The sequence below is a fragment of the Zalophus californianus genome, chromosome 16 (assembly GCF_009762305.2).
Source record: "Zalophus californianus isolate mZalCal1 chromosome 16, mZalCal1.pri.v2, whole genome shotgun sequence".
NCBI lineage: Eukaryota > Metazoa > Chordata > Mammalia > Carnivora > Otariidae > Zalophus > Zalophus californianus.
Genome location: NC_045610.1, coordinates 10,929,000 through 11,071,643, shown reverse-complemented (window position 1 = coordinate 11,071,643; position 142,644 = coordinate 10,929,000). Strand labels below are relative to the sequence as shown.

Below are 142,644 nucleotides of genomic sequence, written 5' to 3'. Positions count from 1 at the left end.
AGCAGCAAAAAGAGGGCACTTGGTTGGCTCAGTCAGTTAAGCGTCTACCTTCAGCTCAGGTCATGACCCCAGGAATCCTGAATCCAGCTCCCTGCTCAGCAGGGAGCCTGCTTCTCCCTTTCCCACTCCCCCTGCCTGTGCTCTCACTCTCTCTCAAAATAAATAAATAAAGTCTTATAAAAAATAGCGGCAGGACCATCTGGGTGGCTCAGTCATTAAGCATCTGCCTTCAGCTCAGTTCATGATCCCAGGGTCCTGGGATTGAGCCCCGCATCAGGCTCGGGCTCCCTGCTCCATGGGAAGCCTGCTTCTCCCTCTCCCACTCCCCCTGCTTGTGTTCCCTCTCTTGCTGTGTCTCTCTCTGTCAAATAAATAAATAAAATCTTTAAAAGAAAATAGCAGCAAAAAGAATACAATATTTACATATAAACTTAACCGGGAAGGAAAAAGATTTGTACACTGAAAACTGTAAATCATTGTTGAAAGAAATGAAAGAAGACACACAAGGGGTACCTGGGTGGCTCAGTTGGTTAAGCGTCTGACTCTTGGTTTCAGCTCAGGTCATGAACTCAGGGTCCTGAGATGGAGCCCCAGGTCGAGCTGGCACTAAGATGGGAGTCCGCCTGTCCCTCTCCCTTCCCTTTTGCCCCTCCTCCCCCACTCTCTCTCAAATAAAATCTTTTCTTTTTAATAAACTCTTTTTTAAAAAAGACACAAAAATGGAAAGACAACTCATGTTCATGGATTGAAAAACAATATTGTCAAGATGTCAATACTATTTATAACCACAATATAGATAGGACAGCATAGCTGTAATGTCAGATCTTTCTTTTTTTTTTTTTTAATGAGAAGACAAAAATCTCAAGCAAAGAAGCCCTTTCAAGAGAATTTACCTAATACAAAAGAATTATTTAAAAGAAATCAGCACAAGATCTACACAAAGAAACTATGAGTAAAAACAAAGTTTGTCTGGAACACTCACGAAAACAATGGGTCAGAGTGAATGAAAACTCTGATCAAAACTTGGCATCGAAATATTTAACTTAATGAAGCCATTGCCTCTGTGAACAGGAGACAAATACACAGATCCCAGGGCTCAGGCAGAAGGCAAGACAAAGGTGAAATAAACTTGAGCTGCCAACCAATGGAAATGGTTTCACATGAGAGTAGAAAATGGACTGAGGGGTCTGGGGATGCTGTTTTCTTAAATTCTAGAACTATTTAGCCTTTTAAACTCTGTGGACGTAGAAAACAAAGAGTCTGTCTGCTGCTCCTCCCTACTCCCCAGCACGCAACGCTTACTTGTCCACACTGCTCATACTCCTGGCCTGGAGCTCTCCTCCTATACACCTGCCTGCTCCTTTCTAGGAAAACACTACAAGGTCTTGCTTGAGCGAGCCCTTCTTGCTCCTGGTGTCTTCTCCCAGCTCTGCTGCCCCGGGGGTCACGTCACATCTGCCTTCACATGCACGTCTGCTTCCTCAATCCCTCCAGCTCAATCCCTGGTTCCCCAGTTGCTGCTGCCTCTTGAAGGTTGCAGGCCCTCGCACCACAGCTCACGCGTCTTGGACCCCCAGGCTGCCCCTCCCAGGGCCTGTCCCCACTTGGGCCCCCATTTCTCCGTGTTTCAGTTCATTTCTGATCGCCTTATTTGCAGGAGCTAGGGCTGGGGGAGCGGGGCTGTGGGGACCATCGCCGCGCTGAGATTGGTGTACTGTCTCCATGGAGACCTCCCCGCAAGCCCTGGGCGGGGCTTGGGAAGGGGCGTGGTCAGAGCCCCGCGAGGCTGTCGCGGAGGTCCCCACTCCGCACCGGGACTCGCGGATTCGGGTCAGCGCCCGGGTTCCTGTTCAACCTGCGCCCTGGGCCTCGTGGAAGCAGCAGGCCCGTGGCAGGCAGCTGGGCGCCGGTAAACCGGGCTCGAGGAGTTTTCCTCCCTGCGGTGGCCTAACGACCGGCCGGTGATGGACATCGGATTCTGAACGGATGGAGGACGGGCGGGATAGGGTGAGAGGGAGGCAGCAGCTGAAAGGGGAAAGACGGGGAGGCTGTGTCCCGGCCTGGAGTCGGGCGGAGGAATTTCGTGCGGGGCTTCCGGGGGTGGAGTCACGTGGCGAGGCGGCCGCTCGACTGTGACGTCGGGGCAACCTCAGCCGCGATTGGCTCGGCGGCGGGATAAAAGCCCAGGCGTCGAGCCGAGCGACCCTCAGTAGGTGTGGGGAGGGGGGTTTCGGTGTCTGAGCTCCTCCCGCCGGGCCCTCCCTCCCTGGACCCTCCCTCCCCAGGGCCTCCGCGCGCGCCCTGCTGAGCAGGCAGCGCTCGTCTGTCCCGCCTCCGGGGCCTCAGACCCAACCTCAGTCCCCGGGTTTCAGCCATCGCCCATCCGGACCCAGGGCCGGGGCTGCTGCGTACAGCACTCGAGTCTCCCAGACCCACCATTGCCTCCGCTCCAAGCTCCCAGCCTCGCTAGTGCACCTGCGGCTTTCCTCCCTCGTGGCCATGGCCAGCGGGCTAGAGAGCATGGCCTCAGGGAGCAGAACTGCCAGGGGAAGGATAGATGCTCAGCGAAGACACCAACGGGCAAAGGCACCAAAGGCCTCAGTCGAGGCCATTGGCCAGCTGGACAACTCTAGAGAGCCTCTAGAACAAATGTAGTCTGAAACCCATTTCAACCTTTGGAAACATCCATCAAAGAAACTGAGTTGACAGTGTAGGAACTAAAATAAGGGTCATGCCCTGTAGAGGAAAATCGAAATAGGGAATGAGGAACTAGGTCTTAAGAGTGTCTGAAAGTTGTGACAGATGCAGAAAGGCTGCCTTTTTGACTTCATGCTGGCTAAGAAACAGCAGAACCTCAAAACAGGGCTAAGAAGAATCCCGCCAGGTGCCAGAGGTGTGGACAGTAGAGTTCTTTCTCTTAAGGAACCCCTGGATTGGTTATCCTGAGGGAGATGAGGGACCTAAGTCCTGGCCCAGAATTTCTTGAAATGTTTTGCGAGTCTCTACTACTATTTTATTCTTAGGAACGTTTCCCTTCAACAAGAGATGTCAATTGACCGAACCACGGATTAAATGGTCAAAAACATCTCCATAAAAATTCAAGACGCTTTATAATACTGTCAAAATACAAATGGAAGCTCAAAGCAGAAGTCTCTTGGGGGGGGGGGCAGTAAAAGGCTCTTCAGAGGAAGTTATCATAGACATGAAAGAACAGGAAAAAACAAATACCATCAAAGAAGGTCAAGTTGTACAATGGAAGAATTCAAGAGCCGATTGGTTGCAAAGATTAAATGAAGTAAAATATCAAATACCTACTATGGCACCAGGGACAGAGTAGGTCCTCAGAAAAAGTAACTGATAAAATGACAAAGATGGGAGTTCCCAGGCCACTCAGAGTAGGTTTATGAAACATTTTGTGATGATTCCTCAATTCACATATCCGTCCGATAACTGGCGGGAAGTTTACACTCTGGGTATCCGAGGCCTGTAATTAAAGTGATTTGGTTGGCGTCCATTACAGAAGAATCGGAGGAGAGCCATATGTGGTAGAGAAAATCTGAGAATGTAAAGTGGGAAAAGGGGCCGGCCAGCACCATAGCAACCTTCTGGCTGATAGGACTCCACTGTAAGTATTCACAGCAAACTCAGTTACTACTCATATTTACAGAGAGCCCGGAATTAGGTTAAATTACATCTCCTGTGGCTCTGGTCAGCTCTGTACCTGCCCAGAGCTTCAATTCTGACAAGGCCATGGAAACCTAGTAGTCACGCTACACGCTAAATACCAGGAAACAAGGCTGTTCTCTCTGGAATCCATTGTATTTATTTAAGAAGATTTTATTATTTATTTAAAAAACAGAGCACACAAGAAGAGGGGAGGCCTGGGAGGGCAGAGGGAGAGGGACATGCAGGCTCCCCTCTGAGCAGGGAGCCCGATGCGGGGCTTGATCCCTGGACCCTGAGATCATGACCTGAGCCGAAGGCAGATGCTTAACCCACTGAGCCACCCAGGCACCCCTGGAATCCATTTTTAGAGCATTACTTTGTTTAATCCTTACAACGACCCTTTGAGATAAGTTATACTGTGCTCAGTTTCGAATTGAGGAATCTATGGCAGAGAAACGTTGGGTGACCTGTGCAATGTCACACAGCTGGTAGGTGGTGAGGACAGGACTGGAACCTCTGTCCTGACACCCAGCCCCCCTGGCATACTTGTTGTCTCCTCCTTGGCAGAGTGGATCTTCTCACTCACAGTAACCCTTGTCTACGTCTATACTGCTGAAGACATTTTAATCCCATAATTAAATTCTGGTACCAGGGACAAGATTCCCCTCTTTACAGTTAGAAACTCTACCCCATATTGGAAGACAGCTGTTTTAGTCCAAAAAAGACAGCATCTTTTTTTTTTTAATTTTTTATCGTTAGGTTAATCACCATATATTACATCATTTGTTTTGGTGTAGTGTTCCATGATTCATTGTTTGTGCATAACACCCAGTGCTCCATGCAGAACGTGCCCTCTTTAATACCCATCACCAGGCTAACCCATCCCCCTTACCCTCCTCCCCTCTAGAACCCTCAGTTTGTTTTTCAGAGTCCATCATCTCTCCTGGTTCATCTCCCCCTCTGACTTACTCCCCTTCATTCTTCCTCTCCTGCTATCTTCTTCTTTTTCTTTTTTCTTAAAATATCTTGCGTTATTTGTTTCAGAAGTACAGATCTGTGATTCAACAGTCTTGCACAATTCACAGCGCTCACCGTAGCACATACCCTCCCCAATGTCTATCACCCAGCCACCCCATCCCTCCCACCCCCCACCACTCCAGTAACACTCAGTTTGTTCCTGAGATTAAGATTTCCTCATATCAGTGAGGTCATATGATATATGTCTTTCTCTGATTGACTTATTTCACTAAGCATAACACCCTCCAGTTCCATCCACGTCGTTGCAAATGGCAAGCTCTCATTCCTTTTGATGGCTGCATAATATTCCATTGTGTATATATACCACATCTTCTTTATCCATTCATCAAGACAGCATCTTTTTAAATTTTATTTTATTATGTTAGTCACCATACATCATTAGTTTTTGATGTAGTGTTCCATGATTCATTGTTTGCCTGTAACACCCAGTGCTCCATTCAATACGTGCCCTCCTTAATACCCATCACCAGGCTAACCCATCCCCCACCCCCTCCCCTCTAGAACCCTCAGTTTGTTTCTCAGAGCCCATAGTCTCTCATGCTTCGTCTCCCCCTCTGATTTCCCCCCGTCATTTTTCCCTTCTTACTATCTTCTTTTTTTTTAACATACGTTGCATTATTTGTTTCAGAAGTACAGATCAGTGATTCAACAGTCTTGCACAATTCACAGCGCTCACCGTAGCACATACCCTCCCCAATGTCCATCACCCAGCCACCCCATCCCTCCCACCCCCCACCACTCCAGCAACCCTCAGTTTGTTTCCTGAGATTAAGAATTCCTCATATCAGTGAGGTCATATGATACACGTCTTTCTCTGATTGACTTATTTTACTCAGCATAACACCCTCCAGTTCCATCCATGTCGTTGCAAATGGCAAGATTTCTTTTTTTTTTTTGATGGCTGCATAATATTCCATTACATATACCACATCTTCTTTATCCATTCATCTGTTGATGGACAAAAAGACAGCAGCAGCTTCTTCTTCATCTTGCCTTTGCTGGAATTCCAAGGTCCTGTCTGCCATTGAGGCCAATCTCCACATATGATGCAGGAAACAGAAGAAAAAATTAAATTTCCTTACTACTTAACAGCGCATTGGTAAGTCCTTAAACAGGCAGAGTGGCATTCCTCTGGGAGCTCAGCTGCCTCAATGTTGACACTTTGCTAAGGGCAAAGGCTATCTGAGCCCGACCCCCCAGGATCCTGTAAGTCTTCTTTAACATATAGAAATTCTTTTGGAAATGTGCTTTATCTCTACCCCCCACCCCATGTCGGCAATCATCCCCCAAGCATATGGCCCACTGATACACATCTGAAGAGTCTCATGACAGGATTTACTAAGCAGTAATAAATGACCTTTTCGTAACAGCTAGCCCCCTCAAGGTCCTGAAAACCTTGCTTCCAAAATTCCTTGGAGACTTACGCTGTCCCTAAGCCCCTCCCAATTTGAAAGTATGTCATGGGCCACTCCTCATGACCCTAGTGCGGCTCTTTCTGCCCACGGGTCCTGTCCCCGGGCTTTGATAAAACCACCTTTCTGCATCAAAGACAGCTCAAGAATTCTTTATTGGCCATCGGTTGCGAACCCCAAAATTTTTCTACATGACATGTAGCCCCTACTCACTAAGCCGCAGTTGCCATCAAGTGCATTTGGTGAGCATTAGTAAGCATGGCCTTTGGGTTTAGGAAAACTAGGCTGAAAAAATCTCCAGAGACCAGTTCAGCGAACATTGTCATGTGAGGCAAAGACAAACTGAGAAAGTCACATTTATTGTCACGCAGAGACTAGCTAGACAGGACCCTTGGCTCTTGCTAGCTGCACCCACAGCCGATACCCCAACAGACCTAAAACTTTCTGCTTCTGGAATTCCGTTTCTCCAGTGTAAAGGATATCCACGCTGCCCCAATCTCCTCTGGTCAAGAACGAACGTGGCAACCTAATTAAACCATTGAAAGATATTCAAGCCCAGGGGCGCCTGGCTGGCTCAGTCCATAGAGCACGCAACCCTTGATCTCAGGGTAGTGAGTTCAAGCCCCACGTTGGGCATAGAGCTTAAAAAAAAAAAAAAAAATCAAGTCCTGGCTTCTCAGCCAAATCTCCCCCGTGTCAACAGAACCACCTCCACAGCAAAACTAAAGCCTAATAGGTCACAGATGCTTTAAAAGGGGGAGGGGCAGAGAGGGAAGAAGCAGCAACTGTTTCCACTTGTAATCCCTTTGGATTTTCCCATGTTAAGGGAGGGTTTCTTTCCTAATCAAGGTTTTGAGGTACAAAGAATGAAAACCTAGCATCAAAGCAAATGATCATGAAAATCAAAATGCCAAAAAAAAAAAAATCGAAATGCCTAAGGTTCACAAACTCCCCAAATCTGCAGTCTTTTTTTTTTTTTTTTTTTTTTTTTTGCCTCTATGCAGTGGCCAGACTCAACTTCCATCTCCCCCTCACTGGTTTATGAGGGGCCTCCTTTAACATCAGGTCATCAGGAGGCTACAGTTTGGAAACCTGTCCTTGGCCTAGGGCTCTGGATTGTGCCACACTGGTTCCCAGGGAGTATTTCTGATGAAATTCTAAATGTTGCACCAGTGCCAAGGGTGTTTGTCCTTCTGAAGAGGGGAGAAGGAAGTAGACAGCCTCCCACCATGAGCCTTTGGCCACTGTAGCTTGCTGTCCCACAGGCTGTCTTTTGTCCCGAGCTCTCTCCACGGGGTGGCAGGGCCTGCATCACACCCCGACAGCTCCGCCCACCCCCCCTCCAGTTCAGCTTTCCCCCCAAAGACACGCTTCCTCCTTTCACCACTGTTCCTCTCAAAATACATTCTTGGCTCTCCTCACAGTCTCCACCTATGCTTCCCAAGAAGCCGGCCTGCCATGAGGTTGTCTCCCCAGAGCCGCATGAGAGAGAGAAAACACACTCCACAGAGCACCACCCCTCTCGGTCGTCCATCGTCAAGCCCCTGTTGGAATGTGCTGGAAAAGGAATGTGTCTATCAGAAAGATCTAGGACATCTTTGATGGGCTTTGGAGAGCTGGAACATTTTCAGCCCCTTAGGAAACAGAAGCCAAGTAAAAACTTTTTCTAAGAGATGGAGCAATCGCCTGGGTCTGAGATGGTGCTCAACTAAGCAGAGACTGAAAAGCCAAAGTTAACATGTTTTTCTCAGTGGGGGGAGGCGGGAGGGGGGCAGCCCTCAGCATAATGCCTGCAGCCTTCCTTCTCCATCGCAGTTACTTCTGGACTTCTCCTTACCACATCCCTTCATTCAAGTGTCCCTGTATAGTCACTCATACACGCATGCACTCTACAAGGCCAACTTCCCTGCCTCACTCCCTTCGAAATCCAGACAGAACTTGGACCATAGAACCATCAAGATGGCTCCCGGTGCTCCATTATTATAAACACAATATTGATGAGAACAATCATGAAGGTACATCTTTGCATTTTTAAAACAGTTGCCGCATCACAATCCACACAGCTAGTACTGATCTACGTTCTTTTCCGGTCTTGCATAAATTCTCATAGATCTTCGTTTTCCCCGCACCTTCGCCAGTGTTGTTAATTACCTTTTTTTGGGGGGGGTGGTATTTAATTGGACATTGACTGTTATGTAATTTTGGAATTTTCTGTATTTTACAGGGGTTTTTTTGTTTTGTTTTTCTTTTCTTTTTGTTTTTGTTTTTACTAGAGTTTAGTTCTAAAATAAAGAAGCAGTTCTTTGTGATTTCTGGGCAGTCCCAGAATTTCAGTGAGCCACAGGCTGAGATGAGGGCGAGGCCGGTGAGACACTCTCCCGGGTGCAAAGTGCAAGGAGTGTGGGTGGCGCCAAAAAACTCAGCAGTTAAGATAAATAATAAAACATTTAAAAAAATTAATGCCAAAAATCCAAGATGAACAAAGGGTCAAATTATAAATAAGAGGCTTCAACGCTGCCCATGGGCATGACTGCCTCATTCCCTTCACTTTGGTTGGCACTGGCAAGCATGGGTCTTTTATTTTTATTTATTTTTCTTAAAGATTTTATTTATTTGAGAGAGAGTGAGAGAGCACGAGCCAGGGGGAGAATCAGACCCCCCAAGGAGCAGGGAGCCCGATGCGGGACTCAATCCCAGGACCCTGGGATCATGACCTGAGCTGAAGGCAGATGCTTAACTGACTGAGTCACCCAGGTGCCCAAGCCTTATAAAAGGATCCTGTAACCCTATCTGCACAAATCTCTTTAATTCCTTCACCCGATGACATTACCACACTGTAGTTTAGAATAAAAACTGGCTTTTGGTTCCACATCTGGGGAGAAGGGCCGGGACATGACAAGTATATCCAAAAATCTGAGCAGGGATTTCAAGAGCGTCTCTGGTGTTTCCTTGAGTGTGAAGCATCCCTTCCAGTAGATTCTGGACTCATGACCTCTGTGGGAAAGGCACTGGCTTTTCCTCACAGTGACTTTGCTATGCGGCCAATGCTGGAGGACCTCACAGGGGAGCAGGGAAGGAAGTTTGTGATCAGCCTGACCTAGAATCCAAACCTCAGAGCTCTAGCATTTCAGTCACTTCTTAGATTTCTGAGAAGCATTTGTCACTCCCTTGCTCCCCACACCTCCCCCAATCAGGGTCCAGTTCACCTCTGGGCCATCAAAAGCGATAAGGAAGGGACTCTTGTCTGGATACCTGTAGATGGAATCAGTAATCTTGGGCTAGCTGACTCTTGCCCCCTGAGGACAGTGATAGAACCTTCTGGTCTCTGCTTCTCTGACAGCCGTAGGGCAGCTGCCTCAGGACTCACAGTTAATCCCAAATGCCTGCTATTTTCACACCTGGCCACAAACACAAAAATTGCCAAGATTCCTATCCAAGATTCACAGAAGCTCTGGTGGTCTTAGCTGTCCCCGAGTAACCAGGATAGTGAGAGAGCCCTTCACCCACCACCCCACCCCACCCCCCACTGGCTTCACTGAGCGCCCCAGACACAGTTCCTCTTTTCCTTCTTACAAAGAGCGAGGCCCATTCCGGATCGTTCCTTCTCAGAAGAACATCAGGCCCTCGTGGGGTTTGTATTTATTCAATTAATTGATGCTTCATGTTCTTAGACCAGGATAGTGCTCTCTATTATTAATGGCTTAATTCAAGAGCTTATTTACTCACTTATTTAATAATTTTATCTTTTATTTAATAAAAAAAAAAAGGAAAAAGTGCTCTCCAAAAGCAGGGACTTAAGACTCCCATGAGGTGAACAATGAGCCGCTTAAAATCACGCTAGGAAAAAATATTAACTAAAATATGTGCGTAATATAATGACAAGCGAGGACACTGACAAAAGGTTATGTACGATATAACCCCATCTCAAAAATGAATTTGTAAGTGACCAGAAGGGGGGGTGCTAATGTTCTCTTTCTTGATCTGGGTGCCGGACACACATGTATTTTACAATTCGTGCAAACGTAGGGGTATTTCCCCTATGGGTGCTTTCCATCAATTCAAAGATCAAAACTCTATTTGGGATTATACCCAACCAGTAAAACTCCGCAAAAAGAAATATCGCGTGCGATCATAAGAGCGGGCGACCTCCGGCGACCTCTTGGGGTTTCCAAGGCCTCGAACTGTCTTCCCGATATTGGTGTGACCCTCGTCAAAGAAAATGTTTCCTTTCACACTTTGCAAAGAACAAAACCGTGGCGTCTTCCCAGCCTGGGGGTCGAGGCCACCGTGTGCCGGCTTGGGGCGGGGGGAGGGGTCGCCGCCACCCCGCGCAGTGTTCTCGGACCCGCGCCGCGGCGGCCGCCGCCGCCGTTTGAAGCGGGCGGAGGGCCGGGCGAGTCGACCCCCACGGAAGGGGGACCCCGCTGCCGGCCGCCGCCGCCCGCCTCCCCGGACCACCGGGGCTCCGCCGGGGCGGGCGGGGCGGGCGGGGCGGCGCTCGGGCTCGGCGGCCCAGGCGCGCGGGTTTCCCGGAAGCCGAGGTGCTGGGCGGCTCGCGCTCCTCCCCTTCAGTGTGCGGGGGGTGGGGGGTGGGGGGTGGGGGGAGAGGCAGGGGGCGAAGGGGCGGGGGAGCGAGGGGGGGCGGCGCTTCTCGGCCTAGGTGTTCCGAGCTGCGGGACGGTGCCGCCGCGGCGAGGTCTTTAGCGACGCAGAGGCGTCCGCTTGCTGTGACCTCGTGGCGCAATGGTAGCGCGTCTGACTCCAGATCAGAAGGTTGCGTGTTCAAGTCACGTCGGGGTCAGGGTTGTCTTTTCTTTCTTTTTTTCCTCCCCGCTCCCCCCCCGCCCCCCCACCCAAGTACAGGGGTTGGGAGGAGCGCTGCAGAAGCCCGAATGTGAGAAATCTGGCCTCAGGCGCCCCTTGTTATACTGCCAGCAGGCAGAAAACCCCGCTCTTTTGTCCCTGCATAGCGAATGCACGGTTTCCGCATGCGGCTGCGAGAGGCAGAGGTTGCTCCTGGCGACCGATAGGAGGCGCCGCGGCCAGCGCAGAGTGACCCCCGCCCGCGCGCTGGCGGCCGCCCTGAGCTGCGCACCCCCTGGCCATTCAACACTGGCCCCTGGCGTTATCAGCGCCCATCTTCCTCCCCACGCCTCCCTCCTCCCCTCCCCCAACGCACTTGGGCCCCTCGGACCACCACCTGCGGGAAGATTGAATGCGCCCCTAGAGGGGTCTCTCGTCCAGGAAGTGGCCCCTCCGTCCCAAGAAGGACTGGGTGCCTTCTGCAGGTGTCTTCTTGCTCGCCTTGACCGTCTCTTTTCCCCCCTCCGCCCCAAATGTTCCCTCTCATCTGGATTGTTACACCACTTGTAGAACCTCTGTGGATTTAGCCACAGCCAAAGGCCTGCGTATTCACCTCAATATTATTTGCTAATAGTTACAAAAAAAAAAAAAGCTACCTCTCCTCCAGTAGAGAGATGTATAGGGAAAAAAGCAAGTTGTAAAAAAATTCCAACACGTACTGTGTATGTTAATGATACATAACTTGCTATAAATCCGTATTAAAATATGGATGAATATTGTTCACACCAATTCTAGGATAGTGGTTACCTCTGGGTAATGAGGAGGAAGAAGGGATGGTGGCAGAGTCTCACCTTTTTTTTTTTTTTTTTAAATAAGCACCCCAGGGGCGCCTGGGTGGCTCAGGTCATGATCCCAGGGTCCTGGGATCCAGCCCCGCATCGGGCTCCTTGCTCTGGGAGAAGCCTGCTTCTCCCTCTCCCACTCCCCCTGCTTGTGTTCCCTCTCTCGCTGTGTCTCTCTCTGTCAAATAAATAAATAAAATCTTTAAATAAATAAGCACCCCCAAAATGTTAACATTAATTAAATCTGGTTAGAGGGTACATAGAATCTAATATGAAACATGGGTTTCAGGTCAGAATTCACTCTACCTGCATAGTCCAAAACCTCCATGTCAAAAAAGTATTTTATGATTTCCCAGGTTAGTAGGACCCACAGCATGCTGGTGGGAGTAAGGGTACATTCTCCCTGAAAGAAATACACCCTCAAAACAGGCCTTCTAGTTTTAAAGTACCAGTCAAAATACACTCATATTTTAAAATAAAATAAATTAAGTGAGAAGACCTTTTGTGTAAGAACCAGCAAAATCAGATCCACAGACTTCGGATATGGGGATTCTCAAATACAGAGGGCACAATGGATATGTTTAATCCTTTAAAAATAAAAGAGAGGACTATAAACTTAACAGAACAAGAGACAATAGGAATGACTCGGTATGTTTTAAAATAACTAGAAAGAAAATTCTAGAAATAAAAGATTTAATATTTGATATTAGAAACACACGGGTATATTATCCAGCAGATTAGACAGAGCTGAAAAAAATAATTAATGAAATAAAATATCTTGGTGGTTCAAAATATGTTTGTAAATCTTGGCATTCCCTCCAAAAGGTGATGCCTAATTCTCTTTCCCTTGAGTGTGGGTTGAACTTAATGCCTTTCATCTAACAAATAGAAAAAGTAGAAGTTATGGTGTGTGACTTTGGACACTTAGTCATAAAAGAACTGTGGTTTTCTGCCTCTCTCTGGATCACTTGCTCCGGGAAAGCCAGCTACCATGTCGCAAGAACATTTCTGAAATCCTGCAGAGAGGGTCACTTGATGACGAATCGAAGCCTCCAGGCAACAACCTCATGAGGAATCCCCAGTCAGGCTTTTGGGTGACTGCAGCCGCAGCCAACATTTTGACTCCAACTTCATATGAGACCCCGAATCAGAACCAACCAGCTAAGACACACCTGAATTTCTGACCCTCAAAAACTGTGTGAAATAATAAATGTTAAGATGCTAAGGTTTGGGGTTAATTTCCCATGTAGTAATAGATAACTAATACAGAGGTAGAATTAAAGAAATTACACTGAAGGCAAATAAAGAGGCAAAGAGATACAAAATATGGGAGGAACGAAGCGATACTGTAGATAGAATAAAAATGTCTCATCTCAGCCTAAATGGAGTTCCCTGAGGGAGACAGACCGTAGGCGAGAGGTAGTATTTGGAGAAATGGCAGCTACTAACTTTTCAGAATTGATGGAAGACATGAGTCCTCACTCACAAGAAGCACTCTATCTCCTAAGTATGATAAGGAAAAAGACACCCATACCTGTATACAAAATAAGGAAACTGCCCAATATGGAGAGTAAAGATTTTTAAAACCACCAGGGGATTAAAAAAAAAAAAAAGACAATTATCTACAAAAAAAAAAAAAAAAAAGAGTTGGACTGAAGCCGAATTCTGAGCAGCAACAGGGAAATCCAGAAGTGCATTATTAATCCTAAAGCACTGGGATGCCTGGGTGGCACAGTACGTTAAGCATGGAACTTTTGGTTTCAGCACAGGTTGTGATCTCAGGGTGGTGAGATTGAATCCCATGTCCGGCTCGCACTCAGCAGGGGGTCTGCTTGGGTCTCTCTCTCTCTCTCTCTCTCTCTCTCTCTCTCTCTCTCTCTCTCTCTCTCTCTCCCCCTCTGCCCCTCCCACCCCAGAATAAATAAATCCTTAATTCTAAGGCATTGAAAGAAGACAATCGCCAGCCTAGAATTATATACTTGGGAAGTTATCTTTCAAGAATAGATATATTTTGGGCGCCTGGGTGGCTCAGTTGGTTAAGCGACTGCCTTCGGCTCAGGTCATGATCCTGGAGTCCCGGGATCGAGTCCCGCATCGGGCTCCCTGCTCGGCGGGGAGTCTGCTTCTCCCTCTGACCCTCTTCCCTCTCGTGCTCTCTCTCTCTCATTCTCTCTCTCTCAAATAAATAAATAAAATCTTAAAAAAAAAAAAAGAATAGATATATTTTGGGTGCCTGGGTGGCTCAGTCGGTTGAGCGTCTGCCTTCAGCTGAGGTCATGATCCTGGGGCCCTAGGATGGAGATTCACGTCTGTTCCCCGCTCAGTGGGGAGTCTGCTTCTCCCTCTGCCCCTCCCCCTGCTCATGCTCCCTCTCCCTCTCTCTCAAATTAATAAGTGAAATCTTAAAGAATAGAGATATTTTCAGGTACCTAGCTGGCTCAGTTGGTAGAGAATGCAACTCTTGACCTTGGGGTTGTTAAGTTCGAGCCCCACATCGGGTGTTGAGATTACTTAAAAAAATAAATAAATAAAATAAAATCTTAAAAAAAAAAATAGAGAGATTTTCAAACAAATGGATCCCCCAGCAGCTCTCCCTGAAGGACTCTCTGAGGGGCATATTTCAGGGAGAAGGAAAACAATCCCAGGCAGAAGGTCTGAGAGGCAAGAAGGACCCAGTGAGTAAAGGAAATGGTAAACACGTGGGTTAGCTAACAAACCTTGACCACACAGAAACAAAAAAAAAATATCACAAATGTGTGGATTTGCAAAATAGAACTACAATACTGGCCAAGAACAACATGGAAGCCAGAGTCAACATGATCTGGGAGTAAAGCCTTTTAAAGTGGTTGTATTTTTTGAAAGATATTTATTAAACAGAAACCACGTTAAATATATTAAAATGTAGGATAATCACTAACAGAGTAGAGATAATTGAGTATGCAGACAAAAAAATCAGCTAACGATATCGAGGTTTAAATAATAAATTAATAAAGTTGGTCCAGTGGACGTAGATAGAACTCTGCATACAACAAATAGGTAACACTGTTCTTGAGTTCACATGGAGCATTTTATATAAACGCGACCACCTTCTAGACCGTGAAGGAAATCTCAAGAAACTCCAAAGCACTGGTATCATTCAGGTCACTTTCTCTGACCCATTTACCATTAATTTAGAAACCAGCAAGGAAAAGCGTACTAAAATTAGGATGTTTAAAAACACTTGTAAATTACTTCATAGACCAAAGACAGAACCCAGACAATAGGAGAAACAGAAGAAAATTAGAGAATTTTCTAGAAGAAAATAGACAATAGAAGAAAATTGGAGTTATGGACACTGCACAGAAGGAGCTAAAATGATCACTGCTTGCAGATGATACTCTCCCTTAACTGAAAAACCTAAAGGAGTCAGATGAAAAATTACTAGAAACAAAAAGAGAAGTCAGTAAGATAATGAGGTACAAAATTAATGTACAGAAACCAGTAGTTTCTGGGGCGCCTGGGTGGCTCAGTTGTTAAGCATCTGCCTTTGGCTCAGGTCGTGATCCCAGGGTCCTGGGATCGAGCCCCGCATCCAGCTCCCGGCTCAGTGGGAAGTCAGCATCTCCCTCTCCCACTCCCCCTGCTTGAGTTCCTTCTCTCGCTTTGTCTCCCTCTGTCAAATAAATAAATAAAATCTTAAAAAAAAAAAGAAACCAATCATTTTTATAAAATCAACCAGTTAGGAATAAGGTGAAAGGGGGCAAACGTAGGAACAAAACATTTCACATTCATTTTATATGTCGTTTAGATTTTTGAATATGTGAATATATTATGAATATATTACCTACTCAAAGCAAAAAAGTGATGAACATCAGTGAGTATTGTCCTCCTGGAGGATACAGACAAGACTTTCTAAGGGACATTGGCACATCGATAGTTTTTTTTTTTTTTTTAAGATTTTATTTATTTATTTGAGAGAGAGAGAATGAGAGATAGCACTAGAGGGAAGAGGGTCAGAGGGAGAAGCAGGCTCCCCGCTGAGCAGGGAGTCCGATGCGGGACTCGATCCCGGGACTCCAGGATCATGACCTGAGCCGAAGGCAGTCGCCCAACCAACTGAGCCACCCAGGCGCCCCACATCGATAGTTTTTAAAGGCAGGGTGTCGGGCATGCACGCTGAGGGACCCAGGACAGCTAAAAGGTCAGGCAGAGAGCAGGTTTCTAGAACAAAATCTCTGACCTCAACATCTAAGAGCTCTGGGATGGGATGACCCCGGCAGTGGCTGGTGTGGGGATGGGTGGAGTAAACAGGGCCTCACTTGGAAGCCCAATACGACCGCATGTGTGAATTCTGTGTGTCACCTGCCTGACCCACGGTCCCTGACCTTGTCCTAATGGGACCTCTCTCATGGGTGCCCCATTCATTATGTCTCCATTCATAGCCCACCTGTGCGTCTGACCCAGCGTGTGACCTTCCCATGTGACTCCTCTGTGGCCCCCATCCATGTGACCCTCGCCCTCTGGCTTCCAACTGAGTTTGGCTGATGCGGAGGACCAACTGGAGGAAGAAAGGAAGAAATGTGGACCTGAACGAAGGCCAACCAAATGCGAAAAGCAAGGGCCATTTACTCTGAGCTTGCTGTAGAAGGGACTCAGCCACCAGCACCTGTGTTTCGGCCGAGACCCAGAGGTGGGCAGGGGGCGGTGGGAGAGATTTACAGCGGCCTGAGGAAGCTGGAAGCAGGCTAACTAGAACTGGGGCGTCCTATGTGATTGGTCACAGGTGCAGCTTTGCTTTACTCTGGCTGGTCCTAAGTCGGAGGCAGGGACAAAACTCAGGGAAGCTGTTAGTGGTTAATCAAGTCCTGGCCATTTGGGGCTGATTGTTCTAGAGGTCATGTTTGGCTTCCTGGATTATTACCAGAGATGGCAGTTTGACTTCCTACAAGTCCCACGTTCAGCCTTCCTGGCTGGTTACTGTCATGAGAGGTAGATTGTGAGTTGGAGCTCTACTTTTTTTTTTTCTTAAGTAATCTCCGTGCCCACCATGAGGCTCAAATTCAGAACCCCAAGCTCTAAAGTTGCATGCTCTACCAGCTGAGCTGCCCAGGCACCCCCGGAGTTCTACTTTGATATCTGGCCTGGCCATTGTCCATTCGTATATTCAGTCTCTCAGAGGCAGTTTATCCCCGAGCTGCCTCCCTACGGGGTCGCCGCAACCTGTGGCCTCAGTGGAGGTTCACAGAACCCCTCAAGTGTCCTTCTCGGCAGGCCCCCTCCGTCCCCAAGTGCTGGTAAGCACCACCTCCCCTCTGCTGGCCCCAGGCTCAAACACCCTGGTGGGACTCTCCAGGGGACTCATGACTGCATCCTGTCGTCCTTGGCTCCAGAGAGATGGAATATGCTTGGGCATCAGAATCTGCTCCTTCAGTAGACAGCGCACAAGTGCAACCAAAGCTTCGAGAATTCAGCAGTGAGCCTGCTTTCTGTTTCCTCCCCATGTCCTATTTGAACTCGATGCTTCAGAGGAGGGGCAGGGGGACCTCAGCCCAGCAAGCTGTGGTTGGGTCCCTACCACCTCATTCCCCTGAGCTGCCCTTACTTAGCGGGGAGAATGCTAGAAGCTGAATGTCAGAACGAAATAGAGCGACGTCTGCCTGCTTTATCTCCAGGCGATACACAAAACTGACAGGGGCAAAGAGGAGAGACAAAAGTGACCAAGGGAAACCCAGATATATTCTGAAGTGTCCTGAGTGCGTTACAGAAATAGAAGGTTTTGTCTTTGCGCCTGTGTTTCTCATTTCCCCCCAATGAACGGCAAAGGAAAGTGGCAAGTATACCAAATGGGGTGGGGATGGGGGTGTTGCATCTACATCCTGGCTGCATCTCTGATCAGTCGTGTGACTTGGGCAGTTTATTTTATTTAGTTTTCACCGCTCCGTGCCCAACACCCTCCTCTGGAGAATGGGAACAGTAAAGGTTCCTACCTCATAGGGTTCAGTGAGTGAATTTATGGAGAGTGCTTCCAACAGCGACGGACACATAGTAAACACCATAGACAGTGGTGTTGGGTATTATTATCATTATTATTATTATTCCAACATTATTACTATTTTCAAAGCCAGAAACTCCTCGTTCGATCAGTCAGGAAAGGAAGGTCACATGAGTTCAGCACTTGGACGGGAGAGCATTCTGCTGCCTACCTGCCCCCGTGATTCTGTGCCCTGCGGGCTGTGAAGGGATCATGCTAATCCACATGGGTTTGCCCACCGTGGCAACCACAGGCAGCCCGGCTCTGGTCAGGGCCCCCCACCTGCAGGATTTTGACCACGGCTGGAAATGCAGAGACCAGGAAGACAGCGCGGCCTCCTTAGAGATGCAGCTCACCAGCAGAGGGCGCAAGTGGCAAACCCAGGAAAAACTGGGCCGTGAACTTGGAACATCTTTTTCCTCTGACTCAGTGAGTGCTTTCGAGCTTTTCTGTTTGAGTACCCCTAAAAGACTTTCCGGAAAACGATGTAACCTGTGCACATTTTCTAGTGGGCACCTAACACTTTTATTATCATTTAAAATCGTTGCAAGAGCCAGCCTGTTATAAATAGTAACGTGTTAAAATCAGCAGTTACATCATTTTCTAAATATAGCCCATGAAGTATAAACACCACCACGATTTGATACTATGATGCATTTAAAATAGACAAGAACAACAAACTCCTATGTACTGGTTAGATATTTTGCATGTTTCCTTTTTCTCTTTGTATTTCCGTTCCTCCCTCCACAAATTTAGGACAATATATACTTTCATGCTCGATGTCTTTTATTTTACCACCCTGTCATACTTCTCTCCACAAAAACGCAAATATAAATTGAAAATTAAAATGCCTGTTTCCTGAGACCTTAGAGGTCTAAGCGTTAACAATTTTTCTTTGGGATTGAATTATTACTATGATTCATATTAGCACAGCGCCCATACAAACAAACAACACAAATGTATTACAAGTTTTGATAACAGAGCTTGAAATTGTCAGATTGCCTCTTTACTTGGCACTTCCGAAGTTTTTACACCCTGGGGCGATGCACCCGAGGGAGAAGGTGGCTTTTCTGGAGACAAAGACTGAACATAGAAAGGGCAAAGACAACCAAAAGGAACACTCAAACCACAGCGCGTTTCTCAGGGAGGGAGTTTGTGACGAGGAAATTGAGAGTCTGGAAAATCAGTTCCTTAAAACTGACTTTGTCACAGATTCCCTCGGAAAGTCTTCCTGCGTCCTGGGGTGTGCTGTCAAAACCTATTATTCAGAGAATAGAAAAGCCAAATTAAGATCACTGGTCACTGGACTGGGGGGTCCAGGTGGTGGCCGGCTGAGTGGATGAAGTAGGGGGCACCATTGCAAGGTGCTGTCATGATAACGAAATGTCCTTGGCCCAGGGGGGAGCTGGGTCAGAAATCACTTATCAGGGGCACCTGGGTGGCTCAGTCAGTTAAGCGTCTGCCTTCAGCTCAGGTCATGGTCCCAGGGTCCTCGGATAGAGCCCCCCGTGGGGCTCCCTGCTCGGTGTGTGTGGGGGGGGGTCTGCTTCTCCTTCTCCCTCTGCCGCTACCCCCCTGCTTCTGCTCTGTCAAGTAAATAAATAAAATCTTAAAAAAAAAAAAAAGAAATCACTGATCAAAGTCAACCCAGAGGAAGCCTCAGGACCGACTCACAGACAGGATCTGTGCAAAGGGATGAAAAGTAATTTATATTACATATTATAAGCATCACATGCGTCTGTATTCTATCTAACGGCCTTCCTTTGCTCACTGAAATAGTTTACAACTCTTCAAATTCCATTTTTAACAAGTCCTATAAACAGAATTTGAAGGTGAGAAAATGAAAATATTTGAAACTCACCTGTTGGGTTTGTTTTTGTTTTGTTTTGTTTTGTTTTGTTTTTTTAAAGATTTTATTTATTTGAGAGAGAGAGAATGAGAGATAGAGAGCACGAGAGGGAAGAGGATCAGAGGGAGAAGCAGACTCCCCGCTGAGCAGGGAGCCCGACATGGGACTCGATCCCGGGACTCCAGGACCATGACCTGAGCCGAAGGCAGTCGCTTAACCAACTGAGCCACCCAGGCGCCCGTTTTTGTTTTTTTAATTTGGAAAAATAGGGATAGTTTGTGATTGAATGGAGCTTGAGTCCCTTGCTTTTTTTTTTTATCATACATGATGTCTGGTCTCTGATATTTTAAAATAAATGAAATGCGTGTTTCTTAGCGGAAAGGATAAACTTTGAAGTTAGACATATTTACACTCGAATCCTAGTTTGGCCAGTTGCTTTTTTATGAGCCTTAGTTTTCTTTTTTAAGATTTTATTTATTTATTTGAGAGCATGAGAAAGCACAAGCAGGGGGAGCAGCAGAAGGAGAGGGAGAGGGAGAAGCAGACCCCCCCCACACACACACACTGAGCAGGGATCCCCACGTGGGGCTCGATCCGAGGACCCTGGGACCATGACCTGAGCTGAAGGCAGACGCTTAACCGACTGAGCCACCCAGGCGCCCCCTGCCCAATGGGTTGAATGCAAGGATTTTACTGGCTACTTGTTACAACCCTCCTAGTATGAACATTCTTGTAACTCTCTCCAACTTTGCTGCTCCCATGTTTTCTTCTGACCTAGATTGCATAGATTTGAGGCACTTTAGAGAACAAAACTCCTGGAATCATTATTAATGTAGAAATTTCATAGACTCTTGGGTCGAGCCTGCTCCTGACAAGAGGGAGATGATGGGGGCCTTTTCTGAACCCCCGCATCTGAAAATATGGGGTTTATTCGTTTTTGTTGCTTTGTGCCTGGGGACAGCAGGCTTACACAGTGCATTTGCTGGGTATTCCTGTCTCTCAATTATCTGATATTAAATTATGACCTTCTATTTTTCCACTGTCTCTGGAATCAGGCAGAAGTCATTTGCAGTCCCCTTTCTGCTGCTTAGTAACCACTTACCCTCGGGCAAGTTACTTAGCCATTCAAACCCTAAAGGAGCCCCTCTGAAGAAGCTAAGAACCCCTCTAGGGTTGCTGTGAAGATTAGGAGATTATGGATGAAAGCACTTAGCATAGCCCTGCAATATGGCAGTGGCTAATTCGATTACCAAAAAAAATGTCATCATGTCAAATTATGAGCAATGACATGACATTTTTATGATTGTTGTGTTAGTCAGCTTGGGCTGCCATAACAAAATACCATAGACTGGGAGCCTTAAACAAAATTTATTTTCTCACAGTTCTGGATGCCGGAGGTCCCAGATCAAGGTGCCGGGTGGCTCACTTCCTGCTGAGGACCCTCTTTGAGGCTCTTAGATGGCTGCCATCTTGCTCTGTCTTTTCACATGGCCTTTTCTCTGATGCATACGGTCTCCTTATTAGGGCACCAGTCTTATCAGATTAGGACCCCACCTTTATGACCTTAATTACATCCTAAAAGCCCTACCTCCAAATACAGTCACATTGGGGGTTAGAGCTTCAACATGGGAGTTTTGGTGGGGACACGATTCAGTCGTCATTGTTATTAATATTCTTGGGGGCAGGGGCACCTGGGTGGCTCAGTGGGTTAAGCATGGTTAACCTTCGGCTCAGGTCATGATCTCAGGGTCCTGGGATCCAGCCCCACATCTGGCTTCTTGCTCAGCCTGCTTCTCCCTCTGCCTGCCCCTCCCCCTGCTTGTGTGCTCTCTCTGACAAGTAAATAAATAAAATCTTTAAAAAAATAAAAAAAGAGGGCGCCTGGGTGGCTTGGTCGTTAAGTGTCTGCCTCCGACTCAGGTCACAATCCCAGGGTCCTGGGATCGAGCCCCGTGTCGGGCTCCCTGCTCAGTGGAGAGCCTGCTTCTCCCTCTGCCTCTGCCTCTCGCCCTGCTTGTGCTCTCTCTCTGTCAAAGAAATAAAATCTTTTAAAAAAAAAAAAGAAAGTATCATTTTCCCTTCTTTTGTTGAATTTTAGTTTCCTTAAGACCTAAATACTTGACCTTTAAAGTCCTCAAATTCATCAGAAGAAATTAAGAGAGGAAGAAGCAACTCAGGGAACAGTGGTACGTACTTGTAATATATATAGTCCACGAAGGATTTATATTTAAAATATATGAGGAACTCTTATAATCTGTAAGAAAAATAGGCAACGGGGCGCCTGGGTGGCTCAGTTGGTTAAGCGACTGCCTTCGGCTCAGGTCATGATCCTGGAGTCCCGGGATCGAGTCCCACATCGGGCTCCCTGCTCGGCAGGGAGTCTGCTTCTCCCTCTGACCCTCCCCCCTCTCATGTGCTCTCTCTCTCTCTCTTTCAAATAAATAAATAAAATCTTTAAAAAAAAAAAAAAAAGAAAAGAAAAATAGGCAACGTTTAGCAGACCCAGTAGAAAGATACAGAAAAGATGATGAAAAGGAAGATGCTTGGGCCGCCTAGGTGGCTCAGTTGGTTAAGCATTTGCCTTTGGCTCAGGTCATCCCAAGGTCCTAGGATCGAGCCCCGCATCGGGCTCCAGAAGCAAGAGGGATCTTGCTTCTCCCTCTGCTTGCTGCTCCCTCTGCTTGCTGCTTCCCCCTGCTTGTGCCATCTCTCTATGACAAATAAATAAAATCTTAAAAAAAAAAAAAAAAGATGCTCAAGTGGCCAAAAAATATGTGAAAAGATGACAAATCTCAATCCTTAGGGGAATGGAAATTAAAAGCAAAATATAGTACCACTACACACACGCACTGAGATGGCCAAAATGAGAAATTCCACACGTTGGTGAGGAAGTGCAGCAAATGGAAATGTCCTGCCCTGCCCAGGGGCATTTTCCGACAGGGGATTAGTATACAGTCATGAGAATGAGCCGACTGCCGCTACACACCTGAGCACGGATGAAGCTCACTGCTGAGATATTTATTTATTTGCTAGAGAGAGAGAGTGAGAGCACAAGCAGGGGGCACAGCAGGCCGAGGGAGAAGTAGGCTCCCTGCTGAGTGGGAGGCCCGATGTGGGGCTCGATCCCAGGACCCTGGGATCATGACCTGAGCCAAAGGTAGACACTTAACAACTGAGCCACCCGGGCCCCCCACTTGATGACTTTCAACAGAAGGGATTCATTCTCTTACAGTCGGGAAGCCAGAAGTCCAAAGTCAAGATGTCGGCTTTGTTCCCTCCAAAGGCTCTAGGGGAGAATCCATCGTTACCCCTTTCGGCTTCTGGCGGCTCTAGGTGTTTCTTGCCCATGCCCATCTCACTTCAGTCTCCACCTCTGTCTCCCCATGCCCCTCCTCCATGTGTGTCTTTTCCTCTTCTGTCTCCTGTAAGGACCCTTGTCATTAGACCTAGGGCCCATCCGGGTAATCCAGGATGATCTCTTCTCCACACGGCTAATTTAATGACATCTGCAAAGAGCTTTCCAAATAAGGTCACCACGTTCGTGGGTTCTAGCGATTAGGACATGGATTCAACTTTTGCGGAGTGTGGGGGAGGCAGAGTTCAACCCGCTAACATGCAGCTAAAAGCCGAGATAGTGGATTCATTTGGGGAGATTAGTGACTAGAAGGCCACAAGGGGGCTTTGAGGGGCTTGGTAATGTTCTGTCTTAATCTGGCTACTGGTTACGTAGGTGTGTTCACTCTGCACAAATTCACTGACAACCATGATCTGTGCACTTTTATTTATGTATATTGAGCTACAGTGATTCTTTTTTTCCAAAGAATTCATCAAAGGGGTTGGTAAAGATTGTCCACTCTTTGCCAATTTTCCCAGCCTCCTAATGAAGGGAGTTTGGGATTCTCTGAACAGACTATACCCAGCGATGCATCACTGGTACCAGACACCTCAACTTTTGTAGGATGTGGGGGCTTCAGAAGAAAGGGGGTCAATGACAGATCACACACCCCAGAAGAAACTACAGAATTTTTTTTTTTTTTTTTTGGAACAGAAAAGATATGGGAGAAACAGTATCCTTGGCTCAGATCATTCCAGAACTATCATGTGGGAAGCAGAGAAGTCACACATAGTGTGAAAGCAGAATTAGGACTGGCGGGTGGGGATTTTATATTATGTCTCAGCATAATGAAGAGCCTCCTCCTTCTGGGGTATGCTAAGCAGAACAGTGGCCCCCAAAGAAGTCCACGTCTTAATCCTTGGAATCTGTGAACCTGTTATATCACATGGCCAAGGGGAATTAAGGATGCAGGTGGAGAGTGATGTGATTTGACAAGGACTCAATCTGTGTTACTAGCTTTGAAAATGGAGGAACAAGCCAAGAGCCAGGGAACATGGACAGCTTCCTAAAGCTAAGAAAGGCGAGGAAATGGATTCTTGCCTGAGGCTTCCCAGGAGGAATGGAGCTGGGCCAACACTTTGATTATAGTCCTGTGAGACCTACTTTGGACCTCTGACTTCCAGAACTGTGAGATAATACATCCGTGTTGTTTAAACCACTAAGTTTGTGGCAACTGGTTACAGCAGCCCCAGGAAACTGATACAGATCACGAGGTCCATCACTGAAAGGGTTCAAAGGAAGACAGGACAGTTTGCCGTGATAGTCATAAATAAGTTTATGGAAATAGAGGGGCACCTGGGTGGCTCAGTGGGTAGAGCATGCAACGCTTGACTGCGGGGGTCCTGAGTTCGAGCCCCACGTTGGGGGTTGAGATTACATTAAAAAAATCTAAGAAGAAAAAAAAAGTTTATGGGAATAGACCGAGTAGGAATTATTCTTATCATTTAGTGGCAAGAATGTTAAAATTCAAGGTGAGGTGGCCGGTCTGTGGTCACACAACCAGGAAATGGCAGCAGCAAGGCTAGAACCCAGGTCTCCTGATTTACAGGTGGGTGGCTCTTTCCACTTAATGATGCTGCTTCTTCCAGAATCCAAAGGTCTCCTTTGGTGGGGAACTGAATGGGCTTGGGTCACGCTGTCCCAGAGAAGGACCTAGGGTGTCCCCTTTTAGCCTCCAAATCCAGCCCCAGGCCGGCTCTGCCCTGCCCCCACCCCGGGCAGCCCTGAGTCAATGAGCTCCTGACCAGTTTGGGGGCTTGAGCTCCTTTGTGGTGGAGCAAGGCCCGGCCCTCCTAGTGACCAACATCTTGAGATCATTGTGGCAGCAATTAGCGCAGGTGTTGACCTCTGGCCTTGCCTGGAGTTCGCTTCTCTTGATCGTAAAGAATTGCGGCCACACCTTTGTACAGTGGCTAACTGCGCCTAAAATCTCAGGGTGCTACATCAGGTCACAGCAAGGTGTGAGCTGGTGGGGCTGGCAGGCATTCGCATCCAGGTGCCCAGACTGGATTTATTTTGATGTTGCCACTTTGCAGAGTTTATGCTTGCCGTGGGAGGCAACCACCTTCCCCTCTTCTTTAAGTGCCAAGCCATAGGAGTACCCCCGTGGCGTAAAATACATTCAAAGCTACTTCAGTGCATCATAGATGCTTAAGACACAAAGCTCAGATACACAAAATAGCACCCAAATTGGCTAAAGAGTATGTTCGCCTTTACAAAACTCACCAGAAAACGGTGAGGGGACATTGTGAAAAGCACAGGAGACTTGGATTCAGAGGCCTCAGAGTTTGTGAGAATTTGGGGCACGTTACTCTATTGGTGGTGGTTTACTAGTCAGTGAAGGCCATTTGGCTGAGCTTAAGAAGCGTGTGAATAAAGGGCCCTGCAAGGTCAGGAGAAGTTAAAGGAAGACCTGATCTCAGACAAATTCTAGTGAAATATCAAAATTCCAAGGATAAAGTCAAGATTGGCCATATAAGAAGGAAGAAGAAGAAGAAAGTTTTTTTCTTTCTTTGAGAGAGAGAAAGAGTGGGGGTGGGAGAGGGGCAGAGGGGGAGAGGGAGAGGGAGAAGCAGACTCCCTGATGAGCAGGGAGAGCCATGTGGGACTTGATTCCAGGACCTGGAGATCATGACTGGAGCCGAAGGCAGACGCCCAACCGACTGAGCCACCCAGGTGCCCCAGAAAAGAGCTTTCTGTATCAGTATCAGTTAGGCTGTTTTCCTCAGTGTGATAGGTACTGTTATCCAAACTGGACCAGAGTTGGACATGGAGGAGCCTGAGGGAGGGAGGGCTCAGGCATACCCATCGGGGCTTCTAGATTTCACATTCTTTGGGGAAGCAACTTTAACTGCTGACAAACTGACTGCTAACATGGTGAGTGAGTGCGTATGTGACATCTGGCAGGCAGGAGCAAATTCCAAACCAAACACTTTGGACCCTGAGCTAAGCCAAGCCAAACCCCAAACCCACTCTGTCAAGTTCTGGCTCCCCAAATTAATGAGACCCGAGTCCTATAAGTTGTTTCCTCCCTGACCTCAAGTCCTTCTCCTCAACTTCTGTAATGCCAACACCTGAAGGCATGTCACCAACTTTATGGATATGATTTTCATGTGAAAAAAAATGTGTGTCATGGACAGACTTGGTAACCTTAGAGATCTTGACTTTTTCTCCCCTTCAAATACCTGTAGTGTTTCCTTATTTGTTTTTTTTTTTTAAAGATTTTATTTATTTATTTGAGAGAGAGAATGAGATAGAGAGAGAGAGCATGAAACGGGGGAGGGTCAGAGGGAGAAGCAGACTCCCTGCTGAGCAGGGAGCCCGATGTGGGACTCGATCCTGGGACTCCAGGATCATGACCGGAGCCGAAGGCAGTCGCTTAACCAACTGAGCCACCCAGGCGCCCCGTGTTTCCTTATTTGGCAATCTATTCTCTAAAGTCTGACCTTGGAACAGTTTTGCAGATAACATTCTTCTCTTGTCTAAAATGCATCTGCTTCCAGGTCTCCCTGTCACCTCTGAAGGGTCCACTGAGAACCTGGAAGCGTTTACCCACCAGAGCTAAGAAACCTGCACTTCTGAGCATGGGGCATCCTGATTGGGTGGGGGCTGGTGGTGTAGGCAGTGAAAGAATTCACTCAAGGCAGAGCAAGAGAGATAGAAGTTTATTGAATACGCTGCAAGGGAGCAGCGGGAGGGCCAGCGAAGGAGAGAGACTGTCTGCCACGAGGCGGTGGTGAGGGGCTATAGTTATAGGGTGGAGTGAGGGAGTATGGGAACCTAGGGAGTTTTTCCTTTTTTGGTAATCTTAAGAACTGTGCCTGGTTGTAACTGGTCAGCTAGGGTCTGTGGCCATTTCAAGGTGGGTCGCTTAGTGATCCTGTTTGCATTCAGCTCCGTGGTCACTGTGGCCCTTTGGCCTTGCTCAAGTTTCCTTTGCTCAAGCCTGTTGCCTAAACTCGGCCTCTACGTGACGGGCGGTTTGCCCTGGCCCAGCCCAGCAGGAATCTCACGAAGCAATAAAGCTTGGCTCTCACCGACCCTGTGTTTTCTATGTGTATCCTGGCTCTGTTTCTGTCCCAGGTTATATCTGGTTCTTGGCCCAGTCTGGTTTGGGTCTGGTTCTGACCCTCCCACGGCGACTTACGTCCCCATGGCAAGGGGTGGGGGCGATTTATGGTTGGACCGTTCGGTGAGCATCGTCAGATGGCAGACAACGGGAATTCTGGTCATTAGTTTATTTCTTCCTTTATCATGGGGATTCTGATAGCTCCTGGGAAGCTGAGTTTTATTTATTTATTTTTTTGTTCATCTACCAGGATGAGCTCAAATCACTTAATAGGAAAAGTATTTTTTTCCTCCCTGGGATGGAGAGAGGCTGTATGGTATAGCAGCAGCAACACCAGCCAGTAGGTTCTGTGTTTTACTTAGTGACCTGTGGGTAAAGTGAATAAAACAGGTGGTTTGTTCTCTTTCTGTGTGTGTACATTTATAAGAAGCATTCTGCATCGAATTCCAGTGTGTGTGTATGTGTGTGTGTGTGTGTGTGTGTGTCTCTCAAGGGGGTGGTTCCCCACACCACCAAACAGTTCTTACCCACTAGCAGGGTATCCTACAATGCAAGTCAATTCTGATACCATCTACCTGGAGATAGGATCAGATCCCACAGGTAAAGAACTCAGTCCTATAAAGCTGTCCCCTCACCACCCCCCCAGGATCCCCCTTGCCACTTCAGGTGCCAATCACAAGTCCAGATTGTCACCTGTGCTTTTGACCAACAGGCTATAGACTGGAGGTACCCATGACCGCCACCTTAGATTCAATTAATTTGCTAGAGCAGCTCACAGAACTCAGAGAAACAGTTTACTTACTAGATGACTGGTTTGTTATAAAAGGATATAACTCAGGAACAGCCTGATGGAAGAGATGCACAGGGCAAGGTATGTGGGAAGGGTGGGGAGCTTCCATGTTCTCCAAGGGCCTCTGTCCCCAAATATCCACCGGTTCACCAACCGAGCAGCTCTCTGAACCCCATCCTTTTGGTGTTTTATGGAGGCTACATTAAGTAAGCATGATTAATTAAATCATTACCATTGGTGATTGAACTCAACCTGGATCCAACCCTTCCCCCCTTCCTGGAGGTTGCAGGTGAACCCAAAAGCTCCAACCCTCTAATCATAGTTGGCTCAACTAGCAAACAGCCCTCACCCTGAGGTGAGGTCCAGAAGTCACTATGATTGGAACAAAAGGCATCTTGATTGCTCTTATCACTTAGGAAATTCCAATGGTTTTGGGAGCTCTGTGCCAGAAATGGGATGAACAACCAAATACAGTATCTGTATCTTACTATAAATCACAACATCACGAGCCTTTCCCCTTCTTGCAAATGACAGTAACTTACCTTTCACAATGATCTGTTTATAATCTCTCTCGAGCTAGTGCTCTCTCGCTTTCTGAGTCCTTCGCATCTGTGACCCCCTTGGCTTTACCCTTCTCCAGTATTGGCTTCATCCTTGGGCGGGCAGCATAATGGCTGGACTTGTAGGCATCACAACTAGATATAGCAACACCTGAAGGGGAAAATAAGGGCCTTTTCCTTCTAGGACTGTTTCTTAGAAAGAAGGGTATCTTTCCCAGGAACTTGCATCAGATTCTCGGTCATGTTTCATGGCCAGGATTGAGGCATGTGTGTCCATTTCCAAGACAGAGCCCTGACAAGGAAGATGAGATGGCCGTGACTAGCAAAGACGAGTCTTTTGGAGTGAAAAGAATATTGGAAAATTAGCCACAACGATCGCCATGGTTTCCTACAATAAAAAGAATCTGAGTGGCTTTGGAATTTTCGTCTGTAACACACAATGCTAGAAGCAATGGAGTGGCTCGAATTGTGAACAGAAGAAAAAGAGGGTGGCACGCAAGGGTTCATAAAGGATACGTTGCATATCCTTTTTAAAACATGGTGACTTAAGAAAATACCCCGTATATAGTGAAGAGTTCATCAGAATAAAGAATACAGGAAAGCCAAAGACATGTTGAGAACATGGTGAGTGTGGTATGCAGAATAATGTCCCCCAAACATGTCCACACCCTAACCCCTGGAACCTCCGAGCGTTACATTACAATTATACAATGCTTAAGAATAATATAAGAGGGGCGCCTGGGTGGCTCAGTTGGTTAAGGCGACTGCCTTCGGCTCGGGTCATGATCCTGGAGTCCCTGGATCGAGTCCCACATCGGGCTCCCTGCTCGGCAGGGAGTCTGCCTCTCCCTCTGACCCTCTTCCCTCTCGTGCTCTCCATCTCTCTCATTCTCTGTCTCTCAAATAAATAAATAAAATCTTAAAAAAAAAAAAAAGAATAATATAAGAAAGAGCCTATCAATAAGGTCCATTTCTTGGCTGCGTACCATTCCCTGGATCGAATTGTCTAGTCTTTGCTGTGTATTATTTTAAACTGATAATCAACTGACAGAATGACTTCTTTCCCCATTACTTTCCTTTTCTGGAAAAAAATATATTTTTTCATATTTTTGCCTCTTTATACTCCTAAATGCTTTTTGAGTGACTTAAAAATTTTTTTAAATATGAAGTATATTGCAGTTGGGGCGCCTGGGTGGCTCAGTCGTTCAGCGTCTGCCTTCAGCTCAGGTCATGATCCCAGGGTCCTGGGATCAAGCCCCGTGTCGTGCCCCCTGCTCAGTGGGGAGCCTGCTTCTCCCTCTCCCACTCTCCCTGCTTGTGTTCTCTCTCTTGCTGTCTCTCTCTCTCTGTCAAATAAATGGATAAAATCTTAAAAAAAAAAAAAGAAAGAAATATATTGCAGTGGACTAAAACCTGATACATTACTTGGAAAAGACCGGTCCTCTTCAAGAACATCACATGTCTCTAACTGATTCAAGTCTTTTCTAAAATTCACAAAGACACGTCCTGTCTATCTCATATTAAGATTATTCTTTTTTTTTTTAAGATTTTATTTATTTATTTGACAGAGAGAGAGACCTCGAGAGAGGGAACACAATGCCGGGCAAAAGGACTTTGCGGACGGGATTAATTTAAGGATCCTGTATGCAAAGATCATCCTGGCTTATGAAGTGCGCCCAGTGTAAGCTCAAAGGTCCTATCAAGAGGAGAGCAAGAGGGTCAAAAATCAGAAAGAGGCAATGTGTTGGTGAGGCAGAGGTTGGAACAATGAACTTCAAAGATGGAGGAAGGAGCCGTGAGCCAAGAAGTGTGGGCAGCCAATAGATGCTGGAAAAGGCAAGAAAATGGATATCCCCCTAGAGCCTCCAGCTGCATTGCAGCCCTGCTCATATCTTGATCTTATCCCCACAAAACCCATTTCAGACTTAACGACCTCTGCAAAATAAAGTTTTTGAAAGAGGACTCCACCAATCTCCATTTTGACCTCAAACATTCTAACTGATTAAGGTCTTTCCAGCTTATCTCTTACCTCCGGCAAAAGACCCTGTGGGCAAATCATCCGGTGCTGGGAACACAACTAACTACCCTGTCAAGCAATCTGCAACTGACCCGAGCCCGCAGGACCCCTCCCGCAGATGACAATGATCGACCTGATCTTTATTGCCTACCTGCGAGGAACCACTGACCTTTGTCCCGCATTTTCCTTATGTAAACCTGGAAGTATTTTCAGCACTTTGGAGGAGGTCTGAGACTGTTCACGGTCTTCCCCGGTGTTGGCCTCACTGACATAAATTCCTGTCCTGTTTTATCATGGGCCAAAATTGATTCATGAAGAGGTAGAAAATCTGAATAGACCAGCGACCTCGTAAGAAATAGAAACTTGCCCCTTTTTCTTTTTTTCCTTAAGTTCAGACAAAATATAGCTCCTAAAAGGCATCAGCCGGTCTTCTAGATGAATGCCTTCAAACCTTCAAAGAAAACATCATTCTATTTATTTATTTGACAAAAAGAGAGTGCGAGCACAAGCAGGGGGAGTGGGAGAGGGAGAAGGAGGCTCCCCACTGAGCACGGAGTGTGACGTGGGGCTCGATCCCAGGACCCTGGGATCATGACCTGAGCTGAAGGTAGACGCTTAACAACTGAGCCACCCAGGCGCCCCAAGAACAGATAATTCTTATGATAATTTAATACTTACAGAGCATAAAAAGAGAAAGCTTCACAACTGATGCTACAAGGTTGTAAATGGTGTTGATAGCCCAAGTTGGACAAAGACAGTGAACACAGATACAAAAGAGTCTAACCTATGCACACAGATCTAAAAAGTGCCAAATAGGGCACCTGGGTGGCTCAGATGGTTAAGCATCTGCCTTCGGCTCAGGTCATGATCCCGAGGTCCTGGGATCGAGTCCCGCATCGGGCTCCCTGCTCCTTGGGAGCCTGCTTCTCCCTCTGCTTCTCTCTCTCTCTCACCCCCCCCCCCCCCCGTCTCTCATGAATAAATAAATAAAATCTTTAAAAAAAATAAAATAAAATAAAAAGTGCCAAATAAAACACTCGTAATGAATTCAGCACCATACACCAAAGATACCACGTCATAATCAAAGGAAGTTTATTCCAGGAACCAGTGAGGGTTAATCATTAGGGAAGCTAGGAAGAACTTTACATTAAAATCCTAAAAGAAGAGGGATGCCTGGGTGGCTCAGTCAGTTAAGCGTCTGCCTTCGGTTCAGGTCATAAGCCCAGGGACCTGGGATCAAGTCCCAAGTTGGGCTCCTTGCTCAGCGGGGAGCCTGCTTCTCCCTCTGCCTGCCGCTCCCCCTGCTTGTGCCCTCTCTCTGGCAAATAAATAAATAAAATCTTAAAAAAAAAGAAAAAAGTCCTAAAAGAAGAAAATGTGATTCCTTCAGTGAATACTGGGACAAAAAGCAGATAAAAGTAATTTCAATACATGATTTAAAAAAAAATCTCTTATCAAGAGCCACATGTGATCATAATAATGACAATTTGTCAAACGTCATTAGCAAACTCAATACATTACTCATCTAGGGGAATCAGAAATGAATCGAGGGGCCCCTGGGTGGCTCAGTTGGTTAAGCGACTGCCTTCAGCTTAGGTCATGGTCCCAGGGTCCTGGGATCAAGCCCCGCATGGGGTTCCCTGCTCCGCGGGGAGTCTGCTTCTCCCTCTCCCACTCCCTCTGCTTGTGTTCCCTCTCTCACTGTGTCTCTGTCAAATAAATAAAATCTTAAAAAAAAAAAGAAATGAATCGAAGTAGGAATATGATTAACCTAGAAGACTCAGTATCTTAATGAGGTACATTCTTTCTGAATAAATCTGCAGATATGATGCAATGTCAGTCAAAATCCCAGCACTGTCCAAGGTAAGCATGCTTTTCCACAACCGTTCATGAAGTAATCCTTTACTTCTTCGTTGACTCCAGTGGCCCTTCGTAAATATGACTTTTTAACGTAAGAAAAAGCTTATCAATAAAGTCCATTTCTTGGCTGCCTCCCATTCCCTGGATCGAGTTGTCTAATCTTTCCTGTGTGTTGTTTTAAACTGATGATCAACTGACAGAACAACTTCTCTCCCCATTACTTTCTTTTTCCAGAAAAAAAATATATTTTTTCATATCTTTGCCTCTTTATACTCCTAAATGCTTTTTGAGTCACTTAAAAAAATTTTAAGTACGAAATATATTGCAGTCCTAAAACCTGATACGTTACTTGGAAAAGACCAGTCCTCTTCAAGAACATCATGTGTCTCTGATTCAAGTCTTTTCTAAAATTCACAAAGACATGTCCTGTCTATTTCATATTAAGATTATTCTTTTCTAAAAAATTTTTATTTATTTGACAGAGAGGGAGACAGCGAGAGAGGGAACACAAGCAGGGCGAGTGGGAGAGGGAGAAGCAGGCCTCCCGCGGAGCAGGGACCCCGATGCGGGGCTCGATCCCAGGACCCTGGGATCACGACCCAAGCCGAAGGCAGACGCTTAACGACTGAGCCACCCAGGCGCCCCGTATGAAGATTATTCTTAAGCATTGTTTTTTGAGGACCTGCCACAGCACATAAACCCCTGTGTTCCGGACAGATTGCATTTAGTTTTGGTTCTTTTCATCTGGATGAAAACTGAAGAATACGGAAACAGGTCAAACAGTTTCATATGCCTGTTATTTATTGCCCATTAAAGCTACTTAAAAGCTAAAATACTAAAAGTGTTGCTGGCAGTTCCCTGCAAGGGGAAAACTTCCAGGTGTCCCCTAAGTCCCCAATTTGCCTGTTGTTGAGAGTTGAATCTATTTGTTCCCGTTCTATTTAAACAATAACTTTCAGGAGCTGAACTGATGCAGATACATTATTACTGACTGAAGTCCATACTTCCCTCGGATTTCCTTGGTTCTTACGTAATGTTCTTTTTCTGTTCCATGATTCCACCCATGATACTACTTTATATTTTGTTGTCCTGTCTCCTTAGGCTCCTCTTGGCTGTGGCAGTTTTTCAGAATGTCTTTGTTTTTTGTTGACCTTGACTATTTTGAGGAGTGCTGGTCAGGTATTTTATAGAATAGCCCTCAACTGGGATTTGTCTGTTTTTCTGATGGTTAGACTTGGGGTGGGGGAGGTTGTGGGTTTTGGTGAGAAGACCAGAGGTTAAAGTCCATTTTCATTCCATCATGTCAAAGGTACTATGCTTGGTTAAATAGGAGCATCTCCCCCAAATACTCGGTCTCTCGGAATGTGACCTTAGGGATGCCTGGGTGGTTCGGTCGGTTAAGCATCTGCCTTAGGCTTACATCACGATCCCAAGATCCTGGGATCGAGTCCCACATCAGGCTCCTTGCTCAGCAGGGAGCCTGCTTCTCCCTCTGCCTGCTGCTCCCCCTGCTTGTGTGCTCTCTCACAAATAAATAATCTTAAAAAAAAAATGTGACCTTATTTGAAAAGAGGGTCTTTGTCGATGTGATGAAGTTAGGATGAGGTCGTAATTAGAATGAGTCCTGATCCCATGATTGGTGTCCTTATAAGAAACAAGAGACATAGAGGTAGACACACAGGGAATGCCATGTGATGGCAGAGACAGAGATTGGAATTATGTTGCCACAAAACAAGGAATGCCAAAGATTGCAGGCAACCAGCAGAAGCCAGGAGGGAAGCAAGGAAGAGATTCTCCCTGAGTCCTCAACAGGGAACCAGCCCTTTCAAGTCCTTGATTTTATTTTATTTTTAAAGGGCGCCTGGGTGGCTCAGATGGTTAAGCATCTGCCTTTGGCTCAGGTCATGATCCCAGGGTGCCAGGATCGAGTCCCGCATCGGGCTCCCTGCTCCTTGGGAGCCTGCCCCTCTCTCTCTGTCGCTCATGAATAAACAAAGTCTTAAAAAAAATAAAAAGATTTTATTTATTTATTTGAGAGAGAGAGCAAGTGGGGAGAGGGGCAGAGGGAGAGAGAGAATCTCAAGCTGACTCCGTGCTCAGCATGGAGCCTAACATGGGACTCGATCCCAGGACCCTGAAATGAAAAGTAGGATGTTTACCCAACTGAGCCACCCAGGCACCCCTAAGTCCTTGAGTTTAGACATCCTTCCTCCAGAACTATGAAAGAATAAACTTCTGTTGTTTTAAGCCTTTAAGTTTGTGATAACTTGTCACAGCAACCATAAGGAACTAAAACAGTTGCATCTATCGGTATGATTTTGAGAGTGACCTTGATCATCTGGCTGAGGTAGTGTTTACCAGTTTTCTCCACTCTAAAGTTATTTTTTTCCCCTCTTTGCACACCGCGCTCTTTGGAAGGAAGTCATTGTACGCAGCCCCTTTAAGGAGGGAATTCTGTTCTACATCAAAAGGAGGGTTTGTCACTCCTGTGAGATTTCTTCTTCCACTATTTTCATATATGGTATTACCAATTTAAAAGACCGACATTATCTGTTGAAGAACTTGCATGTAGCAACTTTGTCAAGCTCCGTTATTGATTCTATTAGCTTTCTTTCCCATTTGCTTTATTTGGATTGTGTGTAATTGTAATTGCATGTAATGTTCTTACCTCTTCTTTCTTAATATTTATATCTTACATTTCTGTTATATGTTTTATTGCATTGGCTAGGACTCCAGAAGGCTGTTCAAGAATAGCAGTGATTGGCGATCTAGCGTCCAGCCTAGGACTTTTGTCTGTTGGGACTCAGGCCTCCTTCTCCACTCCCTACATCTAATTCTGGTGGTCAATTACCAGTCATAGTGATGACATTTGGAAGTTTTGGGGTTTGTGAGCGAACGGCTAAGAGAGGATTCTTGAGATGTTTTTGGTGCAAAAAGGTGATTGTATTAGAGCCCGGGGAAAGGAGCCGTGGACAGAAAAGAGCGACACTGGGATTGTGAGAAGTGACTGATTGTATACTTTTTAATTAGTGGGTTTTAGGGATAGCATAAATCTCTAAGGAATTTGAAAGCAAGGCTTTCAGGACCTTGGGCTGGCTGCTGTTAAGCTAAGGTTATTTTTAGTCTTTAATTAAAACAGAAACAGTAAGGCAGGAAGACCTGAGTTTCTTAAGGTCAACCTCTGTATGTTTCAGGTATCTATCAGTGGGACGCAAGCGCTAAAGAGATTTAATTTAAGCTACATTTGTCTTGCCTTTGTTTCCCTCATCAACAGCACCCAGGCCTTTCGGGCCAGCCGTTAGACCCTATTTCCCTGCCCAGGATGATTGTTTCAAAGTGGGCAAGAAGAAACCTACATATGAAACCCACATACATAAGTTTCCTCCCTGTTTTTTTGTCTGTTTATTTGTTTGGAGCTAGAAGAGGGAGGGTCTTATTATCTGGCTTAGGGGGTGGGAAAGGAAGGGATGAGGGTTGCTGGAGGCCACCCTGCCCCCTCCAGGGAAAGAGAGGTTGCCTGCAGAGAAAAAAAATCACACACACACACACATACCCCAAACCAAGGAGAGAATCAAAAATGGTGGGAAGATTCCTCGGGGGAGAGGGGGAACACTAAAGACCTTGTTTTAAAATCCCTGAATCCAAACTTTCTGGTTATGTGAGTCCCCAAAGTTGGATCACTTCTACGACAGAAGGAATTTCGACTATTACGGAAATCATCCTGTCCCGGTGAGGAATGTTTGTTAGGCAATTATTATGCAGCAGGTTGAAGGCCAAGTGGTCCACCTACACAAGCTCATTGAACCCTCACCAAAACCAGTGATGGAGACGCTATTTCAATTTTACAGATGAGGGAACTGAGGCTCTAGTCAAGCAAGTGGCTCTGCTCCCAGGGAGACCGTGGCAGGTGTTTCCTGAATCCGGGTTTGCTGATACTCACAACCTCTTGTTCCCCCATAGTTCTATTTGGAAATTGTGGGGTTGTTGCTCTTTTGATAGATTCTAAGTTGCTACAGTTGGTGGGCGGAACGGACGAGTACGCAGATTCCAACGCAGCCGCAAAGCAGTGCTGAGTGCACTCTGCGGAGCGCGCGTCCCGCCAAAGCAGAGATGCCTGCGATGCGGGCGTCCGCCCAACCTGCGCTCCTGGCTGGCCGCCCGGGCCGAGCGACAACTCGAGATTCTTCCTCGCCCGACGTTTCACAATCTGAAACCTCCGTGGGGAGGCGCAGCAGGGCCGGGGCAAGCCCTGGCGTCCGAGGCTTTGAGGCCCTAGGCCCCCAGAACGCTTTCCGTCTGTTTCCAGACGTTTTGCAACCTCTTGCCTTCCCAGTCCAGGAGTTCGTGGGCCTCTTCGAGACCCGCGGGCGTCCACGCCGTGGCAGAGATGCAAGGGATGCACCCAAGGTCGCGGCTGGGCCCGGGGCTGCGGGCGGGCTCGCGATGCGGGGTGGGCGGCCCGGGGCGGAGACTGGAGCGGGGGCGGCCCTGTACCCTCTCAGAGGCCGCCTCTGCGCTCCCCTAACGCAGAGCGCCGGGCGCATGGAGACCGCAGACGAGTCCGGACCGGGAGGCCAGGGGGCCACTCCCGAGCGCCCCGGGGGCCCCGGGGCCATTCCTAAGCGCCCCGGGGCCACCCTTAAGCGCCCCGGGGCCACCCTTAAGCGCCCCGTGGCCACCCTGAAGCGCCCCGTGGTCACCTTTAAGCGCTGCGGGCCCCCCCCCGAGCGCCCCGTGGTCACCTTTAAGCGCTGCGGGCCCCCCCCCGAGCGCCCCGGGGTCACCCCCGAGCGCCCCAGAGCCACCCTCGAGCGCCCCGTGGTCACCCCCGAGCGCCCCGGAGCCACCCCCGAGCGCCCCGGAGCCACCCCCGAGCGCGCCGGGCCGCGCTGCTCGCTGTTGTCCGGTGTCCGAGAGGAGCTGTGGGCGCTCCTGGTTCTGGCGGGTCCCGCGGTAAGTAATGTGGCCTCGGTGGGAGGTGGGTCCCACGGGTCGGGGGCCCGGTACGCGTGTCGCCGCGGGTGACCAGGGGGTACGGGGCAGAGCGAGCCGGCGGCGGGCGGGCGCCGGGGGACGCGGTGCACAGAGAGAGCCCGGCGGGCGCGCGTCCCCGTTCCTCCACGTGCGTCCCGGGCCTCGCTCTGCAGCCTCTCGGGGGCGGCCCCTCCGGGCACAGGCCGCGCAGCTCGTCCAGAGGGTCCCCGCCCGGGCGCGGGGAGCCCCCAGGGAACCGGGACCTGCTCGCCTAAAGGCTCTCCCGGCGCCTTCCCTGGGCGAGGATTCTAGCGAAGCGAGCAAGTTCCCGAAGCCCTTTGAAACTTGTTTGAACGGAAGCTGTCGACTCGGGACTTCGGCTAAGTTACTTTGAGGCAGGGAGGAAGGAGGTGAAATTGTCTATCTTGGATCGCGATCTCCAAATCCTTCAGAATTTCACTTAATCTCTGCAACACGAAACCAGAGGCGTCCTGTCTCACCCTCTCCTCCCCGTTATTGTTTTTCCTTAAAGTCTTTAATGTGGTTCTCTTTGGGGTTGAGGTTTCTTCTCATCGTTAGGTTAGGGTTCTTTCTGCATTATCTATTTAAAAGTTAGGTGGGTTTTAAAAACCACAAGAAACAGAATCCCACCCCTGTTCTGACAGCTTGGGTGGTTTTCAAGTCAACGGAGTGAGTCATTTCATTGGACAAAACGAACCCGTTGTGTTTTTTTTTTTAATTTATTTTTTAAAAAGATTTTATTTATTTATTCATGAAAGAGAGAGAGAGAGGCAGAGGGAGAAGCAGGCTCCCAAGGAGCAGGGAGCCCGACGTGGGACTCGATCCCAGGACTTTGGGATCATGACCTGAGCCGAAGGCAGACGCTTAACCATCTGAGCCACCCAGGCGCCCAAACCCGTTGTTTTTAAGGCATACGTTTTGGGCCGCTGAGTAGACATTTCCACACCAGCAAAGGTTAAGGTGGGCGGGGGCGTCTTCCTGGCGCGGTGTGACACCGCTGTTTGTGGGACCCTGTGATACCTGCTGTGGTGTGCCATGCGGGCAAAATAATGCCAGGGAACGAAAATTGATCCAGCAAAAAGGTGTTTATGAAGCTCTCTTAAAAAGCGGAAAGAATGCATGGTTTGGAATCTCCATACCTGGCGCCCAGTTCCCTGCTTTGACCTTAGAAGGCAGGTTAGGAAACAGCTGTGTGAACTTGAGTAGTTCCTGACCTTTTCTAGCCTCTGCTTATCCATGCATAAACTGAGAACAATGATCCGTGCCCCAAATTCCCTCACAGAGTTCTGTGAGAAGGGTATCTATAAGGCTCTCGTTGCCCTGATAATACAACAAACAACACACCACGAGGCAGCTGAGACCCAGCCCCTCCAAGGACAGGTCCTCTCTGCAGGTCCCCGAAGTAACCTGGTCCCCCTTGATGTAGGGGACCTTCCAGGTCTCTGGGATGAGCCTAACTAGCCTAACTGCTGGGCCCTTTGTTTGTGTGTATATAGACCATTGTGTGTAGATACGAATGACTGTGTGTTAATTACAAAATTTGTGCTCCTAGGAAAAAAAAAACCTCAAACACCAAGACAAAGAAGCAAAGGGAAAACCCCACCCAGAGATAATTTGGGTGTGTTCCTTCCAGTCCTCTGTGTCTGGGTTTGTGTGTGATTGCTTTACCCAAGGATGTCATAGAATTCTGGCAGCTGTTTAGTTTCTTATAAATTGTATATGGAGCCTCTCTTGGTCTTTCTACAGCTCTATTCCCATCTGCTGTGAGTTTTCTGTTGTCTGAGGGGCTTGGAGAGGAGGAGTGTCCCATACTCTGCTCTCCAAAGACCTACCGTCAATTGGGGGGGATGCCCGGTCTGAATCTTCTCTCTGTGATTTTGCCTCTCCCCATTCCCTGTCTCCTTTCCAGGCCTCTTATATGAACATTGACCCTTGAGGATCCGAGATAGGCTTCAGGCTTAGGTGTTCAGACTTCCCTTACCTCGCTCCCATCGAGCTTTCAATGAAGCCTATAAAGAGAGAACACAAGGGAAAGAAGTGCCTATCAGAACGCATGTCACTACGTGTTTTATTTATCCTGCAGAAAACATATTTGCAAAGGAGAGAGGTGTAGCTGATAATACCTAGGCTTGGGCATTTCAATCATGCTTTGTTTTTGTTAGGATCGTATCTCTCTCTCTCTCTCTTTTTTTTTTTTTTAAAGATTTTGTTTATTTATTTGAGAGAGAGAGCACATGAGAGGTGGGAGGGTCAGAGGGAGAAGCAGACTCCCCGCAGAGCAGGGAACCCGATGTGGGACTCGATCCCGGGACTCCAGGATCATGACCTGAGCTGAAGGCAGTCACTTAACCAACTGAGCCACCCAGGCGTGCTCTCTCTGTCTCTTTTTAAAGTATTTTATGTTTATTGCCAGGCTCAGCCGGAGTCCTGAAAAATAATCCCAGAGAGGGATTGTTGGCTCTCTGGGAGCATGGGCTGTGCGCAACATTGCTGAGGCTGGAAATGGAGTAGAATAGCCTGGGTCCAAACCGAGGGAGCTGGTTTCCGGGTGTGTGCACAAAGGACCACCTGAGAGGGAGCTGGAGAACTTTTTCTAGGGCTGCAGGGCAGAAGGACCAGAGCAGGCCCCGCAGGGTGAGGGGCCTCTGGATGGACGGGGCCAGACTGCACACGAGGCATGCAGGATGATGGTTTGATTTTTATCCTATAGGCAGTGGGGAAAGTCCTCAGTGACATGTAAGGCTCAGCAGGAGGAAGCTGCCGCAGACCACAGGATGGGGTCTAGGCTAAGGTGATAAAGGTCTGCAAAAATGGGAGGCATTTCAAAGGGTGACAGGTGTGGGGGCAGGTGGGCGGAGGAGGCCTGGGGGTGGTCTGGGACCCTCCCTGGCTCCTTCCCTTCTTTTCCGGGCCTCCTGTCTCTCAACTGGATGCACATCTTCATCCCCCTTCCGCCTTGATCCCAGCTTGGACCACGGCAGCCTCCTTCTGTACTCTCCCTTCTTCAGCTCATGCTGCCCCAAATGCTTCCCGTGAAGCCAGACACCAAAGTCTTTTTTTAGAGGGGAATGGGCATGTGAGCTTGTCACCCCCTTTTGTTGGTCTTGTGAGGTCCTCTGGGGTTTGGCTTCTGTCAGGCGCCTGGGTCTCATCTCGTGTCTCTGGCTCCCGGTGGTCCTTCCCCGGCCTTCCCTCAGACCCCATAACCCTCGGGCTGCTTTGTTTCCTCTGCCTGGAACGTTCTCCCTGGAAGGACAACCCACCTTCACCTCCCTCTTCACCATTCAGGTTTCAGTGGAGCTTCATTTCTTCCAGAACCTTCTCTGACTCCCAGGCTGTGCTCTTAGAGCTCCTGTCTTCTTTGTCATGCTCATCACCTGTGTAATTGGTGGTGTTATTCCATGTTGAATACCCTTTCCCTGCTCTATAGTGGGTTCCGTGGGGGTAGAAATGGAGCGACGGTGTTCATCTTGCTTGGCATGTAGTTTGTGCTCCAAAGTTGTTGACCCCAGTTGACCGTAAGTCAAGTGACTTGGGTCCCAGTTGTACCTCTGTGACTGACTAGCTGTGTAACTTGGGGCTGCCTGGGTTTTCTCATATGTCAATGAAGAGGCTGTACCCCATGACCTCGAGGCCCCTTCCAGTGCTGACCTTTCGATGCCAGGAGTGAGCTTTCAGGCATCCATGGTGGGGGGTGAGACCAGGGCTTCCCGAATGGTGCTCACACAGCAAGCTCATTGGGCGGGCCTATACCTGTTGCCTCTGCAGCATCTGGCCCTGGAGAGCACCCTTCCAAAGCCTGCAAGTGGCAATAGTTTTGGTTATTGCTGCCTGGCTAAAAAAATGAGTGGGGCCTCCGTGATAGGAAGAAACAGAGGCGGCACGGTCAGTCTGGTGATTTTTATTGTCCATTTGTCTACAGCTAGTCACTGCCCGTCAGGTTGTTGTTGAGACAGCCATCCTTGAGACACTTGGGGCAACAGAATTGGCTAATCGCTCAGGCATGGCAAGAGGCCCCGTGATGGGTCTCGTCTGTGACTACCGTGTCTTGACTGGGTGTGGATGGGGTGGGTGTGGGGGTGTTGAAAGGCAGATCCCACAGCCCCAAAGATATCTGCGATGTCTCTTGAGCTAGGGCAGGGCGTGGGCCTGCTGAGCAATGTCCCCAGGTGATCCTTACGTATGTGAACCACAGCGAGGGCCAAGAGCTCACCCAAAGGGCTTGAAACCAGGATTTGGAAAACAAGTATGCGCGGCTAGCAGATATCAACTCTGGAGCCAAGGTCTCCCTGGGACTGAGGGTCAGAAAACGTTTCTGTGTTGTGCAACCTGAACCCCATGTTACTGTCACCCCAGCAAGGCTGCAGCGGCCCCAACAAAGAAATGGTTTGAGCATCTCACATGGATGAGCTTAACTTGGGCGGACTCCCTGGCCTTTTCGTCTAGGAAAACTCTTCCCAGCCTTGGACTGGGCACTTGACCTAAGAAAACGCCCGTTTCCCCGCCCAAGTACAGATGGTGTTCCGTGTAGTGCAATTAGTAATAGCAAAATCGGGGAAGTGGCCCAAAGGCCTGACCCTAGATGAGGCTGAGCACGTTCTTTATGCGAAGCCACGAAAGCAGCTTGTGGGGGACCAGGGCACTGTGTAGCAGAAGTATGCCATTCTGTGGAAAGGGGGGAAACAGATTCCATGACGCAACCGTTTGTAATAGTTGACGTGGCTGAGCGGATAATGACCTGAAAAGATTTGAAAGTGATGCTGAATTTACAAAAAAAAAAAAAAGGACCCCGTGACCTTTATTTTTTTTTTTAAAGATTTTATTTTATTTGAGAGAGAGAGATTGAGAGAATGAGTGGAGGAGGGGCAGAGGGAGAAGCAGAGCCCAGCGCGGGACTTGATCCCAGGAGCCCGCGATCACCACCTGAGCCAAAGGCAGTTGCTTGACCCTGAACCAAGCCACCCAGGCACCCTGTGATCTTTAAAGTTACACAAATCCACAGTCAAACAGACATCAAGCTCCGCTGGATGAAACTACAAAGCCCATCTGTAGGGTGGTGACATGCCCTAGATCGTGGCCATCTCCTGGTATAGGCCTACTGGGGGTGGGGGGTGGGGGAGATGGGGGTCCCTTGGCTCTCGCTTTAGGTTCTCTAGAATTGGGTTTTCCATACCAACTTTCTGATTTTTCACCCCTACCCCCGGCTTTTCATTGTCCCTTGCTTGCTGTCTCGTTTTTGGCTTGCTTTTCCAATGCATTCTAAAAGCATCCCTTCTGCCCTTCTGCTCAGTAGCAGAAGGTCCTGTTGGACTGGAAGCTGTGCCACTGGGAGCCCAGGAAGGAGAGCACCTTGTCCGCAGTAGTGACTCTTTAGGCACCTGTTCTGTCTTCCAGGGAGTGGGAGTCCGATGAAACCCCCTCTCGGACCGCGTGAGCCTCCCAGGGAGAGGGGCTTGCCCGAGAGGTACTGTATGGCCAGGGTCTGGCAGGTGGCGATGGTGGGGTGCAAGGTGGTTGGGAATTAGCCTAAGGAAATAAGGTCAGTGTCCAAACAGGCAATTACAGGATTGTGGAGCAACTCATGGTGGTTCCTGAAATGGTGAAGAGGAATGGCTCAAGGTTCTGGAAACGGAATTTGCCCTCCCATCTGAGCCTTCGCAGGATTCAGGAATTAAAGGTGCTTGGCAGATTGGGGGATGTCTCACCCGAAGATTCCAGAGCCCACTGACTTTCCATTTGGAGAACCCCATTTTTAGCTCAGGGGTTCCTGTTTGTGGCATCTCGTGCTGGCTTTTGAAGGCTATATTCCTTTCCAGTCCTCACTGGTAATGTGAGATGACAAGGGGGTTATCCCAGAAGGCAGCCTCTGAGAATTTCAGAGAAAATACACCTGTGATCTATGGCCTGAGAATCTTAACATGAAAAATCAACTCAAAAAGCCGGGAAGTTCTCAAAAATGGGATGCTGATCATGGTTGCAAGTGAACTCTTGGATATCCTTCAAGAAGCCTACCAGAAGTTGCACGTTTGCCTGTGAAAGTTGGCAGAGGCGCACAAACGGCCGAATTTCTTTACTTTTTTTTTTTTTTAAGATTTATTTACTTATTTGAGAACAAGAGAGCACAATCGGGAGGGGCAGAGGGAGGGGGAGAATCTCAAGCGGACTCTGCACTGAGCACGGAGCGCGACACGGGACACCCATCTCATGACCCTGAGATCACGACCTGAGCCGAAACCAAGAGTCGGACCCTTAACCGACCGTACTACCCAGGCGCCCCTTGGTTTCTTTGCTTCTGATTGGAGTAGATTTGGAGAGGGTGGGGGGGCGCCTCCCTCTCCCGGGACCTCGCGCCCTCCTCCCCCTGTGATGGTTGGCACTCACCTATAGCTCCTTTTCTGTCTGTTCCAAGTTCTTGGCGCAGTTGATGATGTTTCTGATCAGTTTCGTAAGTTCCGTGTTCTGTGGCCACCTGGGGAAGCTGGAGCTGGATGCTGTCACCCTTGCCATTGCGGTACGTACGAGACTTGCTAACACACCTTTCTGAAAGCCGTCTGTATGTTAGGAAGTCCCACTCTTGAAGGGCTTAAACCAGCACAATTCATTATCTCGGTGCTGGAGGTCAGAAGTCTCAAACGGGTTTCGCTGGGCTAAAAAAAGGTGTTGGCCGGGCTGTCACCTCACTTCCATTTGCAACTATAATTCTCCTTTTACCGTGTAAGTTCACATTTTCCCAGGCTCCGGGGGTTAAGACGGGACGTCTTTGGAGGGCTGTTGTTACTCTGTCTCCCACATCAGCGAATCTGTAATCCATGGAGCTCTTGACTCCTGCCCGCCCACTTCCATCTCCGTGATACAGAACTGGAAGACGACATCCTGGGTCCTAGTGTCCAAACCTAAAATTGGGAGGAACCCTTACTTCTCTCTGTACCCTGATGTGAATCCCCCAAACCAAAGAGAGATGTCATCGATCTCTGCTAGGGGCTAACTGGTTATGTGTGGCCAAATGGCCCTGCTGACTTGCTTCGTTGGCCAGCTAGGTGTTTCTAGAAAGGTGGAGTCCATGGCTTTTAGCAGATGTGTGTCCTGCTTCTTCTCCGCCTCCCCGGTTCCCCCTTGCTGCTGCCCTGCTCAGGCACACATTCGCCTTATATGCCTGGTCCCCGTAGCCATTGACGTTTGGTGCCTCTGAACGGTGCAGGACTATTCTGAATTGGCCCCAGGTATATATACGGATTGTCTTGCTTTCAGGGAGCAACATGGGCAACCCCAGGCTTAATTATCCTTTTGGGGTTTTAATGTTTGGAAATCTGGGGGAAGAAATGCATTCAGCGAGCCTCTAGCAGATTCCCTTTAGCCAAGGAAGTGCAAGAAGGCTGGTGCTTCCAGGCTGAGCCCAGTTGGGGCTGTTGTGCTTGGTTAGTGCCCTGCACACTCAGCTGGAGATGGCAGGTTCTGGACATCCTGTGATGCCACGCCGTGGTGTTGGGGGTGCTGCCCTGGGCTCCCCAAAGCTCTAGGGACCTGGGGCTTTAGTTGGTGTCCCTGGTCAAGACAAGTACACCCAGGAGCCCTCTGACCTTGACTTCAGAGGCTTGATTCTGAGCCCTTAGAGTCCTTTGGGATACTGTCCCAGGCCGTGCTTGGTCTGGGGGAAGTGGACTTACCCAGAACTGCTAATGTGCCACGTGGCATTCCCCTTAAGGATGATTCACGTTCCTCTGAAATTGGGGATCAAAATGCCCAGCACTGGGGAAAGAAAAGGGCTTGGTGTAATAATCTCTGGCTGAGGTTTTTCTTCTCTCTCCAAGTTTGTGCCCGTCCTTTAATTAAGCAGGCCCAGCGGATTTGTGCAAGGGTTCCAGGGGGAGGACAGAGCTGGGTAGGGTGACTTGGGAGGGTTGCCGGAGGCACGTTGCGGCCTCTGCTCAGTGGGGACAGAGAATTCGCCTTCTTGTCTCCCTTTCACTGCGTGGCCGTCTTGGGTTTCTTTCCAGGTTATCAACGTCACTGGTGTGTCCGTGGGCTTTGGCTTATCTTCTGCTTGTGACACCCTCATGTCCCAGGTAAGCGGAAGCCGCGGGTGACCCTTGCAAGTGACCGTGGACACGGGAGCTGGGAGGGCCTCACCGGCAGGAAGCGGGGAGGCTCTTGTGCACAGAGGGAGGGACTCCCCGACAGCAGCCCCTCAATTCCAATTTCCCGTGCTTGCTTTTTTGGAAATGTGGCCGGGTGCCTTGCAGGCTTGGGAAGTCGTGTTTGCGCGTCTGCCTTACACTACTTTTGACCAAATAGGGGACGTTTTGTACAAGCTCCTCCTAGCACTTTCCACATCGCTGAGTTTGGCACCGTCCTGTGCTTCTCGACCTTGAGTGCCTGCCCGAGCTCCCTGGGGGGCTTGTTAAAACAGGTCGGGGGCCTCCCGCCAGTGGCATGCTGGTAAATGTTGAATGTCCAGGTCTTGGGTGGGAGGAGGGCAAATGTTCTGACCTGCACGGTTTGCTCATTCCGGTGGCAGAAGGAGGTACTTCATAGCTGGTCTCAGGCTGCCACACAGATGTCACTGAACATGGCCCAGGGAGAGACGTGCACAGTTCGGCTTTTGGAAGCGGAGCGGGCTTCGGCCCCCCACTGGCCGTACCCCAGAGTTTCTACTTCACAGATTGGGGGGTGGGGTGGGAGCAAGATACTGCATCTCTGAGAGGTTTCCAGCTGATGCCACCCTGACTGGCCATTAGAATCTCCTGGGGGACTTTTAAAAAATGACCGCTCTCTGGTGCCCCACCCTGGACCTGTTAAATCCAGACTGTCTTTGGTGGGACCGTGGCATTGGTGTTTTAAAGATGTTCTCCAGGTGATTCTAATGGGCAGCCAAGTGTGAGAACCACGAATTACCCAAAGAGTGTGGCAAAGTCCTAGGAAACATCCGATTGAAGGCTTTTGGGAGGTTGGAGGGGTGCCGTTCCTCTCCTAATGGGTTTGTTTGCATTGTGCACACCCAGACATATGGGAGCCAGAACTTGAAGCACGTGGGGGTCATCCTGCAGAAGGGGACCCTGGTGCTGCTTCTTTGCTGCCTCCCCTGCTGGGCGCTCTTCCTCAACACCCAGCAGATCCTGCTGCTCTTCCGGCAGGACCCGGCCGTGTCCAGGTAAGGTGGGCCCACGCCGTGGTGGGGTTGGGTCCATCTTGGCAGAAAGATGGTCCCATCCAAGTTCAGCAAAGGCCACGTACCAGGAGGGTAGTCAGCGTTCCCTAGCTGACTTCTGCCAGGCCATAGTGCTGTCCACGCCTGACACCTACGATCTAGACCCCTCCTTATTTGAATGACTTCAGCGTACAAAGTTTGGGGCGAAACAAGACTTGGCAAACGTCCTCCACCTGACTGAGATAGTAGTTCAAGGCGCTTGCTCATGGTTTTGTGGTTCTTGACCCTGGCTGATATTCAAATCACCTGGGTGTTTTAAAAACCCACCCATCCCTGGTTCCCCTCCCCTCTCAGGGTTCTGTTTTAATTGGCCTGGGGGGCAGCATGGGCATCAGTGTCTTTTCAGAGTTTCCCTAGATGATTCTAACGTGCTGTCAAGTTTTGAGGCCTGCTGGTTTAGTTCATAAGGACCTTTAGAACAAGTTCTTGTCCTAGACCAGTGGCTGTGAACCTCGGGGACCTTTGGCAACGTTGGGAGGCATTTCCGGTTATCTGTCAGAACTAGTATTGGGAGAAGCCAGAGATAACTATACAAAACATCCTCCGATGCACAGCAGAGAATTACTGGCCATCGTGCGGAGTTTGAAAAACCCTTTCCTAGTCCTAAAGATTTGGAGGAACCAAGAGAAGTAACCTGGGTATAAGATGATGAGGTCTATGGGTCCATTTTCACGTTTGCTCCTGCACGTGAAGCTCATTAATTTGGAAGGAGCCAAGAACGGGAAAGGTGGTGTTAGGTAGCTTATTCTCCCTACTGTTTGTTCCCTTGAAATGGAGACCCCTGCCACCTTTTTTTTCTTTTTGTTATGTAGGCTGACCCAGGACTATGTCATGGTCTTCATTCCAGCTCTTCCTGTAAGTTTTCAAGGGGTTCTGAGGCCCCCTTCTTGAGGTTCACTGGTAGAAGGCAGCTGCGGTACCTGCGAGCTCAGTGTGTTGGGTCAGTCCTATAGGATTCAGACATGTGATGTTGGCTCCTTCAAGAACCGTGACTTTCATTATGCCCATGAAAGACACAAACGTCTGTCCCTCAAGAAACACCTGGGTCAAGGCAAGTCCAGGAGGCCCCTGTCCCGAACTCCTACGAACTTCCAGAATCATCCACCAAAAGGAGTTCAGACTTTTTTTTTTTTTTTTGGATGGTGCTGAATTCTTCATGTCAGAACCCCTCAGGGCCTCACTCTGAACTTTTAGATTTGTTTTCCTCGCGGAGCGTGATCACATAACTCCCTCAGTGTGTGTGCGTGTTGGACACGGTAGTCCGTGGTCAATGAACAATCAAAGCTCATTTTATTCAGTTGGGCGATATGGCTGTCTTGGTTTGCGTGGGCTGCCATAACAAAACACCAGGCTGGGTGGCTCAAACAACAGAAATCAATTTTTCTAACACTGGTGGCAATGGGAAAGTCCAAAATCAAGGTGTGGTGTCCTCGAAGACCTCTCTCCGTGGCTTGTAGACAGTCTCCTCCTCGCTGTGTTTTCTCCTGGTTGTCCCCCTGAACAGGGGGCAGCCCTAGGGTCTCTCGTCTTATAATGACACCAGTCCTATTGGGCTAGGGCCACTCTAATGGCCTCATTTTAACTTAATCAGCTCTTTTAAAGACTGTCACCAAATAATGGTCCCATTGGGGGTTAGAGCTTTGACTTGGGAATTTGGAATGGGTACAGTTCAGCTCTTAAAAATAGCTATCTCTGCTCTCCTGATTGGCCGTGTAGTCTTTAATTTATACCGAAATCTTTAACGCTTAATATTCTTTTAATCGTCCAACCGAATAGGACTGTTGCTTCGTCTATATTATAAAAGTGGTGCCTCCCCTAGAGTTTGCCCACGGGCCTCCTTGACAGCCCACCACCCCCAGAAGAATCCTTGCCATGCACTCAAGGGAACCGTTCTCCCAGACCCTAGGGTCTCTTGGATCATGTTGGAACACCCTGGCCCTAGACACCCTGGCTGCCGCCCCCTGCCCCTGGTCCCCCTCCTGAGATGGGGTGCTTCTGTGGCTCCATGTGGAAGCAGAGGGCAGCCAAGCCGAGGCCAAAATGTTAACCTTCGTCTCTTATTCTCTTGTAGGCAACCTTTCTTTATACATTACAAGTTAAATATTTGCTCAACCAGGTAATGCAGACTTTCCTTTCTCTTTGGGGGGGGGCTCGTGGGAGTTTACGCCTTTCAGTGATGGGGCGGCCCTGAAAATACTCAGGAGCCACCGAAGTACATTTCCCCGTGTTGTAGGCGCAGGACTTTGGTGTGGAGAGGTTTATGAGATGAAATCAAAGAAAGGATACGTTATTGTTGGCTCTGGAAAATTCTTATCCGATTCCCCCTCGGAAATATTGCCATTGGCCGGATAGGGTTAGCACTGGAGTGGTCTTTGGCTCTGTGTTCTTACGTGGTTCCCTGGCAGTAAGGGTGTGTGCGTGCCTATGGGCCCTGCAGAGGGCACCTGTCAGGCTCCAGGGAGCCAACCTCTCAGCCCGACTCTCCTCAGTGGGGCGTGAAAGCCCATGTTGTAATGATACCTCATGTCAGTTAGACCTCTACACATGACTGACAGCCCCGGGACGGTAGGTATGGATTTATGATGCCAGCATATGTGGGACCATGGACTTGCTTCCAGGTGAATCCAGGTAAATGAAGGTACCGGGCAGTGGGTCATGGCCCTGGAGGCCCCCTCTCTAGGACACATGGAGGGGCCAAGGGAGGGAAGAGAGAAGGAAGGAGGTTTTCCATCTATTTAGTATTCTTTTTTTTTTTTTAAAGATTTTATTTATTTATTTGAGAGAGAGAGAATGAGAGACAGAGGGCACGAGAGGGAAGAGGGTCAGAGGGAGAAGCAGACTCCCTGCCGAGCAGGGAGCCCGATGTGGGACTCGATCCCGGGACTCCAGGATCATGACCTGAGCCAAAGGCAGTCGCTTAACCAACTGAGCCACCCAGGCGCCCCATCTATTTAGTATTCTTAAATGGAAGGTCTTACCCTGTGAATGAAACATTTCAAATCTTCATTAGTGTCTATGAAGAGACAGAAATCTCCGTCTGCTCTCAGCCCATAACCTTGCTTGAAGCCATGTAGAGGCTGTACCCTGCTCAGGACCTTGTCCCTGACCGTCAGTCTCCCAGCAAACGCAGGGGCTCCTGACCGCAGGCTCCAGCTTGGTCCAGTGAGGAGAGTGGAAGCGAAAAACCCCTCCCTCTCTCTGATCCTCGGAGGGACAAGGAAAGATCTAGAAGTAGGAGCCCGGAGCTGAGAGGGGCCGCCCAGGAGGCGTGAACTGGGTTTTGGAGAACACGTGGGGTTCTCAAGGCGTCTGGGGTCAGCGAAGGGTGGGGGTGCCGAGGCCACGACTCGGGCAGAAGGACACAGTGAAGGACAGAACCGGAGGGGTGGGTTGGCCTGGGCTCAGCGTATGGGGCCTTGTGTTTGTTCTCTGCTGTGGATCTTTCAGTTGGTGGGAAACCAATCAATTGCCGGGGGAAGAGAGGAACGTTACAGACGTGGTCCAAACGAGAGAGGCCGTGGGTCTGTGACAAGAAAGGATGTCCTGTGGGAGGAACGGGAGACATATGCCGGGGTGGATCCTAGAGAATGAAATGATCCTTGGGTGCAGGGACGGGCGGGAGAGCCAAGCGTTGCATGTAACCCAGCTTCCATCTTGGGGCGAAGCAGCTGGTCTGGGGGCAGAGTTAACACGGTGGAGAGCCCCAGATGAAACCGGGGGGCTGCTGAGACTTCTGGTGGGGAGAGTTAGAGAAGGTGGCCGGACCGGCTTCCGCTGACCTTCCTCTTTCTCTGGCATGTTTTCGGTTTCCATCTGTGTGCGCATGGCTCCCACATTTCCATCTCTGACCGCCAGTCTTGCCCGCTGCCCGTGGGAGACCTGTGCACGTTGCGCCCTTGACCTTCTCATCCCCCAGGCCTGCCTCCCCTCCCAGTCAGTGGCTTCCAACATCTTCTCTTCGGGTAACCTGTCCTCACCCGGGACCCCCATCTTTTCTTTCACTCCCACAGCCCATCAGTGATGGGCCTGTAGGTCCTGCCTGTCGGCTCCCCCTTTCCCCCCTTGATTCAGTTCCTCTCTCGTTCTTCCTCTTCCTTCTGTGATAACTTAAGGAGCCTCTTACAGAGTCTCCCTGCTTCCAGTCCTTCCCTGGGTCAACCCCACCCCATGCTCTGCTACTTTTATCGTCTACCTAAAAGGCAGGTGTGGTCACCTGCCTCCTTTGCTGAAAACTAAGCAGGTCACCTGGTAAATGAGCGACCCATAGTTGTGGTTGGCCACGATTGTTGTCTTGGCCCCCGAGCCCAGGACTACCAAGACCACTAGACACAAACACGCAGCACGGCAGAGTCGGGTTTGCCAGCCGTGGCGGAGATCAAAGAAGCGTGGTTCTCACCCAGCAAAGGGGAACGGTGCTGCGATTCTGAAGGACGGAGCTCAGGTGCAGTCCCGGGGAGGCCGTGTTTTGGTGGGCTCAGAGCAAAGCAGGAAAAGGTCTGCCCTGCCAAGTGGACCCAAGTCCTCCCTCCTCAGGGAGCTCGGAGAGATGCAGGTTGCCATGTCCAGAAATCCATGCGAAGCTCTCCCCCCGCCCTCCGCAAAGTGGAAGCTGCGGCTCCTTTTTCTGCGGGTGTGAGAGTGACGTCAATCCCCCAGGGAGGTGAGGGATCTTTTTAGGCTTAGTGATAGGACTTCAAACGGCAAAATGCCCTGGGGTCTGGGATTTGAGAGAGCCAGGTTTCTCAGAGAGAGAGAAAACATTCAGAGAAGGGGCCAGGGTGACCGTTGGCACCTGGGAGAAGCAGCACCTCCTGTGAACGTCACCGCTGGCTTCGTCATGTCCGTGATTGTGTCCCGCTGCTCGGCGGGGCAGCTTTGTACATCCCCAGCCCGGCCGTGTGCGCCGTTTTCCTCTTCTGCCGGAAGTCTTCGTTGAGATGCCGGACAGCCTGGACTTTTCTGCCTTGTACTTGTGAGCGGAGCCAGGTGTGATGGAGTCCTTCCCGCACTCTAGCTTCGTGAGCTCGTTCTAGATTTTCTCAGCTCACTGAACTTCCATTTGGTCAAGAAAGTGTTGAGCTTTCACCCGCTGTCCAGTGCAGAGGGTGACTTGTTTATCCCCAAATCCCCGTTAGCCCTTGCGGTCCGGGAGGCAAACTGATTTGTCTTCCTGCCCCTCTGCTACCTTCTCATCTCCTGCCCGCGTCCCTGTGGCCAGAGCTCCCGTGCTTCACGACTCTGGGAGGAGGGAGTGGGAAGCAGGAAGGTGGGAGCAGCAAGGATGCGCACCCAGCGAGGTCCTTGTGGCAGGCCGCCGCCTCGCCTGGGTGTGGGGGGACCAAGTGGCAGTACTGCTCCTTGGTCTCCAGCACGGGGTGTGGTCTTTCCTCGTTCCAGGGAATTGTACTGCCCCAGATCCTAACCGGAGTAGTGGCCAACCTTGTCAATGCCCTCATCCACTATGCGTTTCTTCATAAGCTGCACCTTGGGGTCATGTGAGTCCAACTGATCTCTTGGGATGGGGGAAGGAATGACCGACCGCGTGGCCTTTCCAGGGCAGGATGGTGGGAGGGGGGTGCCTAGACCTGGTCACGCCCGTGTGTTGTCCCCTCCCTGGGCCGCCCTGGAATACACTGTCTGGGGTGGACAGTGAGGCTGCCTCAGAAAGAAGGTGCGTTCAGGGCTTACGCAGGCGGAGGATGGGCACCTCCCCTAACTGGGACTGTTCTTCCCAGCGGGTCAGCACTGGCAAATATGATTTCCCAGTTCACCTTGGCACTGCTCCTCTTCTTCTACATCCTTGGGAGGAAACTGCATCATGCTACCTGGGGAGGTAAAGACCACCGTTTGTCTTCCATGTCGGACGGAGGTTTTAGCTTGGGTTGAGGTCCAGCCCAGACACCCATGTGTTGTTAATATGTCTGTGTCCCCATTACAGGGTGGACCAGTGAGTGTCTGCAGGACTGGGCCTCCTTTCTCAGCCTGGCCATCCCAGGCATGCTCATGCTGTGCGTGGAGTGGTGGGCCTACGAGATCGGGAGCTTACTGAGCGGTCAGTGTGGGGACAGGTGGCGATGGCTGGCGTAAATGTGGGGGCCCCGTCGGGAAGCACGGTGTCAGCTGCCTTTCTCCACCAGGCATCCTCGGCACAGTGGAGCTGGGAGCCCAGTCTGTCGTGTACGAACTGACTGTCATTTTGTACATGGTGAGTGTCTGGTAGCCAGTCGTGGGGAGGTGCTGGATGTTTCCCTTGAAAAAAAAGAGTCCTACGAACGAGCATAGGCATTCATCACATTAGTAGTTTTTAAAATGATTGATGATTTCATCCTAGAGCCAGGGAGGGTCCGTTTGGAACAATGGGATCTTCCCTGTGAGCCCTGGGAAGTTTGGAAGAATGAGTTGCTCAGTGCTGGTCATGCACGTCCTTGATTGCCTGCCACACTTGCCAAACATGAAGTATCTTTTCCAGTTGTTAGGACACAGATGTTTTTGGGGAGGGGGACAGATGAGGGGGCCCGAAGGGTGATGGCGCTAGGTACATGGCAAGAAGAGCCTAGCTCATTGTGTCTCCCCGAACTCCACTCCTGCCTGGGTCTGCTGCTGCGTAAGCTCCGAGTGACCACTCCTAGGTTAGACTCCCAAAGACATGAAAGCAGAGTCTCCAGCAGATACCCATGCCAAAGCTCCCAGCAGCATTATTCATGATAGCCAAAAGGGGGAAACAACCGAAGAGTCCATCAGCAGGTGGATGGAGAAGCAGGCTGTGGTCTGTCCGTACAATGGAATATTACTTAGCCTTGAAAAGGGAATAGATTTTGATGTGCTAAAGAAGAATCCCAGTTGTTAGAGGCTTTCCTGTGACTTTGTTCTATTGAAAACGGCAGCTGGAAATTCTGAAGGGCTTTCATCTCTAGCAAGTGCTGCTTTAGAAAGGGAGAATTGTGATGTGAAAGGGACTGAAGCCAGCACACTAATGCTTAGTACCCCTGCCCCACCTTGAGGCTGGTTATATTTAAAAGTTAACGTAAAATATGTAATTCGTATTTTTTTTAAAGATATATCTCTTTGTTTTAGAGAGTGAGCACGGTGTTGGGGGTGGGCAGAAGTGAGAGGGGCAGAGGGAGAGAGAATCTCAAGCAGACCCTGTGCTGAGCGTGGAGCCTGATACGGGGCTTGATCTCACGACCTCGAGATCAGACCTGAGCCGAAACCGAGAGTTGGATGCTTAACTGACTTGCCACCCAGATGCCCCCGTATTTCCTGGTTTTTTTCCTAAAGAATCATTCTTTTGAGGATCGGTGCTTTTTGTTTTTGCTTTCATTCTCTTAGCGGAATTTTTAAATCTGTATTCATGGCTTCAACGCTTGATGTTTTAGATACATTTTTAATTTCAATATGTTCAGTAACTATATCCAAATCAAAACGCTTACCAGTGTCTCCTTGAACATACAGTTTTTAAATCAGTCTCCTCCTGTGGAATATGTAATTTCTAATGTTCTAGTGTTATAAATAACACTTCAAAGACACTTTAAGACAAATATCTTTATATACTTGATTATTTCTTTAAGATGAATTCCTAGAAGTGAAAATAACAGTTTGAAGTCTTTTGCATATATTGCCATGTGCTTTCCAACAGGCTTGTGAGAGTTTACACTTGTGTTTCTCTAATGGAAAGAGGGATTTGTACCCTTTACTCCTATTCCTCAACTGTTTATATTTTGCCCCATTTCCTCACTTTATCAGTCAATCTATCTAAACATCTATCACCTCCACAATCCGTATTCAGATGCCATCCATTGTTCTGATCGTGTCCTTTATAACTATTTTTATTCTGGAACTAAAGTGTTAGGCGTTTTAAAAAATTATTTGAGAGAGAGAGAGAGAGCACGAGCGGGGAGGAGGGGCAGAGGAGAAGCAGACTCCCCGCTGAGCAGAGAGCCCGATGCGGGGCTCGATCCCAGGACCCTGGGATCATGACCTGAGCCGAAGGCAGATGCTTAACCGACTGAGCCACCCAGGTGCCCTCCCTTTTTAAAAAGATTTATTTGAGAGAGAGTGTGCGTGTGGGTGCAAGTGCGAGTGGGGGTGGGGAGGTAGGTACAGAGGGAGAGAACATCCAGCCGACTCCTCGTTGGGTGTAGAGCCCAACACTCGATCCCATGACCCAAGACTATGACCCTGAGACCACGATCCCAGCCGAAACCAAGAGTCGGAGGCTCAACCAACTGAGCCACCCAGGTGCCCCTATATTGTTACGCTTCCTTAATCTTTAATCTAGAACAGATCCTCAGCCTTCTTTGTCTTTCTTGACCTTGATGTTTTTGAAGACTTTTATAAAGGACCACTTTATACAGACTTTCCCTCAATTTGTCGTGCTGACACTTTCTCGTGAACAGTTTCCAAGTCTGCATTTTTGGCAGGAATACGACAGAAGTGTCACTGTGTGCTGCTTACACATTCTGTCAGGGGGCTGGTGACGTGGATTTGTTGCACGACTGACGATATTAGCTGATTTCCTGGTTAAGGTGGTGGTCTGCTGGGTTTTCTTCATCACGAAGTCACTTTCTTTCTCTTGGTAATTAATAAATAGTCAGTGGGAGGGCTGTATGTTTGCTCCCACTGGCGAGTTTCCCAGCGGGGACTCTGTCTTGGAGGTCTTCTGTGTTCCTCAGTCTGAGGTTTCTGTTTAGTGTAAATTTATAGGTACTAGGAACGACTAATTTTTATTGAACAATTACCATACGTGACGCCTTGTTCTAAGCAGCTAGCACGTACGGACTCATCCCATCCCCACGGTAACCCTATAAGCAAGGCTGTATTACAGGCTCCCGTTCACAGAAAACAACTGAGGGCAAGAGAGGGTGAGTAACTTGCTCAGGGTCACACAGCTGATAAATGGCTGCACCAGGACTTGAACCCAGCAGTGTGGCTTCAGAGATTCCCATTCCTAACCACAATGCCATCCCGCCTTCTGGTGTCTTGTTTCTCATTGTGCCTTTCCCTTCCCAAAAGGGTAGCCTGCTATCAGCTTGGTATGCATCTTTCTGTTAATTCTTAAGTTCCTTTTTACCCAACATTTTGGGGAAGGGGGAGGTCACCGTTTTTGGGATTCTGTCTTCCAAACTTTTTTTTTTTTAAAGATTTATTTATCTGAGAGAAAGAGTGAGAGAGAGAGAGAGAGAGAGAGAGCGCGCACATGAGAGGGGGAGGGTCAGAGGGAGAAGCAGACTCCCCGCCGAGCAGGGAGCCCGATGCGGGACTCGATCTCCGGACTCCAGGATCATGACCTGAGCCAAAGGCAGCCGAAGAGTCCATCAGCAGGTGGATGGAGAAGCAGGCTGTGGTCTGTCTGTACAATGGAATATTACTTAGCCTTGAAAAGGGAATAGATTTTGAGCCAACTGAGCCACCCAGGCGCCCTAAACTTTTTTTTTTTAAAATTTTATTTATTTATTAGAGTGAGCGAGATAGAGCACAAGCTGGGGGAGGTATGGGTGAGAGGGAAGAACAGACTCGCCGCTGAGCAAGGAGCCCAATGTGGGACTCGATCCTAGGACCCTGGGATCATGGCCTGAGCTGAAGGCAGATGCTTAACCGACTGAGCCACCCAGGCGCGCCCCTGTCCTCTAAACTTGATCCCTTGATGGTCTTTCAGACTTACCTTGGGCTACAAGCAGGAGGAGGAATGCGATTGTGCAGGACCCTCCCATTGCATACCTTAGACGTCCAGTGAGTGATGCCGATTCACCTTGGCCTGGGGGCACGCCTCTAGACAAAGGGGATGTTGCAAATGAGCCTTCTCAGAACTTTCCCACTGAGTTTTACCAATGAGGTGTGCAACATGATCTACCAGGCCCCTCTGCCCTGGAGAAGGTTCATTTCTGAGCCCAGAGACGGGACTGCATCTCTGCTCCCTGCTCATTCTTTCCTTGTAATTATTGCATGTTTCCTTTTGCACTTTAGATACCTTCAGGCTTCAGTGTGGCTGCCAGCGTCCGGGTAGGGACTGCGCTGGGCGCCGGAAACATCGAGCAGGCCAAGAAGTCCTCCGCTGTCGCCCTGCTGGTCACAGGTGCTTAAGAGTCTCCTGTCGTTGATCACCCGAAAGGTCTTTGCTCGGGAAGCCCAGCCCCGGTTCCCTGCAGCCCTGCTTTCTCACTGTGCTGTCTCTCTGCCATTTTTACCTCCAGGAGTCTTTGCTGTAGCCTTTTGTGTCCTGTTGTTAAGCTGTAAGGATGTTGTGGGGTACATTTTCACTACGGACCGGTGAGTGCGGAGATTTTCTTGAAATGTGAACTCTGCGATAAATGGTTGGGTAGATGCCTTCCTGGGAGTGCTGCATCTTTGGAGGGGGGTGTCCCTGAGCCATTTGCAAGATCAGAAACCCATCGCTGTTACCTGGGAAAAGAAGCTCTAGGAGCTAATTTATCCAGAATGCCATTGTTTGGGCCCGGGTGTGGATAGATGCTGCTGGAGGTCAGGATATGCATGTATTTTAAAGATTTTATTTATTTATTTGAGAGAGAAAGATCACATAGGCAGAGGCAGAGGGAAAAGCAGACTCCCCGCTGAGCAGGTAGCCCGATGCGGGGCTCGATCCCGGGACCCTGAGATCATGACCTGAGCCGAAGGCAGATGCTTAATGGACTGAGCCACCCAGGCGCCCGAACATATGCGTCTGTTTTAAAGAAGGAAACCCCTTTTTGGTCCCATTGATTACGTTTCCAGTTAATTCTTTCATTCCCAGTGACACAAATCATTTTGGTATCCAGAATCTGCCCAAGTGCCTGGTGTGTACAAGTTGCGTAATATACTCGTCGGTTCAAATTGAAGTTAAGATTCTCCCTAATGAGTCGTCTTAAAGAAATCACATTATCAGGGCGCCTGGGTGGCTCACATGGTTAAGCGTCTGCCTTTGGCTCCCAGGGTCCTGGGATCGAGTCCCACATTGGGCTCTCCCTGCTCAGCGGGAGCCTGCTTCTCCCTCTGCTTCTCTCTCTCTCTCTCTCTCTGTCTCTCATGAATAAATAAATAAAATCTTAAAAAAAAAAAAGAAATCACATTATCAGACTGATCACCGAGAAGAATTCTTGTAAGGGATGGATCCGCTCTGAGGTTTTCGGGTTCTGTTGGGTTAGTTGCTTTCATCAGTGAGGCTAACTGGTGCATTTTGACTATGTGGCTATGTTGTGAGGATACCTCTGATTTGGGATTTTTTTTTTTTTTTAAGATTTTATTTACTTACTAGAGAGAGCAGAAGCAGCGGGGAGGGCCAGAGGGAGAGGGAGAAGCAGACTCCCCACTGAGCAGGGAGCCCGATGTGGGGCTCGATCCCAGGATTCTGGGATCATGACCTGAGCTGAAGGCAGACACTTAACTGACTGAGCCACCCAGGTGCCCCCTGATTTGGGGTTCTTTTATCAGCAATTACAAAATGCAAAATTGACTTTTCCTTCATGGATTTAAAAAGCAGCTGGTGGATAGGTGCTGTTCCCAGTTCATTCTGCTGCGCGTATTTGTCTCTTGACTTCTTTTTAAAGATTATTTGAGAGAATGAGTGGGAGAGGGAGAGAGAATCTTAAGCAGACTCTGTGCTCAGCATGGAGCCCAACACGGGGCTCGACCTCATGACCCAGAGATAACAACCTGAGCCGAAACCAAGAGTCTGATGCTTCGTTGACCGAGCCACCCAGGCGCCCCTGTCTTTTGCCTTCTGGTGTTGGGTTGTCCTCTTTCAGCTTCAGCCATTTCGCTGTGGGGAAATAACGATGTTTAAGTGTCCCTCACTTCAGAGTGAATGGAAAAGCAACCGGAAATCATTCCCGTTTTCTTGCAAGGGAATCAGAATTAACGATATCAGGTTTGTATCCACGCTGATGGCTTCAGTAGGCACAGGGCAGACGTTTGATCCTGAGTCTGTCCACTTGGCGAAATCATGCAGGGCAGGCAAGAGCAAGGAAAACAAAAGGCCCACAAACCGTATCTTTGATGATATTATGAGACAGAGAAAACTCACAAAATCAGATTATTTATGAGCTGGCTAGGATCAACGGAAACTGGTGAATCGGTGACATAGATTCTAACAACAACATGGACAGCTAACCTAATCGAAGAGGAAAAAGGGAGAGAGCTTTCTCGACACAAAGTAAGAAAGGGGGAAATTACTAAAAAAAAAAAAAAAACCCAATGATTTTTTTTTTAAACCATGAGAGACTAGTTTGCTGCATGACTTTTGCAAGTCAACTCAAAAAAAATCTGGAAGGAATAAATAATTTTCTAGGAAAATGATTTACCAAAACTTTGGAAAACACAGAAGGTCTAAGTAGACCGATTTCCTTAGAAGAAATAAGAAATGTTTATTTAAAAAAAAAGAAATGTTTATTTTAAAAATCTCAAAAAGCACTAATCCCTGGGGGTTCCAAAGGAGAATTTTTTTTTTTTTTTTTAAAGATTTTATTTATTTATTCATGAGAGACAGAGAGAGAGAGGCAGAGGGAGAAGCAGGCTCCCAAGGAGCAGGGAGCCTGATGCGGGACTCGATCCCAGGACCCTGGGATCATGACCTGAGCCGAAGGCAGACGCTTAACCATCTGAGCCACCCAGGCGCCCAAAGGAGAATTTTATAAAACCTTTAAAATGTGATTCCAATACTGTTGAACTGTTGCAGAGACCAGAAAAAGGAAAATTCCCACGTTCCGTTTAGGAAGCAAAAATAGAGCATTGGTTGGTACCAAAATCTGACAAAGTTTGTACAAGAAAAAACGTTGCAGACCAATCTCACTTACTAATGTCTATCTTAAAATCCAAAATAAAATGTTAGTGGACAGAATTCAGCAGCATGTAAAAAACAGTACATTTTGATAGAATATAAAAGTGAATATAATCGATCAGGTGGACAAATCAAGTTGCGGAACATTATGCAGAGAATGCTAGAACATGAAATGACGGAGACTGGAAGGGGAAGATAACAGTACGCATTTGTGTGTGGACAAGTACAAACAGTACCAAGGATTTTTGCCTTGTCTCGGGGGAGGTGGTGGTGATGGGTGGACTGGGAACAGAATGGAAGTAAGATTTTTCTCGGAAGTAAGATATTTCTCGATATCCTTTTCATGTTGTTTGGTTTCTTTTAACTGTTGCATATGTTACCTATTCAAAAAATAAAATTCAATCTGAAGAAAAGAACTGTGTTTCTGTCCTTTTTTTGGAGGGGGGGAGCGATTGTCTTGTTCCGTGCTGGATTTCTTTTTTTGTTGTATTTGTTTTTTTTAATTCATTCAACAAATATTTATTGCTGGACAGTGTTCTAGGCTTATTTGTTAATCACTCAAGAGTGCTATGGATTTTTTTTTGCCTCCCTGGGTCAGTGGCAGCATTTTCTACTTCCTCAAGTGTAGGTTTTAAAGTCTCTAGCTGTAGAGGTTAGGGACTATTTCTAGGAACCATGGATAATTCTGTAAACTGTATCCATGGCCTTTATAATTTGCTCACCTTGGTTCCGCAGAGAGAAACTTAACCACTCTGTTGTGCTTCATCCAGACACAAGAAGAGATCTGCATGGAATCATGTTAACAGAAAGATGGCATTATAATCCAAATTCTGTTTTTTTGTGGGGGCAGTGGAGTACCAGATCATATGCTTGAACTGTCTACATCAGCTGACTGTACTATGTATTTCTTTTAAAAGTCATGCGATACGCATTGTAGGGTTGGTCTTCCCCTATGGGCCAAGAAACAGTAGGATTGTCCCCGAATTGGGTGTTGGCTGGAACGCACGAGCCTCTCCTATTTCTGCAGAAGCCAAGTGCCGTCACCTGAATCACGTAGTCTGCTTTTCCCCACATGTCTGTCTACTCCTGATCACCATGTGCTTTCTTTTCCTAACAGAGAAATCATTGCCCTGGTGGCTCAGGTGATTCCCATCTCTGCTATTTCCCATCTGTTTGAAGCTCTTGCTGTAAGTATTATGCAATATTCCCTTTACTTTTTATTTTATTTATTTATATTTGAGAGAGAGAGAGAGGGCGCACAAGTGGGGGAGGGAAGGGTAGTGGGAGAAGCCACCTCCCCATCGAGCAGGGCGCCTGATGAGGGACTCGATCCCAGGACCCTGGGATCATGCCCTGAGCTGAAGGCAGACGCCTAACCGACTGAGCCACCCAGCCACCCTGCAGTATTCCCTTTCAGCACCTTTATGATCTATGTGTTTCTTCTGATGGTGGTAAATTTAAACAGAAGAGAGCAGCTAGGGTGGGGCAGGTAGGTGATACTGAATGTTTTTAGCATATTCGCTTGACAAGAACACCGATACGTGATTATGGATTTTTAAGTCCAAGTCCCCCTGGGATGGGACGTGCTCGGGATGGGAGTCTTTCCGAAGCCTTGGCAGCGTTCTCACCGATGCATGTTTTCTGCCTACAGTGCACAGGTGGTGGTGTTCTGCGGGGGAGCGGCAACCAGAGGGTTGGGGCCCTTGTCAATACCATTGGGTATTACATGATTGGTCTCCCGGTCGGGATTTCGCTGATGTTCACAGCCAGAATGGGAGTGGTTGGTAAGCCTTTACCACGGGCCCCAAAATGACTCTTGGAACACGTAGGCTTTTTTGGGAGACTTGGCTCTGGAAGTTCACGCCTCTCTTACCTGACGCTGGGCCCTCTTATCTCTCTTCCACACTGACGTACTTGAGCAAAGCAGGATGACTTTCCTGCTCCTCTCCCTGTCCTGTGTCATCAAGTGCTCACTTCTTCCAACTCCTTCCAACTCCTGTTGGTGACAGCAGGAGTGCTGAAGAAACCTTCAGAAGTGTACCTTTGTTGGCCCCAGTTCTGTCCTTTGGTGACAGCCCTTTTCTGGTGAGACCCTGAGGGCGAGTCTGCAGGACGAGTTGAGGCCATTGTAAACTGGCCCTATCGGAGCGTTTGGGGGGAGGCCGGAGAGGCCAGGGGTCAGCCTTGCTGTGATTCTTCGGAACTCCCGACAACGTACACGGTATGGTGGCTGTATACATTCGAGATCATGCCCCCCCTGTGGCTTAGCCCATGTAGCACCTGGAGCTGTGCTCTGGAAGTCACCTTCATGGCCATCCTATACCTTCCATCTCCTGCCTGGTGTGACCTTTTAAGCCATGTGTCTTGCAGGTCCCATCCGGAACGGCATGAGTGTCGTGTGTGAACATTACAGAAGGCAGGGGACTGTTTATCACCTTACCACCTGTGGAGGAAAGAACCTAATCCATAGCATCTGGAATTACTAGAGCTGATCTTTAAAAGAGTAGGGAAACAAAAGACTGCCCAGCTTTGATTTCTAAAATAATAATTTGGAGTACATTGGCAGTTAATAAATGATGCTATTAAAACCTGAACATGTTATCTTTGGGTGTAGTAGTGATGGACTTATTTGTCCATCAGTACTTGGCAGGTCTAGAGCAGTAAGAAGTCATCTGATACCTTGAGTGAACTCCCCATCCCATTATGCTGCACGTTATTTTCAAGGTCAATAATATTTTAATGAAAAATATGGGAGATGTTCGAAGAATGGAGTTGCCAATGCAAAGTTCACTGGACTTTCATCATGGTGCAGGAAATTATTTAGCTGAGTTTCTGGCATTATTCATACTTTGGATTTGCCAGTGGCATAGCTAAGGGAAATAGTAGAGGAACCTACTTAAAAATATAGATCAAAAAAAAGTAAAAAATAAGTTAAAAAAAATAAAAACATACACGTATCTATGTTCCCAGTGCTCTGCAAGTCCCATTTGTTCACTTGAGAAAAGGATACCTAGTATGTGCAAAGTAGAGGGAGTTAAGAATCCCTTAAAAGAAGTGCCGTGGGAGAAATTTCCAGTTATAAAGTACGTCCTGGGGGTGGAATGGGCAGCGTGGTGGCTGTAGTTAATAATGCTGTATCGCATGTTTGAAGGTTACTAAGGGAGCAGATCTCAAAAGTTCTCGTGGTCAGAAAAGGAAACTTTGTAGCTGTATGTGGCGAAAGGTACCAAGATTTATTGTGATCATTTCATGATATACACACAAATATTGAACCGTGATGTTGCACGCCTGAAACTAATTTGTCAGTTATATCTCAGTTTAAAAAACGTTGGGATCTCTGGGCAGGTGAGGGCTCCGTGGGAAGACTCTAGTCAATCCCTGTCACCCACCTCTTCCAGAAAAGAAGTATAATACGAACTGGTTTTGAATACGGTGTCGTCATTGGTAGGATCCGCAGTATATGTACACAGAGTGTGGGACGAGCATCCTAAGGCTACCCTTAATATCCTCTTGGGCAGCTCCAGCGAATCGTGAAGTCCCCATCATAATCCCTTGGGAGACTTTTCTCAAATACACACATTCCTAGGGGATTCTGATACTCATCATGTTTTGCGATTCCTAGGTTGAGTCAAACAATCTTTTAAATGGCGTATAGTGAAATTCCTGGAAATACGTAACTCATCACTTTTAAATTACAGCTAGAGATAAGCTGGTTATTTTCTGTTTAGGGTGGTTAGGGTAAGCTTGGTAGTTCTTATGGATTGGGAACACTGGTGTGTGTGTGTGTGAGTGTGTGTGTGTGTATCTATACATATTTGCTGTTATTAGTTCTTTATAGGAATGGCAGGTGGCCGTCAACTTTACTCTTCCAAATATCGGGCTGATCATTCCTGAAATGTGATATGGGGGTGATTGGTATCAAGGAGCAGACCCGTAAACTATGCACCAAATCTGGCTGCCTGAACCTGTAAACCCAGTCTAGTCACGTTGCCCTTACCCAGATCTCGATGGCTGTGGAAATAAACAAAGAGCATCCAAATGGGAAAGCAAAGGCTATCTATCCTGAGCTTGCTCCAGCAAGGGACTTGGCCACCATCACTAGAGTTTTGGCAGAGACCCAAAGGCAGGCAGAGGAGTGAGAGAGCTTCGTGGTGGGAAACGGGAAAGCATCAGGTGTACCCTGATGGACGCTGGTGGCCTGGGAAAGAGGTGGGGTAACTAGAAGTGGGGCGTCCTGTGTGATTGGTCAGGCAGCGGTGCAGCTTTGGTTTTTTCTACTTGGCCCTAAGTTGGAAGCAGTGCTAAAAATTAAGGAAGCTGTTAATTACTGATCATGTCCTGGCCATTTGGGGTCAACTGTTAAGGAAGTTATTGTTGAGATCCCTGGAATATCCCGAGAGAGAGCAGTCTGGCCTCCCACAAGTCTGATGGGTAGCAGGCTGGCTTTGGGGGTGTTTGTCATAGGTAGGGGATTTCCTGGGTGTGTTGCTGCAGGTGGTGGATCATAGTTCTTTTATATATGGTGTGACCCTTGTCTGTGTATTCGGTGCCTCAGTCTCTCTTTCAGGGAAAACTAGGGAGCCAGATCTTCACCATTGGGATTATTAATCATCTTCATAGTCAACTGTATTGCAAGGTCTTCTTGAGCTCCTTGATGTTGTCCATCGTGGCGATCAACCCATGGGAGAGTGGCTGCACAGAAACATTCAAGACTTGGGAGAAAATGCAACCAGCCAGCATCACAACCACTGATAGGGTCCCTTCCAATAAGGTTCAGGAGCAGTTTCTCTCTGCCGTCTTTCCCAGTAGATGAAATCTCCTGGGCAAAGATTATGAAGAAGCTGTTTAGGAAGATGTTGTGGAAGGCAGCCTTAAGCTATTGGCGGTAGGACCCTGGTGATAGTTTGCATGAAGCCGGTCAGTCTGGTCAGTCTGGTATCGGGGGTGAAATCCCTAGACACAGGCCTTCCAGTTCCTAATTCATAGGGGATAACCGATGTGTCCCTGAGGGAGTCGACTCTATGTTGTGTATAGTGTGCAAGACTACGGGGAGTGCCTTTGGCCAAGGGAGCTCAAGGGTTTCTGAAAGTTCTGCTAATTTCAATTTAAGGATGACATTGGTCCTTTCTACTTTTACCAGAAGATGGTGGGTGATGAGCACAGGATAGTTTTTTTTTTTTTTTAAGATTTTATTTATTTATTTGACAGAGCGAGAGGGCACAAGCAGGGGGAGCAGTAGAGGGAGAGGGAGAAGCAGGCTCCCCGCTGAGCAAGGAGCCCGATGCGGGACTCAATCCCAGGACCCTGGGATCGTGACCTGAGCCGAAGGCAGATGCTTCACCAACTGAGCCACCCAGGCGCCCTAGAAGTGCATTTAAAAGCTCCTGGGGGCACCTTGGTGTGGCACAGCTGGTTAAGCATCCCAACTTTTGGTCTTGGTTCATGGTCACGGGGTTGTGGATCGAGCCCCATTTCGGGCTCTGTGCTCAGCGCAGAGTCTGCTTGGGGTTTTCGCTCCCTCTGCCCCTCCCGCTCATGCTTCTCTCTCTCTCTCTCTCTCTCTCAAATGAATGAATAAATCTTAAGAAAAAAAATAAAAGTTCCTTAACTTGCTGTCCATCTACGATGGGGGCTCCAGCAGAAGAGAGAACCCGCCGTGTTTCCCAAGCACTCCCAAATCGGCTGCTTTTCCAAAAGCATAACCCTGCTGTGGGCACATACGGTTCTTCTGTGGTCTTTGCTGGGGAAGCACAGTAGGGTCTGCCGTCTGTGTTGCTTGCGGGTGGAGGACTGTATTCCAAAGGAGAGCTCATACTAGGGGGTAACACATCCTGCCTGATAATCTCCAGCTTCAGTGCTAAGGTACGATTCACCAGCAAATACTACTAGGTCAGAGTTGTCAAGAAGGGTCTCGGATAAAGCTGAGTGAGGTACGGAGAGTTCCCTAGAGCAGGGAACACAATCACCAGGCTGCCCCCTGCTTCTGGCAGTTTAGGGGAGTGGCAGGGCTCGGGGGTTGCGGGGGCGAATGGTAGTGTGAGAGAAAAGGATGTACCAACAGAATCTCCAAAGCGGTTAATCTGCTGGCTGAAAAATGCTGTGTGTTGTCAGCAGCAGTATCTGTGCTTTATGAGGAACTGTGAGGTTTGGGCGGGGGGGGGGGGGAGTCTAGAACTCGCTCATCAGAAGCATCCACAGCTTTTGCGGCATAGAAGCCATTGCCTGAACACAAGAGGGAGAAGCCTTTGCATTGGGGTCAAGAGTAAGACTATGATAAACACGGGGCTTTTGGTGGTTTCCCTGAGCTTGAGTTAAAACCCCAAGGGTTTGTCCAGATGGCCCAGGTGCAAATAGACAAAATGGTTTTTTTTTTTTTTTTTTTTTTTTTTGTAGTTAGGGATACCTGGGCTCTAAAGAGGATGTAGAGAAGCCTTCTTCAGATTCCGGAAGCCTGTTTACGTAGGGGCCTCCTGAGCAGAGGGTCCGTCACTATGGACTTAGTCAATTCATAAAGAGGTATTGCAATCTCAGGGAAACGTGGCTCCTGCTGTCTGCAATATCCAGCTAAACCTAGAAATCCTACATAGGTCAGACCCTAAATGAACTGTGTTCTCGCAAAATGGTGATTTTGCTTTTGAAACCGTGTCCCTTTTGTGCCAAGGCTAAGAACAAGAAAATGGGATTTTTTAAGGTGGGCTTCTTCCTTCTCTGCACAAAGTAAGAGCTCTGGTACCTAGTGTACCAGAACTGAATCACAAGGGAAATTTAGGTGTTTACGATTCTTGATTGAGGAATGGAGGTAAAAAGGGGGGGCTTGACTGTACAGATCCACTGCTGTCCTTTGCAGTGAAAGCAAAGAGTTACTGGCTTTCTCTCGGTGTAGAGGCACGCTGAGCAAGGCAGACCAGAGACCCACCACATTGTGGCAAGTGGCTTCCAGTGGAATTGATGTCAGGATGGTACTGGGTTAGGTATTAGTGGCGAGTGAGGGATCACCATCTTGGTGATGACCCCGACGTCTTGCATAAATCAACTGGCCTCATTCATTTGATTTTTTTTTTTTTTTTTTTTTTAGTGGCAGTTAAAGGGCCAGTCCAGGGAATGAGAAGACCTCTAGCTATGACTTTCAGCTCTAGGTTTGATTCCCTTCATTTGCCTTGAAGGGATGCTGGAGAAGATAAGGTAGCATTTGGTAGGAGCCATCTGAACTTTTATGCATCTTGCAGCAATTATTCGGCTATGTCAGTAGAATATTAAGGCCGTGGAATGTCAGGTGCAGGGTCAAGATTCTTGTCTGGGGCCTGCGTCCAATGTAATAGAGGAGGCAAGTTCTATCCAGAACAGCCCAGACTTGACTATGAATACAGGAGTCCTCTGGGACCTCAAGACATGGTTCCCTCCGGTATGCCTTTGATACAGTTCCATCTGCAAAGTCAGTCTCGGCCTCTGAAATTCTGCAGGGATGGTAATCACAGCAGGAAGGTGGGTTTCTTAAGGGTTCAAGGGTTCCAGTCAAAGACTGGGAGATTGGGAAAACCTGTGGCCTATTTGAAATACCAACTACCTCTGTGGTATGTGTAGCCCGAGGCCGAGGTTGGGCAGGGGTGACAGGGTTGTACATAGAAAGAGTGGCAGGCGTCCATGAGGCGTTGATGAAGATGACCATCTATATTTACAGTTAATTCCCCTGGAGTGTTTAATGAGTGCATTTTGCCTTCTGCAAGCACTCTCGCTGACCTGAAACAAGAGACTTTTCTTTGTCTCGGTTTATCTTTCCTAGTGTCCCTTCTGTTCACAGTATCTGCAAGTTGTCCTTGTAGTAGGTGGTTGGCTGGGGGCGTTGGGGGATGGGCCCCCCAGCTGTCTGTCCGCAGGGCCCCACGTTTACTTTGGGTCTTGTCTCATTTTTGTCCCAAAGTCCTTTCCAAGTGTTCTGCATGTGTTGTCGTTCAGCGAAAGGGCTATTTTTCATATCAGGTTCTGTTTTCATATGAGGGCTCTGATTTCAGTTTTAATTTTCTCACGGACCTAAGGAGACAAAAGGGTGGCTAATAGTGACATGTCAGCACCTTCTCTGACTCCCAAACGACAGGTAGCACGGGCAGGCAGAAGACCAAAAAAGAATGAGCTCTGGATCAAGGCCAAGGTCTCAGGACCCGAAACTGTTAACAGGAGAACCTCCTCTGGTTTTCCTGGTAGCCTGCAGTAGAGTTGGTCCAAATGGATGCCTGTTGGGTGAGAACCACAAACTCATGGGTCTAGGAGATCGGCGCACGAAACAGGCTGTGTCCTGGACTCTAGTCTTCCTCTGTGACAACACTTAACCCAGCACTGCAAAAAAATAGCACAAGACACAGAAAAAGGGATGAAAAGGAATGACCTGATGCCACCAAGGATGCCAAACAAATGGGAACCAATGGTATCCAGGTACCAAACCAAAGAGGAAATGGCCAAGGAGCTCACTGTAAAGAGATTGGGGTGTGGACCTGGCCCCAATTTACCACGTCCTCTTGAACGGGGCACACCACGAGCAAAAAGGCACAAGGGGCCTCTGTGGGTACCACATCTGGTTGGATGCTGGGGTCCATGTTTGGTAGTGTGGGCCAGGTCTTGGGGGGCCTCCATGATGGGTTGTGGAAATAAAGACCAGCCTGATGCAAAAAGCAAAGGCCATTCATTTTAAGCTTGCCTCCCGCAAGGGAGTCAGCCACCACCGCTTGAATTTTGGCAGAGACCCAGAGGCAGGCAGAGGGGTAGGAGAGCTTTGCGGTGGGACGAAGGGAGGGCTCAGGTGGGCCCGATGGCCTGGGAAAGCCGGAGGCGAGCTGGGTAGAACTGAGGCATCCGGTGGGATTGGTCAGGGGTGCACGTTTGCTTCTCTCTGGTTGGTCCTAAGTTGGAAGCAGGGACAAATGTTAGGGAAGGTGTCAATTACTAATCGAGTCGTGGCTGTTTGGGGTCAGTTATTGCAGAAGTCGTGATTTAGTTCCCTGGATTGTCCCTGGAGTCTGATGTGTCCCCGGCTGGCTCCGTGGGTTGTTTATTGTAGATCAGGGGTTGGTTTTCTGGACGGGTTGCTGTAGGCTGTGGATCAGAGTTCTCTTTTTACCTGCGGTCTGACGATTGCCCGTTTGAATATTCAGTTCCTCACCGTGGACCAAAGAAACCCTCCTGGCTTGGGGCATCCCTCTGTGTCCTGTGTGGGTTTACTAAGTAGAGTGTGATGGTACCTTGGGATCCACAAGGCCCTTCCCGTCTTCCATTCCCACTCAGCCTCTCCTTTTGTGTGGTCATCTCTCTCTGCGGATGACCGTGTCCTGAGAGCTCTGGAAGTCTGTGCCCAAAGCCCGTGAGGGCCTGCAGGAAGCACCAAGGGAGGGAACATACAAGGCTGCTGACCTCTGCATTTTGGGAACGTGTTAGTCTAGGAAAATAGGACATAGCAGTTTGGAAGTACGGAACTCTTAGAAGTTGGAAATAGTTTGTCCTGGGAACTTCATTTCCTTATAACTGGCGCTTCTCTTAACCGTTAGGCTCCCAAAGGCCGAAAATAGCCTCTGAACGTGCGTTCTGAGATCCAGAACGCTGGGCAGGGGACTTGCCCTGGGCCTCCCAGAACCTTCTGGAAACCAAAGGAGAGAGCACGTGCGAGGTCTCTGGCTCACTGTGGGCTCCACACCAGGCCATGAGAGCAAATTCTCGGAAGTGACATGGGACCAGCTTATTCCCCAGGGGCGGCCAGTTTTCCACGGAATTAACCTCTGTTAAATATTTCCACTTCTAGGTCTGTGGTCAGGGATCATCATCTGTGTGATCACGCAGTCTCTGTGTTTTCTCAGCTTTATTGCTCAGCTAGATTGGGAAAAAGCCTGTGAGGAGGTAACTATGCACAGTGCTGGCCGGGTAAAGATTCCTGTCCTAGAAAACAAACAGAATCAGCTCAGGCGCTCTCTCTCATTCTGGAAGGGTCCTTCCCCTTTTACCGCCAATTCTACTTTGTCATTGTTGTTTTAGCTGCATTTAATTCAGATGCCAGGGGCCAGATGACCCTGGATATTAATCCATTCCCCTTTGTTTTATTCATCGAATAAAAAAACAGGGGTTCCTTTCTTCCTTGGATCCCATAGTAAGCTACCACCCTTACGCCTGAAAAGCCAATTTTAGGACAAGATTTGGAACTGGAGAGAGAGGTTGGATGCCAGCAAATTTATCCTGATACTGTTTTTTATGATCCCTAAATATTTCATGAAGATAACCTGCATCCATCGGTCTCTCCAACTTGCTAGGGTCAGTGTGGGTCTAAAAATAGATGGTAGATCAAAGAGGTAAAGGGAAGGGCAAGGAAGGGATGCTATGATCTTGGGGTCCTACCTTCCCCCTAATGTGCTTTTCCATCCATCCTTCCCTCACCCACGGATCCCATGTCAATCATTCGGAAAGACGATTCCATAGTTGTAGACTAGGGAAGCTCCAACCACATGTCAGCTAAAGAAAATGCCTTGGTTTTTCCTCCACTGGGTAGTCAAGTCAGATGTTCTATTAGCACTATGTTCTATCAACACCAAATAAAGCCTTGTGGATTTACTTCGAGTTTCATCTTCTAGGCTCAGATCCATGCCAATTTGAGCCTCAATACGGCCCACGGTGGGACTTCTGCTGCCTGTCGGGACCCAGGTATGGAGTAACTGCCTCAGCTCTTGGAACAGGCCTCTCCGGGGGGTCCCAGAGGGGCCATCGGGACACAGCTAGATTTGCTGCCATGAGCTCCCACTGAACTCGGGCAATAAAGTTTCAGAAACAAATGATAAAAGTCACACAAACTGGAGGTAAACAGACTTGGAAGTTTGTTTGCTTGCATTCCAGATATTAATACACTACAGTAGATGATGAGAGGCTGCAGGTCATCCATTCCTTGGCTTACTCATATAAGCGTTTCACAAACAGGCATTTCTAATGCTTGGTGATCCTGTGCTGTGACCTTATCTTGGAGACTGACATGTTTTTGTACGTGGGGTTTCCCCATCCCCCAGGCCAACACACAGGTGGGCTTTAAACAGATTACTGTTTTTAACTGTTGCTTCTGGGGAGCAGCATGCAACTGCGGGTATTGTTTTCCTTCTGTCCAATTAGTAACCCCCCGCCCCTCCAGATTCCCAGTTCGTCGGGCAGTGAGTCATGGACTCACACTCTGTTCCTTGCTTCTTTCTCACTGAACCCCTTTGAGCTCACAGGCCGGTTGAATTACAGCTGGCCCCCATTCTGCCATTCCTACTAGTTCTTGTTTACTTTGTCCACTTCCCTGTGTGCCTGGTTATCTTTGATTGTGTTCCAGATCTTGTATTTGAACATGGTCTGTAGAAGTAATTGGAGGCCAATAATGATACCGGTCTTCAGAGAGGATTTTCCTTTGCTTCCATCAGACTCTTACTTAGGGTTACTAGCTGTGTAGGGCAATTTCAACAACCGAGGTTCCTGGACCACCCAGCTGACTTGGGAAGCAACGGGGGTGAGGGCTGGTTGACTTCTGGTTCGTCCTTACTTCTTGGACACAGCCCTTGAGTTTCAGCCTGAAGTAGAGAGGGGTTTACCTCGGTAGGGACTGAACTCCCCAAAGCATCGCTCAATCCAGATGGAGAATTCTCAGGTCCAGAGCGGCCCCAAAGGCTGGGTCCCACCTCTGGGTCTCCAACTTCCCCTAGATCTTACCCTGGTGACTTTTTGTTGCCTTGGTAGCACTCTTGACACCTTCAAGATGGTACTTTTCATTTATTTTGTCCAGCTTTCATAATTATCTTCAGAGGATGATTGGTCCAAATTTTCTACCATCTACCACTTACAAAAGCAGGGTAATAATACCTCATAGTACCTCATACTACTGTCGTGAGAGACAAGTGAGCTTTGTACATGTTAAGTGCTGAGAACGATGTCCGATGTGGAAAAAGCATTTTTTGAAAAAGATGATTTATTTGAGAGGGGCCAAGGGAGAAGGAGAAGCCGACTCCTCCGCTGAGGAGAAAGCATTTTGTAAGAGTGAGAGCTGGTGTTACTTTATTGGGAATTCTTTTCTCTCACAACTGCAAGGGCATCGTCACATTCCTAATATCCACTATGCTTTACGAAGAAGTCCGATGCCCATCTTCTTGTTCTGGTAGGTTAACTGCCTTTGTTTTTTCCTTCGGGAGGTGTGGGAAGACTGGATGTCCATCTGAGTCACTATCCTGCTGGATGCTCAGTAGGCCTTCTGATGGGAAGATTCACATCTCTCTTCAGTTCTGGGGATGGCCTTGAATTACTTCTTTGGATATTTTTCTCCTCCATTGGCCTTGTTTTCCTTCTGGACTGCTAATTAGGTGGCCCCCTGAAAACTTCCCTTATGAACCTTAACTTCGAGAGCCCCTGTATTTCTCTAGTTCTTGTGGTGGGGCAGAGCTCCCTAGAAGACCCAAGCCGACAACAGTAGGATTCAGTCAGAGTTTGTGAGTGAACAAACAGAGAGGCCCTCTGAGATGAAATTTCTTTTATTTATCCAAGGTAGCAACTACTACTTTCTGAATAAACTTTCCCTTGGCTAGGAACACGTATATATATGGCATCTTTTATACAAATGAAAAAAATATCCTTTTACACTGCTAACTAAGTTCCTTTTTCCCTTCAGTCGCTTCAGTGGGCCCTGAGAACCGTGGAGGAATTTTAATGAGAGATCTTAGAAGAAAAGATGAGATTCATTTGGACCTGCACATAAGCCAAGAAGAACATGTTCAGGCGGATCCAAGGGACACGACTATGTTGACTGGGAAACAGTTGGTGGTGCGGCGTGGGCTTCTGTTCCTGGGGCTCATTTCCGTCTTGCTCATAGGGATTTTAGTGAGAGTATATGTCGGCGGAGTTGAGTGATAGGCAAGAGAGAGAGTCAAGTGATACTTAAAAATTCAAAAGCCCAATGGTGGGGATTTGTTTTCAGTTAAGTTAGTTTCAACTGTGCCTATGGGTGTCAAGAATTGAGAGTTCAAAGTTATGTTTTCAAATGAAGAAAAGGAACTAAGGTACAATGTTCTTGTCCAAGACAATGTCTGAGAGTTTAGAGTGATGATCATTCAGTTCATGCACCATTGTCTCAACCAAGGACCACTGGTGTACTGACTGCATTCATCTAATAGCTTTGATAGTTCTTACTGTTTCTTTAGTTAAAACCCATGTACTGAGTGCTTAAGGTTTCCTACTGTTTGAGTTATTTAAAATATATTTTGCAATGTATCTTTCCTTGTGCCTTTAGTGATTTTTCAACGGGCGAATGGCATTCGTTAATATTCAGTTGGGATCCAGATCTCAGGCGCTATGGGCAATGGTGTCGCTTGAGACAACTGAAAGGGGAGAAGACCTAGATTAAGCAGAAAGGAGCCAGATGGCACTGATGAGCAAGCTTCCTCTTAAGGACCTGTCTTAAAATCTGGGCTGACATGGATTGGCAGAGACAAAGAGGAAGCTGTGGGCCTCACTGAGAAACCGGCACTTCATTTTTCTACAGTGGTAGGCATCCCACAGAGAGGAATAAAGGGTTTGAAGAGCTAATCCAGGCGGAGGAAGAAGTCAGACCCTTTCCTGTGTTGATAGAAGAGGGGAGGCAGAAGAAATGAAAAGAGGGGTCCAGGAGAGGGGAGGCTAGGGGCAGGGGTCCTGTCTTTGTCTTTAAGAAGGCACCCCAGCGGGGCACCAGGGTGGCTCAGTTGGTTAAGCGTCTGTCTTTGGCTCAGCTCATGATCCCAGGGTCTTGGGATGGAGCCCCACATCCACATGGAGCCCCATATCGGTTCCCTGCTGAGCAGGGAGCCTGCTTCTCTCTCTCCCTGTGCTTGCCACCACCCCTGCTTGTGCTCTTTGTCAAATAAATAAAATCTTTAAAAAAAAAAAAGGCACCCCAACTTTGGGTGGCAAACATGGTACATCCAGGAGGTTTTGTGCGGTTGTGTCTCAAAAGGATGGGGTTTCCATGAATGCTCCCTCCTCCCCGCCCCCTCCCTTGGAGAATAGTTGGGGAAGTCTTTGGAGCTGTGAAAGTCCAAACTACCATTGCTAATTCGTCTGGGGGTCAGAGCACAAGACTGTTCAGATGGTTAAGCGTCTGCCTTCGGCTCGGGTCATGATCCCAGGGTCATGGGATCGAGCACCACATCGGGCTCCTGGCTCAGTGGGGAGCCTGCTTCTCCCTCTTCCTGTCTCCCTGCTCATGCTCGCTCTCTCTCTCTGTATCACTGTGTCTCAAATGAATAATATCTTAAAAAAAGGGGGGGGGCCTTGGATTAAGCAGTAACCAAGTCCTACTTGGACTCCGCCTTCCCGGGGGTGGGGCCACACCCCTTAACGCAGCAAGCCTCAGTATTAAGTACACTGGGTGCTTAGGTGGATACAAAGAGCTAGGCCTGGCCTTTGCCTTGAAAGAACAGATAATGGGCCAGATTAAAAAAAGTGCTACCGCGAATGAAAAGCACCCAGGGCCACCTTCAGGCATCTCCACCCTCAAATGCTTTCTTCTTGGAGGACCATTTTGCAGGGGCGAAGATAAAGGCCTGCCCTTAGGGTTGGGCCCCAGCAACGTCTCCTCTCTCAGCTCTTTGTTAGGAAGTTCATACACACCCTCTTCCTTTAGTCTCGGACAGATACTCCCTAGCCTTCTAGAGACTTCTCACAGTGTCTGCCCCTCTTCCTCAGGTAGGAGCCCCAAGGATGGGGGATGGGAAGGCTTATCTGCTGATCTCAAACTGCCTGCGAGGAGCGCATCCCCGGGGGAATACTTTAACACACCCGTAACCCGAGGCAGAAGGAGAGGTCACCCGAAAGGGCAGAGAGGTGCGAGGCGGGGAACTACGAATTCGCCCTCTCCAACACCCCGCCCCCGGCGTATTTCACTCCAAGGGCCTACAGTCTCCTTTGTCCAGGCAGAGCGCCCCCCCACGCGGCCTCCCACGCCCGCAGATCGCGTCCGACCCTTCGGGGTCTCCGCGCCCCGCCCCCAGCCCCCGGGGATCTGCGCACCGCGACGGTTGGCGGGGGGCGTCCGGGGTGGCGCGGCCAGCCCGCCTCTCCCGCCCCCATCTCCATCCCCATCCCCATCCCCACCCCCCGCCGCGTCTGCAGGTGGGGAGGTCCGCGGGCGCGCGGGGCGGGGCGGGGCGGGGCGGAGCCGCCCCCAGCCCACCGCCGCCTGCAGCGCGCCAGTGCCCGCGCCAGCATGGAGCCCCCCAACACCGTCGCCGCCGCCGCCGCCCCCGCCGCCCCCACGGACAGCGCCCAGCGGCCCGACACCCCGGGCTGGCGCGGCTGCCTGCGAGGCCTGCGTGGCGCGCTGCCGCCCGACGTGCGACAGGAGGCGGCCGCGCTGGTGGCGCTCGCCGGCCCCGTGGTGAGTGCGCCCCCTCCCCCGACGGCGGCCCGGCCCCGGCGCTCCCGGAGCCTCCCCCCGCCCCCGCCCCGGGCCGGCGGGCGGGCTGGCTCGGTGTCAGCTCGTGCTGTCCTTCCTTTTCGCTCGGCAGTTCCTGGCGCAGCTGATGATCTTCCTCATCAGCGTCGTCAGTTCCATCTTCTGCGGGCATCTGGGCAAAGTGGAGCTGGACGCCGTTATGCTCGCAGTGTCGGTAGGTGTCGTTGCTTTCATCTTTTCTTTGGGGTCGACCCCGTGGTAAAGCCTCGGAAATTGCATTGTATTACACGGCTGCTGTCTTCCCTTGCAGAGTCGGACCTTGACCCCGGGGCACCTTGCTTTGCCTTACCTTTAGATTTGAAGGAAGATTGGGTCAGCTACTTAAGGAGGAGTTTCCGTCTTCGTCGTCATCCCGCCGTGGCCGAGCGGCCCGGGATTGCAAGGAACTGGTAGCAATGGTAGAAACTGTGCGGGTGAATCGAACAGCACTGCATTTTTTCTTCCTGTTATAAAATCAACCCAAACCAAAGAACTTAGAGGCGTTGTAGGTTGTCTGCCGTGACTTCGAATTACACAGTTCATCATGGGCGCGGTATTTTACACTCGTAATAACGTGTCTCCCCTTGGGCCGTGGATTGAAATGGGTTTTGGTTAGTGATGTGTGATGGAAAGGGGCGTCCCTCTTGCGTCTCATCCAGGCTTTCAGAGAAAGTGAAAAACACTTCCAAGGTGGTGATGGCAAAGGTGGTCTCTCTCAGTCTTAGAAGATGTCCCCTCCGTCCCCACTGGAGGCAATTATATGCCCTAAGGTTGTGGCGGGACCACAGAAGTTTCTCGTTTCACCTTTATGGTTGGGATGACTTCAGTATGTGGAATCAGACATTTTATTTACAGGTCTGTTATTGAGTGAACTAATACAGGTGAAGGAATATTTCTGCTTCCTTTCAAAGTTTAGATGGGGCCTCTAGAAAGAGTCAAGAAAGCAGAGAAGCTTTAAATACAGGCTGTTAACTGTGTCCCCTGGAGAGGATGAACTTGACCCCTCCCCCCACATAGGTCCCTGTGGCCCCGAGACACCTTGTACTCCTGGTCATTCTTTTGGCTGTGAACAGATATTAACAGTGGGTTATTATTGGAAACTTGAAGGGACACTTTCTCTCTGTTTCTCTACAGGGCCCACAGTTGGGGGTCTAACTTTTCCTATCACAGCTTCCAAACCTTTCTTTCCCCATGTCCTTTCTTAAAAATTTCTTTTAATTAACTTTTTTAATGAGATACAATTAACACACAGATATATAATGTAACAGTTTGATATTTGTATATATTGTGAAAGAATCACCACAATAAATTTAGTTAATGTCTGTCACTATCCACGGATTTTTTTCCATGTGATGAAATCTTTCTAATATTTACTCTTAGTAACTTTCAAATGTGCAATACAATATTATTAATTGTAGTCACTATGCTATACATTGCATCCCCACACTTTATATATTTTGTAACTGGAACTTTGTACCTTTTGACTGCCTTTACCCAGCTCCCCGCCCCCAAGTCTCTGGTAATACCCAGTCTGCTCTCTGCCTCTCTGAGTTCAGTTTTCCTTTGTTTAGATTCCACACGTGAGATTATATGGCATTTGCCTTTGACTGGCTTATTTCACTTAGCATAATGCCCTCAGTGTCCATCCATGTTGTTACAAATGGCAAGATTTCCTTTTTATGGCTGAATAATATTCCACTGTGCATGTGTGTGCAGGCACGTGCACACGGGTGTGGACCACATTTTTCTTTATCCATGCATCCATCAGTGGACACTTAGGTTGTTTCCATATCTTGGCTTACGAATAATGCTGCAGCAAACATGGGGGTGCAGATATCTTTTTGAGTTAGTGTTTTCATTTTCTTTGGTTAAATACCCAGGAGTGGGATTTTTGGATCATATGGTAGTTCTATTTTTAAGTTTTTGAGGAGCCTTCCTACTGTTTTCCCAAGTGGCTGCGACAGTTTGCATCCCCTCCAATAGCGCACAAGGGTTCCCCATCTTCTCCAACACTTGTTATTTCCTGTCACAGACCCTCACGGGTGTGCAGTGATAGTTCCTTGTGGTTTTAATTTGCATTTTCCTGAGGATGAGTGATGTTGAGCATCTTTTCTAGTATCCGTTGGCCATCTGTGTGTCTTCTTTGGAAAGATTTCTATTCAGATCCTCTGCCCAGTTTCTAATCAGATTGTTTGGGGTTCTTTTGCTCTTGAGTTGGATGAGTTCTTCATCTGTTTGGAGATGAACTCTTTATCAGATTCGTGATTTGCAAATATTTTCTCCCGCTCTGTAGGTTGGCTTTCCATTTCGTTGGTGGTTTCCTTTACCGGGCGCAGGCTTTTGCGTTTGGTGTAGTCCCGCTTGCTTGTTTTGGCTTCTGGTTGCCTTTGTTTTTGGTGTCAAATCCAAAAAATCATCGCCAAGACCAATGTCGAAGAGCTTACTGCCTGTGTTTTCTTCTAGGAGTTTAATCGCTTCAGGTCTTGTGTTCAGACCTTTAATCCACTTTGAGTTATTTTTTTGTATATGGTATAAGAATGTGGTCCAGTCCCATTCTTTGCGCTGTGCTGGCCAGTTCTCCCAACACCCTTTATTGAATTGCCTTTTTGCAGTGCCTGTGTTTGGACGTTCCCTCCAGATAGATCACCCTGTACTCTTCCCTGTGAGTGCTATCCAGTGGCCGGAAAAGGCGGTGTTCATCAAACTGCGTGCTCATCTCTTTGGGTGTGTGGGCCCCACCTCCCTCCATCTCACTGGCTTCCAGGAACCCCCCAAATCCACTTCAGGACTCACACACTGCACATGTCCGTCCCTCAGCATGGACCCACGGGAGATGTTTTAAACTTTACTTTCCCACAAGCAACCTTTTATTCTGTCAAAATTCCCCACACCTCCCGCCTGCCATTTGACCTCATGGGGTCTTCCCATGCCGTGGCCCCTCCATCTTCTCTCCTTCCCAGGATGGTGGGCCAGTCCATGCCTGGCCTCCCCTCCCCTGCCCCTCAACACCTGATCTCCGTTACTCCCCTCTTCAAGACCAGCCTTCTGCCTGTGTTCCAGAACCATCCTTCCTCTTCCATTTCTTCTCTTTAATTGGTCCCTCTGCACTATGATAAACGTTTCCAACTCCCTCCTTTTCTGTAAAAACCATCTCCAGCTGCTTGTTTCCCTGCCCAGCCCCCTGTCTGGCCTCTAGCCACTTACTCTCTTTGCCAGAAAGTCTGTCTTACGTCTCCATTTCCTTTCCTCCCCGTTGCAGGCTGGCCTGTATCTCTCCACCACTCTTTTTAACGTACCCTGACTAATGTTGTCAGTGACACCCCGGTTCTTCCTTCTCTAGAGGTCTCTCCCTAACCTGGCCTCAGCATCTCCTGGCCTCCTAGGGACTCTGCCTCCTCTTTGCTTCCACTGCTAGTTCTCCTGCCCCTCTCTGACAGGTGTACCTCTGTCCCTTCCCCTCCTCCTCCTGTTTGTTGGTGCCTCTCAAATTTGTGTCTCCCTCCTTGACCGAGGTGCCCCCGCCCACGGCCAAGCGCCCCATGATCCATCGGCTTGAATACGCCAGGACCCTCTCACACTCAGAAAATACGGGATGCTCTGGTGGCCATCCTCCCTGACAGTACCTAGACACTCCCCTCTGTTTTTACACCCCACCTCCCCATCGGCCAGCGAGCTCTGCTAACTTCGTTTCCCGCCTTTCTTAAAATGACTCCTCTTCTGTTTCCTGCTACCACCGTCCTGGCCCAGCCTTCACCCTTCCTGCCAGCCCTGGGCCGCCCCTCCCCTGGCCCTGATTCCCATCTCCCCTAGTCCCCGCCATAAAAAACAATCAAGCCACTCCCTGGCTTAAACCCCCTTCATTGGTCCCGTCACCAGACAGTGAAATCCAGGCATGGGGCGTCCTGCCTGTGGGTGCCCACTGCGTTCTGTGACTTGCCTGTGAGGCTGGGGCGGATCCTTCTAGACACGGCTTAGGGGCATCTGCAGAACGCTTTCCCGGAAGCCCCAGGCAGGGCCTGTCCTTCGGGGGCTCTGCCACATTCTCTGTCTCTGTGTGCCCTCCTGCTGGTCCACCAGCTCATGTTAAGTTTTGCCAAGCCTGGTTCCTGGCACAGATCTGGCCCAAGCGGATATTTCAGAGAAGTCCATAGCTCCGGGGAACTGTGAGCTGGGCCTCACCTAGGCACCTCCTGATCATCTTCCCAGTGCTGTTCCTTTATGCTTTTCCATCCCAAATCACCCGATAAGAGCGTAAGAAGAGTTCCTACTATTTGAAGAAAAAGGTTCATAGGTACAGAGGAACTAGAAACCTAAAGTTCAATTAATAGGCCTGAAAAGGGAATTTCCTGGGAAGGTTGGTATATCCCAAAGAGAGGAATTTCTCTAGCTAAGGTCTGAGGTCAGGGGGTCTGTGCCTGTCCTTCCTTGGGCAGTGGGCAGTTAGACTGTGCTTTTAACCAGCTGTTAAACTGTAACTAATTGCTGAGATGACAGCAGGCCCAATATCAAGAAAACTGTTCACGAAAGCTAGATACGTTTAAAAGTGTTTTGCCTTGTGAAAAGTTCTGTACATGCAATGAGAGGACTTACAAAAGTGTTTGTTTTTTATATTTATTTTTTTTATTATTTAAAAGATTTTATTATTTGCGAGAGAGAGAGAGAGAGAGAGAAAGAGAACACGAGCAGGGGGAAGGGCAAGGGAGAAGCAGACTCCCCGCTGAGCAGGGAGCCCGACGGGCTCGATCCCAGGACCCCGGGATCATGACTGGAGCTGAAGGCCGATGCTTAAGTGACTGAGCCACCCAGGTGCCCCAAAGTGTTTGTTTTTTAAATAAAAGAACGTTTTAAAAAATATATATATTTTATTTTTTTAAAGTAATCTCTCCCCCGGACATGGGGCTCAAACTCACGACCCCGAGAACAAAAGTGACATGCTCTACCCACTGAGCCCACCACGTGCCCCCCCCCCGAACATTGATTTATACCCCACCGTGTTTCATGAAGAGTTTGAGTAGCTTTATAAAAATACCTTCAAGACAGAAGGGTAAATAATTAGTGGTAGGGTAGGATCAAAGAAACTTGGATAGAAAAAGACTCAGCCGGGAGGGGTTAGCACGGGAGAAGCTGCAGATGGCCCTCCGGACTCCCTGCCCTGGTAGTTTCCAGAAATTTCCAGCACACCCCAGATGTTACCGAGCTATGTCTTCGGGGCGAAGGATGGCCTTTCCTGATGTTGAGTCACAGGAGTGTCTCTTGTAGCCTGGGGTGAAGTGGGGGACCGGCTGGGCATGCCGGCGGTCGTTTTTAGGGGGAAGGGATGACGTCCAAGCTCAGGGTTAGCGGCCCGTGACGGGAATACAAGGCAGGCTTTGCTTTGACAAAGGACTTGACCTGGGGAGACACTTGAAGCCGTCGAGGAAGAGCAATAGCCATGCTTTCCTTTCTTTTCCTGGAAGGCGGAGGCGTGTTTGGAGCTTTAGCCCTGACGCTGCCCTGGGCTGGCGGGCAGAGCACAGCGTGTCTTGGGTGTGGGCACCTCCTCCTGCTCCCTGGACCGGGGCCCAGGGGACTCACTCTGCGTATGGCCTGTCCCCGACTCCCGGGGGCTAGAGTCCGTGACCTTGGTCAGCCAAGAAGCTAACTCAGCGAGGGTTGACCTTCCTGCTCAGTGTGAGACCGGGGATGAGAACGAGGGCCTCCATCTCTCCCCAAACCCTGTCATTGCAAAACAGCACCTTGGGCTCTGACCCTTACCTGCAGGTTACCGTCTGTGCCCTTAATGGTCAGGGGCCCCGGGTGAGGCCGAGGCGAGAGGGTGACACAGAATGAGTCCCCGTTTCTCACTAGAGGATTGAAGCCTGGGGCCAGACTTCCCAGCCTCAGGCCACCCTCTGAATGACCGCGGCTTTCTGTGACTTGTTCAAGTGACCGTAAGATGGGAGTAGTGCTCACGACACCTCGCCATGGCAGGGGCCTGGGACGGGGCCTGCTTGTCGCATACGCTCGGTGCGGGTTTGCTGTCATTATTATTAAATGCACGTCGCAGACCAGGGGCATTGCTGTTAGGTATCAGTCACAACTTTTTCACACAGACACTGTAACGGGTGCTGGGTTGAGAAAAATTAGGTTGTTAAGCCACGTTGGTTGACTCGAAGTGATTGGGATCCGTCGGTCGGAGGCTATAGTTGTGTTTACAGTTGACGGTGGAAGGCCTTCAGCGTGGGATCACGGGTTGCTCCTTCGAGATAAGCTGCCTTACGTCACTCCTTGGTGTGGAGGGGCCTGCTGGCCGCGAGGCTGCCCCGGCCAGGCCCCGGGGTGCTGGCGGCAACTCTGTTGTTCCTTGCAGGTTGTGAACATTACTGGGATTTCCGTGGGGACTGGCTTGGCCTCGGCTTGTGACACCCTCATGGCTCAGGTGAGGCCCCTCCACCCCTTCCCCACACACCTGTTCTGGTCAGTTCCCTTTCCTGTGGGACACAACGTAGGGGACTGTCCCCTTCATGGCTTTTGTTGCCTCTTCTTTGTCAAATTGTGTCTTCGGGGCCTGTGTGCTCGGGTGGGGCTGGATTTTCCTTCTTCTCTCCCGTTGTGATCTCTCCCACCCTAAAACTGTCCTCCTTCACCCGATGTTGAAGACTTACAGCTCCATCTCCCACCCCCATGGTCTCTCTCCTGAGAGCCGGGCTTGAATGTCAGTCACGTCCCAGACACCTCAAACTCAGCTCTACCAGAACTAAGCTCGTCAGGCTTTCCCACCCGAACTGTTTCTCTCACAAGAATATACCACCCTCCGCTCATATCAGAATCCTTCTTTATCTCCCGTCTCTGTGTGTTAGCAGAGAATCTGCCCATTTCTCTCCGTCTTCATTGGCTCTCACGGGATTGGGAACTCCGGGTTGGTGTGCTAGCGTAATCAGAGGTCAGATTCTGGTCCAGGCCTTTCACTCCTGGCTCTGTCTTCCATCTCACCCACCCGCTTTACAACCATAGTGGTTTCCCTACTAGGATCTGAGGTGCTTGGGGAGAAAGGCTTTCTCCCATTCAGCCTTTGGATCCCTATGGTTCAGCCTTGCGCTTGCTATGTAGTGGGTACCCTGGAAGTTTGTTGAATGAGTGAGAGGAAAGCAGAGAAGCAAGCAGAGATGGGTAGATGGGTGGACAGATGGTTGGTTGGATAGATGGATGACGGATGGCCAGGTGGGTGGGTGGAGGGACAGATGGATGGATAGATGGATGGTTGTGTGGACGGTTGGGTAGTTGGATGATGGATGGACAGGTGGATAGATGTTTATGTGGATGGTGGTTGGGTGCTTGGGTAGATGGATGATGGATGGTTGAGTAGGTGGTTGGGTAGATGGATGATGCATGGATGGGTGGGTGGGTAGAGGGATGGATGGGTGGATAGATGGGTGGGTGGGTGGTAGATGGATGATGGATAGATGGGTGGGTGGATGTATCAGATGAGTCCTGCCTTCAAACCCCAGCGCCTGGGAGAGTGAGGACAGTGTTATATCCCAAGGAAGGAGCAGCACTCAGCATATGTGGTATCTTCCGAGCTTTTGCACTCAGCTTCCTGGCAGTTTGTGCATGAAGGTATCCTGAGAGAGTTTCTATGGGCTAAGCTAGACACGGCTCTAAAGGATTTAGTGTAATTTAGGCTAGAGTTAGCTCTGGATTGGCATGGCATAGGATATGAATTTTTATTTTTATTTATTTTATAAAATCTTTTTTTTTTTTAGATTTTATTTATTTATTTGACAGAGAGAGACACAGCGAGAGAGGGAACACAAGCAGGGGGAGTGGGAGAGGGAGAGGCAGGCTTCCCGCGGAGCAGGGAGCCCGATGCGGGGCTCGATCCCAGGACCCTGGGATGATGACCTGAGCTGAAGGCAGACGCTTAACGACTGAGCCACCCAGGCACCCCAGGATATGAATTTTTATTTTAAACTAGTTTTTTGTACCTTTTTGCACCATTTCTGTTATTTTTATTCATGTGGTTTTTAAAAAAAACAAAAAAGACTATATGTTTAATTTATTGCCCCACCTATCAGCATATAATGCACATCTTTCTGTATTAGTAAATGTATTCCATAATAGCACATTGTTTCCTGGATTTTAAATAGCCTTTTAAAAAGATTGTAAAAAAATAAAATAAAATAAAAATAAGAAGATTGTAAAAAAATAATAAAAAATAAAATAAGAAGATAGTTAAAAGTCAAGCACATATAGAAACTTCAAGTTACCTAGAAAACTGTTTGAAAAAGGTGGGGGAAAAAAATCACTAAAATTTAACCCTTCTGCGTTATCTCTATTAACTTTTCGGTGAATGTCCTCCAAATATTTCCATCTGTGTACACTTGCACACCCACACCATTCTAAAATCTACATGGTTTTACTACGTTTTCCTCCCATTAAACCATGTGTTTTGGAGAACACGTGGAATGAAGTAGGTACACACAGTCCCTTTAATATCTGCATAATATCCTATGTCATTTATCTTGCCATGATTTTTATTTAATTTGTTTCCATTGCCTCTTGTACCGTGCTTTAAGGTTGACCTCTTTTTGGGTGTGGAAAGAGACGGTCATTCGGGTTACTTGAAGGAAAGGGAGCGTGGGAAAAGCTCCGCGAGGCCCAGACTCGGCCAAGGCCACTGTGGGGACGTGGCCCCTTGGCCTCGGTCGGGTCTGCTTCTGTCTGGGGCCTGCCCTGTCCTCCCCTGGCCTGCTCTCTGCTCCGCGCTCTGGCCGCCCGGCGGCTGCTCACTCTGGCTTCTGGACCCTCATCCCTCTTAGACTTCAGCAGTTTATGTCATTTCCCTGCTGGGAACTCCCCGCTGACCCTGTCGCACCGTGGAGGCCGCTGGGCCTGCTGCCGTGCCCCTCCCCAGTCCCAGCCACGCGGGCCGCCCTCCCGGGCCTCTCCCACATGGCTCTCAGCACACCTTGGCATTCTTTACCATTGTTATGTTTCTTCTCTCAAGTCCTTTGGAGGCAAGAACCTAAAACGCGTGGGGATCATCCTTCAAAGAGGAATCCTCATCCTGATGCTCTGTTGCTTTCCTTGCTGGGCCGTCTTCATCAATACGGAGCGCATCCTCCTGCTCTTGAAACAAGACCCCGAAGTCTCCAGGTCAGCAGCGTCTCTTCATGTCAGAACCCCAGGTTCAGAGTGAGTCACTGTCCGGTCCTCTGACCCATAATGACATGTTCGGCCGATTCCCTGGACTCGAACCCCGTGGCAAATGGAAGCTGTGACGTGCGGACCACGGGATAGAGGGCTGGTGGGGTCCACCGGACACGGGGTGACACGGGGTGACACGGTGACCTGGTGCCATGCCCAAAGTGAAAAGCTACGGGACAAGAACATGATACCCTTGGCCCAAGTCGACCTTTCCCGGAGTTGCTCCGTTGAGGTGTTTTGCAAACGCACAGAGTATCTCTCTCCTCCCAGAGCAGAATAGGAACACAGATGCCTTCACTTTTGATTTTAGAGTTGGGGTTTTTTTTTAACCTACAATTCCAGCAGGCTCTCTGGGATCATCTTCAGGGTATGTGGGATCCGGGGAGACATCTCTCCTTTTTCAGAAGACCGTTCCCCTGGCTTTAGTGTGAGATACACCTACAGTCCTGACTCAAAACATTTCTAAATTTTGCCCAACTTTCAGTTCATTTTGCTATGTTCATTCTACCTTTTCCGCTAAGAATGAGCTGAAAGATGTGAAGTCCGGCTTCCCTTTAGAAAGCAGACCCTCAGCAGGCCTGATGTAGGGTTAATTTGGGTTGTAGAAAAGGTATCTTAAGAGTGTCATTAAATTTCCCCATTTAATTATTTTTAGTTTTAATTTTTAGAAAATACTGTATGGATTCAATTTGAGGAAATAGGACGAGCAATTGTTTGAATATTAACCGAAGGCTGTTTGTTGTTTATTTCAGGATAGCCCAGATTTATGTGATGATTTTTATTCCTGCTCTTCCTGTAAGTGTCAAGGGTATTCTTTTTTTTTTTTTAGGTATATTTATTTATTAGAGTGAGAGAGAGAGCACGAGCAAGGGGGAGGGACAGAGAGAGAAGCAGGCTCCCGGATGAGCAGGGAGCCCGATGCGGGGCTCGATCCCAGGACCCTGGGATCATGACCTGAGCTGAAGGCAGACGCCCAACCGACTGAGCCAGCCAGGTGCCCTGCGTTGCAAAGCATGAAGCAGCTCATGAATGTGGTCATGTGTACAGTGCCTCCCTCCTTGGTTTTATCATAGTGCTGTTCCTGTGTATGTTCAACAAGTATGTCTTGGACCTGCCATCCCTCCCTTACTGATTCTCAGAGCTTGTACCACTCTGAGGTCCCACAACTTACACTGATCAGGAGAAGAACTTTCCTTCCTTATGCCATGATAACTTTCGATTGCAAATTAATCAGGATATTTCCGGGGCTCCCCTGGGATCTGGGGAAGGGTACCCCCAGTTAGCACCCTGGGAGCCATTCAGATGTCAAGGGAGTGAGCAGTTCCTGCTTCAGCCAGTTAGAAGTCGACTTGTCCATTTGTCGGGGAGTCCTTTCTGGAAAATTCCAAACAGCATCTTAGCCTTGGTTGGTGTGGCTCTAGTTCTCTAAATTTGAGGTCTCATCAAGAAGAAATGTCTTCTTGAAAGACAGAACTGACAGAAACTGTTGGAATTAGAATTATACTTTCATATTAATGAGAAGTGTCTTTCCATCTCATCTTACAGGCAGCATTCTTGTTCCAGCTGCAGACGAGGTACTTACAAAGTCAGGTACAGATTCATTTTCTATTTTTACCCCACGGTACTGGAAATGTATAGTAAATATTCTTAGGGAGTTTTCCATGAAAGCAATTCACAATTTTTTTCCCTGGCATTCTACCCAGAGCTCCTTGTTGGGGAGACATGATATCTCGTAGACGGATTTTGTCCAGCTCAGGAGACGCCTGTCTCCAACTGTCAGACTCCTGCACCCACTCCGGATGTTACTGTGCAGTCCGCACACTCCACCCCTTACCTCTTCCATGAGCCACCTGCTTGCCTTCCTGTGACTTCTGTCCACAGAAGCCACTCTACTTTGATGGTGGCCAGCTCTGTTTAAACACATGGAGAATCCTAAAGAAAATGTTTATCCGAGGACCAGGGTAGAGTAGGCCACAGACCCAGGAGAAGCGAGGAACTATGGCCCGGTAAAGCCTGGGGGATTGGGGGGAACACTCATTGCACGCCTGCTAGGGGCCCGGCCTGGGGGTGTTCTGTATGAGATGATTTCATGAACCTCACCGCGGCCCTGTGGAGAAGTCACTTGGCCAAGAAGTGCCTCCCAAATGGTCTTCCCGTGACGCCGCATGCCAGGAAATGAGTTGCTGTGCATGCGATCCTTCCTTCTCTTCTCTCTCTGTGATATCACCTGGGGCCCAGCGGGTCATTCAGAAGCATTTATACACTGCTGGTTGGTTGGGTTTTACCCGTTTATTATCAAAGGATGTGGCAAAGAATGCCAGCGAACACCCAGACGGCGAGGTCTGTGGGAAGGGGGTGCCATTTTCCCAGCACGCCCTCATGTTCACCAACCTGGAAGCTCTCTGAACTCTGTGCTTTTGGGATTTTCAGGGAGGCTTCCTCACATAGGCAGGATTCACCACTTACTCTGTTCCCAGCCCCTCTCCCCTGTCTGGAAAATGAGAAATGGGCTGAAAAAGTCAAGCTTCTAATCATGGCTTGGTGTCTCTGGTGACCAGGTCCCATCCAGGAGCGCACTGAGAGTCCCCTCATTATGACAAAAGGCACCCTTGTCACCCGAGACATTCCAAAGGATTTAGGAACTCCGTGTCAAGAACCTGTGTTGAAGACCATGTATTAGAACAAAGGATCCCCCTAGCTCTTAACACTGGGGAAATTACCAGGGATTTAGGAGCGCTGTGCTGCGGACTGGGGGTGGGGCAGGGGCAGAGACCAATATATATGTTTTTCATTATTTCACACCACCTAACTGATTAGCTCTTGAAAATGCTCTCTGTTTTCGTATTTGTCTGGGGATTTTAGGGCATCATCATGCCGCAGGTGATCACTGGGATTGGAGCGAACGTGATCAATGTGGGCATGAATGCCCTCCTGCTCTATGCCCTGGACCTCGGCGTGGTGTAAGTAGTGACCCTCTCATTCCCCAAATCCTGAGTCTGCTGTGTGCTGGCTCCAGTCCCAGGGGCCGGGATGCAGGGGAGTGAGGCAGCGCCCGGGGGAGCACTGAGAGATGCTCCATATGATAGGGCGGGTGCTGGTGCTCAGGGCACCGGGAGGGGCAACGAACGTAGGCTGTTGGAAGGGAGGGGTGAGGGGCTTAGTTGGGGGAGATGAGGGAGAATGCTGTGCAAGAAGTGATGTGTGAGCTGACACCTGCCTGTCGGAGGGGAGGTAGCCCGAGGAGCCTGTGCAGACGGAGATGGGTGCCCCGGGCGAAGGCAGGAGGGGGGCACAGGACTGTAGGGATTCTCCCTCTCTCTCTGAGTCGTGAGAAACTGAGCCGATTCCATCTCTATAAAGCTCAAGAATAGGAGGGTCCCCCTTAGAAGGCAGTGTCAGATTGGACCTCTCACGGAGGCGCCATGCCGTCGGTCCATCCCTTGGTCGAACCTTCTGGTGCGCTGGCCCAGAGCCAGCCTCCCTCACATGTGGCAGACATGGTTCCACCAGTGCTTGGAGACACAGCCCTGAGCCCTGGCAGTTTTTAGATGCTTTAGGGCAGCGTGGTTCTTTATAAATAAAAACTAGTTTAGTGGGTCATGATGGACACTTTAAAAAATGAGGTGTATTATGAATGAAATAAAATAGAATGAAATAGAATAGAATAGAAAATATGAGAAGGTATGGGGGTATTTTCGTGAGATGTTTGTTTCTGTGTGTGTGTGTGTGTGTGTGTGTGCGCGCGCCTGTGTGTGCACATATTATTGTGGGTGCTGGGTAGTGATCGGAAATTTATTTCTCACTGGTAGTTGCAGTAGGAAACATATACATAAAAGCCATTAGGTAAGGGACAGTGGGCAGGTGGAATAAAAGAATGAGTGAAAAAAGGTTCGTAACATCTTCCTTACGCCAGGAAACTAAAAGGCTCTGGCAGTAAGAGTCGGCAGGCAGGTTTGCGGGCTGGTGACATCAACCCACGTAAACACCTGAGTAGGGGGTCCGGGTTTCCCCTTCAGGTGCACATTACAGACCCTCTCTTCAAAGTTTCTTGAACAAAATAAATAAAAATCTTTAAAAAAAAAAAGTTTCTTGAACAGATTTACGAAGGACAGTTTGGGGGTAGTTGGGTTAGAGGAGAAGAACCCATGGGCATGGATTAATCAGTGATAAAATTCAAGGATTGGTCAGAAGAGTAAAGTGAAAAAATAGAAAGCGAGCAGTCCCGGGCTCTCTGTGCATCATTTTATTTGTGGGGCAAAATGTCATCTGTCGACGAAGCTCTAAGGTTATCTTGTAATAGCAAACAAATTTATTATAATCCTGGGAAATAAAACAACTATGAACCTTAGACCAGTATTTTGAACACAGTAGCTGTGTTTTGAAACTCTATGTAACTAATTATGTCTAAGAAGTTATCTGAAGGGTTATTTCAGGCTGTGAGGACAAAGAGTGGTGCCAGACGTTTATGTTCTTTTGTTTTTTGGGTTGACGAATAGTCACGTTTGGCTCTTCCACAAAATTCAGTGTTGGTGGAAAGAAAACAAGTCCATCATAAGTGGGTGCTGTATTTAAATCATTAAAAGATAGCCCATGGGTTCTAGGCTTTTCTAAAGACTGTGATTCTCTAATGAAGCCAAAGCTGTTCGGGGGGTAGCCTGTTTCTTTGTACTTGGATGGAAGACACTCACAGGGAATGATCACGTTCTCTCCTTCAGAGGATCTGCCTGGGCAAACACCACTTCCCAGTTCCTCCTGTCCGCTCTTCTTTTCCTGTATGTGTGGTGGAAAAAAATCCACGTTGACACTTGGGGAGGTACGAGGACTTTGATTTCTTACATTTTGTTATTTAGTATTCAGAAGGATGTGATTCTGGCTTGGGGAATTGTTTCCCCCCCAGAGAGTTGTTCTTTTTTTTTTAGATCTTTTGGAAAATTTAAAAATTATAGAAAATATTTAAATTAGTGAAAACAAAAGTTACAGGTCAATATGAGATTTTTAAAAAATTTTATATCTATGAAGGCAGCTTTTGGTCATAGAAAACTGTTGGCAGCTGTTGGGTTGTAAGAATTGATACTTAATGAATTAAATTTGCAGATACAAAATCCTAACTGTTCTTTGCAATTTACCCTGCTATATTAAAGTGAAGTTGGATTAATGTCTTACCAACTCAAGTGAATAGGTTGAACTCTCTTAAACAATCAGTACCACTTACAGGTTAGCTAAATTCCTTTAAATAGTTTAACATGCATTTGTAAATTTAGTAAAATGAGTTTGTTTTGTTTTGTTTTCTAATCTTTAAAATTGTGCTAAGGTATATATCATGTAAAACTTGCCGTCTTAACCATTTTAAGTGCTCTTCAGTACATTCACGATGTTGCATAACCATCACCACCATCTATTTCAAAAACGTTTCTAGGGCGCCTGGGTGGCTCAGATGGTTAAGCGTCTGCCTTCGGCTCAGGTCATGATCCCAGGGTCCTGGGATCGAGTCCCGCGTCAGGCTCCCAGCTCCTTGGGAGCCTGCTTCTCCCTCTGCCTCCCTCTGCCTCTCTCTCTCTCTCTCTCATTCTGTCTTTCATGAATAAATAAATAAAATCTTTAAAAAAACAAAACAAAAACAAAAACGTTTCTATCACCCTGAACAGAAACCTTGTACCAGTTAAGCAATAACTCCCCGTTTTCCCTCCCTCCAGTCCCCGGTAATTCCAATCTACTTTCCATTGATCTTGTACCTTGAAACTTTGCTGGAGTCATTCATTAGCCCTAGCAGCTTTCTTGTAGATTCTTTGGGTATTTCTACATACAGGATCATGCCATGTGTGAATAGAGAGCATTTTACTTCTTTCTTCCCAGTTTTGGTGCCTTTTATTTCTTTTCTTGATTAATCAGTCTGATAGAACTTCCAGCACAATGTTGAATAGAAGTAGCAAAAACAAGCATCTTCGTCTTGTTTCTGATTTCAGGGGGAAAGTTTTCAGTCTTTAGCCACTGATATGATACCTGTGGGATTTTCATAGTAGCCCTTCATCAGGTTGAGAAAATTTCCTCTATTCCTAATTTGTTGAGTGTTTCTGTTCATAAAAGGCTGTTGGATTTTTTTTCTGCATTAACTAAGATGAACCCTATTTGTTTTTCCCCCTTCGTTTTATTAATGTGATGTATCACATTGATTGGTGTTTATCATTACTTGCATTTCTGGGATAAACCCCATTTGGTCACAGTGTACAATCCTTTGAATATGCTGCTGGGTGTAGTTTGCCAGTATTTTGTTGAGGATTTTTACATCCATATTCATAAGGGATATTGCTCTGTGGTTTTCTTTTCTTGGGTTTGGCCTTGGTAGCAGGGTGATGCTGGCCTCATAGAATGAGGCCATGAGTTCAGTAGTGTTATTTACTCTTCTCTTTTTTGGACGAGGTTGAGAAAGATTGGTGTCAGTTCTTCAGATGTTTGCTTTAATTCACCAGTGAAGCCCTAGGTCAGGGACTTTTCTCTGTTGGGAAATTTTGATCACTTATTCAAGCTCTTATTAAAGATTTGTTGAGATTTTCTATTTCTCTTGGGTCAGTTGAGGTGATTCCCGTGTTTCTAGGAATTTTGTCATGCCATCTAGTTATCTAATTTGTTTCTAACAGTTGTTCCTAGTACTCTCTTATAATCCATTTTGTAAACGTGAAGTTGGTAGTGGTGTCCCCACTGTTATATTTGATTTCAGTTATTTGAGTCTTCGCTCTTTTTCTCTTGGTCAGTTTAGCTAAAGTGTTGTCAATTTCGTGGATCTGTTTTGTTTTGTTTTGTTTTCCCCAGAGAAGCAATTTTTGGTTTCTTCTGTTATTTTTCTGTTCGGTATTTCATTTATCTCAGCTTTAAACTTCAGTATTTATGTTGTTCTGGCTTTGGGTTTCATTTGCTCTTTTTCTGTTTTGAAACTCAATGTGTAAAATTAGTTTTATCAGTTTGAGAGCTTCTCTCTTTTTTGACGTAGGCATTTACAGCTATAAATTTCTGTTGGAGTGCTCCTTCGCTGCATCTCATCTGGTATGTATTTGTTTTCTTTTGTTTCAGAGTATTTGCTGATTTTCCCTGTGGGTTTTTTTTTTTTTTTAAGATTATTTACTTATTTATCTGACAGAGAGAGAGATAGCGAGAGAGCACAAGCAGGGGGAGTGGGAGAGGGAGAAGCAGGCTTCATGCTGAGCAAGGAGCCTGATGCGGGGCTTGATCCCAGGACCCTCTCTGGCCTTGTAAAAAGAGTTTGGAAGTTTTCCTTCCATTTCAGTTTTTTGAAACAGCTTCAGAAGAATAGGTATTAATTCTTCTTTAAATGTTTGGTAGAATTCCCCTGGGAACCCATCTGGCCCTGGGCTCTTGTGTGTTGGGAGACTTTTGATTACTACTTCAATTTCCTTGCTGGTGATGGGTCTGTTCAGGTTTTCTGTTTCTTCCTGGTTCACTTTTGGGAGTTTATATGTGTCTAGGAATGCATCCATTTCTTCCAGATGGTCTAATTTGTTGGCATGTAGTTGCTCATAATATGTTCTTATAATTGTTTGTATTTCTTTGGTGTTGGTTGTGATCTCCCCTCTTTCATTCACAATTTTATTTATTTGGGTCCTTTCTCTTTTTGATAAGTCTGGCCGGGAGGTTATCAATCTTATTAATTCTTTCAAAGAACCAGCTCCTAGTTTCGTTGATCTGTTCTGCTGTTCTTTTGGTTTCTATTTCATTGATTTCTGCTCTAATCTTTATAATTTCTCTTCTCCTGCTGGGTTTAGGCTTTATTTGCTGTTCTTTCTCCAGCTCCTTTAGGTGTAGGGTTAGGTTGTGTATCTGAGGCCTTTCTTGTTTCTTAAGAAAGGCTTGTAGTGCTATATAGTTTCTTCTTAAGACTGCCTCCCAAAGATTTTGAACAGTTGTGTTTTCATTTCACTTGTTTCCATGAATTTTTTAAAATTCTCCTCTAATTTCCTGGTTGACCCATTCCATTCTTTAGTAGGATGCTCTTTAGCCTCCATGTATTTGAGTTCTTTCCAAATTTCCTCTTGTGATTGAGTTCCAGTTTCAAAGCACTGTGGTCTGAGAATATGCAGGGAATGATCCCAATCTTTGGGTACCGGTTGAGACCTGATTTGTGACCCAGGATGTGATCTATTCTGGAGAATATTCCATGTGCACTTCAGAAGAATGTGTATTCTGTTGCTTTGGGATGGAATGTTCTGAATATAACTGTGAAGTCCATCTGGTCCAGTGTGTCATTCAAAGCCCTTATTTCCTTGTTGATCTTCTGCTTAGATGATCTGTCCATTGCAGTGAGGGGGGTGTTAAAGTCCCCTACTATTATTGTATTATTATGGATGTGTTTCTTTGATTTTGTTATTAATTGGCTTGTATAATTGGCTGTTCCCATGTTAGGGGCATAAATATTTACAATTGTTAGATCTTCTTGTTGGATAGACCCTTTAAGTAGCATATAGTGTCCTTCCTCATCACTTATTACAGTCTTTGGTTTAAAATCTAATCTGTCTGATATAAGGATTGCCACCCCAGCTTTCTTTTGATGTCCATTAGCATGATAAAGGGTTTTCCACCCCCTCACTTTCAACCTGGAGGGGTCTTTGGGTCTAAAATGAATCTCTTGCAGACAGCATATTGATGGGTCTTGCTTTTTTTTTTTCTTAAGATTTTTTATTTATTTGAGAGAGAGAGGGAGAGAGAGCACATGAGGCAGGGAGGGTCAGAGGGAGAAGCAGACTCCCCGCTGAGCAGGGAGCCTGATGCGGGACTTGATCCTGGAACTCCAGGATCATGACCTCAGCAGAAGGCAGTCACTTAACCAACTGAGCCACCCAGGCGCCCGGGTCTTGCTTTTTTATCCAATCTGATAGCCTGTGTCTTTTGATTGGGGGCATTTAGCCCATTTACATTCAAAGTAACTATTGAAAGATATGAATTTAGTGCCACTGTATTGCCTGTAAGGTGACTGTTACTGTGTATTGTCTCTGTTCCCTTTTGGTCTATGTTACTTTTGTGCTCTTTGCTTAGAGGACCCCTTTTAATATTTCTTGTAGGGCTGGTTTGATGATCACAAATTCTTTTAGTTTCTGTTTGTCCTGGAAGTTTTGTTTTGTTTTGTTTTGTTTTGTTTTTATCGCTCCTTCTATTTGGAATGACATCCTAGCTGGATAAAGTATTCTTGGCTGCATATTTTTCTCATTTAGCACCCTGAATATATCATGCCATTCCTTTCTGGCCTATCCAGGTCTCTGTGGATAGGTCTGTTGCCAGTCTTATATTTCTACCCTTGTAGGATACAGAGCTCTTGTCTTGAGCCACTTTCAGGATTTTCTTTTTGTCTGAGATTTGCAAGTTTCACTATTATATGTTGGGGTGTTGACCTATTTGTATTTTGATTTTAGTGGGGGTTCTCTGTGCCTCCTGAATTTTGATGCCTGTTTCCTTCTCCAGATTAGGGAAGTTCTCTGCTATAATTTGCTCCAATATACCTTCTGCCCCTCTCTTTCCTTTTCTCCTGGGATCTCAGTTATTCTAATATTGTTTTGCTTTATGGAATCATTTATCTCTCGAATTCTCCCCTCGTAGTTGTTTATCTTTTTCTCAGCTTCTTTATTCTCCATCATTTAGTCTTCAATATCACTAATTCTCTCTTCTGCCTCATTTATCCTAGCAGTTAGAGACTCCATTTTTGATTGCATCTTTTAATAGCCTTTTTGATTTCAACTTGGTTAGATTTTAGTTCTTTGATTTCTCCAGAAAGGGATTCTCTAGTGTCTTCTATGCTTTTTTCAAGCCCAGTTAGTATCTTTATAATCATATTCTGAACTCTAGTTCCAACATCTTACTAATGTCCATATTGATTAGGTCCCTGGCAGTTGGTACTGCCTCTTGTTCTCTTTTTTGAGGTGAGTTTTTCCATCTTGTCATTTTGTTCAGAGAAGAATAAATGAACGAGAGAACAGAATACTAAAATGGCAACAACGACCCCAGAGAAATATACACTAAACAGAAGAGACCCGAAACCAGGGGACAAAAAAAAAAGAAAAAAGAGAATATAATCAGACAGGTGAGCAGAATAGAGCAATGCAGTGGATTCTGTGTATATTTTGGTCTGTTTTTTTAGAAAAATAGATCCCTAAATTGTAAAGAAATACAAACTTATACATAGAAAAATAAAATTAAATACATTGAAAAGATAGAATGTAACTGTAAAGATGAAAATTTAAAAAGCCTTTAACAGGGACGCCTGGGTGGCTCAGTCGGTTAAGTGTCTGCCTTCAGCTGGGGTCATGATCTCAAGAGTCCTGAGATCGAGTCCCACGTCAGGCTCTTTGCTCAGTGGAGAAGGCTGCTGCTTCCTCTGCCCCTCTCCCTGCTCGTGCTCTCTCTCTCTGATGAATAAATAAAATCTTAAAAAAAAAAAGAAGTGGGGCGCCTGTGTGGCTCAGTCGTTAAGTGTCTGCCTTTGGCTCAGGTCATGATCCCAGGGTCCTGGGATCGAGTCCCGCATCGGGCTCCCGCCTCGGCAGGAAGCCTGCTCTCCCTCTCCCACTCCCCCTGCTTGTGTTCCTGCTCTCGCTATCTCTCTCTCTCTGTCAAATAAATAAATAAAATCTTTAAAAAAAAAGTGTTTTTTTTTAAAAAAAGCCTTTAACAAAACAAAAAAAACAAGAAGAAACAACAACAACATAAAAGAGAATATGATCAGGGGCGCCTGGGTGGCTCAGTTGGTTAAGCGACTGCCTTTGGCTCAGGTCATGATCCTGGAGTCCCGGGATCGAGTCCCGCATCAGGCTCCCTGCTGGGCAGGGAGTCTGCTTCTCCCTCTGACCCTCCCCCCTCTCATGTGCTCTCTCTCTCATTCTCTCTCTTTCAAATAAATAAATAAAATCTTTAAAAAAAAAAGAAAGAATATGATCAGACAAGTGAATAGAACAAAGCTATACATTAGATTGGGGTATATTTTGGTCTCTTAGAAGAAAGTGTACCCCAAAATTGTAAAGAAAGAAAAACACACACACAAAAGTAAATACAATGAAGGGATAATGTAAGTGTAAAAATGAAAATTAAAAAAGATTTTTAGAAAGTTGATAAACTGGTTGAAAAAGGAAAGGAAAAAAAATTAACTGAAAGACTAAAGAATCATGGTAAAAAAAAGCCATGGATTCTATGTGAAGTATCTGCTGTTCTCATTGATCGGTAAACTTGGTCTTGGCGGGCTGTTCGTGCTGATCTTCTGGGGGAGGGGCCTGTTGCCGTGGTTCCCAAATGTCTTTGCCGGAGGCGGAATTGCCCCGCCCTTGTCGGTCTGGGCTAAGTAAGCTGCTCGGGTTTGCTCTTGGGAGTTTTGTTCCCTGCAAACTCTCGGTACAGCTTTGGAGGACTAGAGTGAAAATGGTGGCCTCCCAATCTCCGCCCAGAGGAGCCAAGAACTCGGGGCCCCGCTCCTCAGTGCGCCCCCAGAGAAAAGCAGTCACTCCCGTGTCCCCGGTCTCCGGCCGCACTCCGTGCTCACCCGGCCTGTGACCGAGCGTTTCTATCTCTGGCACCTGACCCCGTGTGGAGTCTCCAAACCCAGCAGATCCCTGCGGTGTGCTCCCGCGCCGCTCCTCCCGGGGGAGGAAGGGGAGTCTCCCCGGCTCTGCCGCTTGTTGGGTCCCTGCTGGAGGCGCAGTGGCCCGACTGTCACCGATCACAGTTTATGGCCACCCCGAGCTGAGAGCCCGCGCCTCGGCTCCGTCTCTGCAGCCGGCTTCCCCGCTCCGATACCTGGGAGCTCTGCTGCACTCAGGCACCCCCGGTCTTTCTGTGACCCTGAGGGTCCCGAGACCACACTGTCCCAGCGAATGTTCCACACCCCCCCCCCGGTCCCCCCTCACCCCACCCCCCGCTTAGCCACTGGGGTGACGTCCCTCAGCGGAGCCGACTTCTAAAAGTTCCGATTTTGTGCTCTGCGGCTCTAGCACTTGCCAGAAGCGGCCGACGGAGGCCCCCTCCCCCGCCATCTATCCTCCCGAATATCGCCTCGGATTCACTTCTCCGCACGTCCTACCTTCCAGAAAGTGGTCGCTTTTCTGTTCAGAGTTGCTGCTATTCTTTTCTTCAATCTCCAGCTGAGTTCGTAGGTGTTCAGAATGGTTTGATCCCTATCCAGCTGAATTCCTGAGACCAGACAAAATTTAGGTCTCCTGCTTCTCTGCCATGTTCCTCTGTTGGTTCTTGATGTTGTTCTCCCATCAAGCCTTCACCTCCAAATTTGGGGGGACGGGGTGGGGCCCCAAGCCCTCTCTTCTTCTCCTGGGACCCAATAAGGTGCGTGGCAAGATGGCTCTCGGTGTCTTTCTTTTTTCTTACGTACAAAAATTCCTCAGTGCTTTTCAGTGCCTTCTTCCCCTCCCCCTTCTCTTCCTCTTGTGTCCTGGACCTTAGATTCAAAGCATTGAGTTTCTCACATTCAAATTCATGGCACACAGATGCCATCATGTCTTACGGGGCCCCTCTCCCATTTTAGAGTGTTTTCTGCCTCCATGTCACAATTCCCACCCTCCTCCCTGAAGGCACCTTCTGTGTGCTTAGGTCTTTTGCTTTGCATCTTTGAAAAATGCAAAGTGGTTTTTTTTTTTTTTTGGCTGTATGTATGTTTATATTTGCTTAATAGTATTATAGTTTACATTTCTTTTTCCCCCCCATAAATTGTTTTCATTTGGCACGGATATTGGCAAACGGCCCCACCGATCCAATCCAGCCACAGCTTGTTTCTGTAACTAAAGTTTGATTGGAACACAGCCGCCCCTAATCACTTGCACATCGCCTGTCGCTGTTCCCTTACTGCTACGGTGGCAGAGACCATCTGGCCTGCAACATTGAAAATATTTGCTATTTGGCCCTTTACGGAAAACGTTTATTGGCCTCTCTAACTTAGCACAATATTCTGTTGTTGTGTTCTAAGTTGTAGTGAAATATACATAACATAAAATTTACGGTGTTCACCATTTTTAAGCATGTAGTTAAGTAGTGTGAGGGACAGTCACACTGTAGGGCCACCAGCATTCATCTCACAGAACTTTTTCATCCCACAAAACTGGAACTCTGTCCCCATTAAAGAGAAACTCCCGTTCCCCCTCTGTCCATCCCCTGGCAACCACCATTCCATCATTCCCCTTTCTGTCCGACTTTGACTCCCCCAGATACCTCACATAAGTGGGATTATATACAGTATTTGTCTTTTTGTGTCTTAGCATGGTGTCCTCAGGGTTCATCCTTGTAGCACCTGTCAGACCCTCCTTCCTGTTTAAGGCTGAATCGTAGTCCATTCTATGTCTCTATCACGTTCTGCATATCCACTCATCTGTCGATGGACATCTGGGCTGCTTCCACCTCTTGGCTGTTATGAGTAATACTGCTGTGAACATGGGTGTGCAGATAGCTCCCGGAGGTCATGCTTTCAAGTCTCTCTATGTATACTCAGAGGTGATACTCCAGATCATATGATACTTTTATTTTTAATTTTTTGAGGAACCACCACACTTTCTGTAGTGGCTGCACCATTTTAGATTACCCCCAATAGTGCACAAGGGTTACAGTTTATCCACATCCTCACCAAGACATGTTATTTTTTGTTTCTTTTTTAAAGAAGCCATTCTAATGGGTGTGAGATCTTATTATGATTTTGATCTGCATTTCCCTAATGATTAATGATGTTGAGCATTCTTTCATGTGCTTGTTGGCTATTTGTGTATCTTCTTTGGAGAAATGCCTATTCAAGTCCTTTGCTCATTTTTTAATTGGATTGTTTTGTTGTTGTTCTTTGTATATTCTGGTTATTATGATATCCAGATATCCTTATCAGATATATGATTTGCAGATATTTTTTCCCATTCCGAGGGCTGCCAGATTCTGTTCTGTTGATCGTGTCCTTGGATGCACAGTTTTAAATTTTGATGTAGTTGAAAGGATCTGTTTTTACATTAGTTGCCTGTGAGCAGTACATTTTCAGATCTAACCATATTGTCACATAGGCATCTGGTGTTCTGCTTTTAACTGTAATACGCATGGATCATAGTTTGCTTCTCTAGCTTCCCAGTGATGATCTCTTTGATGCCCCCAGTAGCTCACAAGCACAGCCTGCCTCAGTGAACAGCCTACATGTGTTCTTGTAGAGCTCTCTGAAAGTCTGCCATTTATACCCAGGTGTGAAATGTGTGGGTGGGAGGGCATATACATACTTCAGTTTCACTACATATCGCCAGCCCTGTTCCCACAATCTCGAACTCTGGTCTTATTTGACCTCTTTAAATGTATTATTTTTCTGGACAACTATGGTTACTCCCAGTCTCTGGCCATTTAGAGGAGGCAGGCATGTGAAATAGAATTGTTGGCATCAGAGACTGCTGCAAGGTAAAAGCTGTTTTCTTTCTTCCCTGTTCTCCAGGTTGGACTTGGGACTGTTTGCAGGAATGGGGCTCCTACATCCAGCTGGCTATTCCCAGTATGTTCATGGTGTGCATTGAGTGGTGGACCTTTGAGATCGGAACTTTCCTTGCAGGTTTGTCAACAGTCCAGTAGAAATCCCAGAACAGCCTGGCCACTCTTGTCTCCAGAGTTTCTCAAGAGACATAGGCCTTATTTCTCCTTCCTTTCCTTTGCGTCAAGCACTCATGGAAGTTTCAACAAAGGCTTAAATCCTTGTTCGACCATAAGCGTATTCCAGTTGAGTGGGGCTTAGGTGTGCCTCACTGCCCTTCACTTTATAGGTTGGGAAAGGGAGGCCACAGTTAAAAGGTTTGTCAAGGTCATGGGGAGGGAGAACAGAAACCCGAATCTGGGTCTCCTGACTCACTCAGACCCTCTGCTTCTGCTGACTTTTGCTAGGCATCGTGCAAGTGTTTAAGCCATTTATAAACACAGAGTGACTGATTTGGCTCTATCAGCTATAATAATTTCGGTCATAGGTGTTCACCTTAGCCATCTTACTGCTAGTAAAGTAATAGAGGAAATAATAGAGACAGAGGATGGTAACGATTGATGTTACGGTGTCTGGGGACAGTTGAATACTCCAATAGTCCCACCGTGTCTGTACAGAGTTCCATACCCTCCGTTCTTCCCCTCCAACATGGTGACCCTACAGCTCCCCAAGCAATGACCTGCAACTCTAGGAGCCTCGTTGTTTTCCATTTTAAACCTGACGTCTTGTTCCTTGGTGGAACAGGGGCTTATGGGTTGAACCTGTATCAGGTCTTAGCTGCCCTAGTTCTTGGAAGCTTTCTGGGAGTGGACATCTGGGGCTCTCCTCAGCACAGCCTGGATAGTGAATTGTGCCATTGGGTTATGCTTCTGGGACCAATCCTGGCTTCTTTTTAAATTCTTTTTTTTTTTTTAAGATTTATTTATTTATTTGAGAGAGTAAGAGAGAGCATGTGAGCAGGTCGGGGGGAGGGGCAGAGGGAGAGTACCTTCAGGCAGACTCCCACGGTGCTCAGTATCACGACCCTGAGATCATAACCTGAGCAGAAACCAAGAGGTGGACACCTAACCGACTGAGCCATCCAAACACCCTCTCGCTTCTTTTAAATTAAGATATATTTTCATTTCCTAAGGAAAATGTTTGCTTTAGCCAACTTTCTAAGATGTGTTTTATGTGTGTCTGTGCCAACATTTCAGGACTGATTAGTGTGACAGAGCTTGGGGCCCAGGCCATCATTTACGAACTGGCCTCTGCAGCCTACATGGTAAGAACCTTTGGGGTGAGACCCAGCACCTTCTCTGCATAAACTCTTCTGGGCCATTGTCACTCCTCCATTCAGCCCGCCATCCCATGCCATGCGCTGAGGAGAGAGGAGAGGTAGACAGCAGGAGAGGGAGCACAGCATACTGGGGGGGCGGGGTGGATTCGGAGCCACATGCTGGGTTTGAGTCCTGCTGTGCTGCTCCCCAACTGCAACTATGGGCTCATTACTTAACCTTCCTGAGCTTCAGTTTTCTCATGTACAAAATGGGAAAAAAATAATATGTGTGTAGGAGGTGAAGACTGAATAGGATAGATAATGTGTTAAAGCACTTAGCACAATGCTTGGCATGTTTATTCAACAAATATGGAGTTGGTGCTAGGGTATGATAGAGAGCAAGATGGAGACAGTTCCTGCCTTCTCGTGGCCTGTGGTCTGGTAGGGAGACAGAGACAAAGAAGTAAACAGATACATGAAGGCATTCCAAACATATATGGCACGTACCATAGAAGAAGCAAAAAAAAAAAAAAAAAAAGTCTGAGATGCATAAAAATAGAGATGGATGCCTTTTTAGGGAGGGCAGTTGGAAATAGTCCTTCTGGAAAGGGGAGAGGGAGCCAGCCTGGGAAGCCGGAGGCTGAGAGCTGACTGCAGAGGCTGAGCAAAGGCTCCACGCTGGAAAAGGGCACGTGGTGTGTTCAGGGACCCGAAATGGGAACCTGGCTGAAGGGATTCGTGAGAAAAGAAGGGTGTGACCTGTAGAAGCTGGCTTAGGGGAGAACAGGTGTTCAGGGGGGTTCTGAAGGAAGCTACTGGAATCATCCAGGTGAGCACAAAGGAGGCTGCTGGTGGACGGGGAGGAAAGTGGGTGAGTTAGTTGTGTTGTAGGGCAGAGTTGATAGGACATGACCAGGGTTTGGATGTGGAAGGCAAGGCAATGAATAGGAAGAATCACAGACAACCCCTGGCTTGAGTAACCACCTTGTACCTCTTGATTCTTTTGGAATATTCCAAACCTGTACAAATACTACCCCCCCTTTTTTTGTTTGATTCTTATTTTTTTTTTTAAAGATCAACAAAGGCCATCTGGGCAGTGGGATTATGGGCCATTTTTGTTTCCATGTATTTTTCTTTTATTCTCAAAAATGAAAACAGGTTTTTTTTTTTTGTTTTTTTTTTAGTGGGGATTGATGACATAGTTTAAGAATAAAAAGGGTGAATGTCAAGGACCAAACCCCAAGATCTAGAAGTCAGGAATAGGACAACTCAGCCAAGAGGGAGGACAGGCCAGTGTGGAATGGAGAAAATCAAGAGAACATGTCATGCAGGAAGCCAGCGATGAAGAACCATTCGTGGAAGGAATGACAGTTGGGTGGAGGGTTACTGGGGGGGGTCCCATAAGGTGAGGGTGGAAAGTGTCCCTTAGCTTTTGGGTCATCGGAGACCTTAGATGGGAAGCGAGAACCATGGCGAAGGGGCAGAAGCTGCTGAGGTAGACAGTTCTGCCTGGAGGTTTGGTAGTTGATGGTGAGAAAGAATCCCATCAAGGGAGGGTTTTGGGATTGCTTCTAGATTTAAATGGGGCTACTAGAGCTTGTGTATCGGTATGTGGTCAACAGTAACCATCTTCTACATCTGTCATCTTCAGAGCTTCTGTTTTTACCTGCTCTATCATAGCCTTCGTTTTGTTTTATTTTTATTTTTAATTGTGCTAAAAACCACATAACATAAAGTTTACCATCTTTTTTAATTAATTTATTTGAGAGTGTGCACGAGAGAGCACAATTTAGTCGTGTTAACATTGTTGTGCAGCCAAGTTCCAGAACCTTTTCATCCCATAAGACTCTAAACTCTACCCATTCCACAGTTACCCACTCCCCCTGCCCTCAGCCTCCGGCAACCACTATTCCCCTTTCTGTTTCTTGTCACAGGCTTTCCTTTGTTAGAGGCAGTAAGGCAATAATTCTTCATTATTCCTATGGAAAAAAACAAGTTCCCACAGGGGTGAGCTTACAATCAAAATTACAAAATACAAAGAAATAACCCACCATGAGCAAGAGTTTGAACAGATAGAACAAACAGAAAAATTAGAGTTCAGAGCTTGAGATGATGGAGTAATAACTGGGGAATAGAAAAGTCATTAAACATAAAAGGAGCTGAAACCAAAAGAACAATATTTGGAAAAGAACCAGGTAGGATTTTTAAAATTACAAATTATAGCCATAGAAATGTTAATACTTGATAGCATAAACAGATTAGTTAAAGGTGGAAAATCAAATGATGAACTTGAAGACCAATCGATGGAAACTCCAGAATAAAACAAAGATACGTAAATAGATGGAATTAGATACAAAGACCAATCCATGCATACGTGATCAGATGATTTTTAACGAAGATGCCAAGACCATTCAGTGGGGAAAGGACAGTCTTTTCAGTAACGGGTACTGGAAAACTCGATATCCATCCACATGCAAAAGAATGAAGTTGCACTCTTACCTCACACCATGTACAACAATTAACTTAAAGTGGATAAAAGACCTAAATGTAAGCCCTAAACAATAAAACTTTTAGAAGAAGACATAGGGCAGAAGCTTCACGACATTGGATTTGACATAGCACCAAAGGCACGGGCTACAAAAGAAAAAACAGACAAGCTGGACTTCATGAAAACTGAAAAATTAACGTGCATCTGAAGATAATATCCACAGAGTAAAAAGGCAACCCACGGAATGGGAGAAAATATTCACAAATCCTATGGGACAAGGGAATAATATTCAGGACATAGACAGAACTGCTAAGACTCAGTGGCAAACAAACAACCGGATTCAAAAGTGGACGAAGGACTTGAATAGATAGATACTCTCCAAGGAAGATACTTGGATGTACAATAAGCACATGAAAATATGCCCAACATGACTGATTGTTAGGAAATATTTACAAAAAAACTATATTGGGATACCATCTCATACCCATTAGCATGGCTACTATTAAAAAAAAACAAACAAAACTAACAGGCGTTGGTGAGGGTACAGAAAAATTGGGACCCTTGTGCACCATTGGTGGGAATGTAAAATGGCACACCCACTGTGGACAGGAAGTGCAGTGGTTCCTCAAAAAATTAAAAGTATCATATGATCCTGGCAATGTCACTTCGGGGGTATACATAAAAAGAACTGAAAGCAAGATCTCCAAGAGCTGTCTGCACACCTACATTCATAGCAGCATTACTGACAAGAGCCAAAGGTGGAAGCAACCCAAATGTCTGCCGACAAATGAGTGGAGAAGCAGAACACGATATAGACAAACAATGGAGGATCACTCAGCCTTAAAAACGAAGGAGGGTCTGACGGGTGCTACAACATGGATGAACCCTGAGGACGCTATGCTCAGTGAAATAAGCCAGTCATACAGGCATACCTTGGAGACAGTGCAGGTTTGGTTCCAGACCCCACCACAAAGTGAAGATCGCAATAAAGTGAATGAACAGGTTTTTTGTTTGTTTGTTGTACACTACATATAAAAGTCATGTTTATACTGTAGTCTGTTAAGTGTGTAGTGGCACATGTCTAAAAAAATGTACATACCCTAATTAAAAAGAGTTCATCACTAAAGAATACTAACCATCATCTGAGCTTTCAGCAAGTTGTAATCTTTTCGCTAGTGGAGGGTCCTGTCTTGATGTTGATGGCTGCTGACTGACGAGGGTGGTGGCTGCCAGAGGTTGGGTGGCCGTGGCCATTTTTAAAAACGAGACAGTGAAGTTTGCTGCATTGATGAACTCTTCCTTTCATGAATGATTTCTCTGTGGCACCGGATACTGTTTGATAGCATTTCATCCACCATAGAACTTCTTTCTGAATTGGAGTCCACCCTCTCAAACCGTGCTGCTGCTTTATCTATTAAGTTCATGTAATATTCTAAATCCTTTGTTGTCATTTCAACAATCTTCACAGCATCTTCACCAGGAGTAGATTTTATCTCAAGAAACTACATTCTTTGCTCATCCATGAGAGGCAACTCTTCATTCAAGTTTTATCATGAGATTGCAGCCATTCAGTCCTGTGTTCAGGCTTCACTTCTGCTTCTAGTTCTCTTGCTGTTTCCACCACATCTCCAGTGACTTCCTCCACTGAAGTCTTGAACCCCTCAAAGTCATCCATTAAGATTGGAATCGAATTCTTCCAAACTCTTGTTCATGTTGATATTTTGACCTCTTCCCATGTTGACGAATGTTAATGGCATCTAGAATGGTGAATCCTTTCCGGAAGGTTTTCTTTTTTTTCTTTTTTAAGATTTTTATTTTATTATTATTATTTTGAGAGAGACAGAGAGGGCATGAGCAGGGAAGAGGGTCAGAGGGAGAAGCAGACTACCTGCTGAGCAGGGACCCTGATGTGGGGCTCAATCCCAGGACCCCAAGGTTATGACCAGATGCTTAACCAACTGAGCCACCCAGGCGTCCCTTTCCAGAAGGTTTTCAATTTACTTTGCCCACGTCAATCAAAAGAATAACTGTCTATAGCAGCAACAGCCTAATGAAATGTATTTCTTAAATAGTAAGACTTGAAAGTTAAAATGACTCCTTGATCCATGGGTTGCAGAGTGGATGCTGTGTTAGCAGGCCTGAAAAGAACATTAATCTCACTGTCCATCTCCATCAGAGCTCTTGGGTGACCAGATGCATTGTCAATGTGCAGTAATATTTTGAAAGGAACCTTTTTTTCTGAGTAGTAGGTCTCAACAGTGGGCTTAAAATATTCCGTAAACTATGTTGTAAACAGATGTGCTGTCATCCAGGCTGATATTCCACTGATAGAGCACAGGCAGAGTAGATTTAGCATCATTCTTAAGGGCCCTAGGAATTCCAAACTGGTAAATGAGCATTGGTTTCCGCTTTAGTCACCAGCTGTGTTAGCCCCTAGCAAGAGAGTCAGACCTTTGAAGCCAGACATTGACTTCTGTCTAGCTATGAAAGTTCTAGATGGTACCTTCTCATATAAGGCTGTTTCACGTACACTGAAAATCCATTGTTGAGCGTAGCCGTGTTCATTAATGATCTTAGCTCGTTCTTCGGGAGAACTTGCTGCAGCTTCCACCTCAGCACTTGTTGCTTCACCTTGCCCTTCGATGGTCTGAAGATGGCTTCTTTCCTTAAACCTCCTGAACCAACCTCTGCTAGCTTCAGACTTCACTCCTGCAGCTTCCTCACTTCTCAGCCTTCACAGAATTGAAGAGCATTAGGGCCTTGCTCTGGGTTAGGCTTTGGCTTAAGGGAATGTTGGGGCTGGTTTGGCATTCTCTCCAGACCACTAAACCTTTCTCCACATCAGCGATAAGGCTGTTTTGCTTTCTTACCATTTGTGTGTTCACTGTAGCACTTTTCCTTTCCTTCAAGAACTTTTCCTTTGCATTCACAGCTTGGCTCACTGGGGGCAAGAGGCCTCGCCTTCAGCCCTGTCTCAGCTTCTGAGAGGTCTTCCTCACTAAGCTCAGTCATTTCTAGCTTTTGATTTCAAGTGAGAGACAAGGGACTCTTCCTTTCTCTTGAACACTCACAGGCCACTATAGGGTTATCACTTGGCCTAATTTTAATAATTTTTGTGTCTCGGGGAGGAGGGAGGCCTGAGGAAAGGGAAGAGAGATGGGGGAATGTCTAATTGCGGAGTAGTCAGAGCGCACACAGCATTTCTCAGTTAGGTTTGCTGTCTCACATGGATGCGGTTTGTGGTGTCCCCAAACCGTGCAATAGTAACATCAGAGATCACCGGTCACAGATCATCTTAATAAGTATAATAATAATGAAAAAGTTGGAAATATCGCAAGACCAAAATGTGATGCAGACATGGTGCTGATAGACTTGCTTGACGCGGGTTTGCCACATTTTAATTTGTAAAAAATCGCAGTATCTGCAAAGCGCACTAAAGCAAAACACAGTAAAACAAGGTATGCCTATGTTGTGTGATTCCACTTATATGAGGTCCTTAGAGTAGTGAAAATTAGAGACAAAGTAAAATGGTGGTTGCCAGGGGTTGGGAGGGAGGAATGGGGAGTTACTTATTTTTTATTTCAATTTCACAAGATGAGGAAAGTTCTGGAGATGGATGGTGGTGATGGTTGCACAACCTTATGAATCTATTTAATACCATTAAACTGTACATTTAAAAGTGACTATATGGCTAAAAAATAGATAGTAATTACTGGAGTAATAAGGGGGAAATGCTAAAGATGGTACATTTTATTTTATGTTTACTTAACCACAATAAATAAAAATGGGAAAAAGTAGAGATGGAATGTATGAAAGATCTAGGTCCTTACATGCATCCAGTAGGAAATACACAGACAGAATAACAGACTGTTAGGGATGCAATATTCGGAGACATTTAATAAGAGACAGACACCTGAAGTAAGACACGAATCTCAGTACTCAAAAATTGTAATGAATATTGTATTGGAGATTCTAGCCTGGGCAATTTTGAGGCAAGAAAAGAAAATATAAGACATCCAGATTGGAAAGGAAGAAATAGAACTATCTGTATTTGCAAATGACATGATTTTATCTATAGAAAACCCTAAGCAATACGCACCGATGCATACGTGCGCACGCGCGCACACACACACACACACACACACACACGCACACACACACGCACACACACACACACACTGACACTACTAGAGCTAATAAATGAGTTCTGGAAAGTTGCAGGATGCAACATCAGTACACAAAACTCAGTTGCATTACCATAACACTAGCAATGAACAATCTGAAAATGAAATTAAGAAAACAGTTCCATTCGCCCCGCCATCAAAAAGAATAGTCACTAGTAAATTGAACCAAAGAAGGGTGAAACTTGTACATTGAAAACTACAAAACGTTGTTGAAGGAAATGAAAGAATACCTAAGTAAATGAAAAGATTTCCCATGTTCATGAATTAGAAGACCCAGTATTGTCTGATGGCCGCACCCCCCAAAGTGATTGAACTGGCCGTTCTTGCAGATTGGACAAGCCGATCCTAAAATTCATATGGAGATGCAAGGGACCGCAAATAGTCAAAACAGGCTTGGGAACGAACAGGGTGGGATGAGTCACCCTTCAATAACAGCAGTAACACCCCGAAGACCGTGAAATGATATCATCAAAGTGTTTGGAGGCCAGTGCCTGTCCTTACCCAGCTAAGCTAGGGCTCAAGAGATTAAAACACTGAGAGACATCACTGATCACAGACTGTCGCTGAAAGAATCACTGGTATCAAAACAGTGGTGAGCAAAGAAATTGACAAATGTGGATAACTCTAAACTAGCACTGACTATAAATAAAAAAATGCGACCAATTTGCACAGTACAAAATTAGGTAGAAATAAAATACTGAATAGTAGTAAGAGGTGAGATTGGGAGAAGGTTTTCTTAGTTTAAACAATCTAGACATCAGGGAAGAGGGTGGGAGATAGTTGATTAAGTTAAAATTTTAAAGTTGGTGTGCATGTTGACATTTTAAGGGGACTAACCGAGAGAAAGGAAATAGAATGTATTTCCTAGCCAGTAGCCCAGATAAAAAAGGGAGTTAAGAAAACAAGATCAATCCAACATAAGGCAGTGAAAATAATGAAGATAACGAAGCAAAAAAGAAAGCATTATAATTCATACAGAATAAGATGGTGGAATTAAATCCAAATACAGTTGCCCCTTGAACAACACAGGTTCGAACTGCCTGGGTCCATTTGTATGTGGAGTTTTTCCAGTAAAGTACCATAAGTGCATTTTCTCTTCTTTATGATCTTCTTAATGACCTCTTTTCCCAGCTTACTTTATTGTAAAAAGACAGTACATAATACATAAGTCGTTTAAAATATGTGTTAATCAACAGTTTATGTTATCAGTAAGGCTTCTGGTTAACAGTAGGCTATGAGCAGTTAAGTTTGGGGGGAATAACGGGGTAATTTTTTCCTCAGGGGTATGCTGCTTTTTTTTTTCCCCACTTAACATCTTCACCATAAACGTTTTTCATTTTTTTAAAGGCTTTTCTGAAAAACAGTTAAAAATCCAATTTGCCTCGGTGTGATCAGCACCTGCATATAGCCCTGTTCACATCATTGCTTCACTGTGACTGGACTTGGCCTTGGTTTTCAGTTTTTCATGATCACCAGTATTGTTTCAGTGAATATCTTCCTAACACATAGAATTGTATCCTTGAGAATATAATCTCAAATGAAGAGAATTTTGTTAGAAATGAGTATTCCCCCCAAAAAATCTTTGTTAATTGAACATTAAAAAATGGGTACTTTATTTCAATTTTTTCTCATTAGCGAGGTTGGCTATCTTTAAGTAGTTTTCTCTTAATTACCTGTTTATATCCTTTGCCTGTTTATAAGTTTGGGCTCTAGTGAGGTTCTTTTTCTTATCAAATTATATGAACTCTTTATACTCGAAAATTATTTTATTTATTTTAAAGACTTACTTATTTTAGAGAGCAAGTGAATGAGCATGAGCAGTCGGGGGTGAGCAGAGGGAGAGGGAGAGAGAGTCTCAAGCAGACCCCCCACTAAGCATGGAGCCTGACACAGGCCTCCATCTCGGGACACTGAGATCATGACCCGAGCTGAAACCAGGTCAGACACTCAACCGACTGAGCCACCCAGGAGCGCCTAGACTCGAAAGTTGTTTATATCAGTTGTATTTTTGGCAAATTCCTCTCACTGCCTTCCTTTAAATTTTTATGTATTCTTAATGTTTTATTATAAAAGCAGTTCATACCAAGCAGCCCACAGTATGCTCACGTAGTTCAGGGGGTTACAAACTGAAAATAAATTTGCTTCCTCCTTCTGAGGCCGGTTCCCCAGAACTGGCCACTTCGGAACCATTTCTGGTTTTAGTTCTGATGATCGACCCCAGAGCTTTATTCCTCCATTTCTTACCGCCTTTGACTCCCTGTTAGAGAGGTTGAGGACTCCCACTCACTTTCCACAACATCTCCCTCTACTTTGAGGTGGCAGTTATTTCTCCTTCTCTTGGTGGTTACTTTTGGGACCCGAAATAATAAAGGTACACCTCTCTTCCTTGACCCATCAACTTTATGGACACTGCAACTTAATCTCTTAAGTTAAAAGATGAGGAACATTGTGTCCTTACATTTCTTTACATCTCTCTTCTCAGTTGCCTCCCAAATCCCATAAGGTGTTAATAACAGCCACATGCCATGGGCCAGGCACCATTCTAAACACTTTACAAAGAGTAACTCACGGAACGCCATGTGAGGTATTTCCTGCTATTTCCCACCTATCCACGGACAGAGAAACTGGGATCCAGAGAAGGGAATTTGTCCAAGTTCAGGGAAGTAACTGGCTAAGATCTGATCCCAGAGGCCTCCCCTCTGAGTGTTCAAGTTCTTAATCATGGCGTCATGCTGCCTTTCAGCTCTGTCCTTGTCTTTATTTTGTAAAGGCTATAACCTTTGAATTGTGTTCTGTCATCTCTTTCATGTTTTAGAACTTGTCTGAAAGTCTAGAAACCAATAAGTAACACTTAGGATTGTTTGTATAGAATTATGTGCGGACCTAAGTGATGGTGTGCATTGGATGGGAACGAAATATCCCAGTAGACACCTAGGCTTCCACTGGAGAGAGACTTTTACGAGTAAAAGGTGATGTGTATTATTTTTTTCTTGCTTTCATCAGTTATCAAAATCATGTATTTTAGTTTGCTTCATATTTAGACTATGGCTTTTCTGTACAGCCTTTTTTTAAGTTTTGGAGGCCTTTTTCATAGGATTTGTTTATTTCTTGTCGACAGAGCGGCGTATACCCTCACCCTTCTACTGAGGTCACACAGTGTTAGACTGTTTGGTATGATTCCCTTTTCTTCTTGAAGAGCTTAGGGCTCTTTGATTCCCTGCTTTAATTTGTATCCCTGAGCTCTAGACTTCTTCCTGGGGTGCCCTACAACTGTCATACCACAATTATTTTTCTTTTTTCTTTTTTTAATTTGTTTTATTTTTTATTTTTTATTATTTTTTTTAATACCACAATTATTTTTCACTGTCCTCATGAGTTAAGTCTACAGTTTCTTGGATCTCACTTCTACTTTATTATATTCCTTTAAAAACATATTTGGATTATTGGGGCACCTGAGTGGCTCAGTTGGTTAAGCATCTGACTCTTGATTTCAGCTGACATCATAATCTCAGGGTTGTGAGTTCAAACCCCACATTGGGCTCCACGCTGAGCGTAGATCCTACGCAGGATTCTCTTTCTCTCCCTCTCCTACTGCCCCTTCCCACTCTCTTAAAAAAAAAAAAATGGATTATTTAGTCAAAGAACTTTTTCCTAAGATTATATGGAGGGTAAGCTGTGAGCCATGCACACTTGAAAGAGCCTTTATTTTCCCCATATACTTGCTCAGTAACTTGGCTGAGTATAGAATTGTAGGTTCAAAGCAGTCTTCCCTCAGAATTTTTAAGGCATTGCTGTACGTTCATCTGGCATTGAGTTACTCCTGTGAAGTCTGATCTTAATCTGGTTCTTATTCCTTTGTGACAACATGGTTTTTCTCTTTGAAAATTCTAGCATTTATTTCTTTATCCATGTAGTTGTGAAATTTCTCAAGTGTGATTTTCTGTGAAGGTTCTTCTTTGCTTTCCCTGCTTATGAGCGTTTGGTATATACCCTTTCTGACTGAAGACTTTTGTTTCTCTCAACTCTGAGAAGTTTTAAAGATATTACTCTTTCTCCCTTTCCTGTACCTCTTTTCTATTCTCTCTTTTTAATTTCCTATTAGGTGGAGGTTGACCTCCAGTACCGAACTTCTTTTTTTTTTTCATCCATTAAAAAAATCTCTGGGGCACCTGGGTGGCTCAGTTGGTTAAGTGACTGCCTTCGGCTCAGGTCATGATCCCAGGGTCCTGGGATCGAGCCCCGCATCGGGCTCCCTGCTCTGCGGGAAGCCTGCTTCTCCCTCTCCCACTCCCCCTGCTTGTGTTCCCTCTGTCACTGCCTCTCTCTGTCTCGCTCGCTCTGTTAAATAAATAAGTAAATAAATAAAATCTTAAAAAATAAAATAATCTCTTTTGGTTTTAAATCTTTTCACTTTTGTTTTTAATTTCCAAGAACCCTCTTTTTCTCTTACAGTCCCTTCTTTATGGGAACCTGTTCTTGTTTTATGCTGCATTATCTGTTAAATGTCGTAGGGTACTAAGTTGAACCTTCAAATGTTCTCTTCCGTGCTTTCAGTCACCTCATTGTTCCCTCTGAGCTCAGTTGGTCTTTTGTTTATCTTGGTCTTTGGGGGGCATGTGTTCTTTGGTTTTCCTCAAAGATCTGGTGATCTTTATTAGTCCCTTTGTACTTATGAGAGAATGAATACATTGCTTTATAAAATAAATGGCTGGCATGGCTTTTCGGACCTTGTTGTTTGGGAATTTTTCTCCAACAGACTTTTCCCCTAAGTGGGAAGGACCAGTAGGGAACCGAGTACAAAGGTGGTATCTATCAAGTGACATCTTCATTTTAGGGTTTATGGGTGAAGAACGGGGAGCAGGCAGCCTGACCTCCTTCGCCAACCGCTGCTCCACCCCACTGTCCCCAAGACAAGAAGGGCTTGGTTCTGAGGTGTTCATACCACACAGGGAGCTCCCCCACTTTGCTTTTTTATTTTAGCCTAGTCTCTCTGTGTGCGGTGAGGCTGAGAGGGAGATCCAAGTAGGCAGTGGGATCTGGCTGTGCTGTTTGTAGTGAGTCTGTCTGTCTGTGTGTCTCTCTCTCTGTGTATATATTTATATATAATTTTATTTATTTATTTATTTTATTTATTTATTTTTTACCAATTCAGGCCAGTTATCAAAACAGTAACAAGTTAGAGGTCGTTGGGAAGATGCTGTTTCTAGTAGGAATGAGAAGTTCAAGCCGATGTATAAATTGTCAGCAGACATGAGGGCTAAAACCAGAGTCTTCTATACAACCCGAACAGATCCCGAGGGCGACATTGTTTTACAGAGTAATAATAGAAGGTCAAAAGGATGACCCTGAAGGGTGAATAATGGTCTATTCAAGAAGCAAGGAAGCTCATAGCTTCAGATTTCCATAATGAATGATGGAAAATAAAATTTTGTTATTTTGAAGGGATGTAAGTTAGTGTCCTGGATTATTAGCTGTATGGGATATTGGACATGATGGAGTTAATGGAGTCCGATTCCATCAGTGTTGATGGAGTTCCTACGGTGTGCCAGGCTTTGTTCTAAGTGCTTTTTTCACAGGGTTCATTTAATTTTTACAGATTATTTATATATTTGTAATACATTAAATCTCTTGTAGAATGTAGCTAGATTGAATTAAGTCTTGATGGTGTCTGTTTAGCCAATAAAGGAGATGCTTGGTCTTCAAGTCCCGCTTCATTCAGGGATTCTGCCCTGATGTACTTGACACAGGGAGCAGTCAGGGCAGCCCCTAGATTTCTTCAGCAGTGAAGAAATTGGGAGTCGGTGAGACTGAGCAGTTTGATTATGCTCACACGGCTTGGATGTCATAGAACCAGTTCTAGAACACAGATTACTGTCTCTAGGGTTCCCATGTGGTTGGACTCTGGGGCACTAATATTCTAACTCTCAGGCCCTCTGACTTCTTACGATTTGTGATTGTTCATTCTCAGCTGCCCCTTGGCTTTGGTGTGGCGGCCAGTGTCCGCGTGGGCAACGCTCTAGGTGCAGGGAATGCTGAGCAGGCTCGGTACTCCAGCATCACCGTTCTCCTGTGTGCGGGTGAGTTTGAGCGGTTCCGCTCCCCGGCGCCCGTCCTGAGTTTTGTCTGTTAAGTTAAAATACACACATCAGAATTTCTCTAGGGAATTGATTTACCTTTATAAACTCAACTGAAGTATTCTTTAAGCTCTTTCCAGTTTACTCAGTTAAATAAAACTTCTCATTATGATTTTCTATCGTTAGGTACCAAAGACATAATGTTACGCTTGGTACCGTTGAAAAATGTTCCAGTTGTTATCATCTGCAGGCTCATTTTCTGACCAAAGTCTCGGTGCCTGCTTCTCCACGTTCCTGGATCCCTGCCTCCTCTATGGCAGCTTTAATGCTGTGGAATCTGAGCAGTTAGAGAAGATTCTGATTGTACTGACATCTTTCCTATGAATCTGCCTTAGAAAAAGGAGTCAGAATCATCTGATCATCTTTGCTCTCTTCATAGATAGTTAAGAAGAAACACTTTAAATTATCACATTTCTTTTTTTTTTTTTAAAGATTTTATTTATTTATCTGACAGAGAGATAGAGATAAGAGCACAAGCAGAGGGAATGGCAGAGGGAGAGGGAGAAGCAGGCTCTGCACTGAGCAGGGAGCCCAATGCGGGGCTCGATCCCAGGACACTGGGATTATGACCTGAGCCGAAGGCAGATGCTTAACCATCTGAGCCACCCAGGCACCCTAAATTATCACATTTCTTAACTCATTGACACAACTATCTCCTGAGGATCCAGCACTAGGATTTATTACACTCGGGAGAATTTTCATTTCCGGTTGCTTCTTCTGTATTTTCCAGGTGTTTGTGCGCTCATAGTGGGCGTTTTAATTGCAGCTTTGAAAGATGTGGTTGCCTACATATTTACCAGTGACAGGTATGTACTCCTCTTTTTGAGAAATGTTTTCTGTTTCATGCTTGCTTTTTTTTTTTTTTCCAGTGTACTTTTCTGGTTCTAAGAGGTGAGTACTATTTTCCTTCGCAGGAAAATCCGTAGTGCAGCCAGGAATGAGAACCACAGTACTAAATTTGAAGGAATTTGGGTGAAGGAAGCCCATGGTAACCATCCCCCCTCCTCCAATACCCAGTTTCTTTATTTATCAAACCTGAGTGGGGTTTCTCTTGTGCTCAATGCTGGTTTTGCTCAGAGACACAGAAAAAGCACATGGAGTATCTTCATCCCCAGAAAGGCACCTCCCAATGCACAGCATATGGACTCCCTGCACGCCTGAATCAAAAGGGCAGAATTTGTATAGATCACTAACTCAATCTTAGGTTGAATTTTACCATATTTTCTGTAATTATGTGTTTGCACAATTATCTTGATATAACGAAGTGTATTTTGTATAAACCAGATCCTCTTTATGAAAAAGCTTCAGTAATTTTCACTGGTTGCCTCAGATTACTCCTCTGAAGAAATTATTTATTTATTTATTTTTAAGATTTTCTTTATTTGATAGAGCGAGAGAGCACAAGCAGGGGCAACAGCAGTGGGAGAGGGAGAAGCAGGCTCCCCTGCCAAGCAGGGAGCCTGATGCGGGGCTCGATCCCAGGACCCTGGGATCATGACCCGAGCTGAAGGCAGACACCTAACCATCTGAGCCACCCAGGCACCCCGAAATTCGGTTTTATTACTTAATAATACTTTTGACAAACATCTCTCAGAGATCAGGGCTAGCACTGGGCAAGTTTGAGTCAGATGAAATAAAGACGGCCTTTCAAGTGGAGTCTAAGGAACAAACAGACAGGTGGTCTATCTGCAAAATAATAACTATTCTTTGGGCATGAAGCTTTGAAAAAGTTCAACTCATTCTTCCTCCTCCAGTCTTGGAAATATAAGCTGTTATTTTTCAAGGTTACAGCTGAGCTGGGAGCAAGGGATGGTACTAAGGACAGTTAAAACACCACAAAGCTCGTCGTTATTACCAAGATACATCAACTTTTCTTTTCTTTAAATTTTTTATTGTTATGTTAATCACCATACATTAGATCATTAGTTTGTGATGTAGTGTTCCATGATTCATTGTTTGTGCATAACACCCAGTGCTCCACGCAGAATGTGCCCTCTTTAATACCCATCACCAGGCTAACCCATCCCCCCACCCCTTCCCCTCTAGAACCCTCAGTTTGTTTTTCAGAGTCCGTCATCTCTCATGGTTTGTCACCCCCTCCGACTTACTCCCCTTCATTCTTCCTCTCCTGCTCTTCTTTTTTTTTTCTTAACATAGATTGCATTATTTGTTTCAGAGGTACAGATCTGTGATTCAACAGTCTTGTACAATTCACAGCGCTCACCATAGCACATACCCTCCCCAATGTCTATCACCCAGACACCCCCTCCCTCCCACCCCCCACCACTCCAGCAACCCTCAGTTTGTTTCCTGAGATTAAGAATTCCTCATCTCAGTGAGGTCATATGATACATGTCTTTCTCTGATTGACTTATTTCACTCAGCATAACACCCTCCAGTTCCATCCACATCATTGCAAATGGTAAGATCTCATTCCTTTTGATGGCTGCATAATATTCCATTGGATATATATATATATACCACATCTTCTTTATCCATTCATCTGTCGATGGACATCTTGGCTCTTTCCACAGTTTGGCTATTGTGGACATTGCTGCTATAAACACCGGGGTGCACGTACCCCTTCGGATCCCTACATTTGTATCTTTGTGTAAATACCCAGTAGTGCAATTGCTAGATCGTAGGGTAGCTCTATTTTCAACTGTTTGAGGAACTTCCATACTGTTTTCCAGAGTGGCTGCACCAGCTTGCATTCCCACCAACAGCGTAGGAGGGTTCCCCTTTCTCCGCATCCCCGCCAACATCTGTCGTTCCCTGACTTGTTAATTTTAGCCATTCTGACGGGTGTGAGGTGGTATCTTATTGAGGTTTTGATTTAGATTTCCCTGATGCCGAGCGATGTTGAGCACTTTTTCATGTGTCTGTTGGCCATTTGGATGTCTTCTTTGGAAAAATGTCTGTTCATGTCTTCTGCCCATTTCTTGATCGGATCATTTGTTCTTTGGGTGTTGAGTATAAGAAGTTCTTTATAGATTTTGGATACTTGGGGCACCTGGGTGGCTCAGTCGTTGAACGTCTGCCTTCAGCTCAGGTCATGATCCCAGGGTCCTGGGATCGAGCCCCACATAGGGCTCCCTGCTCAGCGGGAAGCCTGCTTCTCCCTCTCCCACTCCCCCTGCTTGTGTTCCCTCTCTCGCTGTGTCTCTCTCTGTCAAATAAATAAAATCTTTTAAAAAAAATTTTTTTTGGATACTAGCCCTTTATCTGATATGTCATTTGCAAGTATCTTCTCCCATTCTGTTGGTTGTCTTTTGGTTTTGTTGACTGTTTCTTCTGCTGTGCAAAAGCTTTTTATCTTGAAATCCCAGTAGTGCATTTTTGCCCTGGCTTCCCTCGCCTTTGGCGATGTTTCTAGGAAGAAGCTGCTACAGCTGAGCTCGAAGAGGCTGCTGCCTGTGTTCTCCTTTAGGATTTTGATGGACTCCTGTCTCACGTTTAGGTCTTTCAACCATTTGGAGTCTATTTTTGTGTGTGGTGTAAGGAAATGGTCCAGTTTCATTCTTCTGCATGTGGCTGTCCAATTTTCCCAACACTATTTGTTGAAGAGACTGTTTTTTTTCCATTGGACATTCTTTCCCGCTTCGTCAAAGATGAGTTGACCATAGAGTTGAGGGTCCATTTCTGGGCTCTCTGTTCTGTTCCATTGATCTATGTGTCTGTTTTTGTGCCAGTACCATACTGTCTTGATGATGACAGCTTTGTAATAGAGCTCGAAGTCCGGAATTGTGATGCCGCCATCTTTGCTTTTCTTTTTCAACATTCCTCTGGCTATTCGGGGTCTTTTCTGGTTCCATACAAATTTTACGATTATTTGTTCCATTTCTTTGAAAAAAGTGGATGGTATTTTGACGGGGATTGCATTGAATGTGTAGATTGCTGTAGGTAGCATTGACATCGTCACAATATTTGTTCTTCCAGTCCGTGAGCATGGAACGTTTTTCCATTTCTTTGTGTCTTCCTCAATTTCTTTCATGAGTATTTTATAATTTTCTGAGTACAGATCCTTTGCCTCTTTGGTTAGATTTATTCCTAGATATCTTATGGTTTTGGGTGCAGTTGTAAATGGGATCGACTCCTTAATTTCTCTTTCTTCTGTCTTGTTGGTGTATAGAAATGCCACTGATTTCTGTGCATTGATTTTATATTCTGCCACTTTACTGAATTCCTGTATGAGTTCTAGCAGTTTTGGGGTGGAGTCTTTTGGGTTTTCCACATAAAGTATCATATCATCTGCAAAGGGTGAGAGTTTGACTTCCTCTTTGCCGATTTGGATGCCTTTGATTTCTTTTTGTTGTCTGATTGCTGTGGCTAGGACTTCTAATACTATGTTGAATAGCAGTGGTGAGAGTGGACATCCCTGCCGCATTCCTGTCCTTAGGGGGAAAGCTCTCAGTTTTTCCCCATTGAGAATGATATTCGCTGTAGGTTTTTCATAGGTGGCTTTTATGATATTGAGGTATGTACCTTCTATCCCTATACTCTGAAGCGTTTTGATCAAGAAAGGATGCTGTACTTTGTCAAATGCTTTTTCTGCATCTATTGAGAGGATCATATGATTCTTGTTCTTTCTTTTGTTAATGTATTGTGTCACGTTGATTGATTTGCGGATGTTGAACCAACCTTGCAGCCCAGGGATAAATCCCACTTGGCCGTGGTGAATAATCCTTTTAATGTACTGTTGGATCCTATTGGCTAGTATTTTGGTGAGAATTTTTACATCCATGTTCATCAAGGATATTGGTCTGTAATTCTCTTTTTGGATGGGGTCTTTGTCTGGTTTGGGGATCAAGGTAATGGTGGCCTCATAAAACAAGTTTGGAAGTTTTCCTTCCATTTCTATTTTTTGGAACAGTTTCAGGAGAATAGGTATTAATGCTTCTTTAAATGTTTGGTAGAATTCCCCTGAGAAGCCATCTGGCCCTGCGCTTTTGTTTGTTGGGAGATTTTTGATGATTGCTTCAATTTCCTTTGTGGTTATAGGTCTGTTCAGGTTTTCTCTTTCTTCCTGGTTCAGTTTTGGTAGTTGGTACATCTCTAGGAATGCATCCATTTCTTCCAAGTTATCTAGTTTGCTGGCATAGAGTTGCTCATAATATGTTCTTATAATTGTTTGTATTTCTTTGGTGTTGGTTGTGGTCTCTCCTTTCATTCACAATTTTATTTATTTGGGTCCTTTCTCTTTTTGATAAGTCTGGCCAGGGGTTTATCAATCTTGTTAATTCTTTCAAAGAACCAGCTCCTAGTTTCGTTGATCTGTTCTACTGTTCTTTTGGTTTCTAGTTCATTGATTTCTGCTCTGATCTTTATTATTTCTCTTCTCCTGCTGGGTTTAGGCTGTATTTGCTGTTTTTTCTCTAGCTCCTTTAGGTGTAGGGTTAGGTTGTGCATTTGAGACCTTTCTTGTTTCTTGAGAAAGGCTTGTATTGCTATATACTTTACTCTTAGGACTGCCTTTGCTGCATCCCAAAGATTTTGAACAGCTGTGTTTTCATTTTCATTGGTTTCCATGAATTTTTTTAATTCTTCTTTAATTTCCTGGTTGACCCATTCATTCTTTAGTAGAATGCTCTTTAGCCTCCGTGTATTTGAGTTCTTTCCAACTTTCCTCTTGTGATTGAGTTCCAGTTTCAAAATATTGTGGTCCAAAAATATGCAGGGAATGATCCCAGTCTTCAGGTACCGGTTGATACCTGATTTGTGACCTAGGATGTGATCTGTTCTGGAGAATGTTCCATGGGCAGTAGAGAAGAATGTGTATTCTGTTGCTTCGGGATGGAATGTTCTGAATATGTCTGTGAAGTCCATTTGGTCCAGTGTGTCATTTAAAGTCTTTATTTCCTTGTTGATCTTTTGCTTAGATGATCTGTCCATTTCAGTGAGGGGGGTGTTAAAGTCCCCCACTATTACTGTATTGTTGTCAATGTGTTTCTTTGCTTTTGTTATTAATTGCCTTATATAATTGGCTGCTCCCACATTAGGGGCATAGATATTTACAATTGTTAGATCTTCTTGTTGGATAGACCCTTTAAGTAGGATATAATGTCCTTCCTCATCTCTTATTACAGTCTTTGGTTTAGAATCTAATTTGTCTGATATAAGGATTGCCACCCCAGCTTTCTTTTGGTGTCCATTAGCATGGGAAATGGTTTTCCACCCCCTCACTTTCAATCTGGGGGTGTCTTTGGGTCTAAAATGAGTCTCTTGCAGACAGCATATCGATGGGTCTTATTTTTTAATCCCATCTGATAGCCTGTGTCTTTTGATTGGGGCATTTAGCCCATTTACATTCAGGGTAACTACTGAAAGATATGAATTGAGTGCTATTGTATTGCCTGTAAGGTGACTGTTACTGTATATTGTCTGCGTTCCTTTCTGATCTATGCTGCTTTTAGGCTCTCTCTTTGTTTAGAGGACCCCTTTCAATATTTCTTGTAGGGCTGGTTTCGTGTTTGCAAATTCCTTTAGTTTTTGTTTGTCCTGGAAGCTTTTTATCTCTCCTTCTATTTTCAATGACAGCCTAGCTGGATATAGTATTCTTGGCTGCATATTTTTCTCATTTAGTGCTCTGAAGATACCATGCCAGTCCTTTCTGGCCTGCCAGGTCTCTGTGGATAGGTCTGTTGCCAATCTAATGTTTCTACCCTTATAGGTTACATATCTCTTCTCCCGAGCTGCTTTTAGGATTTTCTCTTTGTCTCTGAGACTTGTAAGTTTTACTTTAGATATCGGGGTGTTGACCTATTTTTATTGATTCTGAGAGGGGTTCTCTGTGCCTCCTGATTTTGATGCCTGTTTCCTTCCCCACATTAGGGAAGTTCTCTGCTATTATTTGCTCCAATATACCTTCTGCCCCTCTCTCTCTTTCTTCTTCTTCTGGGATCCCAATTATCCTAATGTTGTTTCGTCTTATGGTATTGCTTATCTTTCAAATTCTGCCCTCGTGATCCTGTAGTTGTTTCTCTCTCTTTTTCTCAGCTTCCTTATTTTCCATCATTTCATCTTCTATATTGCTGAATCTCTCTTCTGCCTCATTTATCCTAGCAGTTAGTGCCCCCATTTTTGATTGCACCTCATTAATAGCCTTTTTGATTTCGACTTGGTTAGATTTTGGTTCTTTTATTTCTCCAGAAAGGGTTTCTCTAATAACTTCCATGCTTTTTTCAAGCCCAGCTAGTATCTTCAGTCATGATTCTGAACTCTAGGTCCGACATCGTACTAATGTGCGTATTGAGTAGGTCCCTGGCAGATGGTACTACCTCTTGTTCTTTTTGCTGAGGTGATTTTTTCCGTCTTGTCATTTTGTCCAGAGGAGAATAGATGAATGAGAGAACAAAATGCTAACAGGGTAACAATGTCGCCAGAAAATATATTCTAGATAAATCAGAAAAGACCTGAAACCAGGGGAAAAGAAAGAAAAAGAAAGAGAGAAAAAAAAAGATAAAAACAAACAAAAACAGAACAAAACAAAAACAGAGTATGATCAAATATGATCAGGCTGGTGATCAGTGCCACACACTAGATTTTGGGTGTATTTTGGTCTGTTAGAAGAAAGGGCCTCCCAAAATTTTAAAGAAAGAAAGACTTATATATGTACAAATTAAGGGTTGATACGTTGAAGGGATAGAATATGACTGTAAAGATGAAAAGTATAAAAAATTTTATAAAAGGAATTGATAAGAAGTTTGAAAAAAGAAAGAAGGGGATTTAAAAAAAAAGGGGGGAGAGAATGTGATCAGGCAGGAGACTAGAACAAAGCCATACACTAGAGATTTAGGGTATATTTTGATCTGTTAGAAGAAACTGTATCTCAAAATTTTAAAGAGAGATCAACTTACATATATATGTCAAAAATAAGGGTAACTACTATGAAGGGATAGAATATGCCTCTAAAAGTGAAAAAAATGTTTTTTTAAAAAAGGGATTGATAAGATGTTGGGAAGAGAAAAGAAAAATTTAAAAAAAAGTTAAAAAAATTAACTTTGAAAGACTAAAGAATCATGGTAAAAAAGCCATGAATTCTATGTGCAGTACTCCCCTAGCGCTGGAGTTCTCCCGTTCTCCTTGATCGGTAAACTTGGTCTTGGCGGGCTGTTCATGCTGATCTTCTGGGGGTGGGGCCTGTTGCCGTGGTTCCCAAATGTCTTTGCCGGAGGCGGAATTGCCCCGCCCTTGTCGGTCGGGGCTAAGCAAGCTGCTCGGGTTTGCTCTCAGGAGCTTTTGTTCCCTGCAAGCTTTGGAGGACCAGGGTGAAAATGGTGGCCTCCCAATCTCCACCCGGAGGAGCTGAGAACTCGGGCCCCTGCTCCTCAGTGCGCCCCCAGAGAAAAGCAGTCACTCCCGTCTCCCCGGTCTCCGGCCCGCACTCCGTGCTCACCCGGCCTGTGACCGAGCGTTTCTATCTCTGGCACCCGACCCTGTGTGGAGTCTCCAAACCCAGCAGATCCCCGCGGTGCGCTCCCGCGCCGCTCCTCCCGGGGGAGGAAGGGGAGTCTCCCCGGCTCTGCCGCTTGTTGGGTCCCTGCTGGAGGAGCAGTGGCCCGACTGGGCCGCGGATCACAGTTTATGGCAACCCCGAGCTGAGAGCCCGCGCCTCGGCTCCGTCTCTGCAGCCGGCTTCCCCGCTCCGATCCCTGGGAGCTCTGCTGCACTCAGGCACCCCCTGGTCTTTCTGTGCCCCCGAGGGTCCTGAGACCACACTGTCCCGCGAGGGTTCCACCCTCCGCTTAGCCACTGGAGCGACGTCCCTCAGCGGATCCGGCTTCTAAAAGTTCCGATTTTGTGCTCCACGGCTCTAGCACTTGCCAGAAGCGGCCCACGGAGGCCCCCTCCCCCGCCGTCTATCCTCCCGAATATCGCCTCGGAGTCACTTCTCCGCACTACCTTCCAGTAAGTGGTCGCTTCTCTGTTCAGAGAGTTGTTGCTATTCTTTTCTTCGATCTGCTGTTGAGTTCGCAGGTGTTCAGAATGGTTTGATCCCTAGCCAGCTGAATTCTTGAGACCAGACAAAATCCAGGTCTCCTACTCCTCCGCCATCTTGCTCCTCCCCCTGCATCAACTTTTCTTGAAGAAACACTCCCCAGGTCACTGCAAGCGTTTGGTTAATTTCCAGAGTTCCAAAAAAATTGATTCTGACGATATTTGTCAGTTTCTGACAATATATCTTTTACCTGTGCATGGGCCATACTTTCCTCTTTCTTTGAATGCTTGTGGGTTGTTTTTGTTGGAATTACATTTTGAATATTGTAATGAGATAACTCTGGAGATCAGGTTCTCTTTCCTTGGGAATTGCTGTTCTTACTTGTTCTCATTGCTGTTCTGTATTTGTCCATTTGTTTAGTGTTTTTCCAAACTACTTTTTACGAAGAGTGTTTTCCCTGTCATGTATGGTGTCTCTTATCTCCTCAGTCAGCCAGTGGTCTGACAGATTTCCTTAAATGTCTTGATCCAATAAGAAAAGAGATATTTTTTATTTTATTTTATTTTTTTTAAAGATTTTATTTATTTATCTGACAGAGACAGTGAGAGAGGGAACACAAGCAACAGGCAGAGGGAGAGGGAGAAGCAGGCTTTGCCCCGAGCAGGGAGCCCGATGTGGGGCTCGATCCCAGGACCCTGCGATCATGACCTGAGCCAAAGGCTGGCACTTAACCGACTGAGCCACCCAGGTGCCCCCAAAAGAAATATCTTTTAGAAGTTCTGTCTCTAAATAATTTGACAGGCACTACATGGAAGGCACTTCAGCCCAAAGGGGTTGAGACAGTGGGCAGCCTCTATGCCAATCCCTTAGTGAACTGCCAAGGAGAGCAAAACACGCAATTCTGATTTTTGGAGGAAACGATCCTTATTGTCCAATATGCCACCAATAAGCCACATCAGGAATGCAGGCAGCCATCCCTATAGCTGCCTGTCATGGGAACCAGGGGATGGGAAATGGTAGCTACTATGCAAAACACCGAAATTCATGGATGCTTAATTAGCCTCTTCCTTCATCAAGTGTTCTTGCTGCAAGTTTTCAGCTAGACTCCAGAGTTCTGAAAATGGTTGATTTTGACATTTCCTGCCAGTTCAAGGACTGTTTTGGTAAAAGGATTGGTTCTTGGAGCTTCCTAGTCCACCAGATATAGACTTTTCATACTAATCTGACTCTTACCCTTTTGAAGGAAAAATTTTTTTTTCTGGAACTCTTTCAGATATTCCTTTTGTCCTTGGATGTGCTTAGGTATAGGTGAATCTTTTTCTTTTATTCAGTGTGGCATTTTATAGACTTTCAGTGTGAGGCACTGGATTTTTCTTTAGTTCTGGGTAACATATAAATGGTAGAACTTAAGGATTAATCCGAATTGTCTCTTTTCTCTCATTTTCTGTCTCTGTGTTTTGGCATATTTCCTCAGCTTTATCTTTCAAATTGAAATTTAGGGTTTTGCCAAGTCTGTTTCCTTATCTGGTCCTTAAATAGAACATTTTATTTTAGTGTTCATCTTTTCCATTTCATTTTTTTTCCATCTGCTTCTTTTTCCTTGCGTTCTGTGTTTGCTTAGAGAAATGTCAGCTCTTTGTGTCAACTATTCTGCACCCTCATTTTGGTCTTTCCTTTTTTTTTGGTGCTGTGGATTTTCTTCAGTGGCTGGTGAACACTGGGTTAATGTCCGTTTGAATGAAAGACCACATTGTCGTTTTGATTAGTAGAGAATAGTGTACAGAGTGGTCACTTTACAGTCCTATGTCTGTGCCAAAGAGGTGACTCCTGGTGAGAGGGCTGACCCCAGGCTGTGGGGGTGGTCGCTGTCGACCAGCAGTCTTCCCATTTAGGGTGAATGGTAGGGAAGCAGGACAAATTCCTTCAGGGAGCATATGATAGTCTGTCTCATGTATCGCAACCACATTGGCTCCGTCATGCAGGACCTTAGTCACCTCCAGCTCTGCTGTGTCTCTCTCCAAAATCCCAGGACCTCCGCTGTAGTCCCTCCCCAGGCAGATCTCCCACCATAATCAGAGTTCAGAGGATCCATGAATGTTTCCTGTATGAACACTGACTTTCACCTCCAGTTTTGAGGAAGACTCCCATTTGCAGAGGAAGATTACCATACACAGGCTGAAACCTTTTTTTCCAACCTGCACATTTTTATACTCATAAACAAAACTTCCAACAGTTATCCTCCATAGCGGCAGCCTAGACCGTGTCCCTTTTACCCCAAATTCTAACTAACAGAACTTAAATTAGTGAGGCTTTATTGTGTACTCGTTTTGTCAACTAGAAAAGTAGTGTTTTCACCGAATTACCTGATCAATTCCTTAGGTTTGTCAGATCCGTAGTTAATTAGTACTCCATTGATATGTGATTTTTGAGTCACTGACTACTTTCTTTTCCTCCAACAGAGATATCATTTACCTTGTGAGCCAAGTGATGCCTATTTTTGCTCCCTTTCATCTATTCGATGCACTTGCGGTGAGTATTTGGAGTGATTTTGGTCTAATATACATGGCAAAATTTGTGTTTCTAACTTTTGAATTAAACGTCTGTGATTTCATCTTTGAGAAGAGAGAGCTCTTGCTTCAGGCATTCTTAGCCATTTGTGGAAAAGATGGGTCACGGTAGAGTATAGCATCTCAAGGTGGAAGAAACCAGAGCCATCCAACCTCCACTTCTTTATCTGGGGCCTGAATGCCCTGTGTGACATCCTAACCAAGTGATCACGTGATCTCTGCTGTATCGTCCAAGGCAGGCGAGGCCACCTTTGAGTTAACTCTGACCACTAAAAAGTGTTTCCCTAGGCTGATTTTCTCTAGATTTGTAGGTATTTGGAGACCCTTCTTCTGTACGCTGGAATGATGCCTTGAGGCTTATTCCCAATTTCAGCAATTAGCCCTCATGAGATGATTTCTGGGTACATTTGCCATCTTGCTTTTTCCCCCAAGGAATTTCTAATGTTTGTTAACGTCGCTCTGAAGATGGGGTACCCAGTTGAACACTGGCTGTGTTAAGAATAATGTGGAAGAAAACAAGACGATCGTTGCCACTCTGGTTCTGGGCATTTCTGAAGCCCATGATCGCATTAATATTTTTCAGCCATGATATCAGACTGGTTTCTGCTGAGATTTCCATCAGTGAAGCTCTACATTTTTTAACATGTGCTTTTACAAAATATTTTTTAAGGATTTATTTATTTTGGTAGGGAGGGGCAGAGGGAGAAGGAGAGAGAAACTTAAGCAGACTCTGCGCTGAGTGTGGAGCCTGATGTAGGGCTCGATCCCACAACCCTGAGATCATGACCTGAGCCCAAATCAGAGTAGGACGCTTAACCCACTGAGCCACCCAGGCTCCCGACAAAATATGTTTAAATAGAGATTTAAATGATGTTACCTGATGGCTTTCTGATGAAAGTTGTTAATGTAACCTTAGAAGCAAAACATTTTTCTTTATCTCTTACATAATGTGTGGTTCTCGTTTTGAGAACTGACCGTATCCAGACTTGTGATGTATTAATGTAGTAATCCAAACTTGATGTGATGACAGGTAAATGATTGCAGTGTTGGTTTTGGTATTCCTCTCTTTAGGGCACCTGCGGGGGAGTCCTTCGAGGTACAGGAAAACAAAAGATTGGTGCTATCTTGAATGCCATTGGTTATTATGTTTTTGGTTTTCCCATTGGAATATCTCTGATGTTTGCTGCTAAACTTGGGATAATAGGTATGTTTTTGATTCTTCTGTGATCAACTTCAAATCTCATCTGTCTTACTAAGATAAACTGCTTGAGATATAAAGCAGTTGACTGAAAAGTAACCCCTGTGGCATTATTTTCTCCTGAAACAGTTCCTCCCTGCCTCCTCTGTACAACAACACTGGAAATGTGGTCTTGAAGAAAATAGACATGATCTGTGCCCTCAGGATGGGGCCAGGATTAATTAATTACTCAGTAATTCCATTTGGGTTCAGTACTGCAAGAGAGAAGAACTTGGTCCTGTGAGCACCTATCATGGGTTGGAGGACAGAGTTGCCAGAACTGGCTTGCCCTAAAGTAGTCATGCATTAGCCTCAGACCTGCAACATGATGATTTACCTAGGTGAAGTGAACACCACTTATTGAAAAACTATTCTTTGCCCACTGAATGATCTTGGCATACTTGTTGAAAATTAGTTGGCTATAGATATATGAGTTTATTTCTGGACTCTTCCTTCTACTTTGTTAGTCTCTATATCTGGCTCATAGCAGGACCACTCCGTTTTGATTTCTGAGATCAGGAAGCGTAAGCCTTCCAGCTTTGTTCTTTTTAAATTTTGTTTTGGCTATTTGAGGATCCTTGGGATTCCATATGAATTTGAGGGTCACGTTTTCCATTTTTGCAAAAAAGAAAACAAAAACCATTAGAATTTTTATCTGCATTGAATCTGTAAACTGCTTTGGAGAGAATATTGGAATCTTAACAATAATAAGTCTTCCAGTCCATGAACAAAGGATGTCTTTCCATGTATTGGGGTCTTTAATTTCTTACAGCCAGTGTTTTGTAATTGTCAGTGTTTTTTCACTTCCTTGGTTAAGTGTATTTATTTTATTTATTTGACAGACAGAAACACAGCAAGAGCGGGAACACAAGCAGGGGGAGTGGGAGAGGGAGAAGCAGGCTTCCCGCCGAGCAGGGAGCCCAATGCGGGGCTCGATCCCAGGACCCTGGGACCGTGACCTGAGCCGAAGGCAGACACTTAACGACTGAGCCACCCAGGCGCCCCCCCTTGGTTAAATTTATTCCTAGATATTTTATTCTCTTGGATACAATTGTGTATAGAATTATTTTCTTAATTTCCTTTTCAGATTGTTCCTTCATGGTATATTAAAACACAACTGATTTTTGTGTGTTAATCTAAGTTTACGAATTTATTAGCTGTAGTATTTTTTTTAAAGATTTTATTTATTTATTTGACAGAGACAGTGAGAGCAGGAACACAAGCAGGGGGAGTGGGAGAGGGAGAAGCAGGCTTCCCGCTGAGCAGGGAGCCCGATGCGGGCCTCGATCTCAGGACCCTGAGATCGTGACCCAAGCCGAAGGCAGATGCTTAATGACTGAGCCACCCAGGCACCCCTAGCCGTAGTACTTTTTATGTGTGGGTTTTTTAAAAGATTTTCTATATATAGGATCATGTCATATGTAAATAGAAATCATTTTACTCCATTTCTAATTTTTTAAATTTTTTATTTTTTATCAAGATAAGTGTATTCTTTAATCCCCATCACCTATTTCCCTCTTTCCCCCCAACTTCCCCGCCTCAGTTTGTTCTCTATAGTTAAGAGTCTGTTTCTTAGTTTGTCTTTCTTTGTTTCTTAAGTTCCACATATGAGTGAGATCATATGGTATTTGTCTTTCTCTGGCTGACGTATCTTGTTTTGCCTTATACTCTCTAGCTCTACCCACACCATTGCAGATGGCAAGATTTCATTGTTTTTAATGCCCAAATAATATTCCATACACCACATTTTCTTTATCCATTCATCTATTGATGGACACTGGGTTGCTTCCATATCTTGGTTATTATAAACAGTGCTGTAATATAGGGATATATATATCTTTTTGAAATAGTGTTTTCATTTTCTTTGGGTAAATACCCAGAAGCAGGGTTATTGGATCATATGGTAGTTTTACTTTTATTTCTTTGAGGAACCTTCATTCTGTTTCCCTAAGTGGCTGCACAAATTCACATTCCCACCAACAGTGTATGAGGTTCCCTTTAACTTTATTTTTTTTAAGATTTTTATTTATTTATTTGAGACAGAGCGAGAGTGAGAGAGAGAGAGCATGAGTAGGGGAAGGGGCAGAGGGAGAGGGAGAAGCAGATACCTCCCTAAGCAGAAAGCCCAGTGTGGGGCTCTATCCCGGACCCTGGGATCGCAACCTGAGCCAAAAGCAGATGCTTAACTGACTGAGCCGCCCAGGTGCCCCGAGGTTCTCTTTTCTTCATATCCTTGACAACACTTTCTATTTCTTGTCTCTTTTGTACTAGCCATTGATTAGTGATATTTTCATTTGTATGTTGGCCATCTCTATGTCTTTGGAAAAAATATCTCTTCAGGGTCTCTGACCATTTTTTAATCAGATTGCTTTTTGGTGTTGAGTTATATAACTTCTTTATAGATATTTTGGGTATCACTTGCAAATATCTTCTCCTATTTGGTAGATTGCCTTTTTGGTTTTTTGATGGTTTCCTTTGCTGTGTGAAAACGTTTTATTTTGGTATAGTCCCACCAGTTTTTTGGTTTTGTTTTCCTTGCCTGAGGAGATAGGTCCATAAATATGTCTAAGAGATTACTGTTTATATTTTCTTTTGGGAGTTTTATGGTTTGGGGGGTCTCACATTTAGGCCTTTACTCCATTTTAAGTTGATATTTGTGTATGGTATAAAAAGTGGTCTAGTTTCATTCTTTTTCATGTAGCTGTCCAGTTTCCCCAAAACCATTTATTAAAAAGACTCTTCTCTTGCCTTCCTTTCCAATTTTAATGCCTTTTATTTCTTTTTCTTGCCTTATTATTATGGCAAGAACTTCTACAATAGAGCTTTAACATTTTTCTATATTCTTCTACAGTACTTTTTTTTTTAAGATTTTATTTATTCATTTGACAGAGAGACACAGCGAGAGAGGGAACACAAGCAGGGGGAGTGGGAGAGGGAGAAGCAGGCTTCCCGCCGAGCAGGGAGCCCGACGCGGGGCTCGATCCCAGGACCCTGGGATCATGACCTGAGCCGAAGGCAGATGCTTAACGACTGAGCCACCCAGGTGCCCCTTCTTCTACAGTACTTTTATTTTTAAGTTTAGAAAATGTAAAAACTGAAATTCACATGATGTAAGATAATATTCACAGAGAGCTTTTATCAGAAATATGGTAACATTTTATGTATGTTATATTATTTAGGTTTATGATGCCCACATACGATGTGATCTCCCACTAGTTCCACCTTAAATCTGAAGAAGCTAAAACCTGAAGAGGTTAAGTAATTTTTCCCACAGATAGCAAGTGATGAAACAGGATTTGAACCCAGACAGTTTGCCTCCAAAGTCGTACTTATTACTGTTGTGGGCACATTATATCCATCCCTTTGCGTTTCATAATCCCCTCATTCTTTCAACAAAGCTTTGTCTGTATAGCTCGGGCCCTGCGGTATGTTAGAATCTGGGAATATAAAGATAAACCAGATCCCGATCTTTTGTGAGCTCATGGTACCTGCTCTTACTATTTATTCCTCTTACGTTCTTTGGCAATTTTTCTACTTTATGCTCTTTGAAGGTAGGCCTTCACCAAGGCCCAGGAGATGATCCTTTTGCTTTTCTTGTTCTGCATTCTCTTCCTCAGAAGCCTCAGGGCCTCACCTCAGTCTTTGGTGCCTGTGGCTGCTGGATCTCCATCTCTGGGCCTGACTTCATGCCTGAGGTCCTGCTCTGTGTATTGCAGCTGCCCCACGTGTTCACGGTGGTCCTGCCAACATCTCTGACTCCCGGCCCCCTTTCTGATCTAGTCTTCCAGGCTCAAGAACTCTGCCCCAGTGATGCTGCCAAGTCTTACCAGCTCTGCCTCCGTAACCTCTCATATCTGCGAGGGATTTATCCCTACTTCAGAGAGGAAGAGTTGAGAATGTATAATGGGTATGGCATTTATCTTAGCGTTTGTTATCTCCGGTAAACTACGTGCCTAACTCAGATATTTATTACTCTCATGAAGCTATTACCACTCAGCATGTGTTTTCCTGCAGAGCAAGCAAAGGAAGAGGTACTTGAGGCCGCTTCTGTTTCTCAGACATCTTTCTTTCTCAGGGAAATTCTTCTCTCCTGGGTTTACTTTTTGTTTATTTATTTATTTTTAAAGATTTATTTATTTATTTATTTATTTGACAGAGAGAGACAGTGAGAGAGGGAACACAAGCAGGGGGAGCTGGAGAGGGAGAAACAGGCTTTCCGCGGAGCAGGGAGGCTGATGCGGGGCTCAATCCCAGAACCCTGGGATCATGACCTGACCCGAAGGCAGACACTTAACGACTGAGCCACCCAGGCGCCCCTCTCTCCTGGGTTTAATCTCAAAATAGTACCTGGCGATTTCTGTCTGTAGGGAATAAATCCATTCATGTCAAAAGATGACAGAGCCAACTCTGAAATCCAGCTGCCAGTTAGTCCCAGACCTGGAGGCCGTTTGTGTTTTCATGAAGTGGGTACATCTCTGACACTCAGTTGTTTATGTTCATTTTGGAAATGTTAGCTTCTGTTCAGGCATTTTTTAAAATCCTTTTCCTCAAAAGCTTTTACACATTTCTTGTTAATTTTAGCCTGGGACGTTTTATCCTTTAGTTGCCATTGTAAATGAGGTTTTCCCCTTCCAATATGTAATCTGAGTGGTTGTTTTTTATGTGTAGGAGGTCTGTTAGTTACTATATGTGAATTTTCTATCTTGTTACTTTGGAATTCCTCTTAACTGCAGTAGTTTTCTGTTGAATGTCATGGCTTTTCCGGGTATACAGTCATATCATCTACAAATAATTTTATATTGTCTTTACCAGATTTGATACCACTTACTTCTTTCTTTCTTTTTCTTAATGTCTCTAGTAATATAATAAATTGTTGTAGTATTTGTGGAAATGCTTGTCTCGTTCAGGATTTTTTAGATAATGCTTCCAGTGTTTCTATGATAAATATCATGCAGGATTTGGGGCTAACACACACACATGCAAACACACATAAGTAAGCGGATGTGTACTTGCTTTTTAAATCATGTTAAAGAAGTATCCATTCAGTCTATTTTATTGAATATTTCCAACCAGAATGGTTGGGTATTTTGTCAAAAAGAATTACATATCATAGGTAAATAAGAATAATTTTACTTCTTCCTTTCCAATTTTTATGCCTTTTATTTCTTTTCTTGCCTTATTGTTCTGGCAAGAACTTCTACAATAGGATTTTAACATTATTTTTGTATTTGTCTACTTTATTTTTACTTTTGTTTAAAAAAATAACTTTTTAGGGGGGTGCCTGGGTGGCTCAGTCGCTAAGCGTCTGCCTTCGGGTCAGGTCACGATCCCAGGGTTCTGGGATCGAGCCCCACATCGGGCTCCCTGCTCAGCGGGAAGCCTGCTTCTCCCTCTCCCACTCCCCCTGCTTGTGTTCCTGCTCTCGCTGTCTCTGTCTGTCAAATAAATAAATAAAATCTTTTGAAAAATAAATAAATAGGGCGCCTGGGTGGCTCAGTTGGTTAAGCGACTGCCTTCGGCTCAGGTCATGATCCTGGAGTCCCGGGATCGAGTCCCGCATCGGGCTCCCTGCTCAGCGGGGAGTCTGCTTCTCCCTCCGACGCTCTTCCCTCTCGTGCTTTCTATCTCTCATTCTCTCCCTCTCTCAAATAAATAAATAAAATCTTTAAAAAAAAAAAAAAAACCCCCCCCCCAAAAAAAGAAAAATAAATAAATAAAAATAAATAAATAAATAACTTTTTAGTGTCTGTGGAAATGATCCTATGGCTTTTCTCCTTAAATATATTATGATGATAAATGATATTAATTGGTTTCCTCATATTGAACAATCCTGGTTATTACGTGCTGTTCTTTTATTGAGCTGCCAGATTCTATTAATATCTTATTTAAGGATTTTTTTTGCAATGATGTAAGTAAGATGGGTCTGTAGTTTTATTTTTTGTATAATCTTTCTTAGGTTTTGATATTAATTAATGTTATACTCCTTTCATAAAAGGAACTAAATTTCTTTCCTTTCTGTATGCCCTGGAACAATTTACATAGTATAGGAACGATTTGCTTTAAAAAGGTTTGGTGGAATTCTGTGAAACTGTTGTGACCTCATGTTTTGGAGGGGTTTATCCTTTTTACAGCTTTCTCAATTTTATCTCTGAAAAATCAGTCTGTTTAGACCTTTTTCTTTGGGGGGGGTCACTTTGGCAAGTCACCACTTTTTTTTTTTTTAGAAAATTATCCATCATCAAGATCCTAAATGTACAAATGTACAAAATTGTGCAGAATAATCTATCATGTGTTTTGGGGATAAGTTGTTATACATGTGTTCTGCATATATATCCACATCTGTATTTTCTGTAGACTTAAGTAACAGTGAATTTTTTTTTCTTTTTAGTGAAAAAAGTAGCCTAATTAGAGGACTGACGAAATGCTGTAGTGTGTATTCAAATAGGTTCTTTAGTTCTGTATCCAATCAGTACATTTTTTCCATGTAAAAATTTTGAATCTGCCCCAGTTCTCTACGACATTTTAATCTTGCAGCTGTCCTAAGATCCCGCACCTCACAAACAGGTGCTTAGTGTCTTCTCTTGACTTTTTTGGAAATGTTACTTGGTGGCTTAATGAATAACTGTCTTCAGTGTCATCTCTCTTTTTAATGACTGGTACAGCCGGTGGGGGGGGCCTTTGCGGTAGCTGATTAACGTCGAGCTGGGCTTCATCATTCTCTCTTTGGGACACACAACTGCCGAATATTTATTACTGTCTCACGGTGCTGCTACCAAACACTGGCCCTAAACACGGGGGAAGTACCGTTTACTTAAATAGCAAGAGCCCCTGTTCTTAATAAGCTGCTAGCGTTTTACAATTCAACTTTACTTAAAAAAACAAAATGCAAAAACCTCTCTCTTATTAGAATCTAATGCTTCTTTAGAATAAGCAGATCTCCCTCTCTTTGTTCACTAAGGGGCTTTTTACCGTTGTACTTAGTAGGTGCTCAGATTTGTTAAAAAGTACTTTTAAATTATTAAAATTTTACTTTAACAGTATGGAAATTTTGGAAAATGCTTAAAATATACGGAAAATTAAATTACCTTTAATTATACTGCTGAGCTATAACAGCAGAGGCATTCAGTGTATTTTATTCCAGTATTTTTTCTGTCATTCACAGATGTAGGGTTACACTGAATATGTAATTTCCTCCTATCCCATGTTAAAGACATGGTTTTTATTATTTTTTTTTAAAGATTTTATTTATTTATTTGAGAGCGAGAGTGAGAGAGAGAGAGAGAGCACATGAGAGGGGGGAGGGCCAGAGGGAGAAGCAGACTCCCCGCTGAGCAGGGAGCCCGATGTGGGTCTCGATCCCGGTACTCCAGGATCATGACCTGAGCCGAAGGCAGTCGCTTAACCGACTGAGCCACCCAGGCGCCCCAAAGACATGGTTTTTAGTACCTCTATAATATTTCCTTGTATCATTTCTTTAGTGCTTCCCTGATAGTGGACATTTAAATTGCTTCTCTTTATTTATTTATTTTTTAAGATTTTATTTATTTGTTTGACAGAGAGAGAGAGAACACAAGCAGGGGAACAGCAGAGGGAGCTGCAGAGAGAGAGAGGGAGAAGCAGGCTCTCCTGCCACATGAGGCTCCCTGCTGGGTGGGAAGCCTGCTTCTCCCTCTCCAGCTCCCCCTGCTTGTGTTCCCTCTCTCTCTCTCTCTAATAAATAAATAAAATCTTTAAAAAATTAAAAAAGTAAGTAAATAAACTGCTTCTCTTTATAAATAAGATTGTGATGTGCATCCTAGGTGTACGAATTACTAACATCCCTGAGTCTTTCCTCAGGACGATTCCTATAGGATCACTCCCTCAAAGGGATGTCAGTCCACCTGCTTCTCAACTAAAGAGAAGTTTTGTTGAATTCTCAGGGGTTTGGTTAAATTCCAGGTTTTGTTTCATTACCAGGAGTCCACAGAGGACCAGCCTCCGTGTGCCTTTGCCAGTGTGGGGCCCCGCATGTGTAATGAATGAATGAATGGACTAATTCTCAATCTATGCCATATTCCATCTCTAACCAAAGCAGCCTGCTTTGTAGCGAAATTGTTGATATACGAGTAGATATTTTTATATCCACTTTGGCATATAATGGATATTTTAGTTTAAATAGTTCCTTCTCATAAGTGGATAGGCATTGTTTATATCTTTTTTTTTTTTTTTAATGGATCCATTCATATTCTCAGTAAACTTTTCCACACGGCAGTTGGTTTCTCCTGGGCCTGGGCCTGCTCCTCCCTCTGCCTGCAGGGCCTGTCCTGTAGCTGTCACAGCTGCCCCCCCTCCCCCACGGGAGAGAGCTACCTGCCCTCTTCGCGGACTCGGGGCTGTAGGTCACTGTGACGGCGCTCAGCTCGGTGTCTTCCGTGGCCTTCCTCACCCTTCCAGCTAGCATGTTTGCTGTCTTGTCTCCCCCAATAGCGTGTAAGCTCCAGGAGGGCCCTGATCTTGGCAGCCTGTCCAGTTCTGTGTTTCCAGCCCTTAAAACAAGACCTGCCACAAACAAAGCCAGGACATACTCGTTTAATCAACGTATAAGCAGCGAACGGTTCTGTGGTGTTTTTACTGCTTATTGGCAGAGTGATTGCCACTGATGGATCAGTGGGAAGCTTGAGTCTAATCCTGGTCCATGCTTATGTAAATTTCTAAGGCAGTTATTTTAACTCTGCAGACACAGTAATTTTGGAAGAATGTTAACAATGACGGGAAAATAACTTGAAAACATCTAAGCCAAGGTTCTCATTCCTGTATCCCTAGGTCTCTGGTCTGGATTGATCATCTGTGTTTTCTTTCAAGCCCTTTTCTATTTGGTGCTCATCTGGAGGACAAACTGGAAGAGAGTTGCGGAGCAGGTAACAGCGCGTCCTTCTAGAAGTGTGGCTCTTTCTTGGCCCCGTAGCTGGAAGGAATCTTCGAGGGTCAAAATGCTAAGAATGCCACTGGCAGCATGGCTCGCTTCGATTCCTGGAAAGCGTCTAATAGGAGAGTTAGGGGGCAGAAGGACATCATGTTTCAGCGCGTTTTCTTCTTCGTACAGTTAGTTCAGTGTCTACTCCCAAGGGCTTAACAATTGTACTGATTTATCTGTTTTTAGGCCTCTTTTTAGAAACATTTTTGGTCCATGTTTTCCTAAAAAGCAGTCTGCTAAGTATCTATGATCAGTGAGGAGTGCTTGGGGGCAGAACCATAACCTACGAGTGGAGGAACGGGATCCTGACTGTATGGGCATCTCTCTGTGTGAATTGTGAGCTGTGTTTATTGGTCGAGATGAGATGGATGGGAGGTTGGCATAGGGGACATGTTACTGATGGGGAGGGGGGTGAGTTCAGTGCACAAAGCGTCCCTGCTTCAGTTTTGTCCCCCCCGCACCCTTCCAGGTCTCACATACCTTTGGTTTTCCTAATTGTGCTGTATGATGTCTTTCCTATCTTAGTGTGATCTATGGAGGGAGTGAATTGTACAGGACATTCAGTTGGGCCATACATAAACCATTCTTTATATGATAACACCATTTGTCTTTAGACTTTATTCCTTATATCAGTGCTTAGGAACACTGAAATGCACAGTGTAAGAAAAATAATGTTAAATCTGCAACTATAGGCACAAGTTTTTTTGTTTGTTTGTTTTTTGTTTTTTTACGTTATTATTGTGAGCTGAGCACTGGGGAGAATAGTGATTTTTCCAGTGTTACGTTCTATGGTCATTGGCCAGAGAGGACTGTGCTATAGATGTTAGAGTGCTTTAGGAGTGGTTTCATCAGTAGCTCAGGTGAAATTTTAACAAGAGAATACACGCCTAACTTGACTTACACTTCATTTACTTCTGTAACACTTATTCTCAGGCACAGGTCCGAGCTGGGCTGAAGGGGATCAAAGAGACCACACCATCACCAGCAGGTAACAGACAACACGGTCTAGGGCCCTTGATCTGCCTCATGAGGCCAAAACTTAATGTAGCCAGAGTTACTTAGTTTATGAGATCCTGCTCTCTTGCATAATAAATCTTGCCTCTGCTTAATAATTGGGCGATCAACTCTGGGTTCTCCTGTGAAATGTTCTTAATGTAATTTCACATATACCAGTCAATAATTGGTCATTGTTTACAACGTATTCTTATGTAACTTTCCATAATATCCCTCTGTTGAACCCTGTGCATAAGTGTGTATACTCTACTGTTCTCTGCAATCAGATCAACCTGTCTTGGAGAAAGAAGTAACCGGTGGAGTGGTTTTGCCTGATACCATCACACCCGAGAGCCAGACCCTCCAACTAATGGTACTAGAAGAAAGCAACCAGTATGCCGTGTCCACCATTGGGGATGTTTTGACAGTGAGCCAGTTGATTTTCTATCGTGGAATAGCTCTAGCTGTTGCTGTTGCTATTCTTTTAGCAGGCATTTTAATCAGGGTTTTTCAATGATCGTGGCTCAAATAGAAGGATTGTCACCAGCCCACAAACTAGACAGGATCATTATTACTGATCTGTGAAGTGTGGGAGGTGACCTTGTCACACGGAGAGCGGTCTCGCTCCCCGCTGTGAGTGGAAAAGATATCAGTGATGTCTTGTTAGTTATCCCGAGAATCTGCACTATCCTCATGGAGATCAAGAAAGGAGGTAGACTTCTTAGTTTCTCCCAGACGTTAACTCTATCATGGCTTGTAAATCTGTAAATTTCATTTTCCCTGCTGGAAGTGTTCCGCACTCTTCTGTTGAGTATCTTCCCTCTTGCAGGAAAGTTTGCTGCCCTTTAAAACTGATGGCTGATTCAGCTTTGTTTGTATTTCTCTGTTAATGTATAGACTCTTATTAGTAGGTGTGTATTAAGTGCCTGTTGAAGTCCTATCTCAGGTATTGCCATATAAGGTTCTGTAAAATAAACACCTTAAAATTGAAAATGCGTGCTAATAATATTTGAGGCTGTAAAATCTATTGAAATGTTAACTTTTAGTTTGGGGCCTTTGAACACATTTTTGTGGCAACTTGCATATTAAAAATCCAATCTGTGGGCGCCTGGGTGGCTCAGATGGTTAAGCGTCTGCCTTCGGCTCAGGTCATGATCCCAGGGTCCTGGGATCGAGTCCCACATCGGGCTCCCTGCTCCGCGGGGGCCTGCTTCTCCCTCTGCCTCTCTCTCTCTCTGTCTCTCATGAATAAATAGAATCTTAAAAAAAAAAAAATCCAATCTGTGTTCTCTTCTGCCGCTCAGCTCCCCAAATGCTGCCCCCTCCCAGCAGATTTTTAAAGCCTTTATGGGGAGTGTGACCAACCCAAATAGAAAATACTAAAAATAAGTACTAATACTGGGGATTCCCTCCACAAAGCCCACCACGTGACCAGTGTCCCCGTTGGCTTTTCATCTTTTTCTCTGAAATGGGAACAGGGAGCCTAGGATTACCAGACAGCTGTGAAAACCAGTTACACAAGAAAGCAACTGAAAAGAAACTGAGACTTCATAGGGAAAAGAAAAGGATAACCCCAAATATTGCAACCATGATCTATAACAGGACGCTCTCGAATAAAACATGCAGGAAAACTTTTGAGCTTAAATTCACATAACATAGAATTACTCAGTTAAAGTGTATAATTCAGTGGCATTTTGTACATCTAGTACACTTGTGATTTGCTGGGGTTTTTTTAACTATTATACCATCTGAGTGGGTATGAAGTGTCTCAATGTGGTGTTAATTTCCATTTCTTTTTTTTTTTTGGTAAAGGTTTTATTTATTTGAAAGAGAGCACAAGCAGAGGGAAAGGCAAAGGGAGAGGGAGAAGCAGACTTCCCGCTGAGCGGGAAGCCAGCCCTGGGGCTCCATCCCAGGACCCCGGGATCATGACCTGAGCCGAAGGCCGACAGTTTTACATGGCAGCTGAGCCACCCAGGCACCCAGAAAGTTTCTAATTTTGATGAAGCCCAGTTCATCTATTTTTTCTTTTGTTGCTTCTGCTTTTGTCATCATATCTTAGGAATCCGTTGCCACATGGTAAGAAAAAAAATTTTAAGTACTCTCGGAATCTAAAAATATTATGGAAGAATTTAAAAACAAAATAGAAGACTGTGTTTCCAGTGTGACATGTCAGGAGGTTAGAGGTCATCAAGAATTCTCAGTCAAGAATTCTAGAACTTGGGTGCCTGGGTGGCTCAGTTGGTTAAGCGACTGCCTTCGCCTCAGGTCATGATCCTGGAGTCCCGGGATCGAGCCCCACATCGGGCTCCCTGCTCGGCGGGGAGCCTGCTTCTCCCTCTGACCCTCCCCCCTCTCATGTGCACTCTCTCTCTCTCATTCTCGCTCTCTCAAATAGATAAATAAAATCTTAAAAAAAAAAAGAATTCTAGAACTTATTTCTACCCTGTCACCTGTGACACCAAATGTGTGTGGTTTTTCTACACCCAACAACCAGTTCTCCAAATCTCCCAACACCAACTAGAGGTCTGATGATTCCATTTAATTCTGACACTAAGTACCCAGAGTCCATGTCACACCCCATAAGTTAGGGGCTCAGACCCACAAGACTGACCCCAACTTCAGAAGCCAACTGCAAGTCCAGGCCAACCAAACTTTTTCTGACTGACCAGCTGTCAATTGGGGGTTTTCATGACCCACTTCTTGGATTTGATAATTTGCTAGAACAGCTCACAGGACTCAGGAAAATGCTTTACATATGGCTACTGTTTTATTATAAAGGCTACAACTCAGGAACAGCTAAATGGAAGAGATGCATAGGGGATTAAAGTACAGAGGTGATGGTGCTCAGAGGTTTCCATACCCTTTCTGGGCATGTCACCCTCCCAGCACCTCAATGTGTTCATCAATCCAGAAGTTCTACAAATCCTGTTGCTTAGAGGTTTTTATGATGGTTCCATTACAGAGGTGTGGTTGATTAAATCACTGGCCATTGGTGATTGGATGCATCTCCAACCACTCCCCTTGCTGGAGGTTGGGGGGTGGGACTGCAGGCCCTAACCCTCTAGTCATATGTTGGTCTTTCTGTTGACCATTCCCCATCCTGCAGTTATCTAGGGGCCCACCAAGAATAAATTTATTAGCATAAGCTCAGGTAGGGTTAAAAGGGACTCATCATAAATAACAAAAGATGCTCCTCTCACCCCTATCACTCGGGAAATTCCAAGGGATTTAGAAGCTCTTGTACCAGAAACTTTGGACACAGATATCACAATAACAAAAGGAGAACACCTGAACAAACTGAGTATCAGCCACTCTTGTTAGCTCCATCAGAGAACTGAGGTCACGAGGATCCTTCTTCCCTGTAAATTGAAGAGACTGGCAGATACAGCTTACCCAAGCGGAGGCAGCAGGAGCCGGTAACAGATAGGAAAACTCAAACTGTAATTGACAAATTGCTGGAGGCTTAATGCAGACAAGCTTACCAGGTCCAAAATTTCAAGGGAGTTTCGTCTTAGGTGGGCCCCATAAAATCCCATGAGTTTTATCTTCAAGGGCCCCATCAGGTTCTCAGGGTGTAGATCAGAGAAAAATCCTTTCATGCTTCTATAGGAGGTAAGGGAAATGGAACCATTTAAGAATAAGCCCAGAGCATTCTGTGCTATTTAGCCAAAGCCTACCATCAAGGGAAACTATTTTACCAGAGGCCAACTACCTTGGGTTTTATCAGAACCTGACCTGGTGGGAGGGAAATACCTGACTCCAGCCCCGCCAGGAGCCTTCCACAAGAAGTGAAATACCCATCTCCACTCTCTCTACCCTTCTCTCATCCTAGAGGATGGGTGATACAGAGACTCATTCAGTAAGAGTATGAAGCGAACAGCCCAGAGACACGGGCTCTTTAAAAGACTGAGACCTGGGCGGCTGGGTGGCTCAAGTTGGTTAAGCGACTGCCTTCAGCTCAGGTCATGATCCTGGAGTCCCGGGATCGAGTCCCACATCGGGCTCCCTGCTCAGCGGGGAGCCTGCTTCTCCCTCTGACCCTCTTCCCTCTCAGCTCTCTCTCTCATTCTCTCTCTCTCAAATAAATAAATCTTAAAAAAATAAAATAAAAGACTGAGACCTTATCATTGAACTGTAGAACACTTCCCTCCCCCACACCTTACCATCACATCAGCAGAGCTCCTGTATCATACCAAGAGATGACAACCAAAAGAATGACATGTCTCAAACCTTACTTAACGCTCTAGCAAAGCCCAAAGACAAATAAGGAGAGACAAAATCAACGGACACCAGGGGAAATTGTAGCCCCTGGCAGCTACGGTCAGAAAAGCAATACACGTAGCTTATGTCCCAGGCAGATAAACCTAAATCCTCACATCAGAAACCTATTGACCTCAGTTCCTTTTACCCAGTTCATCAAGCCTTGCTTTCAACAGGTAATTGCAAGGCACGCTTTTTAAAGGCAAAACAGAGTTTGAAGAGACAAAGCAAGCATCAGACCAGACTCAGATATGGAAGAGGTTTTGGAAATTATCAGACTGGAAATTTTAAATAACTAGGATTAATATGCTAAGGGTCTAATGGAAAAAGTGGACAACATGCAAGAACAGATGGGTAATGTAAACTAGAGAGAGAGAGAAATTCTAAGAAAGTATCAAGAGGAAAAGTTAGAAGTAGGAAACAGTGTAACAACAACAAAAAAAAGCCTTTTGTGGGCTTTTTAATAGACTAGACATGACCAAGGAAAAAATCAATGAGTTTTTAAAAATATCAATAAAAACTTCCTGCCTTAGTCTGTTCAGGGGGCTATAGTGAAATACCCATAGACTGAGTAGCTTATAAGCAACAGAAATTTACTGCTCATAGTCCTGGAGGCTGGGAAGTCCAAGGTCAAGATGCAAGCATGGTCTCATCCTGTTGAGGGTTCTCTTCCTGGTTCATAGCCAGTGCCTTCTCACTGTGTCCTCACATGGTGGAAGGGACAAAGGATCCCTCTGGGGCCTCTTTTAGAACTCTAATCCCATCCATTCTCTTCCCAAAGGCCCTACTTCCTAATCCCATCACCCTTGGGAATTAGGACTAAACATGAATGGGGGGGGGCTTAAATATTCAGGTACAGCAATTCGCAAATGAAATGCAAAGAGAAAAAGAATGGGGAAAAAAATCCAAGGACCGTGGGACAGTTAGAAAGGGTGTAACATGCAGTTAATGGGAGTATCAGAAGAAAAACAGAAAGGAACAGAAGACAAAGTTAATGACTGAGAATTTTCCAAAATAATGACAAACACCAAACCACAGATCCAACTTAAAGAATACCAAGTAAGATAAATACCCAAAACTCTACACCTAAGTATATTATATTTAAGCTGCAGAAAATTGAAGAGAAAATCTTGAAAAGAAGCCAGAGGGGGGAAACACTACCCATAATGGAGGAAGCAGAATTATATCAGACTCGTCTGCAGAAACTATGCAAGCAAGAAGAGAATGGAGTGGAATATTTAAGGTATTGAAAGTAAAAAACCATCAACCTAGAAATCTGTATCTAGGGAAATCATCCTTCAAGGTGAAAAGGAAATAAAGACTTTCTCAGACAAATAAAAATGGAGGAAATTTTTTGTCAGTACACCTGCCTCGCAAGAAATGTTAGAGGTTCTTAAGAGAGAAGAAACATGATACACATCAAAAACTTGTATATACATAAAGAGCAGAACAGCCTTAGAAAAGAAATGAGGGTAATTTTTTTTTCATATTCCTAATTGATCTAATGGAGAAAAAGGTTGTTGAAAATAATAATAACAACAATGTATTTGGCTATTATATCTTATGGATAACTAAAATGAGTTACAGTAGCGTTACAAGGGTTGGGAGGGAGGTATTGGGAATACTCTGTTATAAGGCATTTGCACTACCCATGAAGTGTTATTTTAAAGAAGAATTAGAGGGGCACCTGGGTGGCTCATTTGGCTGAGTGTCCAACTCTTGATTTCGGCTCAGGTCATGATCTTGGGGTTGTGAGATCAAGCCCTGTGCGGGTGAGGAGCCTGCTTAAGGTTTTGTCTCTCCCTCTCCCTCTGCCCCCCCGCCCCCCCTAAAAAGAAAAAAGAGGAACTAGATTCATTGTAAGTGTATATTGCAAGCCCTAGGGTAACCACTAAAAACTTTTAAGAAAAAATATAATTGATATGCTAGCAGAGGAGAGAAAATTGAATCATAAAATGCTCCATTAAAACCAGGGAAGGCAGAAAGAAAGTGAAAGAGAAAAATGAAAGCACAAGGGCAAGCACGTAGAAAAGTAACAAATAGGATACTTAATCCCACTATATCAGTATTCACACACTGACTCTAAAAGCAAGCAAACAGGGGCACCTGGGTGGCTCAGTTGGTTAAGCGACTGCCTTCGGCTCAGGTCATGATCCTGGAGTCCCGGGATCGAGTCCCGCATCGGGCTCCCTGCTCGGCAGGGAGTCTGCTTCTCCCTCTGACCCTCCCTCCTCTCATGCTCTCTCTCTATCTCATTCTCTCTCTCAAATAAATAAATAGGATCTTTAAAAAGATGATAAAATAAAATTATCTACCTTCATTAATGATATGATCTTAAAAGTAGAAAACCTGAGATTGATGAAACTGTTAGACCTAATAAACAAATTCAGCAAAGTTCCAGGATACAAATAAACACAATGTAATCAGTCGCATCTCTATCTATGTGACCGTGTGATACTGGCATAAAGACAGACGTATAGACCAGTGGATAGAACTGAGACCCCAAATAAACCCTTGCTTATATATATGGTCAAATGATTTTCAGCAAGACTGCCAAGACCATTCAGTGGCGGAAAGGACAGTCTTTTGAATAAATGGTGCTGGGAAGATCAGAAATCTGCATGAAAAAGAATGAAGATGGACTTTTACCTAACACCATATACACAATTAATTCAAAATGGGCAAAAATAAAACCCTAATTAGAAGAGCTAAAACTGTAAAACAACAACAACGATATAGGGGAAGATCTTTATTTTTTTTTTTTTAAGATTTTATTTATTTGTTTGACAGAGAGATGCAAGTGAGAGAGGGAACATAGCAGGGGGAGTGGGAGAGGGAGAAGCAGGTTTCCCGCGGAGCAGGGAGCCCGATGTGCAGCTCGATCCCAGGACCCTGGGATCATGACCTGAGCCGAAGGCAGATGCTTAATGACTGAGCCGCCCAGGTGTCCCGGGGAAAATCTTTATGACAGTGGATTAGGCAATGATTTCTTGGGTATGATACCAAAGGAATAAGCAACAAAAGAAAAGATAGATGGACTGAGTTTCATCAAAATTAAATACTCTTGTGCATGAGAAGATGCTTTCAAGAATATGAAAAGACAACCCACTGAATGGAAGGAAATATTTGTAAATCCTATATATGAAGGGGATTAATGTCCAGAATATATGAAAAACTTCTACAGATCAACAGCAACAAAAAACAAATGGCCCAATTCAAAAACAGTCAGAA

The 142,644-nt window shown here is 46.0% G+C and overlaps 2 protein-coding genes and 1 non-coding gene across 6 annotated transcripts; all 3 read left to right on the top strand.

Annotated features, from left to right (window-relative positions):
• The first annotated feature begins 10,845 nt into the window (after window positions 1-10,845).
• Window positions 10,846-10,917, top strand: TRNAW-CCA. The gene has a single exon. It is a non-coding gene; the product is annotated as a tRNA-Trp (tRNA).
• A 25,421-nt stretch (window positions 10,918-36,338) lies between these two features.
• On the top strand, window positions 36,339-72,903 carry LOC113939822 (multidrug and toxin extrusion protein 1-like). Of its 4 annotated transcripts, XM_027626435.2 has the most exons (17): window positions 36,339-37,263; window positions 43,715-43,816; window positions 45,300-45,368; window positions 46,305-46,453; window positions 47,323-47,365; window positions 48,582-48,626; window positions 51,908-52,005; window positions 52,246-52,343; window positions 52,449-52,562; window positions 52,648-52,715; window positions 56,474-56,582; window positions 56,701-56,776; window positions 60,397-60,466; window positions 60,931-61,063; window positions 69,064-69,158; window positions 69,884-69,953; window positions 71,935-72,903. In XM_027626435.2, the coding sequence occupies exons 1-17, from the start codon at window positions 36,421-36,423 to the stop codon at window positions 72,171-72,173; spliced, it is 2,421 nt and encodes an 806-aa protein (XP_027482236.1). In that variant the 5' UTR covers window positions 36,339-36,420; the 3' UTR covers window positions 72,174-72,903. The 4 variants fall into 4 exon arrangements, with proteins under 4 accessions (XP_027482236.1, XP_027482238.1, XP_027482240.1 ...); XM_027626437.2 differs by lacking the exon at window positions 48,582-48,626; XM_027626439.2 differs by lacking the exon at window positions 69,064-69,158 and having other exon boundaries at window positions 71,935-72,100.
• A 1,602-nt stretch (window positions 72,904-74,505) lies between these two features.
• LOC113939124 (multidrug and toxin extrusion protein 2-like) lies at window positions 74,506-136,304 on the top strand. The gene is made up of 17 exons (XM_027624695.1): window positions 74,506-74,676; window positions 74,807-74,908; window positions 81,083-81,151; window positions 83,720-83,868; window positions 84,672-84,714; window positions 85,465-85,509; window positions 86,782-86,879; window positions 88,635-88,732; window positions 98,366-98,479; window positions 99,595-99,662; window positions 112,297-112,405; window positions 113,193-113,268; window positions 123,860-123,929; window positions 125,039-125,171; window positions 134,007-134,101; window positions 135,091-135,145; window positions 135,438-136,304. The coding sequence occupies exons 1-17, from the start codon at window positions 74,506-74,508 to the stop codon at window positions 135,665-135,667; spliced, it is 1,725 nt and encodes a 574-aa protein (XP_027480496.1). The 3' UTR covers window positions 135,668-136,304.
• The last annotated feature ends 6,340 nt before the right edge of the window (window positions 136,305-142,644 follow it).

Excerpts from the sequence above, each read along its gene's own strand:
- LOC113939124 (XM_027624695.1), top strand. The coding sequence starts at position 74,506 with ATGGAGCCCCCCAACACCGTCGCCGCCGCCGCCGCCCCCGCCGCCCCC. Across the intron at positions 74,677-74,806 it reads TGGCGCTCGCCGGCCCCGTG|TTCCTGGCGCAGCTGATGAT; the intron begins GTGAGTGCGCCC and ends TTCGCTCGGCAG. Across the intron at positions 135,146-135,437 it reads GACCACACCATCACCAGCAG|ATCAACCTGTCTTGGAGAAA; the intron begins GTAACAGACAAC and ends CTCTGCAATCAG.
- LOC113939822 (XM_027626435.2), top strand. The coding sequence starts at position 36,421 with ATGCCTGCGATGCGGGCGTCCGCCCAACCTGCGCTCCTGGCTGGCCGC. Across the intron at positions 52,344-52,448 it reads GCATCATGCTACCTGGGGAG|GGTGGACCAGTGAGTGTCTG; the intron begins GTAAAGACCACC and ends TCCCCATTACAG. Across the intron at positions 52,716-56,473 it reads TGACTGTCATTTTGTACATG|ATACCTTCAGGCTTCAGTGT; the intron begins GTGAGTGTCTGG and ends TTTGCACTTTAG.